Source organism: Miscanthus floridulus, chromosome 1, assembly GCF_019320115.1.
Source record: "Miscanthus floridulus cultivar M001 chromosome 1, ASM1932011v1, whole genome shotgun sequence".
NCBI lineage: Eukaryota > Viridiplantae > Streptophyta > Magnoliopsida > Poales > Poaceae > Miscanthus > Miscanthus floridulus.
Window position 1 is genome coordinate 100,968,092 of NC_089580.1, and position 144,179 is coordinate 101,112,270.

The 144,179-nt window shown below is 42.9% G+C and overlaps 1 protein-coding gene and 1 long non-coding RNA gene across 2 annotated transcripts; both read left to right on the top strand.

The window, feature by feature from the left end:
• The first annotated feature begins 34,296 nt into the window (after window positions 1-34,296).
• LOC136490156 (uncharacterized) lies at window positions 34,297-43,196 on the top strand. Its single transcript, XM_066486644.1, has 2 exons — window positions 34,297-34,794; window positions 42,293-43,196. Exons 1-2 carry the CDS (start codon window positions 34,369-34,371, stop codon window positions 42,857-42,859), a joined length of 993 nt encoding a protein of 330 aa, XP_066342741.1. The 5' UTR covers window positions 34,297-34,368; the 3' UTR covers window positions 42,860-43,196.
• Window positions 43,197-49,251: 6,055 nt separating this feature from the next.
• Window positions 49,252-98,171, top strand: LOC136490166 (uncharacterized). Its single transcript, XR_010767538.1, has 3 exons — window positions 49,252-49,727; window positions 49,893-49,937; window positions 98,043-98,171. It is a non-coding gene; the product is annotated as an uncharacterized lncRNA (long non-coding RNA).
• Window positions 98,172-144,179: the final 46,008 nt, after the last annotated feature.

Genomic DNA, 144,179 nt, shown 5'->3' on the forward strand with positions numbered 1-144,179 from the left:
CGTCCTCCTGGTAGTACCGGATCTGATCGTATCGGTGTAGATTGAATATTAGGTAAGCCTGCCGATACTGGAGGAGAAGTAACTTCTGTACCCACAACTGGCCGAGGGAGCCGATGGAGTATTGACAGATGCCGGCTCTGGTTGGTGATAGGCAGGCCCAACATAATGCGGTGACGCTTGTCCTTCTTTGAGAGTTCGAACCACAGCATTATGAACAGTATTGGACAGCACATTGGAATGATTAATCAAAGCATGATTTACTGCAGAATTAACCATCTCTTGAAGTTTACCAGGATTGGAGTCAAAGGTAACCTGCCGAGGCAACGACAAATCTTGCTTCTGGATGACTTGTCCACTCTTGTTCAGGCTAAACGATTTCAGACAAAGCTGCCTGTATTCTTCTACAGCCTTTTCCATAGCCTGCCTCTGCTCTTCCTTAAGATCTTCTTCTGATACCGCGATAATGTTCCCTGAATCGATCTCAGGATTGAACATATTGATCGGATTGATTTGTCCCACCGAGCGTGCCAAAAGATGTGTTGATGCAAAAGTGGATCTACAAACACAAAGGGCTAATACCCGAATCGATATCCAAAGCGTGCCAGTCGATTTGACCTGTTAATCGACAAGGATGAAGATACGAGCACTTTGGTCCTGACAACAGCGATACGCCCGGAAGTCACGGCCAAGAGGTACTCACGCGGAACTCGAGAATCGCCGAAGGTCGCACTGAAGCGATGCAACTCGCCGAATCAATGAGAACTCGTAAAAAGGAAAAAATATGCAAATTGACGAAGTCGCCGAAAAGTAAGTAGATGCAAATAGGAGTAAAAATTGGTTTTGATATTGATTGATATTATATTACATTGCCCCTCAATCTATATTTATACCCTGATCTAAAGAGACATAACCAAATACGACTAGGACACCAAGTCCATATCTAAGGAAACACGTGACTCTTACATGAATCATACTCTAACAAATATAGAAAAGGAAATCAACTCCTATCTATTTCCCTGTCCGCCTCAATTACGATGGAATTCTCACCGACCTCCTTTCCATCGGCATACTTCCTGTTTCATCGGCAGTAGTTTTCAAGCCTTCCTTCATCGGCATCGACAATAACATCTCCAACCTTATCGGCAACTGCCCGAGTCTAAATCAACCTTTCCATCGATCACCACCATTCATCGGCAACCATCTTTACAAGCTAATTTTCATCGACTGTCAGCGTATACAGTAACTTTCCTCCTGCCGATTAGCCCACTCTGATCATTTTGACACGTGCAAAAAATGGTGTCAACAGGACTTGAGTAATATTTTGTAAAATACTAGGAGACTTAGAATGCTCCGGGGTTTGCCTTTCAGAAAGGAAGTGGGGCGATGATCAGGGCACTCCAAAAGCTCTTCTAGGTTTTGCTCCTCTTCTTCAGGAATTGCGGCTTGAGGAATCTCCTACTAGTCCCCTTCCTATCCTTCGTTGAACTCCAGCAACGTTATCTCCTCTGTCGATCCTAGATGCATGAGTATGGCATAAGATATTGCGAATGCATACATGCTGACAAGTATAATATGATGATACATGATGAATGCATTCTTGTAAGTATTCTTAACAGTATGGTGCTAAAGTAATAACAAGTTCATCATGTTCTACTGAGTACGTGCATATCTCTTCTTGATTATTAAATCAACTACTTCAACAATTCATTGATTATACCACAAAACAGCAGCTACTTGTTTTACTCATAACTAAAGTTCTACTTATCTAAATGTGGTGATCTTGGACTTTCTAGAAATCTTATAAAATTATCTACAACTCTCTTTTAATACTCTCACTGTGATTCAAGAGTTATATTGGGCAAACAAATCATTCAATCAAATCTATCCAAAAAGTAAACCTTTCAGACAGCAAACTTGTAACAGCTAGAACTCGAAAACCCTAAGTCATATGACTGAAACTTTAACACAAGGTAGATTAGTAAGTTTTCTACAACTTTGTTATTAACAAGTTTTACAGTAGAGACCATTATCCACATGAAATCATCCACATAATCAGAACTATACATGCAGTCTTGTATTTGAAGGATAAAGCGATAATTTGTTATTTGTATACAACCAATGGCTTCTAAGCCTTACCATTGACATCAACCGTTATTATGCATAATAAGAACCATAGAAAACATTATGCTTAATCACAATCTAATTATTTAATTGCCTTTCTTAATTTAATTAAATAATTAGGGTAAATAATAAACATATACCAAAGGTGCATCATAAATTCTCAAAAATTTACAGTGGTTCACTAATGCTACCAGTAGACTACTGTAAAAATTTCATGCCATTTCACCAAGGAAACATCCTACACAAAAATGACAAGGCATAAAGGCTTAAAATAGCCCAAATAGAAAACCCTAGTGAAAAGTGTTAAGCAATAGATTTTATATTTTTCTTAGCCTCCATATGGTACTAGGACAACCTACAACAAATTTCATGAATATTGGAGACAAAAAAAATTGATAACAATTCATACAAGGATCACCTAATTATAAAAGGAAAATCTATACTACAAATCCATAGATGCACTAACCCTCAAATTTTTAGCAGAGCTTATACTTGTCAAGAACAGCTCAGTACATAAATTTCATAATTTTTGGAGTGCAGAAACTCTACATATAAAATAAACAAGTTTACATACATTTAAAAACACATTTCAAGTTTGATTTTAAATCCTCCAAAAACTCTACTACAAATGCTAATATCATATTTTTCATAAATACTACACTTCCTAAGGAACACTACAAAATTTGGTTCACCAATTTTGGATCTCTATAGCTCAACTTATAAATTTTCAAAGTTGCATACAAAAACAAGAACAAATGAACAAGCCTACTTCACTTCTGTCGCTGATAGGCGGGACCCGCTGGTCAGTGACCCCACATGTTAGTGAAACTGAATAGGGCAGCAGCGCTGCTATGACACGGTCCAGCCATGGCTCGTCGATGGTGAGCTCACCGACGGGGACAAGTGGACCTACGTGGTCTATGGAGCAGCGTGTGTAACACCTCGGGTGTTTAAATACTAAAACCTGCCATGTCATCATATGCATTGCAAAGCATTTGGTATTTAGTGAAAATTTTGATATGCATACACTAAAACAAGTTTACATTTATGTGGTATGTGTTGAATTGTATTGTTTGAATCAAGTTCAAAGTTTGTTTGGATTTTGAATTTTTAAGAAAACCCTGATTTTCAGTATTTAAATCCTATCCTGAAAACTCATTTCAAAATCTAAGCACATTTTAGGGTTGAGCCTAAAAGCAAAAGTGTAGAGCTTGTCATGTTATACAAAGTTTGTTTTTGGAGTTTTCAAAGTTTTTATGAAAAATTTGAAGTAATTTGAAAAGGCATAATTCCTTAAATGTCCCCTATTTGAATTCAAAATTTCATTTCAAAATGTAGATTGAATTAGGGGGTGGTTATAAAAGCAAAGTTGTAGAACTTTGGATTTTGAGCAACTTTAATTTTTGGAGATTTTTGAGTTGTTACATGAATTTGGGAGTAATTTGGCTTTGAAAATGAATGGCAATTCTATGATTAAGTGGAACAGTGTTCACCGCTTTAGCTACACCGCCGGCGACCTTCTGCTTGCTTCCAGGCGCGGTCGTGGATGTCTTCGGTGTCATGCTAGTGCGGTAAAGACCATGGCGTGGCTTCTCCTTGTTTCTAAGCCAAGCTATTTAGCCTGAGCCATCACCGTTTGTCTCTGCTCCCTTGCTCTGTTTTTCCCGACATCGCCGGTCATCTCCGTCGAGCCCTCGCCGTCGAACCAGCGCCTGTGCTGCCACAGCAAAGCACCGAATAGCTTCGCCTACTCCTTATGCGCCTAGACAACCAACTGTGGCCGCCTGATTCCGCTGGGAACCACCGCTAGCAACCTTTCTTCCTCGCGGCCGGCAGCATCTCCGTTGAACGCGTTTCGCCATGGCTAGAGCTCCACGGTCTGTCTTTGCTCATGCTTGGCATGCCGCCAGCTCCGCCTTGTTCCTATGATGCTCTATGACTGGTTGACTGCTCACTTTGTTCATCATAGTCGCCTGAGCACCGCCGTCGTTGTTATTTTCGCCGCCTGTGACCGCTTGAACGTCGCCCTGCTTCACCATTGCTTCTCCGATCTCGCTCTTTGCTCCAACCTGTTTGTGGTGAGCTGCTGAACCTTCCCATGCCTTTTGTTTCACTAATTTTGGCTTTGTTTCGTTAGCGTAGTGTCACGGAGCCACCGTATCCGCCATGGCCGGCGTTGAGCTAGTATAGGGTCGTAATCGGTGCAAGTAGGGACGTTAGTAGGTGCACCTAATCTTGGTGAACGTTTTGGTACCTTGGCCGTCGCCGTTGGACTCACCATCAGCGAGTTTTCGTCGGTCAGTGCCGCCACCATCAAGGTCAAGGCAGGAGGTTGATGATGACAGGTGGGACCCGAGTGTCAGTGACTCAGCAGTTTGAAAATGATTTTTCTTTTTTTAGAATTGAATGAATAGTGTCTGTTTTTTGTGATTTTTGTGTAGATTTAGTTAGAGCTCTAAAAATTATGAAACTTTTTGTGTGACTTCTCTGTGATATAAATTATTTAGGAAAAATATGAAATATTGATTTACAATAATTTTTGAATGTGATAAAAATTGCTCAATTAATTAATAAATGAGTTTCCATGATTTTTCTAGGCTTAATTATTTATCCAAAAATTATGAAAATTGTTTTTCCACTTAGTTATCATGAGATGAATATGTACAAAAATTTTGGGCCCAATTGGAACAAGTTGATTGATTTCATAATTCTTAATTAAATAATTAATTCATAAAAGCAAATAGTAACTTTTAATGATTTAGGTTTTGATTGAATTTTTGATTGAGTGATGTCCTTGGGTCATTAGTTGATAATGATCCTTGGCAATTGAATTAGGTGTTACGAAAAGGTTTAGTTAGTCTGACTTGTAACTGTACCACGAAGGAAAGTTGTATTCAAATTGTTAATTTTGCATCCATCATCAAGCATCATGTTTCGTATCCCGCATTATGTTAAACATGGCATTGTTATCACATGTAGTGAACGAAGGTGAACACATGGTAGTTAATCAAGTTGTGGAAGAAGTTGATCCACCTATTGAGGTTGGGTTGGATAATTGTGGGACGACTCCGGATCCTAACTTTTCCATCAATGAAGGCAAGCCCCGGATGCATATAACCCTACCTTGTGTTTTACAAATTGATTTTGCTTTTACTTTTCTAGACTGCATTAAAGTGATTAGGAGTTAAGTAAAAACCTAATTGATGCATTACCAACATTGTTTTTCCATATCTACCTTGTTACCAGTTTTACGTCGTAAATGTCTAGTTATGCTTAGCCATGCATAGACAGATCAAAGTCAGGTGATTACCTATCACCTGCAGGTTTTAAATGGATCTTTGGTTACTTATGTTATCATGTGATATGAGCATGTGGAGTAATAAATCTAGACCAGGCAAACTCGGTGTGTGTGAGCCACAAGACATGAAGGTCTTGTGAGCGGGTACTTTCCGCCTATGTCGGTTAAGGTCCGTCCGTTGTTGAACTGTGTGCGGTGAGAATTTGTAGTTCTAACCACATACTCCGGTAAGCCTTAACTTGGCTATTCTATTATGAGAATGGCTACTCATGCACTAGGAGTGGAGAGATAGCAGGAATAGTGTGTACCCACATGGCAATGGGCTGGATTTATGGAGTACTATATTCTCGGGTGGCATGGACCCATTCTAGTTTAGAGGATTCGATGGTAGGTTGGTATATGTAGGTCAGGGACCTACATATGTCGTGTGGTCTAGAATTCCTAGCTAGGTTTTAATCAGTTTGAATCATCGTTGCTCCTCGGTTATGGAGACTCACTTCTCTGTTCATCATCGTAAATAATAACTGGAACTTGAGTAAGGTTTGAGAAAGAGATTGATATGAAGTTCATGATCTCATTACGGATCATGGCAGATTTATATGTGGTACTTATAAAGTTTTACATGTTGAAGTAAAGAATTTTGTTAAAGAGCTTTTATGCAAAAGAACTTTGATTATTGCTAAAGCCATACCTTGAATCCCTGAGCCTGTATTCTTGAGTCTTCTCAGTTTTATTTCGGTTAAGTCTTGTTGAGTACTTTTGTACTCAGGGTTCATTGACCCTTGTTGTAGGTGAGCCTCATGAGCAGATCTATTTTGTATCATGCTGCATGACTATTGTTCGATCTGACAATGAGAAGTGAATGGGTGGCCCTTGGGCAGGGCAGTTTTATTGTGTGTTTTGTATTATATTATAACGCCACTCAACTATTTCGTTTTGTAATAATCATCGAACTTAGTCATGAGGTTTGAAACTAATGTTTTATTATAAACTAAGTTATTGTAAGACTTCCGCTATTTTTACTCTAGTGTATCTATTTGAATAAACTGTTGTAATACTGCAATGACTCTGTAATGTGATCTTGCTTGGAAATCATGGATGATTCGGGGTTCCCCAAGGACACCCAACAGACTTCTTAAGTTACTAGGAACATATGCATAGTTGTCAAAGGTTGTTGGACAGTGACAAGTGTATGTGTGTCCTATAATTTAGGAGGTTCTGCCATAGAATGGTATCAGAGCATGATCGTTACAAAGTCTTTCTCGTATTGATTTACAAAAATTTCAAAACGATTTGGGATGACTAAACTTAACTTGTTAATTTGGTCTAAATTGCTTCTGACTTATCTTATTTCTTTCTCACCATTCCTTATTTGATTAAAAAGGTTTTGTGTGGTGGAGTAATAATCTTACTATGCCCTATACAAAAACAAATGTTGTTTATGTGCATTATAAGCTTTGATGATTTTGTTTGTAAGAACAATTCATGCATCATGATTAATTCACTAGTTACTTCCTTCTCCTCTGAGTCTGGAGTTGAGTAGTGAGTCTGGTTTGAGTAATGTAATCCATCCTAGCTGCTCTTTAGACTTTGATCAAATGGTCTTACTTGGATTAAATTGGCTTCCTACAGTATGGCTCGTACCAAGATGACGCCCCATAAGTCCACTAGACCCAAAGGAGTTCCTCATCACCAACTTGCCCCTAGGAATGACGGTGCTAGTAGTAGCAGCTCTAGGCCTGATCCCCAGGCAGAGATACAGAGGCTTTCGGCTAAGTTAGCATAGGCTACAAGAGACAGAACTTTGGATGCTATCCAGGTAGGAGAACTATAGGATCAATTAAGGCGTCTCACCACCACGCATAGGAACTATGAGAGTATGTTAGTTCGTATGGTGGATGGGAGAAATGAAGCTTGGCATAGAGAAAATGTAGCTAGAGCTAGAACTCATGAGCTAGAATTCTATGTAGAAGATTTAGAAGAACATAATACTTATCTGTATGAGGAGGTTCATAGGCTAAGCAATCTCCTAGATCCAAATCATGAACCCCAAGCTGATGCAATGGGCCCCAGTGTCATCCTTGCCGATGATGGTGAATCAGAAGAGGAAGAAGAAGAAGACCCTGAAGAATTAGTAATGATTGATGAAAGTGATAATGAAGGTGGTAATACATTTGGAATGGATACCGAGCCTGAAGTTTGAAGTAATCAATGAAAGGAGTAGAGTTGTATAATAGTTAGTTCTAGTTAAGTTAAGTAGTTTTGTTTAGGTTCATGCGGGTTTGTGTTTATATTAGTAAACCTTATGTAATGTGTCTAGAGTAAGCTTTTATTGCAATTCAATAAAGACTTGTGAGTAAAGTTTGGTTTGTTATGAGCAGAAGCATCATACGCGGGGTTCGTATAATCCTGGTACTTCACAAGATGAGAACGATATTCTAGATCCACCACCAGTTCCCACAAATCTAGCTGATGCTATAGCCGCACTTGTCAATGTGATGGTTGAAAATTCTCATTTGCTTCATGAGATAGCTCAAAGTAATCAGAATTAGATGCAAGGAAACCGTGGTCGCCATCATAACAGGTAGGAGGCTACATATGTTGATTTTATAGACACAAGGCCACTGGTGTTCACCAAGGCAGATGAACCATTGGAGGCTGATGATTGGCTTCAAACCATGGAGCAGAAATTTGATCTCATTCCATGCACGGAGTTTCAGAAACCAATCTTTGCTACCCAGCAACTTAGAGGTGCAGCCGGTGCTTGGTATGCGAATCTTATGGCAATGCAACCCATAGGTGTTCTGTTAACTTGGACAGAGTTTCATACTGCTTTCAGAGCCCATTATATCCCAGAGGGAGTTATGGCTATGAAGCTGGATGAATTCCTTGCCTTGAAGCAAGGGGATCAGACGGTTATGCAGTATGTGGGAAGATTCAATCATCTATCGCAGTATGCATCTGAACATGTCAACACAATGTCAAGAAAAAGAAATGGTTCATGAGAGGTCTGAATACCAAATTGTAGACTATGATGACAACTTGTACCAATGTCACTTATCATGAGGCAGTGAATATTGCAATTGCTTCAGAGGGAAAGTATCGGCAGCATAAGGAGCTCAAGAAGAAAAAGAGTATAACGTCTTGATCTTTTGGGGGAAATCAAAAGAGGCAGAGGGTGATTTATCATCCAGTAAATCATAATCGTCCTCCTTATTGTCCGCCGCAATTCCAAGATGGGCAACAGTCAAATGTCCATCCTGCTATAACCTACCCGAATTCACAGCAGACCAATGTTCCTAGTGGCAATGCTCCAACGTCCCAGGGTCACAATTATCCGTGTTACAATTGTGGAAGGACCAGTCATTTCTCCAGGGAATGTCCATATCCCAAGCAGGCTAATCAAAATTATCAGAAGGCCCCTGCAAATCAACAACTAGGGTCAGGCATAGAACAAGAATAACAATCAGAATGCTCAGAAAGGCAAAGATGAAAGGAAGACAGGACGGGTGTTCTATATTCAAGCTAGGGAAATTCTGGAAGGGGAGCCAGTGATGATGGGTATATTTCCTATCGCCAATCATCCTGCAGTTATACTTTTTGATTCGGGTGCATCTCATTCATTCATCAATAGAACATTTGTGGTGAAGCATGAAATTTCAATTGGGGCAACAAAGGAAAATTTCTTTATATAGTCGCCCGAGGGATGTCTATGTACTAAGGAAATGGTATACTAGGTACCCATAAACCTGGGTGGGCATATTTTTCCCACTACCATGATTATCCTAAAGGATCAAGATATAGATGTAACCTTGGGAATGAATTGGATGTATCAGCATAAGGCTATTATAGATGCTTTGAATAGAACTATAAGGGTGAGTTTGCTAGATAGTAATTCTCAACTTCTCATCCCACTTCCAACCTTAAGAAGATCAGTGGGCAAGGTTTGTGCAACTGCTGTCAAAGAGATTAGAGATATCCCGATAGTGTGTGAATTTCTGGATGTGTTTCCTGAAGATTTACCCAGTCTACCACCTGATAGGGATGTCTAGTTTAACATAGAGTTGCAACCTGGAACAGCTCTAATTTCTTAGAGAGCTTATAGGATGCCACCTAAGGAATTGGCTGAGTTGAAGACTCAGTTACAAGAATTGATTGAGAAGGGGTTTATCCAACCTAGTTCATCACCTTGGGGATGTCCGGCAATTTTTGTGAAAAAGAAAGATGAGACCCTGAGGTTATGTGTCGACTATCGTCCATTGAATGAAGTGACCATCAAGAATAAGTATCCCTTACCTCAGATAGATTTGCTTTTTGATCAATTGGCTAGGGCCAAAGTTTTCTCCAAGATAGATTTGAGGTCAGGATATCACCAAATAAAGATAAAGCCTGAGGATATTCCCAAAACAGCATTTACCACAAGATATGGATTATATGAATACTTGGTAGTGTCTTTTGGTTTGACAAATGCTCTAGCTCATTTCATGTATCTGATGAATTCAGTATTCATGCCTGAGCTAGACAAGTTTGTAGTGGTGTTTATTGATGACATTCTAGTATATTCCAAGAATAAGGAAGAACATGTGGAACATCTCAGAATTGTTCTGACCCATTTGAGAGAACATCAACTATATGCCAAGTTCAGCAAGTGTGATTTTTGGCTTAAAGAAGTACAATTTTTGGACATGTCTTGTCAGCTGAAGGCATTGCAGTTGATCCAAGCAAAGTGAAGGATGTGCTTGATTAGAAACCAGCCAACCACAGTTCATCAAGTTTGGAGTTTTTTGGGATTAGCAGGGTATTACCATCGGTTTATTCCATATTTCTCTAAAGTATCAAAGTCCATAACTGAATTGTTGAAGAACCAAGTCAAGTTTGTCTGGTCATCTGATTATGAAGAGGCTTTCTAGACCTTGAAGAGACTGTTGACCACTGCACCAATATTAACCCAACCTGATATCGAGAAGTCCGTTTGATGTTTATTGTGATGCTTCAGGTATTGGTATTGGATGTGTGTTGATGCAAGAAGGTCGAGTCATTGCCTATGCATCTAGGCAACTTAAGCAACATGAAGAACACTATTCGACGCATGATCTAGAGTTAGCAACTGTGATCCATGCTCTAAGATTTGGCGGCATTACCTGCTAGGTAATACATGCCATATTTATACAGACCACAAGAGCTTAAAGTATATCTTTACTTAGTTAGAGTTGAACATGCGACAAAGAAGATAGTTAGAACTAATTAAAGATTATGACTTAGGAAGTACATTATCACCCCGGTAAAGCAAATGTGGTTGTAGGTGCCCTCAGTCACAAAAGTTATTGCAATTGTCTGGCAGTGAGAATAATGGGTTTGACTTTATGTCAAGAGATGGAGAAGTTGAATGTAGAAATAATTCAACAAGGTAGTTTGACCAACATAATTGTTGAAGCCACTATTCAAGATCAAGTTATTGTTGCTCAGAAAGAAAACAAGGGTATAGCCCATATCAAAGAAAGGGTCAGGAATGGAAAAGCGAATGCTTTAGAATAGATGATGAAGGTGTGTTATGGTTCAAGGATCGCCTGGTGGTACCAAAGGTTCCTAAGTTGCGACAATCAATTCTAGAAGAGGCACATGCTACTAGGTTATCTATCCATCCAGGAAGTAACAAGATATACCATGACTTGAAACAAAGATTTTGGTGGACCAAAATGAAGATAGAAATTACTAGATACATAGCAAAGTGTGATACTTGTCAAAAGGTGAAAGTTATACATTTGAGGTCTGCTGGTGAATTACAACCATTACCTATTCCATCTTGGAAGTGGGAGGACATAAGTTTGGACTTTATTATTGGTCTACCCAAGACATCAAAGGGATTTGACTCAATATGAGGTTATTGTAGATCGACTAACCAAGTCAGCACATTTTCTTCCAGTCAGAATAAATATCCTACTATACGGTATGCTAAGATGTATTTAGAGCGAATCATGAGCCTCCATGGAGTACCCAAGACTATTGTGTCCGATAGGGGTACACAGTTTGTCTCTAGCTTTTGGAAATAGTTGTATTCTTCATTGGGTACCAAACCTACTGTACAGTATAGCTTATCATCCATAGACTAATGAACAGACTGAAAGAATCAATCAAGTACTTGAAGATATGTTAAGGTGTTGTGTCCTTAACCTATTCCACTAAGTGGGACGAATGCTTACCTTTAGTCGAGTTTCATACAATAATAGTTATCAGGAAAGCATTAGAATGGCTCCATTTGAAGCACTCTATGGTTGTAGATGCAGAACATCACTGAGTTGGTCTGAGCCTAGAGAAAGAAGGTTCTTTGGGGTTGACCTTGTGAAAGAAATAGAAGACAAGGTTAAGCAAATACAAAGTAATTTAAAGATAGCTCAATCCCGACAAAAGAATTATGCGGATAGATGATGTAGACCATTGGTGTTTAACAAAGGAGATTTTGTATATCTGAAAGTATCACCAATGAAGGGAGTTACCCATTTTAGTGTTAAAGGCAAGTTGGCACCTCGATATATTGGACCATTTCAAATTTTAGAGAGGTATGGAAAAGTGGCTTATTGCTTGAAGTTACCCAAACATCTCTCAGCGGTGCATGATGTGTTCCATGTTTCTCAATTGAAGAAGTGTCTCCGAGTGCCTAAGCAGAATGTTGAGGTTGAAGGAGTGGAACTTGAGCCTGATTTGACCTATTCTGAATATCCTATCCGAGTTCTGGATTGGAAAGATCGTGTCACACAAAGAAGGACAATCAAGTTCTACAAGATACAATGGAATCAACATTCTAAAGAAGAAGCTACATGGGAATCCGAAGATTACTTGCTAGAAAAATTTCTAGAGTTTCTTATGTCAATATAGAATAGAGTAATGTTAGTTGAGCTCGGTTGTTGCCAGTTGTGTTTTGTAAAGGGACCTCAGCTATTTTATGGATAGATTTTGTATGTGTTCTCATGACACATTTCCTTTTCCATTACTTACCCTATGGCTTTGAATCTCAGGGCAAGATTTCTTTTAGGGTGGAGGATTGTAACACCTTGGGTGTTTAAATACTAAAACCTGCCATGTCATCATATGCATTGCAAAGCATTTGGCATTTAGTGAAAATTTTGATATGCATACACTAAAACAAGTTTACATTTATGTGGTATGTGTTGAATTGTATTGTTTGAATCAAGTTCAAAGTTTGTTTGGATTTTGAATTTTTAAGAAAACCCTAATTTTTAGTATTTAAATCCTACCTTAAAAACTCATTTCAAAATCTAAGCACATTTTGGGGTTGAGCCTAAAAGCAAAAGTGTAGAGCTTGTCATGTTATACAAAGTTTGTTTTTGGAGTTTTCAAAGTTGTTATGAAAAATTTAAAGTAATTTGAAAAGGCATAATTCCTTAAATGTCCCCTATTTGAATTCAAAATTTCATTTCAAAATGTAGACTGAATTAGGGGGTGGTTATAAAAGCAAAGTTGTAGAACTTTGGATTTTGAGCAACTTTAATTTTTGGAGATTTTTGAGTTGTTACATGAATTTGGGAGTAATTTGGCTTTGAAAACGAATGGCAATTCTGTAATTAAGTGGAACAGTGTTCACCACCTTAGCTACACCGCCGGCAACCTTTTGCTTGCTTTCAGGCGTGGTCGTGGCTGTCTTTGGCATTGTGCTGGCGTGGTAAAGACCGTGGCGTGGCTTCTTGTTTCTAAGCCAAGCTATTTAGCCTGAGCCGTTGCCGTTTGTCTCTGCTCCCTTGCTCTATTTTTCCCAACGTCGCCGGTCATCTCCGTCGAGCCCTTGCCATCGAACTAGTGCATGTGCCAATGCAGCAAAGTGCCCAATAGCTTCGCCTGCTCCTTACGTGCCTAGACAACCAACTATGGTCGCCTGATTCTGCTAGGAACCATCGCTAGCAGCCTTTCTTCCTCGCGGCCGGCAGCATCTCTATCGAGCGTGTTTCGCCATGGCCAGAGCTCCATGGTCTGTCTCTGCTCGTGCTTGGCATGCTGCCAGCTCTGCCTTGTTCTCGTGATGCTCTACGAACAGTTGACTGCTCATTTTGTCCATCACAGTCGCCTAAGCACCGCCGTCGTTGTTGTTTTTGCCACTGTGACCGCTCTGAACGCCGCCCCGCTTCACTGTTGCTTCTCTAGTCTCGCTCTTTGCTCCAATGTTTTCATGGTGAGCTGCTGAACCTTCCCATGCCTTTTGTTTCACCGATTTCGGCTTTGTTTCACAGGCGTAGTGTCACCGAGCCGCTGCGTCTGCCATGGCCGGCGTTGAGCTAGTATAGGGCCGTAATCGGTGCAAGTAGGGACGTCAGTAGGTGCGCCTAGTCTTGGTGAACGTTTTGGTACCTTGGTCGTCGCCGTTGGACTCACCGTCGGCGAGTTTTCGTCGGTCAGCGTCGTCGCCATCATGGTGAAGGCGGGAGGTTGATGATGACAGGTGGAACCCGAGTGTTAGTGACTCAGCGGTTTGAAAATGATTTTTCTTTTTTTATAATTGAATGAATAGTGTCTATTTTTGTGATTTTTGTGTAGATTTAGTTAGAGCTCCAAAAATTATGAAACATTTTGTGTGACTTCTCTATCATGTAAATTATTTAGGAAAAATATGAAATATTGATTTACAGTACTTTTTGAATGTGATAAAAATTGCTCAATTAATTAATAAATGAGTTTCTATGATTTTTCTAGGCTTAATTATTTATTCGAAAATTTTGAAAATTGTTTTGCCACTTAGTTACCATGAGATGAATATGTACAAAAACTTTGGGCTCAATTGGAACAAGTTGATTTATTTCATAATTCTTAATTAAATAATTAATTCATAAAAGCAAATAGTAACTTTTAATGATTTAGGTTTTGATTGAATTTTTGATTGAGTGATGTCCTTGGGTCATTAGTTGATAATGATCCTTGGCAATTGAATTAGGTGTTACAAAAAGGTTTAGTTAGTCTGACTTGTAACTGTACCACGAAGGAAAGTTGTATTCGAATTGTTAATTTTGCATCCATCATCAAGCATCATGTTTCGTATCCCGCATTATGTTAAACATGGCATTGTTATTACGTGTAGTAAACGAAGGTGAACATGTGGTAGTTAATGAAGTTGTGGAAGAAGTTGATCCGCCTATTGAGGTCGGGTTGGATAATTGTGGGACGACTGTGGATCCTAACTTTTCCGTCAATGAAGGCAAGCCCCGGATGCATATAACCCTACCTTGTGTTTTACAAATTGATTTCGCTTTTGCTTTTTTGTACTGCATTAAAGTGATTAGGAGTTAAGTATAAACCTAATTGATGCACTACCAACATTGTTTTTCCGTATCTACCTTGTTACCAGTTTTATGTCGTAAATGTCTAGTTATGCTTAGCCATGCTTAGACAGATCAAAGTTGGGTGATTACCTATCACCTGCAGGTTTTAAATGGATCTTTGGTTACTTATGTTATCATGTGATATGAGCATATGGAGTAATAAATCTAGACCGGGTAGACTCGGTGTGTGTGAGCCACAAGACATGGAGGTCTTGTGAGCGGGTACTTTCCGCCTGTGTTGGTTAAGGTCCATCCGTTGTTGAACTGTGTGGGGTGAGAATTTGTAGTACTAACCACATACTCCGATAAGCCTTAACTTGGCTATTCTATTACGAGAATGGCTACTCGCGTACTGGGAGTAGAGAGATGGCGGGAATAGCGTGTACCCACGTGGCAATGGGCTAGATTGGTGGAGTACTGTATTCTCGAGTGGCATGGACCCATTCTAGTTTAGAGGATCTGAGGGTAGGTTGGTATATGTAGATCAGGGACCTACATATGTCATGTGGTCTGGAATTCCCAGTTGGGTTTTAATCGGTTTGAATCATTGTTGCTCCTCGGTTATGGAGACTCACTTCTCTGTTCATCATCTTAAATAATAACTGGAACTTGAGTAAGGTTTGAGAAAGAGATTGATATGAAGTTCATGATCTCATTACGGATCATGGCAGATTCATATGTGGTACTTATAAAGTTTTCCATGTTGAAGTAAAGAATTTTGTTAAAGAGCTTTTACGCAAAAGAACTTTGATTATTGCTAAAGCCATACCTTGAATCCCTGAGCCTGCATTCCTGAGTCTTCTTAGTTTTATTTCGGTTAAGTCTTGTTGAGTACTTTTGTACTCAGGGTTTGTTGACCCTTGTTGTAGGTGAGCCTCATGAGCAGATCTGTTTTGGATCGTGTTGCATGACTATTGTTCGATCTGACGATGAGAAGTGAATGGGTGGCCCTTGGGCAGGGCAGTTTTATTATGTGTTTTGTATTATATTATAATGCCACTCCACTATTTTGTTTTGTAATAATCATCGAACTTAGTTGTGAGGTTTGAAACTAATGTTTTATAAACTAAGTTATTGTAAGACTTCTGGTGTATCTATTTGAATAAACTATTGTAATACTGCAATGACTCTGTAATGTGATCCTACTCGGAAATCGTGGATGATTTGGGGTTCCCTGAGGACACCCGACAGACTTCTTAAGTTACCAGGAACATATGCATAGTTGTCAAAGGTCGTTGGATAGTGACGAGTGCATGTGGGTCCTATAATTTAGGAGGTTCTGCCACAGCGCATGTTGAACAATCTAGGTGGTGGCAATGGAGGGTGGGCGGAGCATGCTCATCGTCGGCCATGGTGGCATGGCGACGCTGCTTAGTGGAGCATCGGTCGTCACCGGCCACGGTGAAGCTAGGCGAGGCACGCAACAGCACCACGGTGACCGTGCGAACCTATCTAGATGACCTACGTGGCTTGAGAAGCTTCGACGAAGCATGGCCACGCTGCGGTGGCGTGAAGGTCAAAACATGGTGGCGTGGGTCATCGTGTTCTGTGTCGGTAGGAGCACCAATGGAGGTAACATCATAGCACAAGCTAATACCCATCCTAACCAAGCTCTAACGCTAAAAACTAGAAGAAAAGCGTGCGCGAGCTGAGCGGCGGCGAGCTTGCCATGGAGGCAGCAACGGCGACTGAGGTTTCGATGAGAGGGAAAAAAGCAATATGCCCTCAACGAAGCTCAATTGACTCAGCCAAAATGTCATGGCGGTGAAGGTGGACGTGGCACAGCTATGGGCGAGATGGAGATGGTGGCAGTGTGGTGGAGCACATGTGATGTGATGATGGAGGTGATGCCATGCTCGGCGGCGAGGCTGTGCTGTGGTGAAAGGCAAAGGCAGAAGCAGTGCAAGGCGAAATAGGAGTGTGGGCGTCACGGGCGAGCACTGGGGGTGATAAGGCGTGCTCAGGCCCAACACAGCCATGCTAGGTAGGACGCCGGCGACCCGCGACCATCCTCGCGTCCACATGGTGACCAGCTTCTGAAGCCGGTTGGCCACCAAAGAACGGGTGGGTTCAGACATCAGCGCCTCGATGTAAGCCTAATAGAGCGATTTCAAGGTGAAATTACTCCTGATCCAAAGCGATTCAGCGAATGACTCCAAAACGAAAATCGTAGCCCTAAGTACCATCTCAAATTCTTGTTTAGAAATCATGCCCTAATTCTCAACCAAACTCGAGTAATATCATCCCAAAAATGAGGTTGTCAAACTGTTAGTGAAAATGACTTAGCGAAATTTGCAAAGTGTTAAAAACAGGGAATTGATGATTCTTGTGAGCCTAATTCAAGCATGTTAGGAGCTAAACCAGTCTATGACCCAAAAATAAAAGTTGTTCCTCATGCCAAATACTACAACTTTGCTTTAGTGATCACCTCCATGCAAGGTCTCTAGCACATAGTTCAAACTTGGTCAAACATGCTACATTCAAATGATGGTATACACTTAAACTTTGGCTTAGTGACCAGATTACCCTATCCAAACGAATCATCTACTAAAACTGCTCTATTCTAAAATTTTAGTGACCTGAACTGACAAAACGTCTCTCAAATCTTATGCTTTACTCAACCAATACTCAAACAAACTTAAGGCATCGAAGCATCCTAAGCGAGGAATGAGCTCATCAAGTTTTGAGAGAATCCAACCATGTTTGATCCTCTAATCACCGGCTTAAAGATAATCGGTTTAATGCCATGAAATCTAGATAGATTTCCCACTCTTCTTTTCCTTTGTTTCACATGTTGTGGAGTGTGTTCTGCACTCTATAACTCTTTTTATAATAGCGATAGCTTTTTCGCTGAGGATGGAGGCTAAAGTTTTCCTCACATGCTTCCTAGAGAACAACTTTGACCGTTGATTTAGACACTAGCTCGACGATGCACAAGCATTAGACTTGTGGGCTATTTTTGTAGGGCACAAAGCATACTCCATGTGGAGGGGTAGTCCTATAAGATAAGGGACCATTTCCAACTACCCTTCTGTGCTTTATACAATAGAGTCCTGAACAAATCCTTTGATATCACCATATACATAATGATGTTGACCTGAAACTAGGGACGTGCTTTCTCTAGCTCTTTACTTAGCTGATACAGCATCTTACATTATCTGTGGGAATGTCCAAGATGGAATTGACTTGACGACACAGGGCCTAGAGAAGAAAGTTGTACTTGCATCGTTGACCGGCTTTGTTGTTACTCTGCTTAACATTGTTCTGTGAGACATAGGCTTCGGAGCTACAAAAGAGTTATCACCTAGCTATAACTTAACTTTCCTATTGGTAATTAATTAGTTGTCTCTCAACATTTAAAATCTCCAAAACTTCCTTTTTGATGACAATAATTGTATCTGATGTGCAAACAGATAGTCACCATGGAAGTCAGTAGAAAAGGGGTCACTGAAGAAAGTTGGTTTTTGACTGTAGGATCACCTTGCACATAAAGATTAAGACTTGGATAGAAAGCTCATAAGCACTAGGTGACATATTACAAGACATAATATCCTAGTCCATTTATCATATGATTGATACTTGTCCAAATTTAAGTGTTCTATACCTTTCTGATCCAATGGGGATGACATAAGTTGCTCACTAGATGATTGATGTCATTACATGGATAGTCAACTAGAGTCACTTACCTACCATCCCTTGTAGTTAGGTTAATGTTTATGTCGGTGACCTATTCTTCAAAGGTTATCCTCTAGACGACTTCAGAAGGAAGTCCTATTGCATTTGGTTCGACATACAAATCTTCTGACAAGATACGGAGAGATAACCAAGGAAGAGCTCATATGAAAATAACACATGAGTGTAGTTCTGCAATGGATCATGACTAGAAACCTCGATACCAGCACGTGCTGAGTAGCACAGCCTTGTGTGTGCACCCATAGGGGCTCTTAGTTTTGTTGCGGCACCATAGATCGCTAATCGTGGCACCATTACTAAACATACAACCTACAAGAATTCTCATGTGGCACAAATTTGGTTGCATAGAAGCAAGCACCATAAGAAGGAGGGATAGCAAGCAAAGGTAGTCACAAGGTTAGGAGTCAACAATGGTGGTCCAAGGTAAAGACATGGCATAAGAGAACATAAATTAGCTAACGAAGATAACTGAACATGAGACTCTTGCTTAAATTTCCACGCACACCTTGTGTCCACCAAGGTGATTACCAGATAAAGATTAACATGAGATTTGGTCTTGTGGGGTAGCAACATGAGATCAAGACTGATAAACATTTAGAGACTTGAGATATTTGGAGATAAAACAAATGAGATTCAAGGGACAGAGCCGATACACTGACTAGGGATTGAGTTGATAAAGCAACAAAATGATTTGCAAGGAAAAGATTCTAAGGTTCAGGCAGCGAGAGGTTAGCATTGCACCAGATCATTTGTAAGATAAAAGGGTAGTGATGTCCTAATAGGGATTTTTGGGTAAGGCCTTCACACATAGGAGCAAGACATTCACGACACATGCAAGCATTCAAGGGGACTAAGCTTGGGCTCACGAGTCAAGCAAGGCATGGATACACAAACATTCAAGGGCTAACAATCACCCACACAAGCTCAAGCTCCAAAGCAAGGGAATCTACTTGGAGACAACCATGAGATTAGTGTAACTTGAGTGTAGTTCTAGGATTAGGCTCTTCAACACTTGTATGCTCACCATGCACAAAAGGGGTAACAACTATGATACTACCCAGGTAACAAAGCATGCACACATACATCATGGTCTTAAGCAAGCATTTGAGAAACTCTATCAAATTAGCTTAAGCAACTAATAGCAAGCACAAAGCTCGTAGATAACAAGCAGTCATCTACAACAACACCACTAAACCTAAATGTGAAACATGGTGGTAAGGTATTGTTATCTTTTATTTCCTTTTTACTAAGTAGGTGCAATATCTCTTCAAAACAAGTTTTACTTACATTTAGCAAATTAGTTTTTGGTCATGCATAGCATGACCATATGGTTACAACAGTTATCCATTAATAGAACAAGGGTGAGAGGAGCATGTTTATGCACAAGCAACAATCATGATGTATGCTCGTCCTATTCGTCCTCACGAATTTGCTAGCCTAAGGTGGCAATCACATTCTATGTCGGTGGCATAACACGTACTCTCTCGATATATAGCTAGTCATCAGCTACATTCAATCTACACATTCGTGGTTAGCATACCTATAGAAGGATTTTATTTCAGCCCAACCCCACAATTATATATATGCGGAAATAAAAATATTGGTCTCTAAGTTGCAAGCTAAATACTTCCATATATATACCCACTATATATATACTTCCGTATCAAAGCTATCCATTAGTAAATATGTCCATATATACATATTAATATGCATATACAGCCATACCAAAGCTAACTCATAATTAAATACTTCTGTATATATGAGCTATATATACTTAAGTATCAAAACTACTTCCCCCCTTTGACCGCATGCTCACATCTTGCGGTCATGCCACTCACCATCTTACATGGGCGTAGAGGTATATTGATCCATACATTACCACTCAAGCGAATGGCAACCATACAATAGCATGTCGTATGGACGATGAAATAAAAATTGCAAGAAAGTAAATCCCCCATAGTTAGTATTAGTTTACTTATTACCACCTAAAGGTCCTTCATTGGGCTTAACTGGAGGTTGTCGTTTGCATAGTTTTGCAAATTAGTTTTGACAATTTGCCTATAGCTAAACTTTTAGTCAAAATAGGCTTTTTAAAACCAAAACTTTGTTTTTAAAACTATGTACATGACAGTATTATGCTTAATCTTTCTTTGATACCAGCTATGATAGAACCACCCAATTTATACAAGATCAAGTACGGCTATCCCCGTTTAACACGTTGACACGCGCAAACTTTCACTTATATAAACTCGTAGTCCGCCGAGTGTCACGTAGGACCTCGGTAAATCAACATCACAACCAAGATCGCATGATTAAGCAAATACACATCACATACACAGAGTTGTAGTGAAAATAATATTACAAATGGGTTCACAAATAATAGTACAAGTTTGGGTTTCAAAACCGGTTAAGGGAAACAACATAGCTTTCAAATTATTACATTAATATAAGTTCCAAATGCATTGCTAGCATAAGTGACATCCTCTGATAGAAGCATATATATGAGAAATAAATATAGAGCCACTGAGCCCACCGGTGGATAGCCACCATATTCCTTAGGCCGAGAATTTCACCTACAACATGGTGGGATAAACCCTGAGTACTCAAATGTACTCAGCTAGACTTACCCGTCATAAACCATAAATAAAATGACACCAAGGATCATGCAAGGCTTTATAGGTGGAGCTAGCTGGACAACATTTTGCATAAAAAGCCACTAATTTAGCTATACATTTTATAATTCGGTCATCAAGTTAATTATAGCTATTCATCTCTAGATTAGCAACTAACCTATGCCAAACATGTGGTATATCATTTAGTAACATGCAATAGTAACCATAGCTGGTCTAATAATTCCATGTTCATCATAACCATCATATTCCATAATTCAATTACTACGATGCTGGAGCTAGTCTTTCTCACTATCCGGGAGAGACGACGATTCAAATCGATTTCAACCAGCTGGGAATTTATTCCTAACACAAACCTAGACATACCTTCGCCAAGGTAGTCTTAGGTCACCTTTGGTACAACTAAGGTCCACATTTCATAGGTTCGACTAGCACGGCACAATCAGAGACAACCAGCTGCCAGGACGTTTAGGCCTGGCCTACCCTTGGGCTCATGTTTGGCTCCCCGCACATCCTTACTACCATCCAGAGTGCTCACTCTTATAGAATAGGGCCTGGCCTGAGTTGAGCTACTTGGCTTCGCAGTCGAAACGAGTTATCCTGGCCACCTAAGTGAGAGGCATGCATTCAATCTCGGTAGAAGTGCCAGCAATGGTACGGTCGTTAGTCAACACAGATGGGATAAAACATGCACACAAGACCTCCATGTCCTACTGCCTCTCAATCACTAGATCATGTCCGGTCTCCATTTATTCATCATCACATGGTTATTTTCCATGGTAGCAAATATAGCCAACCGTGCTTTGGTATCCACCTATATCTCGTAGGTGATAGGAAATCACCTGACTTCTACCGGTCTAAGCATTGCTAAGCATATATTCGATCCTGGACCTACATAGGGTTTAAGGTATATTTCTAGACAAGGAAATTATATGCATGAAGTGGTTCCAATAAACTCCTATAACCTAATGCATCAAACATAAAAGGACTCAAGTTGATATTTGTAAAACATAGGAGGCTTAGAATGCTCTAGGGCTTGCCTGGGATCCAATACTAGGTCAGTGTTTGTTAGATGACACTCGTTGGGTGAGCATCTCCCATCTCGGCACTTGCTTAGTCCTTCCGTCTTCTGGATGGATTCACCAAACTCCATCTTTGGGTTCGGCTCCAACATCACGTCCTTCACATGGTGCATCTAGCGTACCTAGATGAGATGTAACAATGCAAGTGCATGAATGTGAAGAATGCCAATATGAGATGCCTCACATAAAAGTATTCAAGATGAGCACAAGGTTACACCGAACATATATAAGCACTCCATGTTACTTAATTAAGTATCACGCAACCTATCATGCTAGGATAGCAAGGAAGGAAGCACCAAGCATGACACAAGTTTCACAAGGTTTTAGGTATATTAACCTAACACCATCAAAGGCATGAGCCACACTTAGCAACACACAAAGCAAAGCAAGGTAAAGCAAAAAAAAATTGGTACAAACATAGATTCTGAACAGCAGCACCACAATCACTTGTTTTAACCATACCTAGAGTTCTAGGCTTGCAAAAAGTGTGATCCTAGACTTTCTAGAAAGCTATTGAAATTATCATAAACTTTGTTACTAACACCAACAGCTTATTCAACAAATAATAAGGTCAAAATACATCATGAAGCAGAGCTTATACAACTAAGGATAGAAAACTGATAGTAACTTTAGAAATGCATATCTCAAGTTACATTCATCCAACAAGCATGATTCCTCAACTTTATAGAAAACTTATTAAGTTATACATAACTTTATTACTATCAACTTAAGATGATTCTATAGCTAAAAAGGTTAAACAACCCAATGAAGACATCTCTGTCCAGATTTGGACAGAAACTGATATTCTGCTTTGAACATCAATAACTAGAGTTCTAGACCACCAAAAGCAGTGATATTAGACATTTTAGAAATCTTAGGAAAAGCACTACAACTCTCCTATTATCACCAATACATTATTCCATGTTTACATAAGCCAAACAATACAATCATTCAGATCTATCCAGAGGACATGCAAAATATGACAGCAAACTTTTAAAATCTATAACTCCTAAACCATCAGGCCTAAATTTTAGGAAAAGCAAGATAAGAAATTTATATACAACTTTTGTATTCAACAAATCTACAGAAAACATCACTTCCATCATGAAAATATCACCACCACAAAACTGTACATGCAGCCATAACAGCAAAGATACAACTATATGTGTTTAACATTTATGTTGTTAACAACTAACATTTTGTTGCTACATATGCAGATCCATGCAACTCCTAACTATAACCAAGCAATCAGATTACCTAGCACCAATTATTAGAAGTATTACATGGCATAAACACAAGCATCTACTAACAAACTTTCATTAGCTTTTCTATATATAAAAACCTATATATTAATTATAGGTGATGTTGCAAATATCTCATTTGGATCTCAAATTTTTATGTGAGATAGATGATGACAAAACATAATTACTATACAAATCTTACATGCTCAGGTTTTATAATTTAATTGCTATGAAAAAGACAAATCTTAATTATTAATAAACATGTGAGAACAAGATAAATTTAAAGATCATTATTTTCTATAAACATATTGCCATATTAGGGTTTCTCAGGCCACATTATCACCATGCAAGGGCAAACGAACAACATTTCACATTTTTGCACATATAAATTATTTATAAGCCATTTAAAAACATTTATCAAGCAATGAAAATAGTTAAATCAATAACTCAATCATACTACATCCAATGACCATGAAATTTTTACCACCGCACACATATAGCATCAGTATACGACCATCAAAATTTCATAGCAATTGGAGCACCACAACTTTAGATACGAATTTATCCCTAGAAAACCCTAAATAACATAGATAAATAAAAACAGCAAAAACCTTCTACTAACACATATCATAAGATGACTCTACTATGTAGATCTACTCACAAGGATTCCAAAAAGTCTTCATTTGCCATTTTATGATTTTTTCTATGATTTATTATGATTTTCCAAACTTTTCAGCCATAAAAGAAAAACAAACTTTGTTAATGAAACCCAGAACTTGCACTGAAAATAAATTCCAGCAAAATAGTCCTTCCAGCCACAATTCACATGAGTCACGACTCTGTAGAAAACCCCTTCCCTTTCTTCGAATTTGAGTAGGACGTCCTTCACAGCGAATGGAATAGATGAGGCTGCTGCTGCTCGCTAGTTAAGGCCGAAGGAGGCCATGCCGGTGGCCAAGGAGTGGCTGGTGGAGCATCAGGGGACCGGCTGCACACCCGTGGGTGGCCTCGGCTCAGCCGGAGATGGCCCTAGGTAGCGCAGGTCATGCACTGTCAATGGCAGCGACGGAAGCTGCTCCAACAGCAGCAAGCTGTAGGTGGCCGCGCGACTAGGAAAGTGGCATAGAGGAGGCAGCGTGGGGGAGGTTGAGGGTGAGACCTGGCTAGGATAGAGGAGGCTCAGGGAATGAGCTGAGGACTGGTGGTCATGGAGCTCGGCCAGTAGGCCATGGCAATGTCTGTGCTCTACGCGCGCAGCGGCATCGAGGGCGAGGGCAAGGGAGAGCTGAGGCAGAGGGCGAGAATGAGCGAGATAGAGAGAGCAGAGGGCTGCTAGGCTTCCCTTTTTCTTGAGCATGGGGTGAGGTTGTGAGCAGTGAGGGCAAAGAGAGGGCCACGTGGTGCTCGGCTCTTGCCTATGGTCGGTCACAATAAATTTCTAGCTTCAATCAGTTAGATTCAGAAGTCCACAAAAATACATCTGAAACTCCAAGCTTCACCCTCCGTAACTCCTAATTCGTTTAGTTTTGGCACAAGCTATAGTAACCAAAGTTGTAGAGCTACATGAGTACTCCAACTCTGATTAGAGGAGTTTGGTTCAAATCAAAATGGTTTGCAAGATATAAATTCCCAAAGAGGGCTACTTGAAAACTGAAAATGGAATTCAGATATTCAATCCAAGTTCCCCGAATTCAGCGAAACTAGGAGTTTTGGGAATTGATTTTGAAGGTCCAAATGTGCCCCAAACGTGATGAGACTTGTTTCGTCGTTTCATCCACAAAGTGTACTTCAACTCATATTACGGAATCCAGTCGAGTTACCATATGAATTTGGAAGATAAAAATGTCACAATATGTCAACTTCCTAGCTATTAATCAGGGACAAATATTTTAGAGGGGCCAAAACAACATTGCATTCAAACTTCAGACCACTATTTAAGCCACTTAAGGGTTCGAAATAGGTCTTGGTGCAAAAATGAAGTTTGTTGTACTCCACTCAAACTTCAACTTTTATTTAAGGTCCAACTCCATGCAAGCAATCAAGATAGTTGGTCCACATAGGTCAAAACCATACCATGAAAAGGACAATTTTAGTCATTCCCACACTTAGAAGCATTTTCTTGACATTTGCTCAACATGAACCCTTCATGATTTTTGTTCATGAGTTTAAGTAGAGTTGTTTGAGCAAGGTTGCAAGGTTTGTTTGACATCCCATGTTATATTTCACTTAATAAAGTGATTCAAGAAAGATTATAACTTATCATTTCATGTGACTTCTTGGTTCCAAACTTCACGAAACTTTTCCACTAGGTCAAGATGGATGCATGTTGATGTAATATACATAAAACAAGCATGTTTAACTTTACTCTTGTGAAATCTTAACAAGGGTCCACATGTAAGCAAAGGTGTGTTGTCAAAGTTCAAGTTGGGACTCAATTTCATAGATTAGACCACAACACCTTCATCATCACTTCAAAATTATGAACTAGAGATCATGATCATTGCTTGACATAGTTTACTCAAGTCCAAATCCACTGCTTAACTTGTGACTAACACCTAGGGTGTTACATTGACTATCTTGTCGAAGATGACATGGTTGAGCTTGCTAGACTTCTGCCTATCACGGTGCCTCTAGTTGTCCTTCCTGCCTTTTCCCCATTGATTACGGTCCTTAGCCTCATCTATGGGTTTGGCTTGAGCCTTGCCCTTGTATTTCTAGAAGTTTGCATGGATGACCTCCTTACCAGAGCCATGGCTTGTCGCGAGGTCGAGCAACTCCTGCATTGTCCTCGGTTTGTAGCATCCGAGCTCATGAACGAGTGCTTAGTTGGTCATGCTAGAGATGAACACTCTAATCACATTCGTACCCACTATATCGGGAAGCTCGTTGCACTGCTTGGAAAAGCGGTGGATGTACTCATGTAGAGTTTCTCCCTCTTTTTGTTTGCAGGTTTCATATCCCAGGAATTTCTAGGGCGCACGTATGTGCCCTGAAAGTTCCCCACTGAAGATGCGCTTGAAGTCTACCCACGAGTGGATGTTGTCCATGGGAAGATGCTCGAGCCATGCTCAGGCATTTTTTGCTAGGTAAAGTGGTAGGTATTGGATGATGAACAGATCATCGTCCACACCAATTACTCGATAGGCTAGGCGAAAGTCTTCCAGCCACAAGGCGGGGTTGGTGTCCCTAGAGTATTTGACGATGTTCGGCGGCATGCTTAAATGCGTCAGGAACGGCGTCTGCCGGATCCTTTTTGCAAACGCCTATTTGCCGGCGCGCTTAAAAGTGTCCCTGGAGTATTTAACTTCTTTATGACATTTTATCATCCAAATTCATGTGTTAGATCAATTGGATTCCTTAAAATGATTTGAATTACCTTTCATGGTAAAAATAATAAATCAAGTCTCATCAAATTTGGAGTCCATTTGGATCTTCAAAAATAGTTTCCAAAACTAGCAAAAGTTTACTTTATCACTTAACTGACATTGACATGCCGGCATTCCACGTTCTCCAAATTTTATTAAGCAACTTGATTTGGTACCAAAATAAAAGTTGGAGTATACATGGTGGAGAAGAGCATGTAAAAACATGGCACTTGTTTGACTTCTCTTTGACCATTTGGATTTTTGTTTGTCGCTGTCAATACGTTGATACTATCAATTTGGAACTTAATATGTAGCTAATGGAGAGCTCTAATGGACTAGAAAACTAAATAGGAGTTGAAGAGCATCAAGAGAGGAACAACTTTGCTTCAAGGACCATAGCCTAGTTCGGCACATAATCAGCCCTAACACGGCCTCCAAAATCGGATGTATCACGGCCACCACGTGTTCAACATCATGACCATGTGTCTTCCATGCACTGGCCGTGCTCCCACCATGGCCGACATGTGTGCCTACCTCCCTGCCGTGCCTCTATGTCCTCCTAGAGTGGGCACCAAGCCCTAGCTCACTCGCCATCACTCCATCTGCCCTCCCTTCGCTCCCCCTTGCTCTCTGGCGCTTGTGCGTGCTGGGCGCGGCCACGTCCAACATGGCTAGGCTAGCTGAGCTCCCTGCCTCCACATGATTCTGCTCCTCCAATGTAATGGGAATGGGGATCCTGATCTTCTATCAGGTGATGGTAACTATCATTGTGGTGAAGAATGACACACCGATCTGATTTCAGATCGAAAGATCGAACCCTGCAATCTTAGCACCATAGCTCCTCTGGTTATCAACTGAGTCTTGGACCAGGTTGACCTTGCCAAGAAGGTTAATCCCTACCTACGCAATGAAGAACACAAGCAAGAATAAGAAAGAACACAACCAAATTGTAGATGAATGATTAATCTCTCAAAGGTGGGGTCTCACAAACCGATGATCGGCGAAACTATTCTTGACAGAATAATCTAAGCAAAACCCAAAACCTAATGGAGGGGTGGCAGCTGTTTATAAAGACTCTAGGTTTGTGCAAGACCCTTGGATGTGCCCGTAATGGGCCCAAACATGATACATGGTCCAACGGACCAAAAGACGGTGTCGCAGCACCCTGGCAGATTCTGGATGCTGACTTGTTTTGATGATTTCCATTGATTCCAAAGAGCTTTTGATGTGATACCACTTGGATTGGCTTCCTTATCAAATTAGCTTTCCATCCATATATGGATCGTCAAAAACAGAGTCCAGATACGTCCTAGGTGACCAGTTTAAGGCAGACTGGTCCTAGAGGCCGAGGCAGACTCGAATTCTTGTTGGACTAGGCCTCCGGCTTGTGTTGGACATCCTTGCTGGTCATTATCACCTCCACCACTTCCTCTAAGTCCTTCATGACCCTCTCCAATGTTCCTAAGCAAGATAACATCATTAGGTAGTAGTCTATTCTCAAAAGTATGAAAAGTATCGCTTAAGAACGAGCTCATCTCTAAATTGAGTTGTCGCTTTCGAGCTCGGGTCATTGGACCTTGCATGATGGTTGGAGGATCAGCGGGTACCTCTAAAGAAGTGATGTCCTCATCACAATGCTCCTTCGCCCAAGCTAAGAGCCCTACCGCACTCCCTACTCCTTTCCGCCTCCGGTGCTCCACTTCCCCGGCTTCCCAGCCGCCCGTAGTCTGCCATCGCCAGAGCACCAGCCATCGGCGCTGCTCACCTCCATGGCCAGCTTGCCTTTGGCCACTGCGAGCTAAGCTGAGGGCACCTCTTAGTGCGTGTGCGTTCCCTAGCACTCCCCGCCGCTGCCGGCCACCGCTCGCTAGGGCCGGCTGACCGTAGAGCAGGCATGTCAACGGCCGCCACAGTCGCAAGCAGTCAGTGCTCGTGGCTGGGCCACCACGGGAAAGCCCCTGCCATGATGAGCCCCTACATGGGTGTGCGCTAGTCCCCTGCTACTCCCCTGCCACTCCCCCACCGCTAACGAGCCCCAGCGTGCTCCTCTGCTTCATTCGTGTGGAGGACCTCGTGCATGAATTTGAGAAAAGGGAAGGGTTGATCTATGAAGTCGTGACTCATATGAATAGTGTCTATAGGGGCCTCTTTGCTGGAATCTATTTTATGAGAAGTATAGATTTTAGCAGTTTATTGTCTGGTTTTTGCATGCTCTCTATATAGATCTGAATGATTGTGTTGTTTGACTTAGCTAAGCTTTGAATCATGTCTTTGAGATAATATAATAAGCGTAGTGATTTTCATGAGCTTTGGAAATTGTTAAAGATCACACCATTTGGTGGTCTAAATCTCCAGTTATGAGCTTGTGAAGTGGAATGACAGAATGTGTCCTAATCTGGACAGAGATGTCTTCATTGTGATGTTTGACATGGTTAACTTTGTAATTAGCTTGTGGTGTTTATAACAAAGTTGTGCATGGTTTGCTAAGATTTCTAAAAAGTCTAGAAACACCTTGTTGTGAAAGCTAGAACTCAACTTAGTGTTGTCTAAAGTTGTATGTTAGATTCAATCCATATTTTAGACAAAATTGTTGCTTTGTATATTTAAGGCTAAATAACTGTTGAATCACCTAAAGCTAATAATAAGAAATTGTAGATAACTTAATATGATTTCTATTAAGTTAAGGATCATGCTTGTTGGATGATTAGAACTCCAGTTATATATTTATGAAGTTCATGTCAGTTTTCTATCCTTATCGGTATAGACCTGAGATATTAGCATATTTGATCATGTTAACCTATGAATTAGCTTTTGAAATGAATAACAAAGTTTTAGATAATTTCATTAGATTTATAGAAAGTCTAGGGTCACCCTTGGTGCATGCCTATATCTCTAGTTATGATTAAAACAAGTGATTGCTATGTTATTGCCTAGATTTCTATACATGTGCTAGGTGATTGATTTAGCTTGCTCTTATTTTGGCTAAACATGTTGGTTAGTTTTTGATCGATGCATGTGTGCAATATCTAAACTTAAGTTCACTTGTGTGCCATGCCTAATATGCTTGCTATCCCTCTATAATAGGTTGTGTGATGTTTAGTTAAATAACTCTAGGTGGCTATGTCTTGCATGATCTTATGTTTGCCTTGAATGCTATTATGTGATGCATCTCATATTACCATTCTTCATATTCATGCACTTGCATCTTGCATCTCATCTAGGTATGCTAGATGAACCATGTGAATGACATGATGTTGGGGCCAAACCCGAAGACGGTGTATGGTGGACCTATCCCGAAGATGGAATGACTAAGCAAGTGTCGAGATGGGAAATGCTTGCCAAGCGAGTGTCATCGAACAAACACTGACCTAGTGTTGGATCCCAGGCAAGTCCCGGAGTATTCTAAGCCTCCTATGTTTTTACAAATATCACTTGATTCCTTTATGTTTGATGCATTAGGTTATAAGAGTTGATTGGAACCACTTGATGCATAGAACTACCTTGTCTAGAAATATACCTTGAACCCTATGTAGGTTCAGGATCGAATGTATGCTTAGCAATGCTTAGACCGGTAGAAGTCGGTTGATTTTCTATCACCTGTGAGATATAGGTGGATACCAAAGCACGGTTGGCTATATTTGCTATCGTGGAAATAACCATGTGTTGATAAATAAAAGGAGACCGGGCGGGATTGTGATAGAGAATCAATAAGGGATAGAGGTCTAGGTGCCTATTTATCCCTGTCTGTGTTGGTTAAGGACCGATTCGCTGTACGTCCTCATGTCATGTTGAACGCATGTCTGTCACTTAGTTGGTTAGATAACTCGTTCTGACCGTGAAGCCGAGTAGCTCAACTCAGGGCAGGAGCTGGTAAGTGAAAGTGTGTACCCTGGTTAGTCGTAAGGATGTGCGGAGAGCCAATGGCGTGAGTCCAAGTGCGAGTTCGAGTCCCGATCTTCCTTGCTGATTGGTAGAATCTCTGAGGGTGCGACGCTGATCGGACCCACTAAGTTGGTTCCTGAGTTGTACCAAATGTGACCTAAGACTACCTTGGCACATGTATGTCTGGGTTTGTGTTAGAAGTAATTCTCTAGCTAGGTAGGAATCGATTCGAATTGCCATCTCTCCCGGATAGTGAGAACTTGACTGAGCAGCGGTAACGTAGAATAACTTAATGGAAACTTGATGGTTATGATGATGATATTTACATTACTACACCGACTATTGTTACTTTTTTCTATTACTAAATGATATTCCACATGTTTGGCATAGGTTAGTTGTTAATCTAGAGATGAATAGCTATAATTAACTTGGTTATCGAATTGTAAAATGTATAGCTCAACTAGTGGTTTTTATGCAAAATTTTATCAAACTAGCTCCACCTATAAAGCCTTGCATACTCCTTAGTGTCACTTTATTTCTAGTTTATGATGGGTAAGTCTAGCTGAGTATGTTCAAGTACTCAGGGTTTATCTCACCATGTTGTAGGTGAAGTTCTCGGCTTGCTGAAGATGGTGGCTAACCGCCGGTGGGCTCGGTGACTCTATATTTATTTCTCATCTATATACTTTTTTATCAAAGGATGTCACTTATGCTAGCAATATATTTGGAACTTATATTAATGTAATTATTTGAAAGCTATGTTGTTTTCAATAATCAGTTTTGAAACCCAAACTTATACTATTATTTGTGAACCCATTTGTAATATTATTTCCACTACAACTTTATGTATGTGATGTGTATTTGCTTAATCACTCGATCTTGGTTATGATGTTGATTTACCGAGGTCTTTCATGACACTCGGTGGACTACTGGGTTTATATAAATGAAAGTATGCGCGCGTCAACGTGCTAAACGGGGACAGCCGTACTTGATCTTGTATAAATTGGGTGGTTCTATCATAGCGACTGTCCCCTACCTAGCGCGCTAACTGTCAATGTTTTGTAAATCAGACTAATAAATTTATATGATTGCCGCACTGCTCTAGAAAGATGATAGTAGCATCCAAAAGATACGAGGATTTATACTGGTTTAGGCCAGAGCCCTACGTCCAATCTTAGAGATAATCAAGTGCATGTTCCTCGCTTGAATGCTCTGAAGTTCTTACAATGGAGGTGGAAGAATGGTGGAAGAGGTAGGAGAGCTAGAACTAGGTGATGAACTGCTTGAAGGGAAGCTTCAGGAGTCCGGTGGTGTGTGGAATGAGGGAATGAATTCAGATGGTGGGAAGGATGCCCTGGCTGCCCTTATATAGAGTTTGGGGCCAAGGCATGTACAAAGAAGAAGGTTCTCCCGATCGAAGGGCCGTGAGCCTGAGGGAGGGGCCTAGCTAACTTGGCTTGCAAGCTACACCGTCTTATGGTGCACGTCTGGCATGGTTATCATCATGATCTTGTGCCCACGTCGTGGTAAGGTGTGGTGTGGTGCTACTATGCCGGCCATGGCGGCGCTGTAGGCACGGTGGTGGTTCGCTAGCCGTCCTTAGCGACATAGTCTTTGCCATGGTCTTCGCCATCGTCTCCGGATTTCCTGGGGGCATCGTACAAGAGTTGGTGACCGCCCCCAGGTAATCGATCGCCTGGTTATCTTGAGGAGTAGGTGGCCATTATCCTGAGCTCTAGGGTCATGGATCCTGTCGGTTTGGATGGCCTCTAAGTCAAGGCCTCCGCCGTGGATCCCATCCCGTAGTGGGTAGAATCATACATCCGTGTTGTTGGACCGTATTTGGACGATGGGCACCGTACCAGTCATCACCGCTAGGCGGTGTTGTCTTGTCTAAGCTGCGTGGTGCAGGGATGGCGTCTAACTAGACAGAGGTGACGACTGTCTCCTCGGTCCTTACAGGGTCAGTGCGGCGTATCTATTCTTGTTTAAGTAGGCGCGCATGGCTGGGCTCGACCTCTCCCCGTTCCTCCTAGGGGTCATGATGGTGGGGAGGTCGTGTCTCTTGTGCGTCGTGCGGCTAAGGCAAAAGGAAGGGGTCGTGGCTGACCCTGGCCTTGCGTCTAACCTGGCTTGCTTGGCTTGGCTGGGCCTCGATCGTTCAGGTCTTCACTAGCTGATGTATCGTGGGCCACTCGGCTTTTAACTAATCGATGCCTTGAGACACCTGGGGATCATAACCCCGACAGGTAACCTTTTGTACTCCAAAGCCTTTGTGTGCTTTTGTATTGAACTCTTTTCTACAACGTTGAAGGATTACGGGATTAGCAATGGCTTAATAAAAGGATTCAAAAAGGGCTTCTCTTAGGTCCCAAACTAGATGACCACCCATAACTGGATGTACTCGTACTAGAACATTTGGTGATTACCCACCAGGACTTCCTACTAAGTATTTGACACTTCCATCAAGACTCTAAAGTACTCAATCAATGTGAATAGCAGGAATGATACTTGCAAAAAAACATATAGGACCAGAGAAATGGGAAGGACTCTTACCCGCACCGGATTCGTATGGAAGATCGTATAACGTTGATGTAGGAATTCTAGAAAAGAAAGAAAGACGAATTTGGATCCTTTGAGTCCCGATTTAGAACTTCCTATCAAAACATATGACAGAATAGTTGAAAAAAGCTTATTGAATCTTCCTAAAATGCTCAATCCAAAAGGACTATTTCGTTGTTTGTGCCACACTGAAAAGAAAATGGGGCACCCATGTTTTACGAGTCCCGGATCTTAGGGCCGTTTTGCCAACCGTCGACATCAACGAAATCGAATTTCATTGCGGGAAATTTGGATTTCACGAGGGAGGAAAAGGCGAGGCGGAGAGTATAGGTTTCACCCGGCATAAGACAGAAATACTAGTCTCGATAAAGCATGTACCAAAGAGTTTAAAGGGAAAGAAGCAAGGGTAAGGGCATTGGAATTAGAGTTGGCCAGGTCCTCTAAAATGAAAAGAAGAAACTACTTAGAATAGATAAATGCCATTGGTTTTCTCGTACTACGATGTCTTTTTTTGTTTTTGGCCATGATTGTGCTGCTCCTGTGAAGGTTAGTGGCAAAGTTCAACGTTCGTTGTGATGAGTGCGGGCCTTTCATTTATGTCCTTACTGAAGTTACATAAGCATGTTCCAATATCACTTCTCAACGGGCTCATATTCCTATTCCTGCTTTGTTTTGGTCCTCTTGTTATTTTAAAGTAGGAATTTAATCCAATCCATTCTTTTGTGAACTATTCAACAATTAGTGGGTGTGTACTACAATTCATTCAACGCACGTCATGTCGTATTTCAAGAAATCGAAGAATTGCAGGCCCCGTTCGCTAGTCTGAAACTTGACTGGAACTAGCTGAAAACACTGTTCTAGCTGAATTTTTGTGAGAGAAAAAATAATATTCCAGCTGAAAAACTAAGCCAAATAAACTGAATATGGGGTAAGCCAAACGGACCGTAACGTTAAGATTTAGAATAGGAGAACCGTAACGGTACTTCTCAAAACTCTGAGAATGGTAACGGTACCAATAAAAAAAATCCATGCATCTTTGTATTTACAGGGCAGTATGATTTTTTTAAAATAAAATAAAATGAAAAACAAACACAAAGGATCCGACCCCTCGTGCATCCACGATCCACCCGGAACCGCGGTCTCACGGTCGCATTCGCACCGCATCACCGCGATGGACTATGCCGCAGCCGCTACTAACGCGCCGGCGCCGGCGCCGGCGCCGGCGTCGGGCACCGATCACGCCCACTACCCGCACCCGCACCCGTACGCTAGCTACTCCTACCCCTACGGGGCCTATCACCAACCAGCCCCGGCCACGTACCCCTCCGCCGCGGCCGCCGCCTCGTCATCCTACTACTACCCCGTCCCTGCCGCCGTGCCGTCCACCGCCGTGCAGTACGACCCTTACTCTGGTTACCAGCACTACAGTCCCCCGGAGGGAGGAGGCGCCGCTGGGGCTGGCCTGGTGGGCTACTACTTCACCGTCGGCGAGGCGTCGCAGCAGGCCGCGGTTACATCGACGACGCAGGCTTCTCCGGCGGCGACCACGAAGGAGGCGGGCAAGCAATTCGGTTTCGATCCCCAGCGCTACGCGCAGGTTAGGACGCCCCTGGATTCCGTTTTGACTCCGAGTTTTATTTTATTTATTTGTTTTTGTTTGTACGCCGTAAATTTAGGTGGAATTACGAGATTTGATCTCTTAATAATCGGAGGCTTGGTAAATTAGAGGGAAGTTTGCTAAGTGCAATTGAGCAAATCTTAGGTAGTTTGATTCCTTAATCTCGTTATGTAACCAATCAATGAGGTTTGCCTGATTAACAGTGGTGGAGCTTGATGACAAATGTAGGAGGGGCCAAGCTATGTAAAATTGTTCTTTTATGTAACCAATTAATGAGGTTTGCCTAATCATTTGATCAACATTCCTCCATAGTGTTTTGTTTTATAAAAATCTTAGTTGTTAATTTGTGAATTGTTGCATTTTAAAATTATAACTCTTTTAGGATAGCTTGGAAGATAAGTAATGTAGAAGAAGGGCATCACATGGTTACATTTATTAAAGAATCATACTATATTTTGTTTAATAAAAATCTCGTTGTTATTTTGTGAATTGTTAAACTTCAGAATTATATCCCTTCTATGCTAGGTTGAAAAAGAAGTAATCTAGAAGAAGTGCGTCACATGGTTAGATTTGTTGTATCTTAAATGACCACAGATAGGTTCTAATCAATTCTCTTTTTTTTATGGATAAAATACATAGTATATGTGATGCACTGAGGGGATTATTTCATCTGATTAGCTCTTGAGCAATTGATTGGGTATGAAATTGTATTTTTAGATTTTATTTCAATCTTTTGGTTTTGGTTGTAGTTATTTTGTTCCTATCTCTTTAGAAGGTAGGTTGGCCCATTGGGGTGAAGCATAAAGTAGTTAACTAGGCTTCAGAGGTGTGAATGGACGGCATGGAAGGCAAGCTCCCATCAGCTGCTCAAGGACTTTCTACCTCCCTAATCTTCTTAATATCATCAACTGGAGCTGTCTTACCAATACTATATGAAACTACCTTGGACCTGATTTCATGCTACAAGCATCAAGCACTTCGATAATTGTAGATACTACTCCATATCTAAAATTCTAGACAAATTTTTTTACTATTGTTTCATTCACTTCAGAACTCTAACCAATTTTATCTAAAGCGTAATCATAATCATAGAAATGAGAGCAAACATCACATCCTACCACCTTCTATAGAAAGGAAAAATTACAGAATAAAAATGAACTGGCTTGTAATTATGTAGAAACTGCATTGCTCATATCTGAAACTGACTTATAAAAACATATCTGAACCTGACTTATAAAAACATTGTTTTTCAAGAAATAGCATTGCCTATGTCTAACTTATAATAACATTGATATTTACAACAACAACAACAACAAAGCCTTTTAGTCCCAAGCAAGTTGGGGTGGGCTGGAGTTGAAACCCAACATGAGCCCCTAGTCATGGTTCAGGCACGTTAATAGCTGCTTTCCAAGCACTCCTATTCAAACAAAGATCTCTAGGTATATCCCAACCTTTGAAATCTCTTTTTATTGACTCCACAATGCACTGGTGCCTCTGAAGGTTTCCTTTGGACATGGCCAAACCACCTCAACCAATGTTGGACAAGCTTTTCTTCAATTGGTGCTACCCCTAGACGATCACGTATATCATCATTCCGAACTCGGTCCATCCTTGTGTGACCACAAATCCAGTGCAACATACGCATTTCCGCAACACTCAGTTGTTGGACATATCGACTTTTTGTAGGCTAACATTCTGCTCCATACAACATAGCGGGTTTAATTGCCGTTCTATAAAACTTGCTTTTAAGCTTTTGTGGTCAATGTTTTCCAATCGGCTTATCGTCCCTAATCGGTTTGGTACCGATCAGGACGATCAGGACAATTAATCGACCTCTAATCGGTCTAATCGTCATCATATAGCAGGACTATATATCATATATGTATGGTATATCTACCATATGTATGGTGTATATACCCTGCAGCAGAAGGGAGGAGGAAGCAGCAAGCAGCAGGGAAGATCCATGGATGGCCTGCTTGGATTGGAACTGGAAGGGAGGGAGGAGGCAGTGAGATGCACGCAGCAGGGAAGAGATGCAGCTCAGCAGCTGCACACACAGCTGACAGCTGGAGTGGGAGTGAGGACTGAGGAGAGAAAGAGTGGGGATGAGGTATATAAGGGAAACCCTAATGGGCCTGGCCCAAATAAATATTGCCCAGCAAACTGAAGCAGCCCATCTGCCTATTTAGTGTTGATCGGCCAAGAGACCTAATCGGACGATTAATCGCGATTAATCGCGAGTAATCAACGATTAATCGGACGATCAGGTTTCTGATCGCTCTGATAGAATCGGAGCGCCAAATCGAGTGCTAAGTACCGATAAGGACGATAATCGGACGATCAGAAAACATGGTTTGTGGTACCCTCTTGTCGCAGAGAATGCCAGATGCTTGGCGCCACTTCATCTACCCTGCTTTGATCCTATGGCAAACGTCTGCATCAATATATCCATCCTTCTATAGCATCGATCCTAGATAACATTGATATTTACAAACATGTAAATAAAGCTTGATGCACCCCCACCATCAATTCAGCAGCCTGCAACACAATCCAAGGTCAAACGAAAATTGCATTTGAAAACTACTACAGTTGATTCGTTTTCCAAGAGAGGAGCAGATCAATGAATCCTTATTAGTCCCCTGATTGCAAACATGATGCTAATACCGCAAGACTACATTTAGGAAGCACACCATCCATTAGGCATCTTGGCATCAGCAATAGACTATGACAATTTTAGATTAGGCATAGGAAAGTAATCAGCTTGCTTTTTTTATGTTGGCATCAACATAGACTGATACATCTTAGATTAGGCACAGGGAAGGCACAGCAGTACTTGGACATTTAAACAAACCTGGTTAAATACTGACCTAAAAGACATTTGCAAGGAGTAGTGTGCACGTGGTGAGAACTTCATATTTCAGAATATATGCTGAGATCTTAATTTAACATTACTATATGGATTCCTCCACATGATACTGGCAAGGTAGAAATTCATATAATCAATCATGTAAAACATCCTATGTTTTGCATTATGTAAAATAACCTCATTTCCTGTAGGAAGTCTTAATTTTTTTGTTATCTTGAAATATGGCGACGACATGGTTTTACAATTGCTGCTCTGTTCTTATGGTTTAGGATCTCATGTTCAATACTGTATTTGATTGAATGGAATGCATTTTTGTACACTGGACCGTCAATGTGTACGTCTGTTTGTGTGTGATGAATAGTGAATAGTCACATTTTATCCTTCTAATGAAAGTGAAAGGATCTACTTATGACAAGGAAAAGAAGAAACTGTAACAAAAATTTTCAGATTTCTGTTGCTTGTATAGATTTTAGGCTATTCTAATATATTAAGGTTCCCCCCCCCCCCCCCCCCCCCTTTTGTCCAATGTTGAGGTTGCTGCCTTGTCTCGTTTAGTTGCATGGCCTAACAACATAACTGCATTGAAGTGTCCTTTTTTTAATGCTGTTGTTGTGAGCCATCCATCTGCAGGAATTTTAATGCATCTGTGTCGTATGCATCATTTTTTTTTTGGCAACAATAGTGCAGGAATTTTAATGCATTGTGTGACTTGCCCACTATGGTCCACAGTATCAATACTTCTGGATACAATTGCAACAATAGTCCTATCCTTTGCTTATCCAGGAACAATGTGTGTAGGGTTTCTATCCGTATCAGATAAGAGCAGAGTGTATAAGCATGTTTCTGTATGATTTTATCATTGATGACTATACAAATACAAACACGTCATGTAAGCACGTTTCTGGTACAGTTGTTTTGCTGCATACCTTCTCAAGCTTAGATTCACTTCACTTTTTATCTATCACCAAGGCTCTAAAACAGTTTACCTCTACTGTATGTGGATGACATTGTGCTTACGGCGTCGAGTGCCTCTCTCCTCCGCCACACCATCTCCGCCTTGCAGCAAGAATTTTCCATGAAAGATCTTGGTCCTCTGCACCATTTATTGAGCGTATCTGTTGAGAGGAAATCCAATAGGCTGTTCTTAGCCCAGAAGCAATATACACTGGATATCATTCAGTGGGCTGGCATGGTTGACTGCAAGCCTTGCAGCACTCCAGTTGACACTCACGCCAAGCTATCTGCGGCTGATGGTGCTCAAGTGATTAGACTGCAAAGGTCCACGTGCACGAGCTCGACGATCACTTGAACAGTACTTCATTGTCTTTGGGAATGGAAGCCTCCTCTGCTTCCCCACCAGGCAGCTAGCGCAGAGCTCGCTGGCATGCTTGGTATGCGGGAGGCCCCGCACCATCTCATGGGCCACGAGGCTTGCTAGTGCGCTCGTCATGCTGTCGTGCCGTCAACACCGGATGCACCAGGTGAAGATCAATAACATAAAGGCAGATCCTGGAGCAATTCACCTTGGAGAGAAGATGACGTTCGTGGTCCCGGATACGCAGGACTTCATGGCTGGCCAGCACTTGGCAGCCCTGCTCATCCAGTTGCCCGATACTGATGATGCTTGACTGAAGCCTAATCAGTGCCCGGTGTTCCGCAGTCTGGCACTAGAACAGGATTGTGCTGCCCCCGCATATGTCCATAATGGAGCTATTGCCAAATTTCACGGAATCGACAATACCCATGTCAAGCTCCGTGAACGCCTCCCTTCTCCTGGTCATGTGGTTGCTGGCGTCGGTGTCGAGATACCAGGATTGCTCTGTGTCGCTGCCTTCACACCCGATGTGAACTTGGGCACGCAGGCTCATCGAGGATGACCTTCTGGTGTGGCGCGAGCTCTGTGGCGTCATTGAGTGCACAGACTTGCGCCCTCAGGAGTGCTGGCTCATTGTCCTAAGATGCTCCAGCTCCTGCTTGGCGTTCTTGTAGTCCCGGGCCTAGTGGCCCGTTTTGCTGCACTTGCAAAAAGTGTTGCGGTTGTGATTCCGCGGCCTGTCCTCATTGTTGTGGGTGCCGCCATCCTTCTTCCACGGCGGCGGCTTCCCCTGACCTTGTCCCGTGGGCTGCCGCTCGCACATGTGAGCCGTCCACTCCTCCATGAGGGACAGCTTTCAACCCATCGTTGTGTGCGCTGCCGCCTTGACTCAATACTCCACCGCCTTGAGTCGCCCTGTCACATCCTCAATCCTGAGGGTGGACAGATCGAGTAGAGTCTCGATCGAGAGTGCGATCTGCATTAACTTGGGTGGGACCACCCTGCTCATCTATGATCTCGCCGAGCACAACGAGCTGGCTCACGAGCAACTGTAGGCGCAACACGAAGTACTCCATCGCTTCCCCATCACGGAATGCGATGGCCTTGTAGTCCCCATCACCTTTATCAACACCGCCTATTTGCCGTAGTTGGTGCGGGTGAGTGTGGGATACTGCACTCCTACCTCCCTCACTGTCCTCTACACCACGAGCTGGCGTCGCTCTGGTGACACAGACATCTGACACTCACACCAGTATAGGGACTCCTGACATCACCGGAGATCAACCAACCGCGGTTGTGGTACCACTTGTTGGCCGGCTTTGTCACACGTGTGTATCACCACTCTCACTCAGCCATACACTGGAGGCTAAAGAAGATGAGAACAGAGCACACACATGAGCACATGTGAAAATGGGGTTGTGAACTACTTAGCTGCAGCTAGCCATATCCTCATATATAGGAATTCAGAATATGTACAAGTTAACGAGGGGCCATGTTGCCCACTACCAGGAGCCATGCTCCCACTACTTGTACTATAGCCATACTCCGCATTACTAGTGTCCTATTGACAAGAAAGGAGAGGGAGCAGTCACTGCAGAAGTGCTCCTATACAGAAAGGGGTCAGGGACCAGCAAATTACATAACCAACAATCAATAGGTCTGTTGACTCTTCCACAAGATACTAGGTAATGGCCTCCATTCACCTGCTTGAGACCTTTCCATAAAAAAACCCTGCTTATCTTATCAATTGCTTTTATTGCCCACTTTGGAAAATCCAAAGCAATGAGTTAATAAATAGATATAGCAGTAAGCACAGCTCGGACAAGATTTACTCTCCCAGCCGAGTTCATCATTGCTGCTTTCCACCCAGGTAATTTGTCAGCTATCTTGTCAATTGTGCCATAAAAATCAGCCTTAGTGAGCTTCTTGACTGATAATGGAAGTCCAAGGTATTTGCAAGGGAAATCCTGTACTGTGCATGTGATAGATGCCTGGACAGTTATGATGTCTTGCTCATGGCATTGAATTAGAGTCAGAGAAGACTCTAATGTTGGTGACCAGTCCAGATGCCTCTCCAAATTACCCTGAGAATCTCCTTGATTAATTCCAAATATTCTGTACATGGCCGCAAGAAGAGGACCACATCATCGGCATATAGAGAAACCTATTAAACTAGAGCCACAAGGATGGAGAGGCTGCAGTAATCCCATATCACTTGCCTTATTTATCAAGGCATTTAGAACATCCATGACCATTATAAAGAGCATCGTCGATAAAGGATCCCCATGGCGCAGTCCCCTTAGGTGCCGAATCAACTTGCCCGGCACACTATTCACTAAAATTCTTGTTGTGGAGGATCATAGGAGTTTGGACAACATGTTGCACCACACTGGTCCAAAACCCAAATGTCTTAAAACCTACAGCAAAAATGCCCATGTCAACAAATCAAAAGTTTACTAATGTCCAATTTTAGAAGGATTCTAGGCTCTTTCAGATTGTGAAGCACTTTGGCCGTTTGCTGAACCAAAATAAAATTATCATGGATGCATCTTCCTTTGACAAAAGCACTCTGATTAGGAGACACCAACCTAGTTTTTTTGAGAAAGGGAACCCGAGCAAAGGTGCCATAATTCATGCTTTATGTAGAAGAAAATGTTAGTGATGTGCAATGGGTATGTTCTCAATAAGAAAATGTGATTAAGAGAATCAATTCAACTTTAAATTGCAAGTGGAAATTGAAGTGAAGTATTGGAAACATTGAAATACATACTTGTCTCCTTGTGGCCAAAGGAACATTCTAATTTCATTTTGCTTTGTCCTAGCATGTTGGTCTCGGTATAGCTTTGCAGTTTGTTTACCAAAGATAAATTGCACAGCATATTGTACTGATCTGTTTAGCTCATTGGCTTCTCACACTTTCCCTGATTTGCTATGCATGTATCACATGAAAGGGATTACCACAGTATGCACTGTAGTGTTTTTACGTGGTTATTATTGTAGAAAAGGATTTGCCATTTTTAATTCCCCATCCTATTGATTTTTACCAGTAAGTTTTTTATGTGCATCAAGCTCTATGACCTTCAAGTGTTTTACAACCTCAATTTGTGCCCTGATTTTCTTTGTATTTATCACTGTTTGGTCACCCTGTGTTATGTGTTGTACAGCTGCATGGAAACCACATCATGTGTACAATAGTACTGCTTAGATTTGTTATACTTAATGTCATGTACTAGCTACATGATATCTTTTCTGTCTTGATCCTTGTTATTAACCTGGTACAGATAATCTTTCTGTAGGCAGCAATTGCCAGAGCCTCCAATGGAATAACACAACCAGCTGCAGCCCCAGGCATGCACCATGCCCAGTGGAATGCTCATTTTGGGCATTCTGTGCCGAAATATGCCTTGAGGAAACAAATGAAGAAAAAGCCAAAGGCTCTGCAACCAGCTCCATGTGAGGTGTGCAAGATTCAGTGTGATACAATAGAGGTTCTCATGATCCATAAGCAGGGGAAGAAGCACAAGAAAAATTTGGAGAAATTACAAGACTCGATCACCCCTAAACCAATTATAAAGCCCCCAAGCAATGTCATTGGTCCAAGTATGGCACCTGCTGCTGTATCCAACTGTGTGGTGCCCTGTGTACAGCCGAAGAAGAAGAAGAGCTGCTCAGCAGCAACCCTGGAAGATCTAGAGGTGAAGAAGAGGCGAGTGCTTGAGGCTGGAGCAGCGCAGGACGAAGTAAGAATCTGCGGAGTGTGCAATGTTGTCGTGAACAGCCAAAAAGTGTACGAGTTCCACATTGCGGGGCAGAAGCACCAGGCCATGATACAGAAGCAGCAAGAGCTACATTTTGTCACATGATGCAGAGCCATTTTGCTTATTGTCTTTCGTCTAGTCTCTTCTTGCTTGTCCGGAAGTTCCTCGGGAACGAGAACTCACAACATTCATATCTTCAACTTTGTTAGCTAGATACAAGTTGATAACATTCCCTCGTTGTTTAGTGCTCATTCTCCTGTACTACTGGTACCATACCAAAAGGTTGAGAGGATTGTTTGGACTTTCGCCTGCCGTTCATAATAAGTGGAGGGCTGAAAGTCTGAAACTGAAGATTGTAATGTATGTCGCAAGTTGTTTTATCAACATGGTTAGAGCATATCTAAGAGTTTTTGTAAAGTTCACTTTCTAAATTTTGAAGTGATATTTACATAAAAATCGTTTTCTATATCTCTTCACTCTTCAACAGTTTTTCTATATCTTGTTTGTACTCTAGAGAGTTATTCTCGTTTTCTATCTTTAGCTAGCGAGAAATCCGAATAGATGACTATATTTAAATAATAACTAAATAAAGAAGTTGGAGTGTATTTTTTTATTAAAATCTTTATTCTTCACAATTAGAAAGGATATATAGAGTTTCTTGGAGTTGCTCTTAGATTATAGATCGTCAAGTTCGATACTCTATAATGTACTCTCTCCGTTTTAAGTTACAAGTTATTATGTCTTTTCAAGATATATGATTTTATTATATATTTAAACATACCTTATATCTAGATGTAAAAAATAATAATATATCTAAAATTGCTATAATTTGGAACAAAGGGAGTTTTAAAACTTATACGAAACAAATCGAAAAGGTGGCATACGTGCCACGTGGTGACGGCTGGGTGTGTTTCGGCGCAATAAATTGTTCACGGAAGTCATAACGGAAAGGAAGGTAGACAGTAGGGATGAAAGCCGGACCCATATTTTACAATATATGTTTGTCTTCAAAGGGTTTCAAACAATAAATAAACAATTTATATATCATTCAAAATATTTAATATCTGTGTTGTATCAAAATCTGAATACCTTAAAGTCAAATTTCTAATATTTACTAGAATTATACTTGTGCGTTATAACGGTAACAAAAAATAACATCATGATAATTTTGATTTGCACATGTCTGGAAAACCATATTTGTGTGTGATCTTCACAATATTCTATTTGTATCCAATCGACATTATTACCTGAATGCATAGTTCAGTTACGTGAACGAACTGAAAAACCTAACATGCAATACACCAATTGGAAACAGCTATATATACATATCTATACCTACACAAACATCTTCAGCTAAATAATATTTAATAAGTATAAATAGAATTGATATTTAAAGAAATTGATGATGAAGAGCTATGAAGTACTTTGAAGCCACAAAAAGTATAAGAAACCAAAATTTTCTGTCCTAGCTCCAATTATTTTTTCATTGATACGCTCGGCTATTATAAATAACCCCATCAAACTTTTATTCTCTATGTTCTATTTTCATCATATTGCTCTGAAGAAAAAAATATTAGCTCATTTTTTGGGCTGTACAATTATACATAATAGAGATGGGGCATGTGTAGAGATGGAGTGTGAGGGACAGCCACCGTGAGGGTTTTGCCTTGGCCCACCAAGCTAGCACCTTAGGTCATCCTCTCGACTGATAGGGTGCTATCTCCGGGGTCATACAGAGGTCCACAGAGTTGCTACTTGCAACCTCCTCTCGCGTGAGTTATACTCGTAGGATCAAACCAATCATCAAGATTCACTTAGCTCTAGATCATACATTGAAAATTATTGAAGATATTTACAACATGATTACATTTACATGAAATAAAAATAGAGATTACAACATACAAGGTGAAGCTTAAACTGACAATGCCTACTAACCCACCATTCTAGTTTCACTCTTACGCTTGATCACTAAACATCATAGTAACTACAGCTTTAATTTAGGGATGCCCATCCCATCATCTACTAAACCGTCGACTTAACCCATGTTTGGCTCAGGTGGTCACCAAGTCTTAAGTACCTTAACGACAGTACCATTAGTACGATTGTACTTAGAGGAGTTATTTCAGCATAAGTATTCGGTGGATGCAAGGGAATTTAATAGGCATTTGTGAGATTTGTGAAAGCATTATGTTAAGAAGATGATATGCTCATGAGTTACTAATCTAACTTGACAACTCATAGGTGTTAAAGGTGTACATGTAACAAGTGATCAACATTTCATCTCATACACAAGTTCATTAACTCTCACTAGTCTGAATCTAGAAGAGAGAACAACCAAAAAAATCCTCTCAAAGACTTCAGGCATTCAAAGAAAACTCAGCAGGGGTGTACAACTGTACCCCACATGGAGACCAAGGACGAACCTCCATACCCATGCCCGAGTAAGGGTTGCCTCATGGTTCTGACCTTTCCTTAATGTGGCTTTCTAACCCATGAATGGTACAACAATGAGCCAAAGTACTCATTTCTGAGTTACCTCATGCTACATTTCGGGCCGAATCCACGTGATTGGCAGGTCACCACTAAGTGCTCAGCTTACAGCTCCCATACATGATGTGTGGTCTGTATGGGGGGTTAGTCAGACTTACTATACTAGAGGATAGTCCTTGACTACTCCACGAGCTATGTCACTTGAGGTCCAACACTTTGAAGTGACCTTACCCCTCTTTGAGTTGAAACTCACATCAAGTTCGCCATCAAGTCTAATTAAAGGTTGGTCCTTAAGCAGGTTAATTAGAAGAAGTCAAGTTAACCCAATTGTAAGTTTTAGTGTTGGTTAAACCCGATGAAATATCTGCATGCACGGGAGTGAGTTCCTACTCACACCCGACTTCTATCTGTTGTAACCAACTCAACATATTAAGCACCCTGAGACTTAACATTAGTGTGAGGGCTAACTTTACTTAGATGAGTTGGTCTAGCTTATTGAGTCAAGTTTAGTTGATTAAGCATTATTTGAAAATGATATGCAACAACGCTTAATGAATATACAAATAATGTGTATCCAATGTAAGGTTTATTAGTAGTAGTGCCTGCCTGTCATGAAGTCTTGGTGACCTAGGGTGTTCATGATGACTCACATTCATATCTCACATCCTAGATTAACCTGCAAGAGATCATCGAAGGAGTTGGAGTTGATATTGTTCAAAAAGATTGATAAACTTGAGCAATAAAAGATTTAAACTTTTGATTCAAGATAGAGAGCTCTTCGGATGGATCAAAGGGATAACTAGTGTTGTACTAGGAGGTATATAAACATGTGCTAGGGTGGTTGGGTTTAGGGTTAAGGATTTTGCAGAAATAAAATATTCTAGATTTTTTACCAGATGGTCTGGCGTGCCGGTGGACGGTCTATGGGTGCAAACCCAAAGGTTTTTTTGGGTTGGGGTTTGATGTTCTCATAGTCAGTCAGTGCGTGCACTTTGTTGGCAATGTCACTGAATGATCGTGTGGATGGTCTGGTGCTCTGCTGGATGGTCCATGGGAACATCGATAGAACCTAGGTGGTCCACTTTATTTGTTCTTGGTGTTCTTGAGTGTGAAGCTAGGGTTATTGGGTGATGTTTCCTAAGCATGTGTGATGATCATCTAGGAGTATTTGGGTGAGCTATTGGGTTTGAGCAACCTAGGGTCTAGTCTCCTATTTGGGTGAAGCTAGTGATTAGAGATTGAGCCAAACTTGAGTAAAAGGAAAAATTCATGAACTTGTATCATGATAACTTAACTTTGATAGTTGGGTGATCCTTTGGCCACCAAGATCATGCTTAAGCCTTGCTCCTTCTTGGTTCCATGTGAGAGGAATGGGTTTGAGAAAAATCATGATTTTCTTGTAAAATCGCACAACTTCAATTAGAGAGGAATTTGAGGATTCTATGAGATGATGAAGTGAGAGGGGGATAGACCTTACACTTGTGATGATTGAGTTGCTAGCTGTCGCAGGGTAGAAACCGCGACAAGCATTATTGTTCGTCGGGTGTCACTAAGTGTGGGTCTTCGGTGGCTCGGGTGACTCAAGAACATAGAGAAGACACGGCGATGTATCCTAGTTCGGGCTATCGGGGCCCTACATCTAGCAAAAGTAGTTCTTTGTATTCGAGAGCACCCAAATCTAGGGGTTAAACAAGTGTGTGTAAGAGATTTGGAAGGGGATCGCTCGGTGCTATCCTAAGGCTCATCGACGGTGAGGTTGCTTCCCTAGCAGCGGAGAAGAAGATCGTGGGAGGAGCACTCGGTGCTCCTCTTTGGGTTGCCCCATTCTCGGTGTAGAGCTTGGATTTGTCGCTCCCAATTTTTGTCCTCCCACTACTACATTCAGACCTATCACAGACACGTTGTAACCCCCCATCACAGTCGAATTTTGGCCTCAACAGTAAGCTATAGACAGTGATGGTCATATACCTCACCGTTGGCTCCGTCACAGACTATGGTGTACACTAAAACTGTTGTATTGGCTTATGATCCATCTGTAATACGGTCCTTACTTCCGTCGTATTGGAGCACGACCCTCCTATGTGGGTATACACTATCAGCGCCGTACTAGCTTGTGATCCGCCTGTGATCAGGTCCTTGTGTCCATCGCATTGGAGCACGACCCGCATGGGTGGGTGTACACTAACACCGCCGTGTTGGCTTATGATCCATCCGTGATCAGGTTGTTGTTTCCGTCATATTGTACCATGACCCGCCTGTGTGGGTGTACACTAACACCGTTGTTTTGGTCTATGATCAGGATAACAGTCGCCTTGCACAACAACTCAATTGTGTGCAGTGCATGTTCACCATCGCTTTGGCGGCTGACATGTCTGTGTCGAGGTGGGCATCACCATCGCTTCAACGTATGAACTATCTGGTCATAGGTCATGGTCACCATCATGTTGTAGTACGATTCGCCTGTGATGATCCTTTAGTCGGTGTTGGGTTACTAAATGATTCGACAGTGATACACTATTGACCCCTGCCACATCAAACGAATAGCAGCGGTGATGGTTCGTCTGCTTCACCAATGATGAGTGGAATGGCGGTGATGAAAAAATAGCCAATGACCCTTGCATCCGATAATGACAAAATTGCATCCAGTTTTCACAATTTATTTACTAATTCAGCCAGGCCTTAATAACTTACTGAACACACACCATACAGATATAATCATTACACATCATTCATCATGTCCACAATGAAGAGTACTTTTTATAATAACAAACGATAGTAACATAACAACTGTGTCAACTGATGAATTAACACAAATGGTACATAGATAGGAGAATAAAAGTTCTGCTCCCTACAAACATACTATAACAAAAATGAGGCAGATCAGTAGATGTGAATCTGCTCCTTCAGATTGACACTCCTAGTTGTAAGACAAAGCTTCCTTTAGTTTGGTAGCCAGTGCATCATGGAACCCCTCTTCTTCCTCCCTTAGCCATTGCAGGAAAATTGTTCAAAAGCACTTAGACTCTACAACCTGCACAAACCAGCTGCATAAATAATATTCAACATACAATTGCTTTAGATACTAAGCCAAAATTGGACTATATATAGAATCAAAATAATTCCCTACCTGAAGAAAGATATGTCGTAACAAGAAAATACATCATATGCAACTTTACTGCTCTCCTACTGACTCCATGAACACGGGAATATAAGAAAGATAGTGAGATCCCTCTGGACTGTAGCCTTCCAAGTAGGTCTAGGATACCGCATGACCTAGGCAGGGAGGACAAGAACTTTTCTGCGGTTCATGTCATATGCGATTAGTGTTCTGTCCTCAGCAACAAGGAAAATTAAATTCCATTCTAGGTGAACTGTAATCACTTTGTAGTCCATATCGTAAACATCGTAACCAAATTGAATATTGTTTCATCCAAATATCTCCAGTGTGGTCATCGTATGCTTCAATGTTCATTTATCAGTACCATAGTCTTCTAGGATCCAGAATGAAATCATAGACTTTATGAACATACTAGCAGTACATAAAGACAACATGACCCTGAGCTTCATGGATAGAGATTGCTTCACCATGTGACCTATGAAATTCTCTCCATGTCTTTCCATGCATATCAGCAACAACTATTTGGGACAACTCTAGCCAGTGCATAAAACCACTAAGAAACACACTTATCGAATATGTGCATACAACTACACTCGCCCTATTCAGATTCCTTAAACATGCATGCTGCACTCTTAGATGAGTAGATGCTCAGACCTACAGGACTCACCCCGCCCTCATCTTTCCATATTCAATCACATGAAAGTGCGAGGAAACTATCGGATGGAACCCCAGCGAGCTGAACCAAAAAAATGGTTGCTATCCGGTAGTAACCGCCATTTGTTAGTCACCAGATTACAGACAACGTAGCGAAACCCAACGCACCAGCGGAGGATGAGCCTATGCCAGTAATCTGAGATCACAGCATCCTCAATGGGGGAATAAGAAAAAGCTAGCAAAACCACCCGAACCGCCCCATCCGCGGTGCCACGCCTCCGACAATAGGCCACCGCTCCCCAGATAGCACGCTGCCGCAACCGACATGGACAGGATACCGCTACTTCTCCGGACACCACGCTGCTAATCCCTATCACTTCCATTCATCAATCGATAATGGTTCCTAATGCTCACGCGGTCAACCGTCGTGGTCCGCCATCTCTGGCCGCCGTGCCACCTGCCCCACGCCACTGTGGCCTCCAAGCATCGCACATAGCCACAACCTTGCCACCCACACGTCCTCACCGTGGCCATGCTTCTCACTCTCGCACGCGCCCATCGCTGCGCCCCCATGGTAGGCTCGTCGTCGTCAACTTTGGAGCTCGCCGGAGCACGCGCTTCACTCCATATCCTTCGGTGATCGTGGCTATGTCACTATGCTGTGTGCTCGCCATTTCGGCGCTTCCTTTGAGCAGCAGGAGCTTATCCTTGGTGAGCATCCCTACCTACACACCAACTGCTTGATGAATTGCTTGAATGTCGACCTCGCGCACCCCCTCCCCTCCACCCCTCCCGCTTCGTGATGGCGACCACCAGTGATCATTGAAGGCCATAGGGTCATCCTCGGATCTAACATCCCGCCTTGATTTTGACTAGGGTATAGAGTTTCAAGACGAGATCCATCGGCTCTTCAAATCTCCGGTACACCATCCCCACCCCACTCCTGATGGCTCTTTTTTCCTTCTTGTCACCTTTAGGCGATATCTTTTCTGCCTGACAGAAGAATCAGTTGCGTTGGCTCTGCAAGCATTTTTGGGTGGCCGAGCGCTTGATTTTCATCTAAAATTTCTGAGCACCAATCATTTTCATTTCTCGGTCTTCTCCAAACAAGTTGGTTTTCATATTTACAAGCTTCGCAGAGTGATCAGCTCCACCTTTGACATCTATTTTCATCAATGGAACAATGGCACTCCCCATTGGGAATGTGAGAAACGTGCCTAGGAAGAGGAGCCGGAGAAGGAATGGACTGAAGTTCTTTCTAAGAGTTCAAAAAAAGCTGCAGCTAAGGCACAAAAAAGGTTCAAAAGGAAGTTAGCTTTGCAAAAACTCTTGTCCAACATTCCCCTCCGATCAAGTGTTCTCCACCTTTGATTCTCCATTTTGGTGCCTTCTTGATCAATCTAGATTCCCTCCCCAAGACTTCCTTGTTTGGAAACAAAAAATCTGATGTTGAACTTGATTGTGTTCTTCGGCAACCTAACATGCATCAGCCCCCAATCATGCAATCGCCGGGCGGAACCCCCGCTGATCCCTCAGTTTGCTTCTCGGATTAGATTTTGAACATGGCCCAATCTTCAAATTCCTTTGCACTTGTCTCTGGGCCCTCTTGTTCTCGCTGCTCTGGCCTAGGCAACCCCAGCGCTAGGTGTCCTGGTAACATCCGTTGCTGGAGGTGCCAAAATTTTGGTCACACAAGGAAATGATGCCTGTCATGTTCTAGACTCTGTTTAACATGGCAACCAAGATTTGCTCGTAGTGAGGGTGTACACCCACCGCCTGATCAAGAACAAGGCAATCTTTTTACACGTACCACCCCTAGCTCATTTGGAAACAAAAAATCACGTTGGGTAAAGATACGGATCTAACCCTCAATTCTCACATGGATTTATCGGATGCTTCAACTAACTTGGAACAGAAAGACCTCATTGTTGATTTGCACCTGCATCCAGCGTCACAGCCACCCGACCCCAAGCAAAATTTGGATGAAGCTTTTGGGGACATTGCAGCTAATGATGATGGGAGCTCCTCTTCTAGCGATGCTAACTCCAACATGATAGAAGAGCATGCCCGTTTTGTGGCAGCATAGAGGAGCTGTGCCAACATTTTGATCTTCAATAGGAAGGGACTCCCTAATGATACCTTCTTTAGAGCTACTAAATCCTCAGTCAACAGGGAGCCAATTGTGATTGACAGGGCCCTTGTTCAACACCCTAATATTGTAGCCCCACCGACGGCATCTACAGGATTGGAGATCATTCCATGGCAGCCTCTCAGGCATGCACTAGCTCTACAGCTCTGGCCAGTGATAGTGGAAAGCCGCTAGCAGGCGAAATCGGTAGCTGCACCATCTTCAGTGATCATTCTCCTAGATATCCAGCGTGAGCAAGGCCCATCTGAATCTAGCCCAGTTGATTTCAAATTTCAAACTTCTCCAATTTGGCCTAGCCCAGTTGAAGGAGGACAGGAAAAGCGCTATGGGCGCAGAAGTCGCAACCCTTCTCTGCCGGCTCTCTCTAACAACTCAACCACCCCTCTAGTGGAAAGCTCTGTTAGATGCAGTTCCAGAATCAATAGCGGCAAAAATGGCTTTCCTGAAGTTAGGCTGGCTGGAGAAGCCATCAAAAAAGAGGAAGACTTGTGCTGCAGTTATCATCGATGAAACCACAGGACAGGTAGGGCCAATACTGATTGAGATTTTGTAGAGTTGGGGAATAAATTGTGGTATAGTTCCTATGGAGCTATCTGAAGAAGCGTTGATGCATGCACCCAACCCCAATGTGGTGATCAATGAAGATGCTTTAGCTTAAGTCGGTTACTAGAGCTATGTCTCCTATTTCTTTTGCTTTTATCTCTGAATTGCACTGCTATGCCTTCTCTGTTTACCTGTCCATGCTAGTCGTGATAGGAATTACTTCCCCACACATCGGTTACAATGAATAACACAACTTGGTAAATTTTGTACTGGAACATCCGTGGGATCAATGCGGTCAGTAAATGGGAGGTTGTGCAAGATAAGATTGAAAAAGTGCTTGCTCGGTTCTCTTTTTATAGGAGACAAAAAAGGAACACTTTGACATGGCGTTTATTAGGAATTTTGCTCCTAGGAATTTTGACCGTTTTGAATTCGTTCCATCAATGGGTGCCTCAGGTGGTATTTTGGTGGTATGGAATAGCTCATGTTTTGTGGGTCAGGTGGTAGACAAGCAGCAATTTGGCATTACGATCACTTTCTCCTTGACCCATAATTCTAACACTTGGCACCTTACTTCTGTCTATGGTCCTTGCACTGAACCGAATTGGTTGGAGTGCAATAGTTGGTTCCAAAGTCACAATATTGCAGATACAGATAATTGGATTTTTCTAGGGGATTTTAACTTCTATAGATCATTGCAGAATCGTAACATACCCGGGGGGAATTTGGCAGATACTTTCATTTTTAATGATGCGATCGAGCATCTTGGGCTGGTTGAACTCCAAATAAAGGGCAGGGCATTCACCTGGAGTAATATGTAGAATGAACCGTTGTTGGAACAACTAGATTGGTTTTTCACCTCTGTTGACTGGACTATTGATTATCCAAATATTGAGGTTCTCCCCATGGCCAAGATCACTTCTGATCATATCCCATGTAAAGTCACCATAGGGACCATTATACCTGTAATATTTTTCACTTTGAGAATTTCTGGGTGGAGCATGCAGGCTTCTATGACATAGTACAAAATCAATGGCTTACTCCAACCTCAACTACATGCTACTAGAACAGTCTCTGCTAAATTTAACGGTTTAAGAGGGGCTTTAAAAGAATAGAGCAAGAGTCTATCTACCCTGTCAGTCCTAATATCTAACTACAACAAAGTCATTCTCTTCCTGGATGCCTTGGAGGATAGGCGAAGTCTGTTTAATCCAGAGTCTAATCTCCAATATTTGGTGAAGACACAGCTCTCCACTCTCCCACTACAAGAATGAGTATTGGAAGAAGAGATACACTATTAATAGAATTAAATTTGGAGATGAATGCACAAAATTTTCCCACAGTATGGCGACCATCTCTTTCAGAAGGAACTCTATTCCGCATTTGATGAATGAGCAAGGTGCATGGGTTCAGGATCATGACAGCAAGGCGGGCCTCTTGTTAAATTCCTTCAGAAATCGCATGGAGATCAGCTCTAACCCCACGATGGTCTTTGATCTCGACTCCCTCATTGACACAGTAACAGATCTGGAAGTTCTTGCTCTACGTTTTTAGCATGAGGAGATTGACTTAATCATACGGCGCATGACAACCGACAAGGCACTGGGAGCAGACGGATTCAACGGTATATTTATGAAGAGATGTTGGTCCATTATCAAGAATGATTTCTATGCGCTATGTGAAGAATTTTTTTGCATCTCAGTGAACTTAGAATGCATCAATAGCTCCTTCATTACTTTGGTGCCGAAAGTAAGCAACCCAGAAACTGTTAGTGATTTTCGGCCAATATCTCTTCTAAACATCAGTCTAAAGCTCCTCACTAAGATCTTAGCGGATAGATTACAATCAATTATTCTCAATCTTGTGCATAAAAATCAATATGGCTTCATTAGGTCCCGCTCGATCCAAGATTGTCTTGCATGGAGTTTTGAATATATACACCAGTGTCACCATTCGCGTCGCCAGGCTATAGTTTTAAAACTTGATTTCGAGAAGGCGTTCGATACAGTGGAGCACTCAACAATCCTATTGATGTTGCAGAAATTGGGATTCTCAGACAGGTATCTAGCATGGATTTAGAACATCCTTTCTTCTGGGCCCTCGGCAATGTTACTAAATGGCATGCCCGGCAAGTTCTTCAAATGCAAGCATAGGGGGGAGGTAGGCAAGGCGACCCTTTATCGCCTTTACTCTTTGTGTTGGCTGCGGAACTAATACAAGTTTTAGTGAACAAAGCTACAAATATGAACCTGCTCAAAGCCCCAATACCTCATGAGGTCGACGAGTTCCCCATAATTCAATATGTGGATGACACCGTTCTCGTATTATAGGCGGACACGAGTCAGCTCTTCTTCCTAAAGGCGCTCTTGCATAGCTTTGAGATATCTACAGGCTTAAAAGTTAATTACCGGAAGTCACATATGATTCCCATTAATGTGAGTCATGAAGATATGCAGATCCTAGCTAGTACATTTGGCTGTCAGATTGGTATGTTCCCCTTTACATATCTGGATTTGTCGATGGGCACTACCAAGCCAAGGATAGAAGATCTAACGCCTATCATGGATAGGGTCGAAAGAAGATTATCAGCATGCTCCACATGGTTGTCTTAATCAGGCAGACTACGGATGGTCAACTCCGCTATCACCCCCATTATCACCTACACCCTCTGCACAATCAAAGTCCTGAAGGGCTTCATTGATAACATCAACCGAGCTAGGAAGCAATGTCTTTGGCGAGGGAGTGATGAAGCAGCAAAAGGAGGTAACTTGGTAGCTTGGCCCACCATTATGAAGCCTAAGGATAAAGGGGGCTAGGAGTGATTAACTTGAGATTACAAAATGATGCGCTATTACACAAGCAACTCCACAAATTCTACAACAAAGAGGATGTGCCTTGGGTGAGATTGGTTTGGGATACCTATTACATGGACAAAGCCCCACACACTTGCAGAGAGCTTGGCTCCTTTGGGTGGCGTGATGTGATGAGACTCAATGGCATCTATAGAAGGATTGCTAGGTGCACTCTAGGAGATGGCTCCACAATCACTTTCTAGGAGGATCAATGGCTGGATTCAGTGCTTGCTATCCAATACCCTAGGCTATTCTCCTACGCCAAAAACAAAACCATCTTAGTCCATAGTATGATGCTAGAAGAGGATCTAAGTGAAGTTTTTATGCTCCCTCTATCGACACATGCCCATGATGAGCTACTGCACCTTCAGGACCGCTTGGTTTAGTTATAGTATGATGACACCACGGTAGATGCGTGGACCATGATCTGGGGCGATAAATATTCTTCTCGCCAGTTCTATTCATATGCCTTTAGTTGGGTTGAAAGTCATCCATATTACAAAGTGCTTTGGAAGTCTCAGTGCACCCCCCGTGTCAAATTCTTTGCATGGCTGATACTAGTGGATCGTCTCAACACCAAGACAATGCTAAGAAGAAGGAACCTAAATGTTCAAGATGACACTCTCTGTGTCATGTGTTCTACTGAGATTGAGGAGGACATTGATCACCTATTCTTTGAGTTCGCCTTTGCGGTATAGTGCTAGGCTTCGATAAACTTCAGCTGGGACACATCTTTGCCACTGCCAGAAAGATTTATAAGGGGGTGTGTGACGTTCACGGCTTGGAATTCTTCATGGAAGCATCTATTATAGCGGCTTGGGAGCTTTGGAAATTGCACAACGACAAGATCTTCCAACGCTGGGATCCCACGCATAGTATTTGGCTAGCAAATTTTAAACATCAATGTTTGTCTCAATCTGTTAGATTTAGGGATGATCTTACGTCATCTTTTTGCTTTTGGCTTGGTGCTTTTAGTTAACTCAGGTTTGTAACTATGCTAGCCTTTTTTTAATACATATTAAAACCACTATGGGGATCTCCCCCATAGTCTTTTGTGTAAAAAAACATCCTCAATGGGGAAGGGCATGAAGGTCACGGAGGGGTATTCACCGATGATGCTGGTGAACTTGTGTTTGCCTTTCTAGCTGCGATAGAAGAATGCGGCGACAATTTGGGGCAGCTCCTTACGGTACTCGGATTTGGAGATGAGGTGGTTCTAGGAGCGACAGAAACACTTGTAGCTACACAAGGAGTGGGTGGTGAGGTGGCAAAGGATGAGGACCAAGACATGGTCTGTGGGGACGACCACTTCGTTCCTCTTGTTGGGGGCCTCCTCCTCTATCTTGACTAGGATTTGGTGGAGCAAGGCCGATGATGGAAGTGGTGACATTGTTGCCTGAATCAAAGGAGCGCCTACAGAGATTGGATCATGAGCTCCTTAGTAAACATATGGAAGCTTGCTTCGTACTCAGATGAGTGAAGAGGGGAATAAAAATCCTAGAAAGATGGAGGGAAGTGCGAAAGCATTACCATTGCCTTTGGATCCTGCGGGATTGAGCTGGAGCGGCCACGGTGGTGATGAGTACCAGCCTAGTCACCGGTGGATCTGTGTGGGCCCTGCCGATGAGGCGTACCGATGCAGGGTACTAGCTTGTCGGTGGTGAGTGGCGGCTTGCAGCTCGTTGAGTGTTGACGGTCAATATTGATGATAATAAACCATCAATTTACCTTTAATACATTCTCAAATTTAATCACCAATATAGGTGTTGTAGTTTAAATTAACTATTTCCATGAGTTCTAGTGATTTTATAATTACAAGTGAATTTACTCAGAAAATAAGATAAAGTGTACCATATTCTTACAAGGGATCAAATCCAACCGCGACAAAACCAACTCCACTTGGCCCCAAACCATCCTCCATGGGCCAGAGATGAATTTCCAAGTGGATGGGGTCATGGTTGGGTCAAGCGACCCCACCTGTAGGTCGGGCGACCCCCTAGACCCACCTGTCAGCACCGCGGTTTCTCCACTGACTTTAAGGATTAATCTCCACCTTTCATTCAAGTCGGTTTGATCCGATGGTGGTCATGATAATTGGTGAGGATTGATGATGTGGCGATTACTTGCCTGCTACTCCATCCTTCCTATAAAAGGACCCCTAGACCCCCTCCTGGAAGGCATCCTAATTCATTAAGAGATCCAATTCAGAAGGAGAGAGTAGAACTCCATATATCATTAGTTCTAGTATAGTTAGCTAAAGTAAGATTAGTGTTATTGCTCATGAGTCCGGATCTGTCTCTAGAAGACTTGGTAACATCAATGTATCTTTTATTTCTTATTGTGACTCTGATCTTAATTTATATTGTGTTTCTCTTTATTGTGTTCTTAGTTTATTTTAAGTATATGTTTAGCATAACTTTAGTTTCCTTTGAGTTTATATATGAGTTCATAGAGCGCTCAATTCAGTACTCGAGTGAGTTGAGTAGCTGAACTTTGTGTAAGCATGGTGCTTAGACATAGTTTTGCCTATGGATACTACTTATATTCTAAGACTTGGTAGATCAATGTGTGTGACATTTTCTCATTGATTTTCTATAGTCCAAGCTCAGCGTCTAGGCCTAGTAGGACCAGAGTCATTAGTTGAGTAGTTATACTTTTATATTTCTCTTTTAGTGATGTCCCATATATATAAATAAGAAGTGATTATTGTTTTAATGTATTTATTAAATAACTTAGAATTATTTTATTTGTTTATTTCTTAAGTTAACTATAATATTTTATGAGTATCTATTTCTCTCTGAATTGTTATAAACTTATATTATTGAATATCTTAAACTTACCCCTTATAAGAGTAAGTGTTTAGTTTGTGATTTTATCATAAATAAATATTTATCAATGCCATATGTGCCATGTTTCCTCCTAGTGGTAAAAATATAAATAACGATACCTGGATTACTCCTAGTGAAATGCTACAATGGTATATCTATGCGCTTGCAGAATTCTCAATTTCTTATTGACTCTATTAAATACCAACACTAAGTAGGGGCGGTCGCGTAGTTCAGCACTAGGGAGTAGTAGCGGTGATGAGGAACAAAAACTATGGGCAAGGAGAAAGACATAGGGTGGGGAGCATGCTTTGTAAGCAATAGTATCAGACATGAAAATGAAAATTGTGCACAACTTTGTAAAAACGCGCAGGACACACGCGCGGGCATGGAAATTGATGAAAGTGTTACCATCTAGACCATCTGCAAAGTGGCGATGAAGGCTACCGGCGGTGGTGATTGGGTTCGACAAAGATGTTAGCACCTAACAACGGCCATGTCATATGGTGTCATACATGTCAAAGGCACACAAATGGAACGTTCTAGGCTATAGTAAACATAGAGATGTTCAAAGTTGAAACTCAAAGTAACTAGTAGTATGAACAATTTTGTACAGGATGTAGAGGTAGGTTACAATCCAACTACTCATGGGGAGCATGAAGGATGATGTCCAATACATCCATCACGGCTGAGACGGCCTCAGCCATGGGCTAAAAGTAGATGACGAGGTCCTCTTGGTCGTGAAAGGATGATCGTGGTGGGAACCCCGGCTCTAGCCCACATAGGCCACCATGCCAAAGCTGGGCGGTGGGCAGGGCCCTAATGGCCCCTTAGCGAATGCAATAGTTGGTCACCTCCATGACCCACACCGGCATGGCATGGAGACACTGCTGCATTATCCCCCGCAGGTGCCACTGCACGGACAGCGGCGACTGCTGTCTGGTTGAGGGCATTGAATCGGCGACAATTTTCCACCAACAACTGGGCGATGAAATAGGCGTCGTCATTGGCATCCCGGCGAATGAGGTTCGCCTCCGTCGTCTATCGGGCCAGGTCATCATTGGCCCGATGCGACTTTGCTGCCTCGGCCTGCACAACATTGAGCTGCTCCTCAACGGCTAAAAAAGGTGACAAGAAAACCCTACAACTCAACACACGACGTCGCATCACACGATGTGAAAGAGCAACATTGTGCCTAATGACTTACCAACGAGCCACGTGTTGGTATTTCTTAACATCTATAGAAAGAATATACAAGCGTATGGAATTACCATTGTAGCTTTCACCCAAAAGTATTTAGGGTATCATATTTTCCACAGGGAATGAAGGTATTTCTTCTAGCTGATTCGTCCAAGGACAACACAAGAATATCTAATAAGGGTAGAGATGGATTCCTATGGCTTAGGGTCTAAGGACAGATAAACTTTAATCCTACTTGCTGACTTCGGGCACCGAGCACACCTGGTCTGCTAGGCGATCCTAGCTTATGGCTTTACGTCATACCCGAACGTGGTGGATTACAAGGAACGGATAGAGCTGTCACCATCTACCGCCTACCCCTCAACCATGGAGTACGAGGTAAACAAAGATATCCTCTAGCCTAGACACCATGTCTACGTGATCGACTACTACTCTAGCATCGATTAGGGTTATCCATCTTTATCAGGGCCCTCTACTAGAGTATCCGCTATGAGAATGGACGATGGACCCATAAGCAAATAAGAGTATAGCTTAAGTAATCAAAAGACTTGTGACCCTAAGAATCATGAACACTTATTGAGATACTCGTCGAGGTACAAAGCTTATGTTCATCGAGGTACAAGCATGGGGAGAATACCGACAAGTCTGCCACTTCCTCGAACTCTCCCTTACATCTCTCCCTACTACTTTTCTAGCTAGCTTGGGCCTAAGCCCTTGGAGTGGTGTTGCTCTTTCTTTTTTTTGGTGCTCTTCTTCTCTTGTGTGTTGTTCAAATGAAGAGGGGGTTGTTGACATCGTTTTTTGCACGTGTCAAAATGATCAGAGTGGGCTAATCGGCAGGAGGAAAGTTACTGTATACGCTGACAGTCGATGAAAATCAGCTTGTAAAGATGGTTGCCGATGAATGGTGGTGATCGATGGAAAGGTTGATTTAGACTCGGGCGTTGTCGATAAGGTTGGAGATGTTATTGTCGATGCCGATGAAGGAAGGCTTGAAAACTACTGCCGATGAAACAGGAAGTATGCCGATGGAAAGGGGGTCGGTGAGAATTCCATCGTAATTGAGGCGGACAGGGAAATAGATAGGAGTTGATTTCCTTTTCTATATTTGTTAGAGTATGATTCATGTAAGAGTCACGTGTTTCCTTAGATATGGACTTGGTGTCCTAGTCGTATTTGATTATGTCTCTTTAGATCAGGGTATAAATATAGATTGAGGGGCAATATAATATATATCAATCAATATCAAAACCAATTTTTACTCCTATTTGCATCTACTTACTTTTCGGCGACTTCGTCAATTTGCATATTTTTCCTTTTTACGAGTTCTCATTGATTCGGCGAGTTGCATCGCTTCAGTGCGACCTTCGGCGATTCTCGAGTTCCGTGTGAGTACCTCTTGGCCGTGACTTCCGGGCGTATCGCTGTTGTCAGGACCAAAGTGCTCGTATCTTCATCCTTGTCGATTAATAGGTCAAATCGACTGGCACGCTTTGGATATCGATTCGGGTATTAGCCCTTTGTGTTTGTAGATCCACTTTTGCATCAACACATCTTTTGGCACGCTCGGTGGGACAAATCAATCCGATCAATATGTTCAATCCCGAGATCGATTCAGGGAACATTATCGTGGTATTAGAAGAAGATCTTAAGGAAGAGCAGAGGCAGGCTATGGAAAAGGCTGTAGAAGAATACATGCAGCTTTGTCTGAAATCGTTTAGCCTGAACAAGAGTGGACAAGTCATCCAGAAGCAAGATTTGCCATTGTCTCGGTAGGTTACCTTTGACTCCAATCCTGGTAAACTTCAAGAGATGGTTAATTCTACAGTAAATCATGCTTTGATTAATCATTCCAATGTGCTGTCCAATACTGTTCATAATGTTGTGGTTCGAACTCTCAAAGGACAAGCGTCACCGCATTATGTTGGGCCTGCCTATCACCAACCAGAACCGGCATCTGTCAATACTCCAGCTCCCTCGGCCGTTGTGGGTACAGAAGTTACTTCTCCTCCAGTATCGGTAGGCTTAATATTCAATCTACACCGATATGATCAGATTCGGTATTACTAGGAGGACGAGTTCAGCTTAATACAGATCTATCGGCATCAGCTATGTCAGGCCCTGTGTCTCAGAATAGCCAGATTCCTGCTAATTGGTAGGGATATGGTATGCCTCCGGAGTCATCTGCTTTCAATCCTAGGTTACCTCAAGTGTTTGATGCAGTAGGAAAAGCTCCTATACCATCGGCTGTTTCGTCGATGGCTTAAGTGCCTCAATATGCCACAGCAACTACTGTGCAACCAACTTTAGGAGGTTTCCAGATGCCTTTGGTTCAAACATCCAATTCAAGTCCATCGGTAAGCTTACTGCCGATGCAGCAGAAAGCCCCTGCTATGAGTCAAATTGGGGTTCAGTTCATGCCTCAAGCTGGTTATAATTATCCAACAATATCAGCAAATTACCAGCCATCAGTAAGTTTTGTACCGATGAGTTCTAATAATGGTTGGTCAGGACAGTTACCTGTTCAACATACAGTTCAGCAAAATCAGCAGGTTGCAGGGATTCAACAAGGTCATATGCAAGCTGGTTTCCAGAATCAAGCATCGGCAGCTTAGCCGATGAATCCTTTCCAACAGGTTAATGGACCACAAGTAACGGCAAATATGCCGATTGCTGGAGATCGTGGGCCACAAAGATATGTGGAGGGATATCAGCAGGCACCTCCTGTAGAAATTCAGCCAGTTCGTCAGCAGGAGGCTGATGCTTTTTGGGCCGATAAGATAGCAAAAATTATGAAGGATCAGTTTGGGATAAAGCCTAAGGTCAATACTTATTCTTATCGGACTCCATACCCTCCTGCATATGATTTAATTCCTCTCCCAAATCGGTACAAGGTACCAGATTTCACTAAATTCTCTGGGCAAGATGATACATCAATAATGAAACACGTCAATCGCTTCATTATTCAATGTGGAGAGGCAGCTAGCAAAGATGAATTAAGAGTTCGATTATTTTCATCATCTTTGTCTGGATCGGTATTTACATGGTTCATTTCATTACCACCAAATTCTATTATTACTTGGGTTGATCTAGAAAAACAATTTCATAAGTATTTCTTTGCTGGAATCCATGAAAAGAAGCTTACCGATTTAGTAAAATTGAGACAGCGTAATGATGAATCGGTAGAAAGCTTTGTGCAAAGGCTACGAGATGTAAAAAATAAGTGCTACAGCCTGGTGCTGGATGATCGACAGCTTGCTGATCTAGCTTTCTAAGGGTTATTGCCACATCTTAAAGACAGATATGCTTCTCAGGAGTTTGAAAGCCTCAGTCATCTTGTGCAAAGGATCTCTGATCAAGATACTAGGGTTTTTGAACCTAAAAAGAATTGGAGTAAAAAAGTATCATTTGTTGAAGAAGTAGGAGATTCTGATTCTGATGAAGAACCAGTTATCGGCTTAGCTGAGTGGGTTAAGAATAAAAAGCCGATATCTTGTCCCTTTGGTCAGAAAGAGCCAAAAAAGTTTACCTTTGATATCACCAAGGCCCACAAGATATTTGATCTTCTGCTTCAAGAGGGCCAAATTAAGCTGTCACCTAATCATGTGATCCCATCGGCAGAAGAGTTGAAGAAGATCTTGTACTGCAAATGGCACAATGCAACTTCACACAGTACAAATAAGTGTAAGGTGTTCAGGCAACAGTTACAATCGGCTATTGAATCTGGGAGAATTAAGTTTGGTACTTCCAAGGCCCAGAAGCCGATGAAAATTGATCAATACCCTTTTCCAGCAAATATGTTGGAGGCCAAAGGGAAGACCAAGGTATTGACGTCAGAGGCTACTGAGAAAAATGCATCAGTGGATCCCCAACATCGGATAACTACTGATGATGCAAAAAGTAAGGGTTTGCTGGGAGAAAGCATTAGTTCCAAAAACCCTCCTCGACCTGGCATTGTGATTACCCATCGAAGGCAGCAAGAGGGTTGGCGTCAGCGTAAGGACCGATATCGACAACAGCAAGAAGAGAGACGTTGGGAAGAATGGTATCGGCATAAAGATCATTGGAGGTGCCCGTTTTTCATCCATTGCTGGGAAGAAGGTATTAAATTGCCAACTGTTGAAAATTGCCCTGAGTGCAATGGTTATTATGGGGTCAATCGGTCAGAAAGGAGGTTTCAACCTGGCAATCTGGGTTTATTTATCAATGAGCCGATCAGAGGCAGAGCATCAGTGCATGATCGGCTGGGGGGCAGACTTAGTGTATATGAAAGGCTTGGTAAACGCGCTAGATATTTTCCAAGGAATCAAGAGGAGTTTGAGGAGATGGAAAACGCAAGAGTTCCCGATGAAAAAATATTCTACAGGGACCCTAATATACGCCGTGTAGAATCAACTGGGACCTGTTATCAGCCGGTTTGGAAAACCAAGTTTCCTCGATGGTGCCCGGAGGGTCTAACAAAGACACAGAAAAGGAGGATGCAACGTGAGCATCAGGAGGATTTATACCGAGAGGAAAATTCCTCCAATGAGAGGTCCGGTCATCAGCAGTGGTAGGTAAAACACAAAAATAAGGGTCCATCGGCAGATGTTAATATGGTATTCATGTTGCCGATGGAGTTTTTGGCACTATCTGATAATGAGGAAGAAGTTATTCTCTCTGATCAAGTAGCTCAGTTGACACTAGATCCAATGATGGCTGTTTTTGAGAAACCTACCGATGACGAGAGACAGCATCTTAAGGCTTTGTTTGTGAAAGGCAGAGTTGATGGGCAGCCTGTATCTAAGATACTTATCGACGAAGGGGCTGCGATTAATATTATGCCTTATGTGATGTATCGGAAACTTGGTAAGGGAGATCAATACTTGACCAAAACCGATATGATGCTGGAGGATTTTGAAGGCAATGTGTCACCGGCTAAAGGGGCAGTATGCGTTGAATTGACCATCGGCAGCAAAACCTTGCCGATGATGTTCTTTGTTATTAATGGCAAGGGTGCATATAATCTGCTTCTAGGGAGGGATTGGATTCATGCTAATTGTTGTGTTCCTTCTACAATGCATCAATGCCTCATACAGTGGATTGGGGATAAGATTGAGTTTGTCCCTGGTGATTCTTCTTATGTCATCGCATCGGCAGAATCAGATACTTATGAGCGAACTAAATGCATATCAGGAGAAGTTTGGGAAAAAGAGTTCCTTAGAGTTGCTGATTATGAAATTCCACCGATCCAAGCAGTCGGTTCTGAAGAAGAGTTTTAATGGATAGGTTTGCCGATGATGGAAAATTAGGTCAAGGGTTCACATCGGCAGATGATTTAGTAGAAGTAGATATTGGTGATGGCGATTGGCCAAGACCTACTTTTATTAGTGCTAAGTTAGATTCCAAGTGTAAGCAGCAAATAACTGATTTGTTAAAAGAGTATAAAGATTGTTTTGCTTAGGATTATACTGAGATGCCTGGATTAGACCGATCGATAGTTGAACATCGGTTATCTATCAAATCTAGATTTTGGCCACATCAGCAGCCAGCGCGCCGATGCAACCCTAATATACTTCCTGACATTAAGGCCGAAATAACTAAATTAATTGAGGCAAAGTTTATTCGGCAGTGTCGATATGTAGAGTGGATCTCTAATATGGTTCCTGTTTATAAGAAAAATGGAAAACTTCGTATTTGTATTGATTTCAGAAATCTCAACAAAGCCACACCGATGGATGGCTATCTAATGCCGATTGCTGATTTGTTGATTGATGCTGCAGCCGGACATCAAATTATCAGCTTCATGGATGGTAATGCAGGTTAGAATCAAATATTCATGGCTGAAGAAGATATTTCCAAGACTGCTTTCAGATGTCTAGGTCATGTAGGGTTGTTTGAGTGGATAGTCATGACGTTTGGTTTGAAAAATGCCGGCGCTACTTATCAAAGAGCTATGAACTTTATTTTTCATGAATACATCGGCACATTAGTGGAGATCTACATTGATGATGTAGTGATTAAGTCTGGAGATATCACAAAACATCTAGCCGATCTACGAAAGATACTGGAGTGCACAAGCATGGATTGAAGATGAATCCTAATAAATGTGCATTTGGTGTATCGGCAGGTCAATTCTTGGGTTTTATGGTGCATCAGCGGGGCATCGAAATCAGTAGGAAGTATATTGATGCAATTAACAAGGTGGTAGCTCCTGACAATAAAACTAAATTGCAATCTTTGATCGGTAAGATTAATTTCATTAGAAGATTCGTATCTAATCTGTCGGGTAAGATCAAAGCTTTCAGTCCATTACTTAAATTGAAAGCCGATCAGGAATTTGTATGGGGAGCTGAGCAGCAGTTAGCCCTAGATGAAATTAAGAAATATTTAACAAATCCTCCAGTGCTAGTTCCACCTCAACATGGGAAACCTTTCAGGTTGTATTTGTCAACTGATGATACCGTTATCGGTTCAGCTCTTATTCAAGAATTTGAAGGGAAAGAACGTGTTATTTATTATTTGAGCAGAAGATTAGTGGATGCTGAGACAAGGTATTCGGCCATCAAAAAATTATGTCTGTGTTTATACTTTTCTTGTGTCAAATTAAGACATTATTTGTTATCTGCTGAATGTACGGTCATATGCAAAGACGACGTAGTCAAGTATATGTTGTCAATGCCGATATTAAGTGGTAGAATCGGTAAGTGGATTTTAGCATTATCAGAATTTGAACTACGTTACGAATCGACTAAGGCAGTTAAGGGGCAGGTTATGGCTGATTTTGTCACTCAGCATTGTAATACAGTGGACTCTCTGGAGGTTGCTCCTTGGACACTTTTCTTCGATGGGTCCACATGTGGTGAAGGAGCAGGTATCGGCATTGTGTTGATTTCACCTCAAGGAAGGAAGTATGAGTTTTCATTGCCGATTATTGCTACATCGACAAACAATCAGGCTGAATACCAAGCCTTGATAAAAGGGTTAGAATTGCTGAAGGAGATACGTGCTGATACTGTTGAAATCTTTGGTGATTCTATGCTAGTTATAAATCAATTGGCTGGGATTTATGAATGCCGAAGTGAAGTTTTAATTTCGTATTATGAAAGATGTTTGCAATTGTTGAAAGGGTTTAGAGATTTTCGTCTTGAACATATTTCTCGACTGCATAATGAAGAGGCTAATCGACTAGCTCAGCATGCTTCAGGGTATCAGCCTATTCAGGAAGTGCTAACATCGGCAGTCGATACCAATGACTGGAGAAAGGAGATTGTCGATTATTTAAAGGATCCATATAAAAAGGTTGAAAGACGTATAAGGTTCCAAGCTACCAAGTATGTGCTCCTCGATGATGAATTATATTATCGAACTATAGATGGAGTTTTACTCAGATGTGTTAGCAGTGATGAATCAAAAAGCTTGATGGGTGAAATTCATGAAGGAGTGTGTGGAGCGCATCAATCGGCTTTCAAGATGAAGTGGATGATCAGAAGGAATGGATACTATTGGCTGACTATTCTTGAAGATTGTTTTAAATATTATAAAGGATGTCAGGGGTGTCAAAAGTTTAGTAATATTCAAAGAGCGCCTACATCGGCTATGAACCCTATAATTAAACCTTGGCCGTTCCGGGGATAGGCTATCGATCTCATCGGTCAGATTTATCCGCCATCGAGCAAAGGATATAAATTTATTCTGGTTGCTACCGATTATTTCACAAAATGGGTTGAGGCAATTCCTTTAAAAAAGGTGACATCTGCTAATATGATCGATTTTGTGAAAGAGCATATTGTTTACCTATTTGGTATTCCTCAAACTATCACTACCGATCAGGGTACTATGTTTACATCGGGAGAATTTGATGAGTTTGCTGTAGGTATGGGAATTAAAGTTTTAAATTCTTCTCCTTATTATGCTCAAGCTAATGGTCAGGCTGAGGCTTCTAACAAAGGGATCATCAAACTCATTAAGCGCAAAATTAAAGAAAATCATAAGAGGTGGCATACAGTATTAAATGAAGCCTTGTGGTCATATCGAATGTCATGTCATGGTGCAACCAAAGTAACGCCTTATCAGTTAGTATATGGACACGACGCAGTATTGCCTTGGGAAATTAAAATTGGCTTTAGGCGAATACGTTCTCAAAATCAGCTGACAGCCGATGATTATGATACTCTTATGAAGGATGAGTTGGAAGATGTGGTGGGTCATCGGTTAAGGGCTTTAGTTAGCATCGAAGAAAATAAGAAAAGAGTAGCCAGATGGTATGACAAGAAGGTGAAGGTAAAGGAGTTTGCCGATGGAGATCTGGTCTGGAAATTGATTTTACCGATTGGGACTAAAAGTTCAAAGTTTGGAAAGTGGTCTCCTAATTGGGAAGGTCCATATCGGATAAATCAGTCTATTCTTGGTAACGCATATATTCTAGAAACCCTCGAAGGGGTTGTGTTTCCTAGAGCATTAAATGGAAAATATTTAAAGAAATATTACCCTAGTATCTGGATGGATGCATAAAAGTATAAGTGCCGATAATAGTCCTATCGGCTAGAATTATACAAGGATGTCAATGTCTCATAAAGTGCCAATGCAATAGACAAGATTTACAAGTTTAATAAGGATTGGATAGCCAATATCGCACGTAGGCGAATCTGGTCGGCTTCCTTCTTTTCTTTGATGTCTTCATCGGCAGCACCCTCCACAGGCTTGAGTTTTTTCTTCATGGCCAAGGCTTTGCGAGCCTGGATGTCTCTTTCTTGCTGAAGGGCCTTGATGGCATCGGGTAGCTGGCTTTCTTCTTGTTGGGCATGAGTTAAGGCTGCCTCGACTTCTTTCAATTCAGCCAATAGAGCCATCCTCTTTGTCGATAAATCTAAGATTTTCTGCTTAAGTTCAGCGCCCGAAGTCTACAAGTTGCCGATGCCCTTGTGCTTCTCATCGGCAATCTGTTTCAGTTGTAGCATCTCTTCTTTGAGTTGAGCCTGAGCTGCTCTATCGGCAATGCGTTGAGCAGCCCGTTGATATTGCAGTTGGCGGCTTTCTAAATGGGCTGCTGAGAAGAGTGCTTCTTCAACATCGGTAGGGACCTGGCCACGGATTGTTTTGAAAATTGCCTTTGCAAGGTCCGAGTCATCTACCAGTTGGGCAGTATCCTACTGTAACAAGTCCAGGAGAGCTTCTAACTTGGACTTAATTTCTGCCGATATTGTTCCTAGTGCAAGAGAAGAACTTGCTTCCTCTCCATCATCAGAAACGTCAATGGCAAAGGAAAATAGGTTGTTTGGGGAGTCTTGTTCCTGAGAAAAAGAAAAAGAGGTCAGTTAAGGATAAGTATGAATATTATAAATCGACTAGGTCAATCGGCTTACCTGTTTCAAGGTAATTTCCTATACTTGGCTAGAGGAAGCAGCCTGGAGTATGCCGTGTGGAGGATCGGCTGAGCTTGCCGATGGGATATCCTCTGTGGCCTCATCGGTGGTTGGCCCTTGGGGTATGATGACCGATGGTATGTCCTATACAGGAGGATTAGCTGCTTGCTTAGTTGCATCGACTGATTCTTGCCGGCTTGTAGACGTTGGGGCAGATGTGGGGATCGGCATGGACTTCTGTCGTTTTGGCTGTGCCTTGGCTTTTGTTAAGGCTTTGCGCTTTGCTTGGGCCTCAGCAACGGTTGGCTGGGGGGCATCGGCACTTGTTGGTTGTGGAGCTTGAACATCTGGTACGCTTGCCGATGTACCCATTTGTTGCTGCAAAACAAGTGTAAGGTATGATATTTAACAGATAAAATGTAAAATCAAAGGAATACATCTAAAGGTTTGTCAGAGGTAGTGGTGCTTGATGTCGGAGGAATTGCCGATGACGATCCAGCAGTGGCTCTTACACCCTGATGATTAATGTTAATACAGTCTGTGATCGGCATGAGTAGAAATAAACAGGGTTGTTACCTTGAATGCCTTGATCAGGGTTGTAGCAGCAGCCAATGGAGTGGCCCTAGCTGTAGCCAATTTGGACTTGGAGGTGATGGTCTTGGCACGGGTCTTCTGGTGAGTCAAAGCAGCTAAGGTGGGGGCGTTGTAGCCAATCGGTGATATCGGGGAAACAAGCCGAAGATTGAAGGGTTTCCCACTTTTGCTCATAGATGGTGCTAGGTTGTTAATCTGTCACGAGAAAGTTAGTTACCGATATATGAAAGGAAAACGCAGAAGGGAGTTAAAAGAAACTTACTGCATCATCGGGAATGGCGTATTCAGGGTCGATCATGTGCCGATATGTGTGAGCAGATGTTGCAAATAGTTGTTCCCTCCACTCTCGCCACCATTGCTTATATGATTCGGTGATGAAAGATGCTGGCGTCCAGATGGATAGATCGACATATGTAGTATCGGCATCGGGGGAGAGTCGCACTACCCTGCTCCAATCTGTTCCACAGGTGATTGTTTCTCTGGGTTTGATCACATCGGCAAAACAAAGTTTGATTGGCAGTTGCCCAAAAGCCAATTGACGGGATACTACCGATGGATTGTAAAATTCATACGTGATATTGGTGTTTTTCCCGCTACCGAATGTGTTTATTGGGATTGCCCTAGGAGTAATGATGGCCATCATGAGTTCATTATCCTGATTCAGAGTGTCATCGGCAAAGTTGAAAAAAGGGGGAATCTGTTTTCTTCGTCAATATAAGGTACCCAGGCCCTATGATCACGAGAAAGACCATTGTAGAAGCTTTGGAAGAATCTGCCGATCTGGTCTTCATTGGCCTCTGTTCTAGGGAGGACAATTATGGCTTCACCAAAATTGAGGGGTGAGCGTGTTGCCGATTCCTCATCCCCAAGCACGTGGTCTTCAGCAATTTCTCGTGGGAATTGTTGGGCAAAGAAGTCCCATTGCAAACGTTTGTGCATATGGGCATTCAGCCACATGTTGATAAACCACCACGAGCCTCCTAAGTTGTCGATGGGTTCGCCAAGCAAAAGTTTTTGAGACACTTGATGAAGAAGATGATAAGTGGAGCTCAGAAGGTATCGGCCAAGAGGGAACCTGTGGGGGATAGACCCCCTATACCCTCATGGGTATACATGGGCCGCACCACCGGAGGTAGCCCGGCCCGCAAGATCAAGTTGTACATCGCAAGGCTACAAGTTGTACTAGATATTGTAATAGTACCAAATAGGTTACTTTACTTGTAACCCTACTCCTCCAGAGTATATAAGGAGAGACAGGGGTCCCCCTCGGGGACAGATCATACAGTATACATCTCAATACAATACACCAAAGACACAGGACGTAGGGTATTACGTCGATCAGACGGCCCGAACCTGTCTAAATCGCTGTCTCTGCGCCTTGTGTCACCATCTGGTTCCTGATTACACGCATCCTACCGATAATCTACCACCACGGGCACCCCCCTCGGTGGACTGCCGACCATATTTCGTCGACAGTGGCGCGCCAGGTAGGGGCCCCCTTTTAGGGGTTGTGCGCGCTAATTCCATGGCGAACCAGATGGCGTACCTCAAGATCAATATCACGTTCTCGGGGATCGACCTTCAATTCTATACGGGAATTTCCTCATCGTCATCGTCTGCGACGATTTAGCTTCTCGCGTGCTTCGGTACGCAAAGCGCCAGGGCCCGGTGCGATCGCCTCGTCCTGTTCGTGAAGCACTCGGACAAATCATCAAAAGCGTCATCGGCAAGCACCATGACCAGGCTGAGAGCCCAGCTCGGACTAGTATGCAAGATCAGACTCAGTCCTGGGTCCACACGTCTCCGTAGCGTGCGGCTAAGGAAGGGGCCAGGCCACGGATTGGAAAAGGCCTTGACGACGAAGTTTCGGCATACGTGCAGGAGGCTCCAAGCAATCACCAGAGAAGGCAATATGCATCAGCCATGCAAACAAGGATTTGCATGTGCTCATGTACGTGCATATACATGCACAGAGTTGCTCCTACCAACTACGATTCGGATCTGATCTACACCGCCATGCAACAAGTCGCCCGACCACATCGAGCCACCCGGCGAGCCACGTCGAAAGCGATCGAGCCGCTGAGCGAGCCGTCCGAGCTCACGTCGACCACGTCCCGAACAGCTCCGCCGAGCTCCGACCACGTCGACCAAAGACCACGCAAGTTCGTTAAGGACAGTAACGATCCTTCGGCTTGCATGCAAGCATGCCCATGCGTGGGTCACGTATATCAATATGGAACAAGCTAAGTCATGTTTCCTATTTCAATTAACTATTCTATGCATATATATTGGATATATCTACATCTACGTAACTATTTTTGGCAGGTGCTAGAACTCCGACCAGGCGTATCTAGCAGCAAGCAGCCAAACGACGGCAAGCCAGCAAGGAGGTCGTGCAAAGCTAGCTGGTCGACCGTACGGATCAGTTAGCACATATGCATGATTGTTCGAAAATTAATACGTACATGGTTATGTACCATTGTATTAACCAACATCAAGCAAGTTGCTGATCCATGGCGAACCAGATGGCGTACCTCAAGACCAACGTCGTTTGCGGCAACTCATCTTGCTGCGACGGCCTCCTTCAACAACATCTACGACAAATTGGCGGCGGCGTTCAACATCGTGCGCGGCTGCCGTCGTCAAATCCATCCACAAGTCGGAGCTTGACTGGTGGTCGATGAATTCATCGCCCGATTGTGAACCACGACGCTGCACTCGTTGCCTCCCTGGCTACACTCTCCAACAGCCTAGGCCCATCGCCGCAAGCCCAGATTGGATCAGAAGCTCGATACCTGTCTCGGCGATACGCCTAGTCGGAGCCAACGCTCAAGAGCTGAGATCAGCACCGCGGGCACACGTACATGCAAGCTAACTACGAATGTCTAGGATACTTGCACGTGCATGTGCACGCATGTATCTATCGTGCTCCAGGCACAGCTCGTTGAGCCATCAAGGGAGACAGCGAGCTGTTAAGCTATCTAGCGAGTCACGACGAGCCGTGTTGAGCCACGTCGAGCCGTTGAGCGAGCCACGCCGAGCCACAAGCGAGCCACGTCAAGCCATCTCTCGAACATCGCAACACGCCGACTACATCCACCGATCATCAATAAAGCTAAGTATTATTTTTAATTGAAAATTTCTTCGATCATCGTACACCTCCGCCGACCACCCTAAGGGTGCGCTCCGTGTCGAATTTTCTCCATACATACAATCCAAAACATGTATAAGTTTTTACAACGGTTCGCCGATACGTTTTCCTTCCTGCTTGAGAATCCCAAAGCCGGCACTGTCTCCGGCTCCACCCCACGCGTGCATGAGAGTCCGCCCTCTGCGCTACGGGTAGTCGGCAGTCGCTCCCTGGTAACACTGGCACTCTACGCGCGGCAGCGTTCCGTACCTCGCGCTACGAGATGTTGGTCAGCCCAGAGCTGGCGCATTCTCCAGGACAGGTTAATACATCGCGCTACGCCGCTACATAACAAAAGGGCTAAAAACAGCTAATGTTATTTTTCGAATATTACACCAAGTATAATTCATCGCCAAGTGTTTACTTCACCTCCTACAGAGAGGTCAATATATTTCGTACATCATCATGTACTACCGCTCTCCGTGTTTATTTTTCAGGAACATACTTCGGTCAAACGAGCTCATGCTTTGGGGCTCGCCAAGACCACTACGGTGCTCGAGGACTCTGGCCAGACCACCCTCGTGCTCAGGGACTCGCCAGACCACTCCGTGCTCTGGGACCCTCGGGGACTCGCCAGACCACTCCGTGCTCTGGGACTTCTGGCCAGACCACTTCGTGCTCGGGGACTGCCTCGACCACTCTCCGACCACAGCTTGGGGATTTCGCGTCTCAACTACATGCAACTGACGACTCGCATACAGTTGGGATATTTTTTCTCCTTTAGACCTTGCTACAAGGCTCATACCTCACCTTACAGCAAGCTCGGGGACTACATCCACGGGTTACTATTTCTCGTCGCAGGGGCCAATCTCAGAATCTTCGTCCAATGGATCTCAACAAGACTGCACGCAAGCGGCGCTGTCATCAAGTCGCGACATGTCGCTATTGGAGGCAATGTACATGCCCTTGCGTCAAGTCCACATGTGCACGTCCATGCGAGATGATCATCAGCAAGCAAAGGCCACATCTACAGTGCCATGCAATGCAAGCTCCATACAAGCTAATCAATTGTTGAGCTGAGACTTGCATGTGCTCGTACACGTGCGTATACATGCACAGAGCTGCCCCTACGAACTACCACCAAATTCAAAAGATCCGATCAAGACTACGCGTCGACTGCATGCAGAAGATGAAAAGCATCACCGACTCCAAATATGAAGACCACATACAAATCTACACCATCGCCGATCCCGAGCTGTCCGAGTCTCCGACCACGTCCCGAGCGGCTCTGTCGAGCTCCGACCACATCGATCACCAGACCACGTCGCAATGATGATTGCCGCGAAGAACGGCGCTGTGACAACCGTGACCATCGTCGTGCGACAAGTCGGGAAGCTCGAGGACCGGACAACTTCATCGCCACCGACCAGATTTCATCGCCATCGGGGACTTCGTCGCTCGCTCCTCGACCTGTGCTCGGGGACTGCCTCGACAACTCTTCGACCACAGCTTGGGGACTTCGTCGCTCGCTCCTCGACCTGTGCTCGAGGACTGCCTCGATCACTCTCCGACCACAGCTTGGGGACTTCGTCGCTCGTTTCTCGACCTACGCACGGGGACTTTGCGTCTCGGCTACATGCGACTGGCAACTCGCATACAGCTGGGATATTTTTTTCGCACTTAGACCTTGCTACAAGGTTTATACCTCAGCTTCCAGCAAGCTCGGGGACTACATCGGTACGATGCACCTGCCGGTGCATTTCGTATCGCCTGTATGACGATTGGGTTCTCAACTTAACTGGGAATTCTTTTTAGACCCTGGCACCACGGGACTACGTCACCTACTACCAGGCTCGGGGACTAAGTGGGCACACTTCACCTTGCGGTGAATGTGCTCGATCTGATGATCAAAGACGCTACGCTTCAAGACGCACTTACATTTCTTTTCAGAAATACAAGTGGGCACACTTCGGGGGAAATATTTTTCAAATTTTATCTTGAGCCCCTTACATCCTTCTAGCAAGCTCAAGACGGCGCTACTCGAAGGATACAAGGCGCTCGGGGACTAGCTGTGGGGGATAGACCCCCTATACCCTCATGGGTATACATGGGCCGCACCACCGGAGGTAGCCCGGCCCGCAAGATCAAGTTGTACATGGCAAGATTACAAGTTGTACTAGATATTGTAATAGTACCAAATAGGATACTTTACTTGTAACCCTCCTCCTCCAGAGTATATAAGGAGAGGCAGGGGTCCCCCTCAGGGACAGATCATACAGTATACCTGTGGCGTGCTCACTACCCCCTGATCGATCTCGAACGCTTGGAGGCTGGGTACCCAAAGGAGATAGACCCAGACAAGGCCGAAGAGCTTCGGACGGCCTAGCTGGACTTGTCGTCCAAGATAATTGGCGATATTAACCTGTGCGGAGGTGGGACAGCACCTGTGCAGGGTATGCCATCGACAAGCCAGCTGGAAATGCCATCAGCTGCAAGCCAACCGACGAAGCCTGCGGTCTCGACCAGCCAGGCACCGGCGGGGCCATCCCCTTTAGCTTGACTAGCTCTAGAGTCCCCGAGACTCGAGTAGGGTATCAGAGGCGGCAAGCAGTAAATGCCATGCGCCCCGACCAGCCAATGTAATAGGCTTAGAGCTGTAGAAGGAGGACATAGTTGTGTTATTGTAAACTTGAGCCTTTTTAGGCAAGCTTGTAATAACGTAACTGTATATCATTATAAGCTTGTTTGTTTTATACAAAACGCACTTTAAGCTTGAAAATTTTTTTGTTGGTGTAACTAAGTGGGAACGTGTTAACGTTCTGTTTAGTTGTACCGTTTTGCTCGACATGTCCTCCTGAAAAGTTTGTGCGGCCCTAGTCTGGCATGTGGTCGGAGTATGAGGTACTATGACCTGTGCATACGTGGACGCAGACAAGCCAAACCAGGGGGGACCCGCCGATCACCCGCAACGTAGGGAGCGGATCCCGTGCACGTGTTGGGAGGAACCGGAGACAGGGCCTGCTCCGAAAAACCGTAGAAGGAGTGGTGGTCGGCTTGTACTGGCTTAAGTTAGAACAACCATAAATTCGGAGTGACACGTTAGAGTGGTCGGACAAATCATAGTTGCTTTAGTAAAGTAAATCGAGAATACAAGTAGAGTACATATCTCAGTAGTTAAGCATAGAAGCGTCTAAGCTTGTCGATGTGCCACGAGTTCGGTACGTCCGTGCCGTCTAGATGAGCCAACCTGTAAGACGTTGGACGTGTGACTTCCTTGATCATGAAGGGTCCCTCCCATGGGGTTGCGAGTTTGTGGACACCAGACTGGTTCGTCTTCCACTTTAGGACTAAGTCCCCGACCACGAAGAAACGCTCTTTAACGTTCTTGTTGTAGTACCTGCGCAACACAGCAAGGTATTTGGCCGTGCGTACGCAAGAATCAAGCCTTTTCTCTTCTGCGCTGTTGACTTCTAGCTCCCGTACTTCGTTGACCTTGCCTTCGTCGAAGTTCTCTACCCGTGCTGATCTGAAAGCTATATCGGGTGGGAGTACCGCCTCAGCGCCGTAAACCATAAAGTATGGTGAGACGCCGGTGTTACGACTGGGCTGAGTTCGGAGGCCCCAGACAACGGCGGGTAACTCCTTGAGCCATCTTCCAGGAGCTTTATCGTTTTCTCTGTACATCCTCTTCTTCAATGCGTCCAGGATCATGCCATTTGCCCGCTCGACTTGTCCATTAGCTCTAGGATGCGCCACCGAGACGTATTTTACAACTATGCTCCTTTCATCGCAGAAGTCCCAAAAAGCGTTCCCGGTGAACTGAGTACCCAGATCAGTAATGATGCTGTTGGGCACGCCGAAACGGTGGATGACCTGGTCGAGGAATGTGACAGCTTTCTCTGAGGATGCCTGTACCAGAGGCATGTATTCTATCCACTTAGAAAACTTGTCAATTAGCACGAAGACGCATATAAATTTCCCAGGAGCTGGTTTGAAAGGCCCGATCATGTCCAGTCCCCAACACGCGAAGGGCCAAGAGGCTGGAATCGTCTGGATCTCATATGCTGGTACATGGATTCTCTTGGAGAAGAACTGACAACCCTCACAGCGGCGGACTAGCTTCTCTGCGTCGGCCACTGCTGATGGCCAATAGAACCCTGCTCGGAAAGCCTTACCGACCAGTGTTCGTGAGGCCGCGTGGTTGCCGCAGGAGCCAGAGTGGATTTGGTCTAGGAGATGCTCGCCTTCCTCCTGGGTTATACACTTCATCAAGATTTCCTCCTTAGCGTTTTTGCGCCATAACTTGCCATCGACGAGCAGATACTGCTTGCTACGACGCATCAGGCGCTCATTTTCTGTTCGATCGATATAACCGCTACCATCTGTTAAGTACTTGATGAAAGGCGTTCTCTAGTCCGGCTCATGAGTGGTCGGAAGCGGCTCGGTTGTGCTCGGCACCGAAACCGTAGCCACTAATTGCTGGTCTGAAACTTTGTCGGTCGTTGAATCTTCGTCTTCAATGGAAGGCGTGAGCAGGTCTTGGACGAATACGCCATGTGGGATTTTGGCTCGGGATGATCCTAACTTTGACAACGCATCCGCTGCCTGGTTCTTGTCCCGGACCACGTGTGTGTACTCGATGCCATAGAACCTGCCTTCCAGCTTTCTTATCGATTTGCAATATGCGTCCATCTTTTCACTGGTCGTGTCCCAGTCCTTGTTGAGTTGGTTGATGACCAGAGCCGAATCTCCGTAGACATAGAGACGTTTAACTCCAAGCTCAACCGCGATGCGTAGACCATGCAGGCATGCTTCATACTCGGCGGCATTATTAGATGCTGGGAAATAAATCCTGAGGACGTACCGGAGCTGCTCCTTGGATGGTGACACGAAAAGAACTCCTGCTCCCGCACCGTCAATGTTGAGAGAACCGTCGAAGTACATCGTCCAATATTCGTCGGATCCCGGAGAGGCAGGCGTGCTTAAGTCCGTCCACTCGACGATGAAATCGACGAGCGCCTGAGACTTGATTGTAGTACGGCTTGCAAATTCCAAGGAAAGGGGGGATAGCTCCATTGCCCATTTGACGATGCGCCCATTCGCATCCTTATTGCGGATGATGTCCCCCAAAGGATACTCGGTCATGACCACCACACGATATCCGTCGAAGTAATGTCTCAACTTTCGGGATGTTATCAGTATGGCGTAGAGCAGTTTCTGAATCTGTGGGTACCTGGTCTTGGATTCGTTGAGTACCTCACTAATGAAATAAATTGGCCGCTGTACCTTGTAGGCGTGGCCCGGCTCGTCGCGCTCGACGACCATTGTAGTGGAAACCACCCGATCGGTTGCCGCAATGTAAAGTAGGAGAGTTTCGTCTTCTCTCGGAGCAGTAAGTACCGGAGGTGACGTGAGGTACTGTTTTAGCTGCGTGAAGGCAGCGTCTGCTTCCTCCGACCACTCAAACTTCTCGGACGCTTTGAGCAGTTTGAAGAACGGTAGGCCTTTTTCTCCTAATCTTGATATGAAACGGCTTAGAGCAGCCATGCAGCCGGTAAGCTTCTGGACATCCTTCACCTTTTTTGGGGGCTTCATGTCTAAGACAGCTTTGACTTTTTCCGGGTTAGGGCGTATGCCGTCGTAACTGACGACGTTGCCGAGCAATATGCCAGAAGGGACACCAAAGATGCACTTCTTTGGGTTTAATTTCCATTGGAACGTATTAAGGGCAGCGAAGGTGCGTTCCAGATTGTCAACAAGGGTATGAGCTTCCTTGGTTTTGACAACTACATCGTCGACGTAAGCCTCGACGAGGCCGTCTTTTATCTCGTCGTTGAGGCAGGCCTGTATAGCGCGTTGGTAGGTAGCACCGGCGTTTTTGAGCCCGAACGACATAGTCGTGTAGCAGTAGGCGCCGAAAGGCGTGATGAAAGATGTCTTGATCTGGTCGTCCTTTTTGAGAGCGATCTGGTGATAACCAGAGTAGCAATCGAGAAAGGAAAGCAGCTCGCAACCGGCGGTTGAATCTACGACCTCGTCTATGCGAGGTAAGCCAAAGGGGTCCTTAGGGCAGTGTTTGTTGAGATCAGTGTAATCAACGCACATTCTCCATTCATTATTCTTTTTGCGTACAAGAACCGGGTTGGCTAACCATTCCGGATGATACACTTCTTTGATAAATCCGGCTGCCAAAAGCCGTGTAACTTCTACCCTAATCGCCTCCTTTTTGTCGCGAGCGAACCGTCGTAGCTTCTGCTTGATTGGTTTGGCTTTGCTGTTGACATTTAAGGAGTGCTCAATCAAGTCCCGAGGTACACCGGGCATGTCGGAAGGTTTCCATGCAAACACATCCACGTTGCCCCTCAAGAACCTGACGAGCGCGTCTTCCTATTTGGGATCCAGGTTGGCCCCGATGAGGGCCGTTTTGCTGGGATCGCCCTCGACCAGCTGGATCGTCTTGTGCTCCTTGGATCTGATGTTCTTGCGCGGAGCCTCGAGCTCTGGGATCTCCAGGTGGTCGGCCGGGGTCTTCTTAGCGTCGAGCATGGTCTCGGCCATGCGAATAGAGAGGTCGTGGGCCTCTGCTATTTTGAAGCTGTCGTCCTCGCAGGTATAAGCTGCGTACACGTTGCCCCTGAGGGTTAAAACTCCTTTCTCAGTAGGCATCTTGAGCACCAGATACCTGTAATGAGGTATGGCCATGAACTTGGTGAGCGACGGTCGACCAAGAATAGCATGGTAGGTGCCGTCGAAGTCAGCGACCACGAAGTTGACGTAGTCGGTGCGGAAGTGGTCCGGAGTCCCAAACTGCACAGGTAGCGTGATCTGCCCGAGAGGTGTGGAGCTCTGTCCGGGGAGAACGCCCCAGAACTATGCCTCGTACGGCTTCAGGTCCGCCTGGGCTATTTTCAGAGCGGGCAGGCTGTTCTTGAACAGTATATCAATGGAGCTGCCGCCGTCGATCAGTACCCTGTCGAATTGAACCTTGTTGATACAAGGATCGAGGACCAGGGGAAAACGCCCTGGCTCGGGTATGGCGGCCCATTGGTCCTTCCTGCTGAAGTAGATTTCACGGTGAGACCACGGAGGAAGCCGTGGATCGGTGAGAAGGTTGTCGGTGTTTGCCACGTTCAAGCAAGCGCGGGCGAGCAGCTTGCGTTCTCGTTTGGTCTCGATGGACACCTTGCCGCCGATGATGGTGTGTACGCGATCAGGTCGGCTTGACGTATTTGTGACGAGGGTCTGCATCGTCGTCGTCGTTGTCCTCGTTGCGTCGTTCCCCCGCGTCGTTAGGCTTGTCGGACGTATCCGGAGCCTGTTGACGCGTGTAGATAGTCTTGAGGACGCGACAATTCTCCATGGTGTGGTTCGACTTAGGATGGAGCTGGCAGGGCCCCTTCAATGCTTTGGCGTAGTCGTCCTCGTAGTTACGGCGTCCGCCGCCCTTTTTCACGGTATTGACCTCGCCGTCGTCCTCTCGAGCGCGCTTGTTTCTGTAATCGTCACGGCGGTTGCGCCGCTGATTACGTTGATCACGGTGGTCGCGGGAGTCGTTGCGTTGGTTGCGGCGGTCAAAATTGTCGTTCCGACCACGATTACTGCGGTAATCGTCGCGGTGTGGGGGGTGGTCGGAGCGTGGAACCCTTGCTGCTTCTTCAACGATTATCTTTTTAGCGTCGTCAGCGTCCGCATATTTCTTAGCGGTGGCCAAAAGCGCTGTGACCGATTCGGGTCTCTTCCGGAGGAGCTTGTCTCTTAGGGCGTCGTGGAAGCGGAGGCCGGTGACGAAAGCCTCGATTGCTTCGTTGTCGGATATTGATGGGACCTTGATGCGCATCTCCGAGAAACGCCGAACGTACTCGCGCAGTGGTTCATCCTTTCGATCCCGGATCCGCTGCAGATCGTACTTGTTGCCGGGTTATTCACAAGTAGCGATGAAGTTGTCGATGAAGGCCTGCCTGAGCTCCTGCCAAGAGTCAAAATAGTTCGCTGGCAAGCTAACCAGCCATTGGTGACCTGCATGACCAACAGCGACTGGGAAGTAGTTAGACATGACGTGCTCGTCAGCCATGGCTGAGCGGCACGCAGTTTCGTAGAGCATGACCCATAATTCGGGGTTTTCCTTGCCGTCATACTTCTGAAGCTTCTCGAGCTTGAAATTCTTGGGCCATATGACTTGGCGCAGGTGTGGAGTGAACTGCTTCAGACCCGGCGGACCGTGGACGGTGTCATACTCCATACGGCGATAGCTTTCATGGGATGCACGATCGTCGGCTCTCTGGTTGATGCGAGCACGCAGATCACGTCCACCGAGGTGATGGCGGAGATCGTTATTGCCATCGCGGTGATCTCGATTGCCATCTGGGTTAGCCCTGCGACCGTGGTTATCACGGCGATTGTCGCGGTTATCTCGGCGGTTGTCGCCTCGAACGTCGTGGCGGTTATCCTCCCGGCGGCGGTTGTCGTCCCGACCACCATCACGACCACCGTTTCCGCCTTGACGGTTGTCTGATGGGTCGTTATTGCGCGAGCCACGTTGGTTGAGTGGCTGTGAGCGACTTGAGTATTGGCGGCTGTGGCTTGATTCGACAGAAACGGATGGAGCCCGGGCTTGGTTCATCTCTGCGGTCTGAGCCATAGCAGTCGTCAGGTAAGCTTGTATGTCATCACGGATTACTTGAGTCTCGGGAGTGTTGGGCAGCCGCTGCATTGTTGCCATGGCGACGGCTACGTTGGCGCTTGGGGTCCTGAAGACTTGCTTATCCCCCACCCTGTCGAAAGCATTGTTGAGGTCACGTGGTTGGACCCTCATGCGTCGTGCCTCCTGGTCTGCTTCAGCTTCGGTTTGCCGGCGATTAAACCGGTCAATGTTGCGTGCTTCACGTGCAGTCTTCTCTTGTTCTGTTTCGCCAACTGCTGGCGGCTCGTTGTTGCTGACAACATGGATCAAATCCCCCCGTCTTGGCGGGAAAGACGGAAATTGGGGGAAACCCGGGGCGTGGTCTGGTAGATCCAGATCGTATTTGACGCCTTCATCTTCGTGACGCTGAAGCTCGGTGCGGACAGATGCGTCGGACGCTATGCCGGATGAGGAGCTGGAGTCACCCTCTCGGATGGTGTGGACGGATCCTTCTTGATAATCTTCAATCCGGACCATGTTGACGATGTTGCATGACCTCGGCCGGGATCGGTGTACAGGACACAGATCCGAGCGGCGTCGCAGGTTGTACGCGTAGCTGGAGGCAGCGTTTTGCAGGCCGTAGGGCTGGACCTGGTGGTTCTCCGTCGGGGCTTCGTACTCGCAGAGTCGGAGATCCGTCGCGATGTCTGGCCGGCGATGAGCGAAACGCCCCTCAGGAGTTGATACGACCACAAGATCTGTTCCAAGTCACACAGGACGACTGGTCCGAGCCGGTCGGATAGATCTGTTGTGGAGAGCTGTTACCTGCTCGTTAGGTTGGATTTGAATCGTACTTACCAGAGCTAGGGTTTCAGCGAGTTGGATGCCGACCCGATCAACGGAGTCGAGCAGGTCGGTGTTGTCGATCTGCTTTCCTCTGTAGTGGGGAAGCGGATGACGGGTTGTTGGCGTGGCTGTAGGCGTGGTCGGAGCCAGATGTCCCGTGGTCGGAGCCAGGTCCATCGTGGTCGGAGCCGTGTTCACCGTGGTCGGAGCCGTGTTCACCGTGGTCGGAGCCGTGTTCCCCGTGGTCGGAGCCGTAGCCGATGCAGGTGAAGTAGTCGTCGGCGCGGGCTGAATCCACGCCTCCTCCGCAGTCATGGCGATGGAGTCGTTGGAGCGGGTGGTCCAGGTGATCTGGCCGACGGTGAACGTGAGGCCATTGGGCGTAGCCATGGAGCCGGAGATGATGACCATCTTGTTCGCTTGGAGAGCAGTACGCACACCCCCTACCTGGCGCGCCACTGTCGACGAAATATGGTCGGTAGTCTACCTAGGGGTATGCCCAAGGTAGTAGATTATCGGCAGTGGCGCGCCAGGTAGGGGCCCCCTTTAGGGGTTGTACGCGCTGATTCCATGGCGAACCGGATGGCGTACCTCAAGATCAATATTACGTTCTCGGGGATCGACCTTTGATTCTGTACGGGAATTTCCTCATCGTCATCGTCTGCGATGATTCAGCTTCTCGCGTGCTTCGGTACGCAAAGCGCCAGGGCCCGGTGCGATCGCCTCGTCCTGTTCGTGAAGCACTCGGACAAATCATCAAAAGCGTCATCGGCAAGCACCATGACCAGGCTGAGAGCCCAGCTCGGACTAGTATGCAAGATCAGACTCAGTCCTAGGTCCACACGTCTCTGTAGCGTGCGGCTAAGGAAGGGGCCAGGCCACGGATTGGAAAAGGCCTTGACGACGAAGTTTCTGCATACGTGCAGGAGGCTCCAAGCAATCACCAGAGAAGGCAATATGCATCAGCCATGCAAACAAGGATTTGCATGTGCTCATGTACGTGCATATACGTGCACAGAGTTGCTCCTACCAACTACGATTCGGATCTGATCTACACCGCCATGCAAGTTAGTTTTCACGTAGCTCAGACATGCAAGGGGATTGACTTGCATATACATGCATCATTACCTTCGCGATCATGTGCATGGCTACTACTTGGTGCCGTTCCACACGTACAACGCCGCAGTCGTCGAAGCAATTCAAGATCAATTCTTCTACGCAGCAAGTCGCCCGACCACATCGAGCCACCCGGCGAGCCACGTCGAGAGCCATCGAGCCGCTGAGCGAACCACATCGAGCCACCCGACGAGCCACGTCGAAAGCGATCGAGCCGCTGAGCGAGCCGTCCGAGCTCACGTCGACCACGTCCCGAACAGCTCCGCCGAGCTCCGACCACGTCGACCAAAGACCACGCAAGTTCGTTAAGGACAGTAACGATCCTTCGGCTTGCATGCAAGCATGCCCATGCGTGGGTCACGTATATCAATATGGAAAAAGCTAAGTCATGTTTCCTATTTCAATTAACTATTCTATGCATATATATTGGATATATCTACATCTACGTAACTATTTTTGGCAGGTGCTAGAACTCCGACCAGGCGTATCTAGCAGCAAGCAGCCAAACGACGGCAAGCCAGCAAGGAGGTCGTGCAAAGCTAGCTGGTCGACCGTACGGATCAGTTTGCACATATGCATGATTGTTCGGAAATTAATACGTACATGGTTATGTACCATTGTATTAACCAACATCAAGCAAGTTGCTGATCCATGGCGAACCAAATGGCGTACCTCAAGACCAACGTCGTTTGCGGCAACTCATCTTGCTGCGACGGCCTCCTTCAACAACATCTACGACAAATCGGCGGCGGCGTTCAACATCGTGCGCGGCTGCCGTCATCAAATCCATCCACAAGTCGGAGCTTGACTGGTGGTCGATGAATTCATCGCCCGATTGTGAACATGAGAATCAATCTACAGCATCATGCAAGATGACGTCAGCATGCAAAGATCATGCGCGATCTACTACATGCAAGATGATAATCGGAACGGGTCTCCATCGTCGACTTGACGGATCTCCATCATCGACTAGCACAACGCTGCACTCGTTGCCTCCCTGGCTACACTCTCCAACAGCCTGGGCCCATCGCCGCAAGTCCAGATTGGATCAGAAGCTCGATACCTGTCTCGGCGATACGCCTAGTCGGAGCCAACGCTCAAGAGCTGAGATCAGCACCGCGGGCACACGTACATGCAAGCTAACTACGAATGTCTAGGATACTTGCACGTGCATGTGCACGCATGTATCTATCGTGCTCCAGGCACAGCTCGTTGAGCCATCAAGGGAGACAGCGAGCTGTTAAGCTATCTAGCGAGTCACGACGAGCCGTGTTGAGCCACGTCGAGCCGTTGAGCGAGCCGCGCCGAGCCACAAGCGAGCCACGTCAAGCCATCTCTCGAACATCGCAACACGCCGACTACATCCACCGATTGTCAATAAAGCTAAGTATTATTTTTAATTGAAAATTTCTTCGATCATCGTACATCTCCGCCGACCACCCTAAGGGTGCGCTCCGCGTCGAATTTTCTCCATACATACAATCCAAAACATGTATAAGTTTTTACAACGGTTCGCCGATACGTTTTCCTTCCTGCTTGAGAATCCCAGAGCCGGCACTGTCTCCGGCTCCACCCCACGCGTGCATGAGAGTCCGCCCTCTGCGCTACGGGTAGTCGGCAGTCGCTCCCTGGTAACACTGGCACTCTACGCGCGGCAGCGTTCCGTACCTCGCGCTACGAGATGTCGGTCAGCCCAGAGCTGGCGCATTCTCCAGGACAGGTTAATACATCGCGCTACGCCGCTACATAACAAAAGGGCTAAAAACAGCTAATGTTATTTTTCGAATATTACACCAAGTATAATTCATCGCCAAGTGTTTACTTCACCTCCTACAGAGAGGTCAATATATTTCGTACATCATCATGTACTACCGTTCTCCGTGTTTATTCTTTCAGGAACATAGTTCGGTCAAACGAGCTCATGCTTCGGGGCTCGCCAAGACCACTACGGTGCTCGAGGACTCTGGCCAGACCACCCTCGTGCTCGGGGACTCGCCAGACCACTCCGTGCTCTGGGACCCTCGGGGACTCGCCAGACCACTCCGTGCTCTGGGACTTTTGGCCAGACCACTTCGTGCTCGGGGACTGCCTCGATCACTCTCCGACCACAGCTTGGGGATTTCGCGTCTCAACTACATGCAACTGACGACTCGCATACAGGGCCAATCTCAGAATCTTCGTCCAATGGATCTCAACAAGACTGCACGCAAGCGGCGCTGCCATCAAGTCGCGACATGTCGCTATTGGAGGCAATGTACATGCCCTTGCGTCAAGTCCACATGTGCACGTCCATGCGAGATGATCATCAGCAAGCAAAGGCCACATCTACAGTGCCATGCAACGCAAGCTCCATACAAGCTAATCAATTGTTGAGCTGAGACTTGCATGTGCTCGTACACGTGCGTATACATGCACAGAGCTGCCCCTACGAACTACCACCAGATTCAAAAGATCCTATCAAGACTACGCGTCGACTCCATGCAGAAGATGAAAAGCATCACCGACTCCAAATATGAAGACCACATACAAATCTACACCATCGCCGATCGTGAGCTGTCCGAGTCTCCGACCACGTCTCGAGCGGCTTTGTCGAGCTCCGACCACATCGATCACCAGACCACGTCGCAATGATGATTGCCGCGAAGAACGGCGCTGTGACAACCGTGACCATCGTCGTGCGACAAGTCGGAAAGCTCGAGGACCGGACAACTTCATCGCCACCGACCAGATTTCATCGCCATCGGGGACTTCGTCGCTCGCTCCTCGACCTGTGCTCGGGGACTGCCTCGACAACTCTCCGACCACAGCTTGGGGACTTCGTCGCTCGCTCCTCGACCTGTGCTCGGGGACTGCCTCGATCACTCTTCGACCACAGCTTGGGGACTTCGTCGCTCTTTTCTTGACCTACGCACGGGGACTTTGCGTCTCGGCTACATGCGACTGGCAACTCGCATACAGCTGGGATATTTTTTTTTCGCACTTAGACCTTGCTACAAGGTTTATACCTCACCTTCCAGCAAGCTCGGGGACTACATCGGTACGATGCACCTGCCGGTGCATTTCGTATCGCCTGTACGACGATTGAGTTCTCAACTTAACTGGGAATTCTTTTTAGACCCTGGCACCACGGGACTACGTCACCTACTACCAGGCTCGGGGACTAAGTGGGCACACTTCACCTTACGGTGAATGTGCTCGATCTGATGATCAAAGACGCTACGCTTCAAGGCGCACTTACATTTCTTTTCAGAAATACAAGTGGGCACACTTCGGGGGAAATATTTTTCAAATTTTATCTTTAGCCCCTTACATCCTTCTGGCAAGCTCAAGACGGCGCTACTTGAAGGATACAAGGCGCTCGGGGACTAGCTGTGGGGGATAGACCCCCTATACCCTCATGGGTATACATGGGCCGCACCACCGGAGGTAGCCCGGCCCGCAAGATCAAGTTGTACATCGCAAGGCTACAAGTTGTACTAGATATTGTAATAGTACCAAATAGGATACTTTACTTGTAACCCTACTCCTCCAGAGTATATAAGGAGAGACAGGGGTCCCCCTCGGGAATTGTTTCTCCCCAAGCACGTGGTCTTCAGCAATTTCTCGTGGGAATTGTTGGGCAAAGAAGTCCCATTGCAAACATTTGTGCATATGGGCATTCAGCCACATGTTGATAAACCACCACGAGCCTCCTAAGTTGTCGATGGGTTCGCCAAGCAAAAGTTTTTGAGACACTTGATGAAGAAGATGATAAGTGGAGCTCAGAAGGTATCGGCCAAGAGGGAACCTTACACCATTGGCCAAGAGTTTAGCCGCGGGGAGGAAGGCGTTGGTTGGTCCTACTGATCGACCATAGAAGATAAATTTTTCTAACCACATATTCAAGAATGTGGCATGCTCCGTCTGGTTAACTGTCCTGGTCCTCTGGCATTCTTGAATATATCCCGTCCAACCGCCGATGTTGCGGGTATTCACCCTATATTCAGATTTTCTGCCATAGATGGAGCCTTCATTGGCAGTTGAAATGTCCAAGCCAGTAAGCATGTAGACATTGGCAAGTGTGGGAGTAGCTGGGCCATGTCCAAACATAAAAGTGTTTGTTGTGTCTGACCAGAAGTAAGCAGCTGCAATCATCATTGACTCGTTCTTTTGCATATCAGCAATGGATAGCATAATGCATTGGTCTAGCTTCTGTTCTGCCCAGTGTACTTGCATCGACCTGTTGACCCTCAAGTACCAATCTTTCCACCCTTTGGTGGTTTTGGGCCAAGATCGGAATGTATCTTTCCATAAATTTAGAGAGAAATTTTGGGCTCTAAAAGGGATAGTGTTAACCTCTACATTAATCAGATCAGTTGGATCTGGGTTGCCCATTGGTCCTAGGCATTGGAAATGCGGCTGATCGGTTGGAATAACTAATTTGTTGCGAAGTTCCTAAGTTTAGAGGATCCGAAGAACAAAGAAAAAGAGAAAAAATTACCAACTATATGAACTCGCAAAGACCAGAGGAATCGAGGTAAAAAGTAACAGAAGTGGAACGAATCGCAGGGACGTCGAAGTTGATTGCCATTATCTTGAGGTAGATGGGGGCACGAGCTGGAGACTCAAGGTTGACGCTGGAGAAAAGTTCTTGTTGGTTGAGGTCGCGCAGTTGTTCGTCGGAGTCGCCGCCGGAAAGAGAGAATGCCAAAGATTGGAGTCTGAGGGTAGAAGACGAGTGTTCTGGAGAAATCTATTTATAAGCCGCTTGGAGTAGGGGTATTCTGGACTTATCTCTATGCCGCGCGCATGTGGGTCGAGGTGGTTTAGATGTATATGGTAACTGTTCGCACGATAATCAAGGGATTGTACAGATGATTTGATGGCAAGTAATCATGACTTGGAAGAGATCTTGGTACAGGATATTTTAATTCTGAAAATGGTGACATTATTATGTTAGGATCTTGCCGATGGATTATTGTTTCGGTATCTTAACCATAATCAGGGCAAGAGTGGTTGGAAATTGTGTGATATTTACTGAGGTGCGTGAATCAGGACTAGATTTGATTAGATTTGATAACAGATCAAGTTTTGGCTTGGAGGATGAGTTACGGTAATTGGGCGAAGGCAAACGTTATCTGGAGTAAATTTCGGAGCATTAATGGTTTTATACTCTGAAATTGGGGGGCATGTGTTGACACCGTTTTTTGCATGTGTCAAAATGATCAGAGTGGGCTAATCGGCAGGAGGAAAGTTACTGTATACGCTGACAGTCGATGAAAATCAGCTTGTAAAGATGGTTGCCGATGAATGGTGGTGATCGATGGAAAGGTTGATTTAGACTCGGGCGTTGCTGATAAGGTTGGAGATGTTATTGTCGATGCCGATGAAGGAAGGCTTGAAAACTACTGCCGATGAAACAGGAAGTATGCCGATGGAAAGGGGGTCGGTGAGAATTCCATCGTAATTGAGGTGGACAGGGAAATAGATAGGAGTTGATTTCCTTTTCTATATTTGTTAGAGTATGATTCATGTAAGAGTCACGTGTTTCCTTAGATATGGACTTGGTGTCCTAGTCGTATTTGGTTATGTCTCTTTAGATCAGGGTATAAATATAGATTGAGGGGCAATGTAATATATATCAATCAATATCAAAACTAATTTTTACTCCTATTTGCATCTACTTACTTTTCGGCGACTTCGTCAATTTGCATATTTTTCCTTTTTACGAGTTCTCATTGATTCGGCGAGTTGCATCACTTCAGTGCGACCTTCGGCGATTCTCGAGTTTCGTGTGAGTACCTCTTGGCCGTGACTTCCGGGCGTATCGCTGTTGTTAGGACCAAAGTGCTCGTATCTTCATCCTTGTCGATTAATAGGTCAAATCGACTGGCACGCTTTGGATATCGATTCGGGTATTAGCCCTTTGTGTTTGCAGATCCACTTTTGCATCAACAGGGGTGGACTCCTTTTATAGGTGGAGGGGGAAGGATCCTAGGGAATATTCCTATCCCCTCATGGAAGGAGCAAACCGCCCTTCCTCTACATTAATTCCACCACCATACCCATGCAACCATCTTTGGAGAGGTGGTAAGAGACGACCGGCACAAGATGGTGCTGATTGGTCCAGCTAGGGCTATGGGCGCACTAGGGGTGTGTTATTATTTCTTAACGCATTTACCAAGTACGGAGATAGAATCCATCCCCGAGAAAGGCGCCAGAAATACCATGTTGGCGATACTTAGCAACATCACTAATAAATAGCAATGCCACTAAGTAAGCCTTGATAGTTGCTTAGCAATTTAGATATTTATCCGCAAGCGCACGGAGCTATCATTATAGCATTTCACCCAGAAATATTTAGGGTATCGTTATTTATATTTTCCCAAAGGAAGACATTTATTGATTAAGAGTCTAGTATGGATATGAACTTGAATAATATACTTGCAAGTACACCAATTTTTATAATAGGGGTAAGAGTGGTATTCTCAAGATAGTGTACACACACTTGGGCATTCCTCAAAGGATAAAAGAGAAAAGAAAGAATAAAAGAATAATCCTAAGTAGAGCGAGCATGGTCTAGTATAGTCACACAAAGATTAGTTTATCATCATACAAGTTACATAATTAGTTGTAGTGCTAAGTGTGAAGCAGGTCGGGAGGCCACCGAGTACTAGTCTGCCAGCAACCTCATGTGATAATTTAGACTCCTACACCCTAAACGAACGTGGGGATTACAAGGGACGAACATGGCTGTCACCACCAGCCGCCTACCACCTCAACCATGGAGTGCATTCACTTGTCTCTCCATACCCAAGCACCATGCTTGCGTACACAAAAACTACCCAAATCCCCCCAGGACTTTGACCCAACAGATCAACAAGTAAAAGACTTGGGCACACCCAAAGGCACGATGAACTACTGTCTCAACTTAGCTCTAATTCCAATTATATATGTTATATGAATGGTTAAGCCTAAAGTCATGTATGTTATTATCATAACATACAAACTATACACTAGTTCATATGTCAAGATCATAACATAAAGACTATACTCTAGTTCACAAGTATGACTATAATAATATAGTGAAGGCAGGACTTTAGAAGAACTCATATCTCTATTCATACCAAGAATCTCTTCTTCCAAGGAGCCAAGCCCTCCAAGGTAGCTTTGCCTTGCTCAAAAACAACTACTAAAAGGTAAAAGTAAGAGAGGAGAGTGAGGTGTTGCTCAAATGTGGTGTGTGTTAGAGGAGAGCTCTACCCCTCTATTTATATAGGGCTTGAGGTGGTGTGGAGGCTATTTTTGGCGCGAGGCATGGACTCCACCGCCTCTGCATGCCTTCATGTTACTACCATGCGAAGGAGCTATAGAGAGGCGCTTGGAGGGGTGCGGACGAACCTAGGGTGCGGCCGCACCCTAACCGAGCCCTCTCGCCACCACCTTCGCGTGGTGGGTCGGTGAGGGGACTTGGGCTGCTCCTTGGGTCTCCTTTTGCCCAAATTGTTGGAGTTGATGGGCCTTCCCATTTATTCTTTGTGCATGTCCGCTTTACGCTTCGTCGTAAATCGCCTTCTTGGTGTATTCTCCCATGTATTTGTATTTATGTCCTGTAAAACAATGATCTCCAAATACATGTGGAACTTGGTCAATTGGTAAATGCATATGTGTTTAAGATTGCCAGTTTCTCTTCTTTTTGTGTCTTAATTAGCGGTCGGATTTGGTCGTTAAGGACCGACAACTAGATTCCCTAAGCTTAACCTTTGCTCGTCTCGAGCAACTAGCTAAGTTTTTGGTTATTGATCCGGAGTTGCTACCATGCCAAGTATAATTCACAAGCACCATGCCTATAACAAAGTATTCTTCCTCAATTTAAATAAGTTTGACATTCTATCCACCCTTTTAACCTAATCCCTGTGGGGCTTATTGCTTTTCTAAGTTCTTGGGCGGTTGCAAGATAGAACGATTTAACAGAATAACCAATCATTCATTCTTTGATCAACCTTCTATCCAGAGGTTTTATTAATTTTGCAAAATAAATGTAAGTTCCTCAAATGATTCACTCGATCACTCAGTGTGTATGATCCTTACCAAGGCATTTGGTATTTTTGCCTTCTTTTCATCCTATCTCTAAAGGCTTTGAGTGGGGTTTTGGGTAGGTATGAATGAGAGGTATACTTGCATCACATATATTGTTAAGTAAAAAACCGGATCCAAGGAGATGCAAGTCATACACTTTGATCAAGAAGTGCAAGTGTCTGTAATATTTTCCTAGTCCTAAATATTTTTATACTCCTTTGATCATGACTTTCTCTTTTTGATAATTGCCTTGGAAGTATGGGCAATCTTTATTTCTTTCTTTTTCAACACTTTGGAACCTTCATGTGTTCAATTTTTTTCTTTTCTTTTGTTATTTTGAGACCTTCATGTGTCTCTTTCTTTTTTTAGCATAGCCCCATACTTCTTTTTGGCATATGAAAACTTTAGAGAGAAAAACTCATGTCAATTGAATGGAGTATTTATTTTGGTGGACGAAAAAGGCATGTTTTTGTGTAACTCTCAGTGTAAGAGCCATCATTTTATTTGTGGGTGTACGTGAATCTTCATCATGGGTGCATAATGAGAATCTCAACAAGGGTCGTAAACAATTTGACAAAACTCAATCTAAATACAAGTAGCATATGACTAAGGTTTGAATTTAAGCTATGTCATATGTCTGTGGTAGGAATTCATAATCATTGAGGAACTTTAGGTTTTAGCATTTTTAAATGAAAACTCCGGATGTTAAGTTTCTCTCAGAACAAAGTCATAGCATATTCTATTTACCATATCATAACTTGCAACAACTTAGAAAAGGATCATGCTTTTGCAACCCACAAGTTTTAAGTTTTAGGATGAGACATTTTTAACCAACAAACTTAAATCTTGGGGAATATTAAGTTACAGCCTAGACACGGATGAATTATAGACATAGCAACTATTCATCATTTCAACAAAAGAGAAACTAATCATTCTTAAACTCATATGTGGAGTGGAATAAATATTTTTGTTGTTTTTATCATATTTCATTTTTTGGAATTTTTGTATTTTTTATTTTTTAATGCTAATAATTAAATTAATGCGGAATATAAATAATGCAAAAAATAAAAGATACTAGTTACCTCTGTGGGGGTCCTCCCCTAAGCTAGCTCGATGCCAGGTGATGATTCTGAGGTAAGTTATTTGTTTAGTATATCAACTAATGTTTGTACTTAGTAATTTTGGGTACAATGATCAAGTTGGACACTATGTCTCGTTTGATCAAGGTAGATTGATTAACCTAAGCCCCACGCTTAATTTAAAAAGTCTATGGAAGCATGATCTATCAATAACCATACCCCCAAACCGAAATATACTTTTTGCAAAACATCGGAAGATAGCTAGGATTTATTTAACGAAGATGAAAGGTAAACTTTTAGGTGGATTCCCTATTTTATTATATATATGGTTTACCAAAAATTTATGTTGCTCATTCAACTAATGTCTATACTAGTAGTTTCTGGTTCAATGATCAAACTAGACAGTTGAGGGTAGGCTAATTAACCTAAGCTCCATGCTTAATTTAAAAAGCCTATGAAAATGTGATTGCACAAAAATCACACCCAAACCAGAGCATACTTCATGTAGAACATGGATGATAACTAAAATTCAAAGGTAATTTAAAGTCAAATCTTTATATATGCGTTTTATTCTATTTTGAACCTATTAATGCATAAACTAGGAATTCTATGTTTAGTATAAGATAACTACCAAATTCACCTTTGGCAAGGACTCACCTTTTAAAGTCCAATGAGTACGACCCTTCTCTGTTCATTTCTTGCTTGTTGATGGAGCGCCCGATCCCGGAGAAGTGGATGTGGAAGGCTGCTCCTTCTTCATCCTCCACACCATTTTGTTTGTTCTTGGTGGTGTGGTAGTGGACTTCGGAGCTTCATCTTTTGGTTTCCACACTAATTTGTTTTTCTTCGATGGTGTGGAAATGGCTTTCAGTGTCTTTTCTTTTGTCATTTGTTTGATTTTCTTCTGCTCTAGCTTCTTTTTGATTTCTTTATTCTTTTCACAAGGCTATCCACCAATTGAGGTTGGATTTGAACCTCCCTTAGGTCTTGTGGGTTCGGCCCATACTTGATGCGAATCATGGAGCATTGCTCCTGCCTGGGATTGAAGGCGAACTTCTATCCATTACCATTGATACTGAAGCGAATTTCTCTAGCTTCAACATCAATTTGAGCTCCTGTAGTGCTCAAGAAGGGTCACCCAAGGATGAGGGGTGATTCTTTCGCAACTTCCACGTCGAGCACTACAAAGTCGATAGGGATGAAGCAACCCTAGATTTTCACCAAAAAATATTTGGCTATCCCTGTCGGGTAGCGGACTATCGAATCGGCTAGCTAGAGCATCATCTATGTGGCAGGGCCACCCAAATTATATGGCCCACATTCACATATCATTGTCCTAATGACCTCTGACTGTTGCACACGAGAGCTAGATAAGTTCGGTAGTGTGTTGGGTGTCCTCAGAGAACCCTGAATCATACACATTTTACAACTCATATAGGATCAACATGGAGTTACCACAACATTACAACATTTGTTACAAAAATATCGTACATCGGAGTGCGAAAGACTTACAGTATTAATTTACAAAACATGTTGAAGTAAACTAAACTTAAGTTCCAAATGGTGAGTAGTAGTATAGAAGCACCTTAGTTAAAGCACCTAAGGTAGGAGGTACAACCAGATCATGTCGAGCCCACCGACATGACCTTGACTAGCAACACAAGTCAGAACCTGCAACAGGGGTTAACAAACCCTGAGTACTTGAGGGTACTCAACAAGTCTTACCTAACTAAAAGAAAAGACTCCAAGGACATGTCGGCTTAAAGGAAAGTCTGAAGCAAGAATAACATTTGTAGAAAAGCTTACTACAAGGTGGATCCTTACTTTCAATATTTTAGCTTCGTATTAAGTCTTTATCGGTATCTAGTTTGCACCTGTTCTAAATTAATCACTTCTTTAATCATCTCATCTCATCTTATCTCATATCCATAAGTAACTATGTTTCTTTGATTAACTATGATGTAGAGTAGAGAATTGAGTCTTCTTGTCCGAGAAGCAGCGGCGATTCAAATCAATTTGGCCAGGATGTGCTCAAGCACAAAAAGATAGCAAGTGAGGCTCATTGGGACACTGATCAAGCTTATGTAGCATTGGGAAATCTCCACACTCAGATGGAACAGGTGAATCAGCAGAGAGCTAACGCCCAAGTGGCAAGAGCTAATGATCAAGCAGTGCTAATAGGACTACGAGAGTAGCTGGAGACCGCTCGCACCGAGGCATTCACAGCTATGCACCAGCGGATCCAAGCAAACAACCATGTAGCTCTGGCAGAAGTAGCATGAAATAGAGCCGAAGCCTTAGCCGTGCATAGGACCATGTCGAAAGGGACTTGTGCTAGCAGCTTTCACATACCCAGAACATGGTGGTTGATCTTCAACATGAGGTGCATTATCTAAACAACCAACTGGACCCTGCTCTTAGATGAAGAGGAATGAAGATCCAGAAATGTTTGTTGAAGATGATAGTGGGGAAGAGGAAGAAGTGGATCCAGAGGATGAGGATGATGCTATCTCCTACCTCGACAATGAGCACGCTGAAGAGTAGAGCAGTCTAGTGACTAGTTCAATGCATTAGATATATCCTACTATCTTTGGAATGGACTTGTAGTTTGAACTTCAGTACTCGTGATGTAATTTTAGTGTAATATTGGCACTTTGCACGTTGTTTCAATATGGTTGTAACTTTGAGGAAATTCCAGTTTCATTTTATTGGTGAAATATGACATGCATGTTAATGCATTGCGAGTACGATAAGTGATCAAATTGGTGATGTTATGTTTCGAGAATGAATTTTATGCCTCTATTTTATTGTATGAATTTAATATTCTCTCCAGTAAATTTAGTGTGGCATGATTACACAATTCATCTGCAATCTCTTGACATCATGCAATAATCACTTATTGTTGCAATTTTGTAGATGACTCGCACTCTTGCTGGAGCAGGCACCAGCCAGGGTGGCAATGATGGTGATTTACCACCACCACCGTCCCCTTCTACGAATGAGTTTTTTGCACAGTTCTTGGGAAATCAGAGAGCAATGGAGGATACACTGCGCCTTAATGCACAGAACACTGCTCATGCCTATCAGCAACATCAAGGGCCTGAACTTAATCAATATAGCTCGTTCAAAGATTTCCAAGACACCAAGCCTCCTATGTTCAAACAAGCCGAAGAACCGCTCTAGGCAGATGAGTGGCTGAACACAATATAGCCAAAGTTTTGTCTATTGAGGGTAATGGAGCATCAGAAGGTCGAGTATGCATCTCATCAACTGCAGGGACTGACAGGGATATGATGGACCCATTTCCTGTCTTCTCTACCTACAAACACACAGGTTACCTAGGAACAATTCAAGTTAGCCTAGGACATCACATTCCCTTAGGGCTAATGCACCTGAAAGCCACTGAGCTCATGAGGCTTACTCAAGGGACCAAAATCCCTTACCGAGTACATGCATGCCTTCAATAATCTTTCGAGATATGCCCCAGAGTTTGTCAACACAGAGGAGATGAAAATAGAAAGTTTCAAGAGAGGTCTTGTAACAACTTGGTGTTAAGCATTGGATTTGACACCTGCATTTCATGAGCACAAGCATCATCCAAGCATTCATGAACATGAGCATATGATATCTCATATCATTCGTATACTTTGTCACATGAAATGTTGATTTATATATATGTTTATGCTTGCAATCATGTATGACCAATGTATGAAATGGTTGTGAGGTCACGAAAACACCTTAGACACATCTAGGATGGTAAATGGAATAATGTTTGTATTCATGACATAGGCCAAATTTGCTTCTAAATGTTGGTTTCATTTGAAATGCCATTTTCATGATACTTGTTTGACTAAAGTTGAACAATAGCTTAGAGTGTTTGCATGGCTGTGTGAGCTAAATAAATGTTGTAGTACTTGACTAGGGTAACAACTTTTATTTTTGGGTCAACGTCTAATTCAGTGCATAGCATGTTCAAAAATAGCTCACAGGTATCAAAAAATGTTGTTTTGAGACTTGCAAAAAATTCTGTGTTGAAACGGTTTTTAGTTTCAAATTACCTCACTTTGGAGTAATGTAGTTTGCTAACTAGTAAGAATTAGATGATGGTTATTAAAGCAAAGTTGGAGATCTCATGTAGCTCTACAACGTTCATTAAGGAAGTTTATGCAGTGGATGAACGGATTAGGATGTATAGCATCATTAAGTTGCACTATCAGTCCACGATGGCGGCGCTTGAATCCGCGCCCGCACGCGATGTCGTGGCTGATTGGCCATAGGCCGTGGCTGACCGGCCATAGGCCATGGCCACCATGTGGCGGCAGCACGCCGACGTTGGCCTGGCCGGTCAGGCCTGAGCGTGCACTTAAGCACCGTGCATCCGCCACTCCATCCACTCACCCGCTCTCACTCCCTTTTGCTCGCTCTGCCTCTCCACAGCGCCGCGCCGAGCACCACCGTAGCACTACCACAGCTCCACCACAACCGCTCGCTACCAACATAGCTCCACCAGCTGATTCTTCTTGGCCACAATTGCTATGCCATCACCTCCACCTCCTCGCGCCACCAGCACCACCTACCGACCCCAGGTAGTGCAACATTTTGCCTCACCGTAGCCATCATCGTCACTGGAGCGCTGCCGTGCTCATGGCTCACTGTGGCCCTGTCATTCCACCACACCGCATGCCTTCATTTTCTTTGGTCTAGCACTGCGATAGTCTAGAAGCTTAGGTCAGAGTTAGGAATGACGCCACCACTTGACGGCGCTAGAACGAGTCATCGCTCTGCCCGCGTCCGCCATGGCCGCCATGGCACTCGAGCTCACCGCCGCTAAGTTGGTTCACCGTCTTCCTCCTTTCTCTCTCGCCTTAGGTTGAGTAACCCTAGACCTCACTAGTGCTCCGTGTGCCACCGCACGGCCATGCATGCAGCCAAGCTCACCGACGTCACTTCAAACCCTCACCTACACCGTGTAGCTTCGCTAGGTCACTAGGATGGAATAGCCGTCCTCACCTGAGTGTGCCATAGCCAGAGATGGCCGGTGTACCACCGCCGACCTCCACCGTCCGCCATGGCCACCGTCGAGCTTGCTCCCGTGAGCCACCGGGCCAATTAAGCTTACTAGTCGATGCGCGTGGGTGAGATGAGTGTAGTGGTGAAGACGTTACCGCCGGAGACCTCGCCGTCGGTGAGTTGTCGTCGATCAATGCCATCCCCTGTTTTGTCTCGCTGATAGGTGGGTCCCCGTTGACCGCGGGCCCCGGCTGTCAGTGTGTATGATATTTGATTTTCTAGATTTATTTCACAGATTTGAATGCATATTTCAAAAATTCATATCTCAAGCTACGAGTCTCCAATTTTGGTGAACCGAATTTTGTTAGTTTCATCTTGAAGTGTAGTATTCGATAAAAATATGATATGCACTATTTCTGGTATTTTTCTAGGAGAATAAAATATAGGTAGATAAATGCTTTTTTATATGGTTTCTATATTGTTAAATGCATAACTTGAGCTAGAAAGGTGATAAAATTGTGATTCCAATTTTTCTGGCCTTTTGTTAACATTCTCTAGCTAGGAAAAATACTAAACTTGAAGTGTTCATACATTGAATATGGTCTTCATATTTAATTCTAATGAATTGCTAGTTTCTAGTGAAATTAATTGGGGTAAAAATACATAACATATGATCATACAAATTTTAACACAATATTCTTATACTTGGAGGAATGTAAGAAAAATATTAAATCTGTTGCTTGACACTTTTCACTATGCTAAGCTATTTTTGCTAAAATAAGCCTATATAACTTGTCATTTTTGTAGAGGTAGTTATACTTATCCAAAGGGCACCAAATTTGTACAATAGACTATTAAGGTCATATGTAAGCTATTGTATTTTTCTTATAAATTATTGAGGTTTGGTAATATTTATCCTTTAAATCACCTTGTTATCTAAGGAAATTAATAAATGGATATAAATAATTTAGTTATGTTTAACCATGATGTTTTCTATGGTTCTTGTGATGCATATGATATGTTGATGTTATTAGTTAGGATTAAAAGTAATTGGTTATATGCAACTAGTTAATTATTGCTTTATAATTCAACTAGATGGTTGCATGTATAGTTTCGGTTGAGTTGATAATTTCATGATGATAGTTGTCTTTTCTGTAAAACTTATCAATAACAAAGTTGTAGATAACTTATTGATCTACCTTAGTGTTAAATTTTCATGGTCATATGACTTATGGTTTAAGAATTATGGCTGTTAGAATTCTGCTGTCAGAAATGCTTACTCTCTAGGTAGAGCTGAAGGATTGATTTGTTTGACCAAGATAACTGCTAAATCACATTAAGATGATTAAAAGAAAGTTGTAGGAAATTTCATAAGATTTCTAGGAATGTCCATAACCATATTATTTTGATGTGTATTAGTCTAGTTATGGTCTAAACAAGTGGCTGATATCTTATAGTACATAAAATGATTTACATAAGTGTTTATTTAGTAATTAGAAAAGAGGTATGCACCTACTCAGTAAAATAAGTTGCAACTTGTTATTACTTTAATGCAAAGATATTGAAAACACTTGGGAAGATGCATTCATCACACCATATCATATTATACATGTCATCATATATGCATTCGTGATATCTTATGTCATTCTCATGCATATAGGATCGTCTAAAGAAATAACTCTGTTGGAGTTCAACAAAGAAGAAGAGGAGGATCAATAGGAGATGCCTCATGGCCACAACTCTAGGAGAAGAGGATCAGACTCTTGAAGATATCCCTGAGTGCCCGGATCACTGGCCAACCTCTTTCCTCAAAGGCAAGCCCCGGAGCATTCTAAGTCTCCCATGTTTTAAAAAATATTACTTGAGTCCTTTATGTTCGATGCATTAGGTTATAAGAGTTGATTGGAAACACTTGATACATAGAACTACCTTGTCCAGTTACATATACCTTTAACCCTATGTAGGTCCAGGATCAAATATATGCTTAGCCATGCTTGGACCGATAGAAATCGGGTGATTTCCTGTCGCGTATGAGATATAGGAGGATACCGAAGCACAGTTGGCTATATTTGCTGTCATGGAAAAGAACCATGGGGTAATGTAAATGGAGGCCGGGCGGAGTCTATGTGTAGGTTGACTCATATGATTCCATCTGTGTCGATTAAGGACCGTACCGTTATTGGCACTTCTGACAAGATTAAAAGCGTGCCTCTCACTTAGCTGGCTGGATAACTCATTCTGATCATGAAGCCGAGTAGCTCAACTCAGGTCGGGCCCCGTTCTATAAAAGTGCACACTCTAGATGGTAGTAATGATGTGCGGGGAGCCAGACATGAGCCCAAGGGCAGACTGGGCCTGAACGTCCTAGTAGCTGGTTGTCCCTGATTGTGCGGCGCTAGTCGAACCCACGAAATATGTACCTGAGTTCTACCAAAGGTGACCTAAGGTGACCATTGATCTGGTCTGCCTGGGTTTGTGTTAGAAATAAATTCCTAGCTGGTTGAAATCGATTCAAATCACCGTCTCTCCCAGACAGTGAGAAACTTGGCTAGCTCCAACATCAAAGTAACTGTGTTATGGAATGTGATGGTTCACATGAACATGGAATTACTACACCGGCTATGGTTAGTATTGTGTGCTACTAAATGATATACCACATGTTTGGCATAGGTTAGTTGCTAATCTAGAGATGAATAGCTATAATTTACTTGATGACCGATTTACAATTGTACAATTGAGTTAGTCGCTTTTTATACAAAATGTTATCAAGCTTGCTCCACTTATAAAGCCTTGCATAATTCCTTGGAGTCACTTTATTTTTGGTTTATGATGGGTAAGTCTAGCTGAGTACCTTCTCATACTCAGGGTTTTATTCCCTTTTGTTGCAGATGGTACAATTTATCACGACTATTGCAAGAACTGCTTCTGTCCCTGCCATGGATGAGGAGTGAGCCATGGGAAGGCATCTCTTATTAATCCTTCTTAGATGCTTTTGTGGGAATATGATCATGAGTTGGCACTGTATTTGAACCATGATGGCAAATGTTAGCTTCAAACTATAATTTGCTTCTGCTACTATTTTATTGAACTTGGTTTGTAAAAACCTTAAGTCATACTCTAATGAATGAACTATATCTATGAACTTTATATAACTGTGTGATATGTATGTTGAATCATGTACGATCTTGGTTATATGTTGATGGTTAATTGAGACCCATCGTGGTACTCGATGGACTACCATGTTTATATGGGCTCAAGTATGATAGTGCGATCGCTTGCGGGCTGCCATTGTACTTGTGCTCTTGTAAATTGGTCGATTCTGCTATAGCTAGCATCAGAGCAAGATTTAACATTAATTGCCACATATTTGTTTAAAACAAAGGTTTTTGTTTTCCAAAACCAGTTTTTAGCGACTTATAGCTATATATATAGGTGTTTTAAAACCTAGAGTTTGAATCTAAAGTGTGACATTGATCAATTCCTTTATGCTCAATTAAGGACTTCAGGTGGCTAATTAAGTACTAACTTGGGGGTTTTCAATTTCGTCGTCCATACGACGTGCTATTGTATGGGTGACATTCACTTGAGTGGTAATGTATGGATCAAATGCCTCTATGCCCAAGGTAAGATGCCAATAATCATCACAATGGCATGACTGCAAGATGTGAGCATGCGGTCTATGGGGCGAGTTAGCTTTGATACTAAGTATATATGTTTTATATATATGTGGACATATTTAGTTGTGGGTTAGCTTTGATATGACTGTATATGCATATTTATATGTATATATAGGACGTATTTACTTTCAGGTAGCCTTGATATGGAATTATATATATGGGTATATATATAAGGAAGTATTTAGATTGCAACATAGAGCCCAGATTTACATTCTGCATATACAATTGTGGGGTTGGGCTGAAATGAAATTCTTATGTAGGTACACTAACAGCGAAACGTGTAGCCCAACTAGTTACGTTATATATGAGAGAACGTATGTATGCCACCCTAGTATGCCGTAGAAGTTTTAATTTTTTCTAAGTTTGTGAGAACGTATGGAACGTGCATGCATCATGATAAATCATTATTTCATACTTGCATTGTTCCTCCCCTTATAAGTCTCATACTCAATTATGTAACTCTTATCCATTATGACTTTGTCTCATGAGAGTTGCACATGTTGTTGGTACAGATGGCAGCACCGGCTGGAAGTGAGAATTTCTTATTGATGTTTGGAACTCCTACCCTACTTTGCAGAGTCTTGCATTATGCGGGGGATTACAAACCACCCCTCTATTACTAGAATGAAGTATACCTAGAAAGACAACCATGGTATGAAGTATAGCTGACCATACCAGCTCATAACCAAGCACCCTTTTGGTAGGAATGGAGGGTGGAATCTGAAGGAAGAACTCCTAGGAAAGCTGCCCAAGTAGTGGCTTTTGAGGTGCTAAATCAGATTTGTTAGTAGCACAGGGATGAGATTACTAGCAGTGCCGCTGGTACTTTTCCTCAAGTGGATCCATCCACAACAGTATGGGCACAACTGAAAACTCTAGTTTGGTTTTGGTAAATTGATGAAACCCAAAGTGCTGAAGTGATGAAGCAAATGAAGATCATGACATGATGATGGTGATGCCATGGTGATGATGAAGTGCTTGGACTTGGAAAAGAAGAAAGAGAAAAACAAAAAGCTCAAGGAAAATGTGAAATTGATAAGAGTTTTTCTTTTTAAGTGATCGAGACAATTAGCGAGTGTGATCACATTTAGGATCAATAGCCGTACTATTAAGAGGGGTCAAACTCGTATCGAAATGCATTATCAAAGTGCCACTAGATGCTCTAACTCATTGCATATGCATTTAGGATCTAGTGGAGTGCTAACACCCTTGAAAATATTTGTGAAAATATGCTAACACATGTGCACAAGGTGATACACTTGGTGGTTGGCACATTTGATCAAGGGTGGTGAAGTTTGAGGTCAAAAGGAGAAGTTTTGTATTGACCGGACTCAGCCTTGGGCACTGACCGTACTCTGACCCTGCATCTAGTTAGTGGCGTGTAGTGAAGGCCGCCCTCGGTCCCTTGACTAGACGCTTAAGAGAAAGAGGGACCGGACACGCAGAGGGTGTGTCCGGTCACCTAGTGACGTACACTGATGAACGTAGGTCTGGGTCCTGTCATGAGCCACCGGACGCGTCCAGTCATGAATTTCTGCCTCTAGAACCTTACTGGAAGTGACCGGACGCAAGGTGATAGTGCGTTCGGTCCAACACCGCAGTGCATCCGGTCTCAACTTAACACATGGAGTGAAGCTGACTAGCCGTTAAGATCAGATGCTCAGCATTTGAGGCTGATGACACATGGCAAGCATCAGGCGACTAGACGCTAGGGTCCTGCATCCGGTAAACCTGACCAGTGTGTCCGGTCAACCCGTGTTTCAGAGGACTAAGGTGCCAATGGCTCTATTTCATTAGGGCTCTATTTAAAGGCATGTGGCTGGCTCTAGCACATGCTCTTGGCCATTTGTAGTGACATAGCAACCTTGTGAGCTTAGCCAAAGCCCTCCCACTCATCTCCATCATTGATTCATCATCTTTGTGAGATTGAGAAAGAATCCAAGTGCATTGCTTGAGTAATTGCATCTAGAGGCACTTGGTGTTCGTGTTTCGCTATAGGATTTAGTTGTTACTCTTAGTGGTTGCCACCACCTAGTTTGCTTGAAGCAGCGAGGATCATCGAGTGAAGGTTGGTGATTGTCTCTGGCTCTGATCGTGGTGATTGTGAGGGGTTCTTGACCTTTCTCGGTGGAGAGCCAAAAGATACTCTAGTAAATTACTCATGGCTTGTGTGAGCCTCGTCTTGTGTTGGTTGTGCGGCACCCTATTGAGGGTTTGACGTGTGGTGCCAATTAGCGTGTGAACCTCCCAGTGAGTTATTTGCCACAACAAGGACTAGCTTGCAGCCAAGCAAGTGAACCTCGGTAAAAATCATTGTGTCATCATTTGATTCTGAGGTGATTGGTCTTCATTGATATTCATTCTTGTGATTGATTGGTTTATTCCTTGACTTGGCGGTATAACCATCTTGCTCTCTCTCTCTCTCTTTACATTATCGCAAACTAGTTGTCAAGCTCTTTAGTGTAGCAAGTCATGAGAGCTTGTTAGTTTGGTTAGTGTGGCTCTTTAGTTAGCCTTTGAGAGCACACTAACTTAGTGTAGAAACATAGCTATTGTGTGGATAGAGACTATAGAAACTAGAATTGTGGTAGGTGGCTTACTTTTTAGTAGGCTAGCGCAACAGTCGCTTCGCCTTATATTTGTCTAACTAGTTTGCTAAGTGTTGTTGTAGAAAATTTTAATAGGCTATTCACCCCCCTTCTAGCCATTAGGACCTTTCAAGTGGTATCGGAGCCATGGTCACCGTGATTTGAGGCTTGACAACCTTCAGGGTTAAAATGGCTCAAATCAACAACACCAAGAAGCCACCCCAATTTGATGGCTCAAACTATTCCTATTGGAAGGCTAAGATGACAACATATGTCAAGTCAATCAATAGGAAGGTTTGGAAAGTGGTGGACACCAAGATTGAGATAGAAGATCCGGAGAATCCCACCACCACCGAAGAATTGCTTCTCCAAAACAATGACATTGCTCTTAGTGCCATTGATGATGCCATTGATGAGAGAACATTTGAGCAAATCAAGAACATTGAGATGGCTCATGAATCATGGAAGAAGTTGGAGGAATCATTTGAAGGCACTCAAGCTATGAAAGGTGCCAAGGCATATATCCTCAGGAGAAGTTTGCTAGTTTCAAGATGAAGGAGGATGAAAGAGTGCCGGAGATGTTCCATAGGTTACAAGTGCTTGTCAATAATCTCAAAGCACTTGGAGAGAAGGTGGAGGACAAGGACTTCTCCCATAAGTTCTTGAGATGCTTACCCTTAAGATTTGGCACATTGGTCACTATTCTAGTGAGGAGTGGATTGGACACCTTGACACCAAACCAAGTGTTGGGAGATATAATGACCAATGATGCATGTATAGATGGTGACAAGAAGGAAGAAAAGAGGGAGAAGAAAGATGACAAGAAGAAGAGTGTGGCATTCAAGGCCACATCATCCAAGGGCAAGGCAAAGCAAGAATCATCAAGTGAAGATGAAGATTTGAGCTTTGATGAGATGGATGATGAGAAGATGGCTCTCTTTGTCAATAGATTTGGCAAGTTCATGATGAAGAAGGGCTACCGTGCTAGAAGAAAGAAGTCTTCATCCAATAATAAGGAAGAATCTAGAAGGTGCTTCAATTGTGGAAGCAAAGATCATCATGTTGCTCAATGCCCATACAATAGCGACAATAGTGATGACAACAAGAAGAGCAAGAAGAAGGACAAGAAGGAAAAGAAAGAGAAGGATAAGATGACCTTCAATAAGAAGAATAAGGGTGGTTCATATGTAGTCACTTGGGATAGTGATGCTTCCTCAAGTGATGACGATGATAGTGAAGGTGACAAGACCACCAAGAAGAAGGCACTTTCAAGCATTGCTATCAATGAGAAGCCTTCTCTCTTCGATATTCCATCATGCTTCATGGCTAAGGCCACTAAGGTACAAACTTATGATGATGGAAGTGATAAGGAACATGATAATGAAAATGAAAATGAAAGTGATAGTGATGAACCCACTAAGGATGAATTACTTGACATGCTAGATGATGCTAAAGAACACTTTGACATTAAGAGAAGGGAATGCAAAAGCTTATGTAAGGAACTAAAAGCCCTTAAGCAAGCCTTTGATGAGCTCAATGCATCTCATGAGAGGCTAGAGGAAGCCCATGAGAAGCTTGGCAAGGTTCACAAGAAGCTTGAAAAAGCTCATTCCTCTTTGCTTAATGAACAAAATGAGAACAAGCATATTGAGACATGTGATGTAGGCTTAACTTGTGATATAATTGATGAATCATTCTATAAGTCTATCATTGTTGCTCCCACTAACCCTTCTTGTAGCACTTCTACTTCCACCTCATCTAATAGTGATGGTTTTACATGTGATGCCTCACTAATGGTTGAGAATGAGAACCGCTTCAGGCGGATGAATAGCTTAAGACAATTGAGCAAAAGTTATGTCTATTAAGGGTTACAGAGCATCAGAAGGCAGAATATGCATCCCATCAGCTATAGGGACCGGCCAGAAAATGGTGGACCCATTTCCTATCATCTCTACCTACCAATTCTCAGGTCACATCAAAGCAATTTAAGTTAGCCTTTAGGGGACATCACATTCCTCCAGGGCTAATGCGCATGAGAGCAGCCGAGTTCATGCAACTCACACAAGGGACCAAGACCCTTATGGAATGCATGCATGCATTCAATAATTTGTCCTGTTATGCCCTAGGGTTCATCAATATAGAGGAAAAGAAGATTGAAAGCTTCAAGAGAGGCCTTAGCACTAAGCTAATGAAAACCATGGCCAACTCAAGGTGCACCACATACAATGGATTCATCAGTTATGCCTTGACTCAGGAGAACCAAAACAATCTACATGCAATGGTGAAGGGTCGCAAGAGAGTAGCTGAGGTAGGCGCCTCAGGATCTTCCTAGTCTAGAGCTCTAGTGGCGGCTAGGCCACAGCTTTGATCACCAACGCCCAAGTTTAGGCCTCCTCCACCAAAGGCCCAAGCCAACTGACTTTAGAAGGTGTTTCATAAGGCGTTCACCATTGCCCTACCTAAGGGAAACAGAGGGCAAGGAAACTAAGCAGAACCTAGGAGCAATCAGCCATGCTTCAATTGTAATCAGTTGGGCCATTGGTCCAAGGAGTGCCCCCATCCTAAGAAGAACTGCAATCAAAACAAGGCAATCAGAGATAGGCAAATTCTAAAGCACGTCCTGGATACGTGTATTATACCGCTGTTGAAGAAGTTCCTACGGGAGAGGTTGTCACCGCTATATGTTTCTTGTTAACAAACATCCTACCATTATTTTATTTGATTCTGGAGCTTCTCATTTATTTATGAGCCAAGCATTTGCATCTAAGTATGATTTGAAAATAATTGAGGTAAACAAGGGAGGATTTAGTATAAGTTTGGTTGGGGCTACTATCTCTACAAATCAGATAGTCAGGGATGTGCTCATCTCTATACAAGAGCGGGAGTATATGATGGATCTAATAGTATTGCTCGGATTAGCCATAGATGTGATCTTAGGCATGAAATTGATGAGCAATCATGGTGTTCTCATTGACACTAGCACTAGGACAATTATGTTGAGAGAACCAAAGGGAGGTAATGCTTTTCTAGTACCACTTCCCTGAAGTTTTGATCTCCAAAACTTGTCGTGTGCTATCCAAGCCACTACCCGTTGTGATATTCTAGTGGTTTGTGAGTTTCCTAATATATTTCTAGATGAGATGCCAGGTTTACCACCTGATAGGGATGTGGAATTTAAGATTGAGTTAGTGCCAAGTACGGCACCTATCTCAAGAAGACCCTATAAGATGCCATCAAATGAGTTAGTTGAACTTAAAATTCAGTTACAAGAACTATTGGACAAAGGTCTCATTCAACCTAGTTTGTCTCCATGGGGATATCTAGCTTTATTTGTAAAGAAGGACAAGTCCTTTAGAATGTGTGTGGATTATAGGCCGCTTAATGCTATGATCATTAAGAATAAGTATCCTTTGCCCCGTATCGATATCTTGTTCGATCAGTTGGCAAAATCAAAGGTATTCTCCAAGATTGACTTGAGATCAGGCTATCATCAGATTAAGATCAGGCTAGAGGATATACCTAAAACAACTTTCTCCACTAGGTATGGTTTGTATGAGTATTTGGTCATGTCTTTTGGACTGACAAATGCTCCTGCCTACTTCATGTACTTGATGAATTTGGTATTCATGCCCGAGCTCGACAAGTTCATGGTCATGTTTATTGATGATATCTTGATTTACTTAGAGTATGAGGCAGACCATGCAGAGCATCTGAGAATTGTTTTGTCCAGATTGAGGGAACATAAGTTATATGCCAAATTCAGCAAGTGTGAATTCTGGTTGAGCAAAGTATCTTTCTTGGGTCACATCTCATCTAGAGATGGAATTTCTATAGACCCATCCAAAGTACAAGAGGTCATGGATTGGAAGGCCCCGACTTCGGTTCATGAAGTTCAGAGTTTTCTAGGGTTAGCATGCTACTATCAATGTTTCATTCCTAATTTCTCCAAGATAGCTAAGCCCATGACTAGACTACTCTAGAAAGATGAAAAGTTTAGTTGGACGCTAGAGTGTGAAACCGCTTTTCGCACCCTAAGGACCTTGTTAACTACAGCTCATGTTTTAGCACAACCCGACATTGAAAAGCCTTTCGACATGTTCTGTGATGCATCGGATATAGGTTTGGGGTGTGTGCTCATGCAAGAAGGAAGAGTTATTTCCTACGCTTCTCGGCAATTGAGAAAGCATGAAATCAATTATCTTATGCATGATTTAGGGCTTGCAATAGTTGTTCATGCGCTGAAGATATGGAGACATTACTTGTTGGGAAATGTATGTCACATATATACTAATCACTAAAGCCTCAAATACATTTTCACTCAACCTGAGCTGAACATGAGGCAGCGAAGATGGTTATAGCTGATTAAGGAGTATAACTTAGAAGTGCACTACCACCCAGGGAAAGCTAATGTTGTAGCAGATGCACTTAGTCAAAAATCTCATTGTAACACTTTGGAAGCCTTATTAGAAGATGGATTTAATTTGTTACACCCTATTGTGCTGCACAATATCACTGTCAGTTGCTCACTTGAGAGCAAAATCATAGAACTACAGAAGACAGATGTAGGTGTATTTCACATCAAGCGAAAGATGAAAGAACAAGGAACCAAGCATTTTTGGTTGGATGAAAGAGGTGTGCTCTAGAATGAGGACTGACTCGTGGTACTGAAAGATCAGTGAGCTTAGAAATTAAATTTTAGATGAAGCTCATTCATCCAAGTTGTCTATCCACCTGGGTAGTAGCAAAATGTATCAAGATTTGAAAACCCTATTTTTAGTGGACCAAGATGAAGAAAGAGATCACCACTTATGTTGCTAGGTGTGATATCTGCAATAGAGTAAAGACTATTCATTTGAAATTTGCTAGATTACCTTAGCCATTGCCTATTCCAGGCTAGAAATGGGAGGAAATAAGTATGGACTTTATTACAGGCCTTCCACTGACACAATAAGGTCCTGATTCCATATGGGTTATTGTAGATCGCCTCACCAAGTCAGCACATTTTATATCGGTTAACACAGCATATCACGCAGGGATGTATGTTTCTCAGATCATGAGACTACATGGAGTACCTTGGACCATAATCTCAGACCGGGGACCACAATTTATTGCTCATTTTTGGGAGCACTTACACCAGGCTTTGGGAACTAAACTAATTAGAAGTTTAGCATACCATCCACAAACTTCTGGATAGACCGAGCGAGTAAACTAGATCTTAGAAGATATGTTGAGAGCCTATGTTATATCTTCCAAGGGTTCATGGGAGAAATGACTACCTTTAGTCAAGTTTTCCTACAACAATAGTTATCAAGCGAGCATCAAGATGGATCCTTTTGAAGCCTTGTACGGTCAGAAATGTAGAACTCCTTTGAATTGGATTGAACCTGGCGAAAGAAGATACCTTGGCACTGACTTTGTCACCGAAGCTGAAGAGGTATGTGTTATCCAATAGCATATGAAAGCAGTCCAATCAAGACAAAAGAGTTATGCTGATAAAAGCAGAAGACCATTAACTTTTGAACTGGGAGATTATGTATACTTAAAAGTGTCACCTATGAAAGGAGTGCTGAGATTTGGAGTAAAAAGAAAGCTTGTGCCTAGATATGTAGGGCATACAAGATTATTGAATGGAAAGGAAATGTTGCCTACAAGTTACAACTTCTTTCTAAGATGAGTGTGATATTCAATGTCTTCCATGTTTCTCAGTTGAAAAGATGTCTTCGTATACCTGAGGAAGCCATTGCACCCACCAACATTAAGCTCCAATCGGATTTGACTTATGAAGAGAAACCAATCTGAGTGCTAGAAGAAATGGAAAGAGTAACATGAAGCAAGGTCATTAAGTTCTACAAAGTGGTGTGGAATAACCACAGTGAACAACATGCCATGTGGGAAATGGGAGGATTACTTACGTGAAGTTTAACCTGCCTTTTACGAAGAATGGTAGGTCTTGCAAATCTCGAGACAAGATTTATATAAGGGGGAGGGACTGTAACACCCTAGTATTAAGCATTGCATTTGACACCTACATTTTATGAGCACAAGCATCATCCAAGCATTCATGAACATGAGCATATGAAATCTCATATCATTCGTATACTTTGTCACATGAAATGTTGATTTATATATATGTTTATGCTTGTAATCATGTATGACCAATGTATGAAATGGTTGTGAGGTCATGAAAACACCTTAGACACATCTAGGATTGTAAATGGAACAATGTTTGTATTCATGACAGAGGCCAAATTTGCTTCTAAGTGTTGGTTTCATTTGAAATGCCATTTTCATGATACTAGTTTGACTAAAGTTGAATAGTAGCTTAGAATGTTTGCATGGCTGTGTGACCTAAATAAAAGTTGTAGTACCTGACTAGGGTAACAACTTTTATTTTTGGGTCAAGGTCTAATTCAGTGCATAGCATGTTCAAAAATAGCCTGCAATTATCAACAAAGTGTTTAAACGGTTTTCAGTTTCAAAGTACCTCACTTTGGAGCAATGTAGTTTGTTAACCAGTGAGAATTAGATAATGGTTCTTAAATCAAAGTTGGAGATCACATGTAGCTCTACAACTTTCATTAAGGAAGTTTTCGCAGTGGATGAATGGATTAGGATGTATAGCATCATTAGGTTGCACTATCAGTCGATGATGGCAGTCCCTGAACCAGCGCCCACGCGCGGCGTCGTGGCCGACCGGCCACAGGCTGTGGCCATTGCATGGTAGCAGTTTGCCGGCATTGGCCCAACCGATCAGGCCGGAGCGTGCACTTAAGCACTACGCCTCTGCCACTCCATCCACTCGCCCGCTCTCACACCCTCTTGGTCGCTCTGCCTCTCCGCAGCGCCGCGATAGCTCTGTCGCAACCACTTGCTACCAACATAGCTCCACCAGCCAATTCCTCTCAGCCACTGCTGCTACGCCATCACCTCCACCTCCTCGAGCCACCAGCACCACCTACCTACCCTAGCTAGTATGACATTTCACCTCACCGTAGCCACTATGGTCACCAGAGCGCCGCCGCGCTTGTGGCTCACCGTGGCCCACCGTTCTACCACATCACATGCCTTTGTTTTCTTTTGTCTAGCACCATGATAGATCTAGAAGCTTAGGCTAGAGTTAGGAATGATGGCACCACTTGACGGCGCTAGAATGAGTCGTCGCTCCGCCCATGTCCACCATGGCCACTATGGCACTCGAGCTCGTCGCCGCTGAGTTGGTTCACCGCCTTCCTCGTTTCTCTCACGCCTTAGGTAGAGTAACCCTAGACCTCACTAGTAGCATGATAGAGACCTACCTTTCACTGTCGTCTAGTTGAAACAGCGAGAGCACCGCCATGCTCCATGCGCCGCCACATGGCCACGCACGCGGCCAAGCTCACCGATGCCACCTTGAATCCTCACCTGCACCATGTAGCTTCGCTAGGTCACCAGGATGGAATAGTTGTCCTCACCTGAGTGTGCCATAGCTAGAGATGGCTGGTGTACCACCACCATCTACCATGGCCATCGTCGAGCTTGCTCCGACGAGTCAGCAAGCCAATTAAGCCTACCAGTCGATGTGCGTGGGTGAGATGAGTGCAGTGGTGAAGACGTTACTACCAGAGACCTCGCCGTCGGCGAGTTCTCGCCGGTCAACGCCGTCCCCTATTTTGTCTTGTTGACAGGTGGGTCCCCATTGACCACGGGCCTCGGCTGTTAGTGTGTATGATATTTGATTTTCTGGATTTATTTGACAGATTTGAATGCTTTTTTCAAAAATTCATATCTCAAGCTGGGAGTGTCCAATTTTGGTGAACCAAATTTTGTTAGTTTCATCTTTAAGTGTAGTATTTGATAAAATATGATATGCACTGTTTCTATTATTTTTTGGGAGAATAAAATTCAGCAAGATAAATGTTTTTTAAATGGTTTCTATATTGTCAAATGCATAACTTGAGCTAGAAAGGTGATAAAATTGTGATTCCAATTTTTATGGCCTTGTGTTGACATGACCTAGCTTGGAAAAATACTAAACTTGCAGTGGTCATACTTTGAATATGGTCTTCATATTTAATCCTAATTAATTGCTAGTTTCTAGTGAAATTAATTGGGGTTAAAATACATAACATATGATCATGCAATTTTTTACATAGTATTATTATGCCTAGAGGAATGTAAGAAAAATATTAAATCTGTTGCTTGACACTTTTCACTATACTAAACTATTTTTGCTAAAATAAGCCTATATAACTTGTCATATTTGTAGAGGTAGTTATACTTATCTAAAGGGTACCAAATTTGTACAGTAGACTATTAAGGTCATTTGTGAGCTACTGTAATTTTCTTAGAATTTATTGAGCTCTAGAAATATTTATCCTTTAAATCACCTTATTATCTAAGGAAATTAATAAATGGATATAAATAATTTAGTTATGTTTAACCATGATGTTTTCTATAGTTCTTGTGATGCATATGCTATGTTGATGTTATTAGTTAGGATTAGAAGTAAGTGGTTATATGCAACTAGTTAATTATTGCTTTATAATTCAACTAGATGGCTGCTTGTATAGTTTCGATGGAGTTGATAATTTCATGGTGATAATGGTCTTTTTATAAAACTTGTCAATAACAAAGTTGTAGATAACTTACTTATCTGCCTTTTGTTAAATGTTCATGGTCATAGGCCTTATGGTTTAAGAATTATGGCTGTTAGAAGTCTGCTGTCAGAAATGCTTACTCTCTGGGTTGATCTGAAGGATTGATTTGTTTGACCAAGATAACTGCTGAATCACATTAAGATGATTAAAAAAAGTTGTAGGAAATTTCATAAGCTTTCCATAATGTCCACAACCATATTATTTTAATGTGAATAACTCCAGTTATGGTCTAAACAAGTGGCTGATTTCTTGTAGTCCAGAAAATGATTTACATAAGTGTTTGTTTAGTAATTAGAAAAGAGGTATGCACCTACTCAGTAAAATAAGTTGCAACTTGTTATTACTTTAATGCAAAGTTGTTGAAAACACTTGGTAAGATGCATTCATCACACCATATCATATTATATATGTCATCATATATGCATTCATGATATCTTATATCATGCTCATGCATATAGGATTGTCCAAAGAAATAACTTTGTTGGAGTTCAACGAAGAAGAAGAAGAGGAGGATCAACAGGAGATGCCTCAGGCCACAGCTCCATGAGAAGAGGAGCAAACTCTCGAAGATCTCCCTGAGTGCTTGGATCACCGGCCAACCTCTTTCCTCAAAGGCAAGCCCCGGAGCATTCTAAGTTTCTCTTGTTTTACAAAATATTACTTGAGTCCTTTTATGTTTGATGCATTAGGTTATAAGAGTTGATTGGAAACACTTGATGCATAGAACTACCTTGTTTAGTTACATATACCTTTAACCCTGTGTAGGTCCAGGATCGAATATATGCTTAGACCGGTAGAAGTCGGGTGAGTTCCTGTCACCTATGAGATATAGGTGGATACCGATGCACGGTTGGCTATATTTGCTATCATGGAAAAGAACCATGGGGTAATGTAAATGGAGGCTAGGTGGAGTCTATGTGTAGGTTGACTTATGTGATTCCGTCTATGCCAATTAAGTATTGTACCATTGTTGGCACTTCTGACAAGATTGAACAGCATGCCTCTCACATAGCTGGCTGGATTACTTGTTTCGACTACGAAGCTGAGTAGCTCAACTCAGGCCAGGTCCCATTCTATAAAAGTGCGCACTCTGGATGGTAGTAAGTATGTGCGGGGAGCCAAACGTGAGCCTAAGGGCAGGGTAGTCCTAATCATCCTGGCTGCTGGTCATCCCTGGTTGTGCGACACTGGTCAAACCCATGAAATGTGTACCTAAGTTGTACCAAAGGTGACCTAAGGTGTCCATTGATTTGGTCTGCCTGGGTTTGTGTTAGGAATAAATTCCCTAGCTAGTTGAAATTGATTCGAATCACCATCTCTTCCAGACAGTGGGAAACTTGTCTAGCTCCAACATCATAATAACTAGTGTTATGGACTGTGTTGGTTCAGATGAACATGGAATTACTACACCGGCTATGGTTACTATTGTATGCTACTAAATGATATACCACATGTTTGGCATAGGTTAGTTTCTAATCTAGAGATGAATAGCTATAATTAACTTGATGACCGAATTTACAATTGTACAACTGAGTTAGTCGCTTTTTATGCAAAATTTTATCAAGCTAGCTACATTTATAAAGCCTTGCATAATCCTTAGAGTCACTTTATTTTTGGTTTATGATGGGTAAGTCTAGCTGAGTACCTTCTCGTACTCAGGGTTTTATTCCCATTATTGCAGATGGTACAGTTTATCACGGCTATTGCAAGAACTGCTTCTGTCCCACCAGTGGATGTGGAGTGAGCCCTAGGGCAAGCAACTCTTATTAATCTTTCTTACATGCTTTTGTGGGAGTGTGATCATGAGTTGGCACTGTATTTGAACTTATGATGGCAAATGTTAGCTTCAAACTTTAATTTGCTTCTGCTACTATTTTATTGAACTTGGTTTGTAATAACCTTAAGTCGTACTCTGATGAATGAACTATATCTATGAACTTTATATAACGTGTGACATGTATGTTGAATCATGTACTATCTTGGTTGTATGTTGATGGTTAATCGATACCCGTCGTTGTACTCGACTGGACTACCGGATTTATATGGGCTCAAGTATGATAGTGCGACCGCTTGTGGGCTGCCATTGTACTTGTGCTCTTATAAATTGGTTGGTTCTGCTATAGCCCTTGGCACCAAACTAATGAAGACTATGGCCAACTCAAGGTGTGCCACCTATAATGTGTTTGTCAGTGATGCCTTATCTCAGGAGAATCAGAACAACTTGCAAACAGTAGTAAAGCACCACAAAAGAGCAGCTGAGGTAGGTGCCTTAGGGTCATCTCATTCTAGAGCTACAGTGGTAGCCAGGCCATAGTTCCATCCACCAGCGCCTAAGTATGGGCCTCCTCAGCCAAAAGCTCAAGCCAATCGCCCCCAGAAGACATTCTGTAGGGCATTCACCATTGCCATACCTAAGGGTAATGCAGGCCAGGGAAGCACGGCAAGACTAAGGAACAACCAGCCATGCTTCAACTGCAATCAGTTGGGTCATTGGGCCAAGGAGTGTCCCCATCCCAAGAAGAATGGCAATCAAAACCAAGGTAATCAGAAATTGGCCAATCCAAAAGCATGTCTTGGATACATGCATTACATAGTCGTGGAAGAAAATCCCATGGGAGAAGTTGTTACCATCGGTATGTTTCTTGTTAACATACATCCCACCATATTTTATTTGATTCTAGGAGCTTCTCATTCATTTATGAGCCAAACATTTACATCTAAGCATCATCTAAAGATAATTGAGGTAGACAAGGGTGGTTATAGTATACGTTCAGCTAGGGCCACTATTTCTACTAATCAATTAGTGAGGGATGTGCTCGTCTCTATACAAGAGAGGGAGTACACTACGTATCTTATAATATTGCCAGGACAAGCAATAGATGTGATTTTGGGCATGAATTGGATGAGGGGTCATGGAGTTCTCATTGACACATCCACTCGAACAATTATGTCGATAGAATCAAAGGGGAGTAATGCTTTTCTAGTGCCACTTCCTAGAAGTTTTGATCTTCAAAACTTGTCTTGTGCTATCCAAGCCACTGCTCTTTGTGATATTCTAGTGGTTTGTGAGTTTCCTGATGTATTTCTAGATGAGTTGTTGGGTTTACTTCCTGATAGGGATGTGGAATTTAAGATCGAGTTAGTGCCAGGTACAGCACCTATCTCGAGAAGACCCTATAGGATGCCACCAAATGAGTTAGCCAAAGTTAAAATTTAGCTACAAGAACTTTTGGACAAAGGTCTCATTCGACCTAGTTCGTCTCCATGGGGATGTCTAGCTTTATTTGTAAAGAAGAAGGACAAATGCTTGTGGATGTGTGTGGACTATAGGCTACTTAATGTTGTGACCATTAAGAATAAGTATCCTTTGCCTCGCATCAATATCCTATTCGATCAACTGGCAAAAACAAAGGTATTCTCTAAGATTGACTTGAGGTTAGGCTATCATTAGATTAAGATCAGGCTAGAGGATGTACCTAAAACAACTTTCTCCACTAGGTACGGCTTGTACAAGTATTTAGACATGTCTTTTGGACTAACAAATGCTCCTACCTACTTCATGTACTTGAATTTGTATTCATGCCTGAGCTCAATGAGTTCATGGTTGTGTTTATCGATGATATCTTGATTTACTCAGAAAATGAAGCAGATCATGCAGAACATCTGAGAGTTATTTTATCTAGATTGAGGGAGCATAAATTATATGGCAAATTTAGCAAGTGTGCATTTCGGTTGAGCAAAGTACCTTTCTTGGGTCACATCTTATTTGAAGATGCAATTTCTATAGAACCATCTAAAGTACAAGAGGTCACGGATTGGAAGGCCCTGACTTTGGTTCATAAAGTTTGGAGTTTTCTAGGGTTAGCAGGCTACTATCGTCATTTCATTCCTGATTTTTTCCATGATAGCTAAGCCCATGACCAGACTACTCCAGAAGGATGTAAAGTTCAATTGGACTCCGGAGTGTGAAGCTATTTTTCACACCCTACGGACCTTATTAACTATAGCTCCTATTTTAGCACAACTCAACATGGAGAAGCCTTTCGATGTGTTCTATGATGCATCAGGTACTAGGTTTGGGGTGTGTGCTCATGCAAGAAGGTCGAGTTATTGCCTATGCTTCTTCGGCAATTGAGAAAGCATGAAGTCAATTATCCTACACATGATTTAGAGGTCAGTAGCAGTTGTTCATGCCTTGAAGATATGGAGACATTATTTGTTGGAAAACATATGTGTAACACCCTAAAAATTGCCTCTTTTGAAATAGAGTTAAAATGATTTATTCATGAATTTTGTGCACATGAAATATAGGAAAATAAATTTTTTCATTAATTTAAAATTCAACATAAGGTAGTAACATGTGTGAGCATACATGCTGTTGCATTTTATTTATTGTGATGAATGGTGTGATCCAAACTCCAAAGTAATTTGGAATGCTTTAGAAATGAAATTAAAAATGGCTTTGAAATAAAAGAAAAGAAAAATTGAAAATAAGAGGATTTAAAAAATGGTAAAATTTATTTTGGAAAACTTACCAAAATTTCTCATTTATATTTGAGATGAAAAGTATGTTGAAAACATACTCAGATTTGATATGATTTACATAGAATTTGGCTTAGATTTCAAAACTAGAAAAAGAAAAGGATTTGAAAAAAGGGAAAAAACTCCTCTCTCATTTTGGCCCGGAGGCCCACGTTTTCCCCCTGGCCCGCCTTTTTCTTCTTTCTTCCCAGTGTCGGCCCAGCTAGTCGCCTGGCCCAGCCGGCCCAGTCCCTTCCCCCTCCCTTTCCTTTCTTCCGCACTGGCCCACTCCGCGCGCTTTCTTAAATTCGCTCCGCGCGCACGCCCGTAGCCCACCAGCGCGGCCCGCATCGGCCTGCCTCAGCTTCCTCCTCAGCGCCCGCACGCGCCTCCCTTCTCTCTCTCGCTCCATAGCTGGCCCCGCACGTCAGCCACCCCGCGCCCCTTTCCTTTTCTTCCCCGGCGCTCTTTCCTTCCTCTACCCGGCGATGGCGCAGTCATGTATGGCAAGCAGCCATCGGCGATCATGCAAGGCAGGCGGCCAATCCTGCCCGCGTGCCCCGCTCGTCTTCCATCCACCGTGCCTTGCGCTGCCTATAAAGATCGAGCCGAGCCCTCCTCTCTTCCCCTTCTCCGTTCGCCGCTCGAAGCTTGCCACCACTGTCGCAGCTCTACCGCTCCGGTGTCGAATCCACATCACCGACGCACCTCGGAGCTCCGCCGCGACCACCGGTGTCGTAGGTATCGTCGATTTCGCATTTTGGGCTCGATTCGATCGGATTTCCCCTCACCTGCGCGTACTCTCTCTCTCTCTCTCTCCAGTTCGCTATCATCGATGACCCGCCTCCTCAGAACCCTCCCGGACGTCGTGACCTTCGCTAATAGACTCATGGTGAGCTTCTCCATCTTCCTGTGCCCTCCGTTCGTCATTTTGCGCACTGCGATGCCGTAGCGTAGGACACCAGTCGCAGCCGGCCATGGCGGGCTCACCGGTGATGCCGTGCCACCGCCAGAGTTTCTCCCATGCGTATCTCGCCGTCGGATCTAGCATGAACGGCCAAGATTAGAAATACCGGTTGGATTAAGTGGCCGATCCATCGGGACCCGTGGACTCGGTGCACCCCGCCACATCAGCGTGTCCACCACACCACATGGTGAACTGCAACACTCGTGCAGCGCCACATGTTCACCTGGTCAGCACCCGGTTCAACCCTGCAGTCAAAGCCGCACGTTTTGCAGTAAAGCCCCTCGGTTTCTAGTGAATCAACCCACAATCCAAATCTGTTCAAAATAATTTCGTTTAGGTCCTATTTTCTTCTGTTTTAGCCCCTGTAGTTTTGAGTATTAGTGCCCATAGTCCAGTTAGCATTTAAAATTCATAATTAATTAGTTTAAATTCAAATTTGAGTTTAATAAATTACAGAAATGCCATTACACCTTATTTCATGCGTAACTTTTGCGTTTTAAGTTTGATTTGATCCGTTTGAATTGCATTAGGATCGTATTTACGTTTTCTACATGTTTATACAACTGTTAGGCATGTTTTCAACACTTGAAATTCATGAGTAGATTTAATCTATTAATTAACCAAAGTAAAACTTATTTAAATCATAACTTATTCATTTTAACTCCAAAATAGTCCGTTCAAGTTACGTTTGTTTCATAACGACGAAATCTACGCATTAGTAATAGTGTTTACTATATTGATATTTCTGAAATAACATGGTTTAAATCATATCTTGATTAATGATTATGCAACTAGGTTTTATACATAAAATATGATTTGTTTTACTTTTGTTTTATAATTTAAATCTAAAATTGACTTAGTTCAATCCATATTGTTTATAAAATATCTTTTGTATATGAATTCATATAGTTAACTTAAATGAAGCCTATAGTTTTCTTTTCCATGTATCAAGTAAATCTTTCGGTAGATGTATCTTTTTCATCGTAGCTTCTATTAGCGTGCCTCTCGCGACTGTGTGATCGTAGCGATGCGTAGAATCGTATTTCAATCTCTTTTACTTATTTTTCTATGATTGGTGTACTATTCTGATATAGATGCAAGTGTATGCTATGCATGTATGTGTATGGATGTTTGTGTGGTGTTCTATGATTGTCCAGTCGGTGAGACACATGTGGTGATCCAAGAAGAAGAAAGACATCGAAGAATAAAGCTTACCAAAGGATCGGTGTGTAAGGCAAGTATAGCATGGGACCATCCTTGTTACCTATTCACATTTAACCACTTAATTCATATTGCATGTGTCTCCCTTGTTACCATTAAGGATATCCTAGATATTTGATAACTTGTACCTTGATACCTTTGGGATATTGCATGGGATAGTTTTTGCTAGTGCTTAATCAAAACCATGATCTTGTAAGTTGACTAATGGTATATGAAATAAACATTAAAATATGACTTTTTAGTAACATGGAAACAGGGGGCTGGTGTGTTTATATGGTTTAGATTCCTCTCCCTAAGGACTTATCTGTAAGCGATCATCCGGGACTTACAGTACAACTGTGAGGGCCATATGGCTCTGGCTTTAGCTTAGTAGGAGGATCTTTTCTAGCTTGTTAGTGGTTACCTTTAAGGTGCAGGGTATGTTTCCTTTGCTACTGGGAAGTGTGTACCGTGCTACGATGCCCACGCGTGCCACTCCTAGAGAGGGGCCACATACGCCTAGCGGCCCTAACTTGTTAGATGAATCCTTTGAAAGGCTTCATTGTGAACCATGCCGACCTTCCTTGGAAGTGGGTCAAGAGATTAGCTACCTCAGGCGAAAGGGTAAATCACGACTCATAGTGAACGTGTACAACCTCTATAGAGTATAAAACTGTTATAACAGCCGTGCACACGGACATGAGCGGCCTTGGACCCTTATGGAATAGAGATGATCACTAATGGATAATGATGATGCTAATAATTGATTGTTTATGCTATACTTTATTCATGTTTAACTGATCATGTATTTATGGGAATGATAAATTCTTTGCCACCCAACTACTTAAAAAGATGATCTATTAAAGCTAATCACAGTTAAACCAGTGTCAGCCTTTTTGAGCCTCATGAACCCCATGATATAATTGTCAGTACAACATGTACTTACGCTTGTTTTACTTTTCTATACATTGGATAAAAATCCCGGATGGGTACCAGATTGCTGGTTTGGAGGAGTTAGGCTTGTGGTCAACCAGTCAGTCGTCCCTGTGGATTTGGAGTCTTCACCTAAAGATCGGAGTCGACTTTCTACTGTCTTTACTCTAAGGTTATTTTTTTTACTAATACGTTATGTAATAAGTATTGTCTCTTGATATTACCCTAATTTGTGGCTATATGTGAGATTTGACTTCCTGGGCTCACATAGTGTATATCTGGTTTTGTCTTTAAAACTAGGTGCTACAAAGTGGTATCAGAGCAATGCTGACTGTAGGATGCAAGCCTAGATAGAACTGGACGTTTTAGCATGATTTTATCTTGCTTAGTTCTTGTTTGCTCTCCAACCTTGTTATTTGCTAAAATTTATGCTCACTTCAGCCTCTGTCTGTTATGAAAACTTTATCTCTATTCTCAATCCTCTATCTTTGTCTATATAGATGGATCGTAATGAGGAGACCACCGGTATCAAAGGTCAAGAGGACCAAGCTACGTTGTCCTTGACTGCATTCGATAAGGAGAAGTTTGTAGCTGTGCAACAACAAGCACCAGAAGGAATGACTCAACCTAGGAGTTTTCAACAGTGCTTGCCACAAGGTCAAACCAACATACCAAAGGGACTAGTGAAGAGACAAGTAGCAGAAGCTTGGAAGAATATGAAGTCCAACGAAGATGTTGGAAGGACGACACATGAATGCCAAGATCACCCACAGCCTAAGCAAGAATAGAAGGTCCAGAAGAAACAGGAGCAAGGAAGTAAAGCAAAGAGAAACTACATCCAAGGAAGATTGAATAATGTGGATATGACGACCACTCATGGAGCTAAGGAGGTTGTGTATGGTTTCATTCTAGTAAACTCAGCTTCCGCCACAGTGCTATTTGACCCCAGAGCTTCACATTCATTTATCTCTAGTGCATACGTAAAGGAACATAAGATAACTATGCTTCCAATGAGGAAACCAATGATAGTTAAGTCCCCAAGAGGAGAAATGAAGGCAAACCGCAAGTGCCCAAGAGTTAGTCTTAACATCAAAGGGGTGAAATTTGAAGCAAATCTTATTGTATTAGAGTTAGTGGACATTGATGTCATTCTTGGAATGGGATGGATGTCAGCATGTAAAGGAGTGATCAAGTATGCCTAGCGTTCGGTGCTTCTAACCACACCGTTAGGAGAAAGAATTGAGTATGAAGGTATTCAGCCTGTACCTGAGGACAATGTGGATAAGAAGAGAAAGGAGGTCTCAATAGAGTCAGAATTAGGAAGCAATCAACATTCGAGTTCTATTACGTCGTCACATCCAACTCCAATCCCTGGTCAGATAAACTCAGACTCTAAAGAATTAGAAGTTTCTCAAGCTAAGGTTACTCCACTCTTTCCACATGAGGTATGTATAGATGGGTGGACAATCACCTACACGGAGTTTCAACCCTGAAAGATCAAGCGAGCTAAAAAGCGGTCTAGTCAAATAAAGATAAACTTACAGAGTCAGCAAGCTAACAATACTCTAAGAAACAATTCTGTGGAGTATGACATCACTAAAGATCCAGCTAAGAGAAAGTGTTATCATTGCCAGCAGGAAGGACATTATGTTAAATCTTGCCCACAGAAGGATCAACAATTATGCCATGGAGGTAGGCCGAGTTAGGTCAATATAGGACTACCACCAGCAAGCGATGGTGACACACAATACAAGGGAAGCCCATGATGAAATTGATGTAGTGGATGACATGTCACTCCCATGCGAGAGATGTCCCTGTAATCATGCCATTTTTAAGAATTAGGAATTTGTGCCCCTTATGTTATAAAAATGATAGTATCGCAAGTTGAGTCAATAATTGAGTTGTGCATCTTTACTGTCTTGTTGAATTGTCATTATGCTCATGATTGTTTGCATCTTTGTAATGATTGTAATGATCTTGTTGGGTGTTCCTACAATTTCATTTAGTTTATAGGCCTAAGGTATAAGGATTAATGAAATAAATAGTTGGGTTACGGTTTTCTTCGGTTTTTCCTATCCCGTCTTCAGAGTTGCCTATCTTTATTGGTTCATATCTCTGATTTTGGACGATCAAAAGTCATGAGGAATTTTTGGACAACAGCAGACTTCAATCACAAGACGATGCAAGCTATGCTTTGGTATCCCCTACTTTACCTTATCTTACAGGGGGTAGCCAAGTTGAAGAATTTGCAAAATGAAGTGTCCTACGTTCGAGTTTGCGCAGCGGAAGTGTGGTGGTACCCAAAGATGCAAGAGGAACTTAGAGTTTCAATAAGGTTTGGTTAGAAGTCCAAGAAAAGTTTATCCAAGACTAGCAAGATGTTGATAAAGTTACCAGAGAAGCTTTTAAGTTAGTTTGGTTCAAGAGACTTTAGCCAAGTGTGGAGTGTTTGAAGGAGTCCAAGAGGTCAAAGTAAAACCTAAGTATTAGCTTTGTCAGATCATGACAAGAGCTTTGTATCTACAATAATGCCTCTTGTGAAGGTGTGGGATGTGTCCTTATACGAGAAGAAAAGTAGTGGCTTATTCATTAAGTCAACTAAGGAAGCTTGAGTTGAACTACCTAACAGGTTATCTGGAGTTATCCATTGTGGAGCATGGAAGTACCATCTTCTTGAAAGTAAAAGTGGCATCTAGGATGATCACAAGAGTATATAGGACATCTTCGCCAAGTTGGTCTTAAGCTTGTGATAACCTCGTTGGAATGAGATTGATTATGACTTAGAAAAGTGCTATCACTTCAAGAAGCTAAGTCATGGTTGATACCCTTAGCAACGGAGAATCATGCTAAGAAGGTTCGAGTAACACCAAGGGTTAAGAGTTGTATTCCCAGTTCAAGCAATTTCACCAGGATCATTAATGTTTTTAAGATTAGTGGTAGATTCTCTTTAGGACCAAGAAGATAAGGAAGCCTTGTTGAAAGGTGAAGATATGAGGAAAGAGAATTATGGCCTAGTGATTAGGGTTACCTGTCAAAATTTTGGAATTAGTTAGGCAAATTACTTGGAGTAAGGGCAACAGGTATGTAAGGTAAAGTGGTTCTTTATCAAGACAATAAAACTACACGAGGAAGTAAAGAAGAATCCAAGGATGAAGTATTCCCATCTCTTAGTCGACGTCTTCCGAATCTCGAGGACGAGATTCATCTTAAGGGGGTAGAATTGTAACAGCCCTAAAAATTGTCTCTTTTGAAATAGAGTTAAAATGATTTATTCATGAATTTTGTGCACATGAAATATAGGAAAATAAAAATTTTCATTAATTTAAAATTCAACATAAGGTAGTAACATGTGTGAGCATACATGCTGTTGCATTTTATTTATTGTGATGAATGGTGTGATCCAAACTCCAAAGTAATTTGGAATGCTTTTGAAATGAAATTAAAAATGGCTTTGAAATAAAAGAAAAGAAATTTGAAAATAAGAGGATTTAAAAAATGGTAAAATTTATTTTTAAAAACTTACCAAAATTTCTCATTTATATTTGAGATGAAAAGTATGTTGAAAACATATTTGGATTTGATATGATTTACATAGAATTTGGCTTAGATTTGAAAACTAGAAAAAGAAAAGGATTTGAAAAAAAGGGAAAAAACTCCTCTCTCATTTTGGCCTGGAGGCCCACGTTTTCCCCCTTGCCCGCCTTTTTCTTCTTTCTTCCCGGCGTCGGCCTAGCTAGTCGCCTGGCCCAGCCGACCCAGTCCCTTCCCCCTCCCTTCCCTTTCTTCCGCACCAGCCCACTCCACGCCATTTCTTAGCTCCGCTCCGCGCGCGCGCCCGTAGCCCACCAGTGCAGCCTGCATCGGCCTGCCTCGGCTTCCTCCTCAGCACCCGCACGCGCCTCCCTTCTCTCTCTCGCTGTGCGGCTAGCCCTGCACGTTAGCCACCCCGCGCCCCTTTCCTTTTCTTCCCCGGCGCTCTTTCCTTCCTCTGCCCAGTGATGGCACGGTCATGTATGGCAAGCAGCCGCCGGTGATCATGTAAGGTAGGCGGCCAATCCTACCCGCACGCCCCGCTCGCCTTCCATCCACCGCGCCTTACCCCGCCTAAAAAGACTGAGCTGAGCCCTCCTCTCTTTCCCTTCTCCGTTCGCCACTCGAAGCTCGCCACCGCCATCGCAGCTCTGCCGCTCCGGTGCCGAATCCACATCGTCGACGCGCCTCGGAGCTCCGCCGTGACCCACCGGTGCCGTAGCTATCGTCGATTTCGCGTTTTAGGCTCGATTCGATCGAATTTCCCCTCACCCACGCATACTCTCTCTCTCCAGTTTGCTGCCGTCGATGACCCACCTCCTCAGAGCCCTCCCGGATGTCGTGACCTTCGCTGATAGACTCACGTTGAGCTTCTCCATCTTCCTGTGCCCTCCGTTCGTTGTTTTGTGCACTGCGACACCGTAGCATAGGACACCAGTCACTGCCGGCCATGGCGGGCTCGCCAGTGATGCCGTGCCACCGTTGGAGTTTCTCCCGTGTGTCTCTCGCCGTCGGATCTAGCACGGACGGCCAAGATTAGAAATACCGGTTGGATTAAGTGGCCGGTCCACCGGGACCTATGGACTCGGTGCACCCCACCACATCAGCGCGTCCACCACGCCACGTGGTGAACCGCACCACTCGCGCAGCGCCACGTGTTCGCCTAGTCAGCACCCGGGTCAACCCAGCAGTCAAAGCCGCACGTTTTGCAGTAAAGCCCCTCGGTTTCTAGTGGATCAACCTGTAATCCAAATCTGTTCAAAATAATTTCTTTTAGGTCCTATTTTCTTCTGTTTTAGCCCCTATAGTTTTGAGTATTAGTGCCCGCAGTCCAGTTAGCATTTAAAATTCATAATTAATTAGTTTAAATTCAAATTTGAGTTTAATAAATTACAGAAATGCCATTGCACCTTATTTCATGTGTAACTTTTGCGTTTTAAGTTTGATTTGATCCGTTCGAATTGCGTTAGGATTGTATTTACGTTTTCTACATGTTTATACAACTGTTAGGCATGTTTTCAACACTTGAAATTCATGAGTAGATTTAATCTATTAATTAACCAAAGTAAAACTTGTTTAAATCATAACTTATTCATTTTAACTTTGAAATAGTCCATTCAAGTTGCGTTTGTTTCATAACGACGAAATCTACGCATTAGTAATAGTGTTTACTATATTGATATTTCTAAAATAACATGGTTTAAATCATATCTTGATTAATGATTATGCAATTGGGTTTTATACATAAAATATGATTTGTTTTACTTTTGTTTTATAATTTAAATCTAAAATTGACTTAATTCAATCCATATTGTTTATAAAATATCTTTTGTATATGAATTCATATAGTTAACATAAATGAAGCCTATAGTTTTCTTTTCCACGTATCGAGTAAATCTTTTGGTAGATGTATCTTTTTCATCGTAGCTTCTATTAGCGTGCCTCTCGCGACTGTGTGATCGTAGCGATGCGTAGAATCGTATTTTAATCTCTTTTACTTATTTTTCTATGATTGGTGTACTATTCTAATATAGATGCAATTATATGCTATGCATGTATGTGTATGGATGTTTGTGTGGTGTTCTACGATTGTCCAGTCGGTGAGACACACGTGGTGATCCAAGAAGAAGAAGAAAGACATCGAAGAATAAAGCTTACCGAAGGATCGGTGTGTAAGGCAAGTATAGCATGGGACCATCCTTGTTACCTATTCACATTTAACCACTTAATTCATATTGCACGTGTCTCCCTTGTTACCATTAAGGGTTTCCTAGATATTTGATAACTTGTACCTTGATACCTTTGGGATATTGCATGGGATAGTTTTTGCTAGTGCTTAATCAAAACCATGATCTTGTAACTTGACTAATGGTATATGTAATAAACATTAAAATATGACTTTTTAGTAACATGAAAACAGGGGGCTGGAGTGTTTATATGCTTTAGATTCCTCTCTCGAAGGACTTATCTATTAGCGATCATCCGGGACTTATAGTACAGCTGTGAGGGCCATATGGCTCTGGCTTTAGCTCAGTATGAGGATCTTTTCTAGCTTGTTAGTGGTTACCTTTAAGGCGCAGGGTATGTTTCCTTTGCTGCTGGGAAGTGTGTACCGTGCTGCGATGCCCACGCGTGCCACTCCTAGAGAGGGGCCACATACGCCTAGCGGCCCTAACTTGTTAGACGAATCCTTTGAAAGGCTTCATAGTGAACCCTGCCAACCTTCCTTAGAAGTGGGTCAAGAGATTAGCTACCTCAGGCGAAAGGGTAAATCACGACTCACAGTGAACATGTACAACCTCTGTAGAGTATAAAACTGTTATAATAGCCGTGCTCACGGACACGAGTGGCCTTGGGCCCTTATGGAATAGAGATGATCACTAATGGATAATGATGGTGCTAATAATTGATTGTTTATGCTATACTTTATTCATGTTTACCTGATCATATGTTTATGGGAATGATAAATTCTTTGCCACCCAACTGCTTAAAAAGATGATCTATTAAAGCTAATCGCAGTTAAACCAGTGTCAGCCTTTTTGAGCCTCATGAACCCCATGATATAATTGTTAAGTATGACATGTACTTATGCTTGTTTTACTTTTCTATACATTAGATAAAAATCCCGAATGGGTACCAGATTGCTGGTTTGGAGGAGTTAGGCTTGTGGTCAACCAGTCAGTCGTCCCTGTGGATTTGGAGTCTTCGCTTGAAGATCGGAGTCGACTTTCCGCTGTCTTTACTATGAGGTTATATTCTTTTTACTAATACGTTATGTAATAAGTATTGTCTCTTGATATTACCTTGATTTGTGGCTATATGTGAGATTTGACTTCCTAGGCTCACATATAGTGTGTACCTAGTTTTGTCTTTAAAACCGGGTGCTACAATATGTCACATATACACTGACCACAAAAGTCTCAAATACATCTTGACTCAACCTGTGCTGAACATGAGACAATGTAGGTGGTTAGAGCTAATCAAGGACTATAATTTGGAAGTGCACTACCATCTAGGAAAAGCTAATGTTGTAGTAGATGCACTTAGTCGGAAATCTCATTGTAACACCTTAGAAGCCTTGTTAGAAGATGAATTTAATTTGTTATATCCTATTGTGCTGCACAATATCACTATCAGTTGCTCACTTGAGAGCAAAATCATAGAACTACAGAAGACAGATGTAGGTGTGTTTCACATCAAGAGAAAAATGAAGGAACAAGAAACCAAAAATTTTAGGTTGGATGAAAGAGGTGTGCTATGGTTTGAGGACCGACTTGTGGTACCAAAAGACCAGGAGCTTAGAAATCATATTTTAGATGAAGCTCATTCGTCCAAGTTGTCTATCCATCCAGACAGTAGCAAAATGTATCTAGATTTGAAAACCCATTTTTGGTGGACCAAGATGAAGAAAGAAATCGCTGCCTATGTCGCTAGGTGTGATAATTGCAGTAGAGTCAAGGCCATTCATTTGAAATCTACTAGATTACTTCAGTCGTTGCCTATTCTAGGCTGGAAATGGGAGGAAATGAGTATGGACTTTATTACAGGCCTCCCGCTAACACAACAAGGTCATGATTCCATATCGGTGATTGTAGATCGCCTCACCAAGTCGACACATTTTGTACCGGTTAACATAAGGTATCTAGCTGGGAAGTACGCTAAGCTATACATTTCTCAGATTGTGAGACTACAAGGAGTACCAAGGACCATAATCTCATATCAGGGACCACATTTTATAGCTCGCTTCTAGGAACACTTGCACCAGGCCTTGGGAACTAAACTAATAATCAAAGCTGGTGCTATGCTCGGATTCACTAACGTGTGGGGCCGAGTTGACTGCGGGACCCCGCTGTCAGCCACCGTGGGTGTATAGACCGGGTGCACCTAGCTGTAGGCCCCGGTTGGAAATTTGATTTTCTTTATTTATTTTTCACAGATTTTGTTGCTAACTTGCAAAAATTATATATAGAGCTAGGAGTATCCAAATGGGGTGAACCAAATTTTGTTGGATTCATCTTGAAGTGTACTATTTGATAAAAATATGAAATTTGAAGGAAAACCACTTCCAATCTACACCAAACCCACATGAGCTCACTCAAGAGGACTGGCCTCCCCTAGGTGCTCCTTCTAGAGACTTCTTGGTGGTGAAGGAGGCCATCTCGAGGGGCTAACGTGCGGGCCTGAGAGCCCTCAAGACCCTGGAGGTTGTGGAGGAGTTTGTTTTCTTATGTCATGCCCCATGCGTGACCTTATCGGAGTAGTGGTTGACAATGCCATGCTTGTAGGGCAGCGCCTGGGAGCCCCTGAGCCTTGATGGCTCGAGGCTTGTCTTATTGTGCCCAGGCCTTGGCTAGCACCAAAGGCCGAGGAGAGGCCAAGGATCGGGTCTAGACTCCCATCGATTGGGAGCCCTGGGCTCGGGTGAGCCCTCGAGGATTGAGCAGAGGCGATAGGCTTACTCAGGCTTGGTCTGATCCTCTAACCTGAGGGTGTGCACGAGCGTATCCACTGGGTATAGCCCTCGAGCGATACTAGAAGGGTTAGTCAGGGGGCCTCTTGGTCGGGAACCCTTGATCCGAATGCTTAACATGCCCATATGTTAGGATCTCATCAGGAGCCCCCGTGCCCTTCATGGACTAACTCGATTAGATCCATGCACTTGCGGATTAATCTGTGTGCATCTAAAATATACCAACGCTTTACAACATATGCAATACAAATATGATATCTTGTTTATCCCTACCTAAAGCTCCACATAAGTCCTTTCTAGAATTAGGAGAAAACAAAAGAAGGCAAAACATTGCTATGCCTTGGTAAGGAGTTATACACCATTGAGTGATTCAAGAGTACCATTTGAGGAGTATAAAGTGAACTATGATTTTTCTTGAGAAGAACTTTCAAAACTCCAAGTTGCTAAGATGTGAAATTGGAAAGATGACTTTGTTTCTAGGACTGTTCCACTTTTCAACAACCTAAGGAAACATGTTAGCTAATGCCACAAATCCCACTTGTGTAAAGAATGTGTTGGAATAACTTTTATGTAAGTCATATATCTTGTGATGTTATGCTCATGATTACTTTTATCTTTAAGCTTTGCTGAAGGACGAGCCAAGGGGTAAGTGTGGGGGAGCTTGTTGGTGGTCCTTAACTCATATTTTGAACCACCAACTTTCACATAAAATATGCTCAAATGAACACCAAACTTAGAACTAGGGCTGACAACTAACAAAGTTCCACAAGTTTTGGTGATTCATCGAATGCAGGGGGACATGTCAACATAACATGGAAAATGTGCTCAAAGTACACAATGAATACAATAAAACATAGACCCGATAGGAGCCCAAGGGCAGAAGGCCCACTATCGGGACAAATCAGGGCCCACAAGCATGGATCCATGAGCCATATTCGAAGGAAAACCACTTCTAATCTACCCCAAACCCACATGAGCACACTCAAGAGGGCCAAGTGAGAGAACTCACCGAAGATCAGGGCAACTGGGCCTAGCCAGGTTGCGGCCACACCCTATTGGTGGTCCTTAACGATCAAATTCGACCACCAATTAAGACACAAATGAAGAGAAATTGGCAATCTTAAACAGATGCATTTACTATTGACCAAGTTGCACATGTATTTGGAGATCATTGTTTTGTAGGATATAAATACAAATACATGGGAGAATACATGAAGAAGGTGCTTTTCTGATGAAGTGTAAAGCAGACATGAACAAAGAACAAATGGGAAGGGCCATCAACTCAAACAATTTGGGTGAAAGGCGACCCAAGGAGCAGCCTAAGTCCACTCACCAACCCACCAAGCGAAGGCGGTGGCGAGAGGGCTCGGTCAGGGTGCGGCCACACCCCACCTGGCGCCTCTCTACCGCTCCTTTGTATAGTGGTAACATGAAGGCATGCAGAGGCGATGGAGTCTGTGCCTCACGCCAAAAATAGCCTCCACATGTCCTCAAGCCCTATATAAATAGAGGGGTAGAGCTCCCCTCTAACACACACAACATTTGAGCAACACCTCACTCTCCTCTCTTACTTTTACCTTTTAGTAGTTGTTTTAGAGCAAGGCAAAGCTACCTTGGAGGGCTTAGCTCCTTGGAAGAAGAGATTCTTAGTATGAATAGAGATATGCGTTTTTCCAAAGTCTAGCCTTCACTATATTATTATAGTCATACTTGTGAACTAGAGTATAGTCTTTATGTTATGATCTTGACATATGAACTAGTGTATAGTTTGTATGTTATGAGAATAACATACATGACTTTAGGCTTAAACATTCATATAACTTATATAATTGGAATTAGAGCGAAGTTGAGGTGGTGGTTTATCGTGCCTTTGGCACTTGAGGATAAATATCTAAAATTGTTAAGGAACTATCAAGGCTTACTTAGTGGCATTGCTATTTATTAGTGATGTTGCTAACTATCGCCAACAAGGTATTTCTAGCGCCTTTGCTGGGGATGGATTCTATCTTCGTACTTGATAAATGCGTTAAGAAATACCAACAAGCATTTATGGCGGCGTTGCTAAGGAAGGCATATTGATTAAAGAATCTAGTAGGACATGTTCATGATAATATGCATGTACAGTAGCGATTGTTTGTGTAGGGTAACTTTGCTTGTTTTCTCCTGTTTTGGATGAAAACTAGGATAGTGTATGACCATTTCGATCTATCGAACAACTACACCGAAGATCCAGAGGCACTCCTAAGGAAGAAATGGTCCCATGCCGCTTCTTCTTCTGCCACTCCACCGATAGATGAACTAGTCACCCCCACACCATCCGTTACTCCAACTATGGCCAAGACGCTCTGTGACTACTCTGTCCCTAGTTGTTGCCAATGTGCCTGTTGGGCCGGCTGTCAACACTAGGAATGGGAACTTCGAGCTCCGCACAATCCTCATCACAATGGTGTAGGCAAACTAATTCTATGGTTTGCCAAGTGAGGACACAAAAACGCATCTCCAACACTTCCTCGAACTGTGCGACACCATCGTCATCAAGGACATCGCACGCATGAGCATCAGGCTCTGCTTGTTTACCTTCTCCCTCCCAGGGAGGGCAAAATAGTGGTTCTACATGGAACAGGAAGCTATCGACATGTGGGACAAATGTTCCATGACATTCCTCGCTATGTTCTTCCCCATGGGCAAAACCAATGCCCTGAGGGGATGAATCTCCAACCTTTAGCAAAATGCCATGGAATCCATTCCTAAGGCATTGGAGAGGCTGTAGGACCAGTGTTTTCCTAAATGCTAAACAGTAAACAGTCGGTCACCTACCGTTTAGCCATTATTTGGGCAAAACGTCCCTTTAAATGGGCTAAATGGGTGATTAAACGGAAACAGCAGACCACCGTGTAGCGTTTACACGGTGTTTAAATGGGCTAAACGACCGTTTAGGCGAACAGTGTGTAGGACTACATCCAAGCATGCCCACACCATAGGATTAAAAATTGGTTAGTGCTCCAATATTTTTATGATGGATTAACACTTATGTCTAGGGGGCACATCGACACAGCTGCTGGAGGCACCTTTCTTTCCCTGACCATTCATGGAGCCACGGCTCACATCAATAAAATGGTGTCAAATCAAAGCTAGGGGGAAGGAATAAAAACACAAAAAGGAATGCATACCGTGAAAGAGACGGATATGCTTTCCACAAAAATAGACCTTCTGATGAAAAGACTAGAGGAACGGGCCCAAGAAATGAAGCTATGAAGGGCACTGTCCAAGCCTTGGACTCACACATGACACGTGAGGTCTGTGGGAACGTTGGCCATTCGGGGAATGACTGCCCCAAAACCCGCGAAGAACCTGCCTACATTAACAACAGATTTCGCCAACAACAAAGTAATAATGGGTGGAATAACCAGTCCCGCCCGCAAGGTAATTCAAATTACAATTCCAGTTATAATTCGAATAAACCTTCTTTGAAAGGCTTGGTACTTGGCCAAGCAAAAAGAATTGAAAGTTAGACTAAAAAGCTTTCGACTAATGATAAAATTCTTGAAAAAAAATTCTCAGATTGGAGGTTTAACTTCTGCTATAAAAAATCAATTAATTTTTAATAAAATGGTAGAAACACAACTAGCTAAAATTGCTGCTACTATTCCTGTTAATAATGATGGGAAAACTCCAGCCCAACCTAAAAATTCTCTTAAAAAAGTAAATGCGGTGGTCACAAGGGGTGGTAAGTCCACTTGTGATCCACCAAATCCTAATCATTCTACAGGGAAAGCAAAATAGCGTCAAGATGCCAAACCTTCAACAACACAAAAAGAAAAAGAGCAGCAAGACGAGGAGATGGCACCGAAAGATTTTGTCGACATGAACTATCTGTTGTTTCCCATAAGGAACCGCAAGCAGGCTGTGGATGAGCAATTCGCTCATTTTGTTGAATGATCGAGAAGATACATGTGAGTGTTCCATTAATGGACGTCTTGCATGTACCTTCCTACACCAAGTACATCAAGGACATCATCAACAACAAGCAACCACTACCGTCCACGGAGGTCGTCAAGTTGATGGAAGAGTGTAGCGCTGCTATACTCGACTTTCCTAAGAAGAAGAATGATCTTGGGTGCCCCACAATCACATGCTCCATCAGGATATCCCAGATGTTAAGGAACAATTAAAAGTTTGATCATGTTCATCATGAGTCATATTTTGCAAGCATTATGGCATAAATGCACTCCATGTTTTAATTATGGCATTTATATGTTGCATAGATGATGTTTGATATGTTGCATGAAATGATGTTAATAATAGCGATTAAGAAACTTTGTGAATTTATATATGTGAATTTGCTTAAGCAATTAAAATTTTGTCAAAATAGACTTTGTCATATAAAGTGTGCTCTTTCATATAAAATAAAAGTGGGCTTTAGTTTTCAAGTCAAACATGTTTAATTTCGAGCCCAAAGATTGGAGTTAAGGCTGATTTTCAAACTTAGCCATTTTTTACTGTCCCTAATATCAGTGTTTAAAGTTCAAACTTTGGTGCATTATTAAGTAAATTTTCATGAATAAAAATTGTCCAAACTTTGTTCCATTGATTGGTGTGATGATTAATCATTGATGATATGTAATTAGTTGTGATGGATGATTAGTGGTTGTTTATCAATTAAATGCCAAAGTAGCTTAATGAAATTAATTTCCAAAACCCTAACTGAATGCTGTTTTATAGTTTTAAAGTGACTCTCTTCTCAATCCAAAACCTTAAAAACCTTTGATCAGTCGATGCTGATCCTTTAAGCAATATTGGAGATCTCAGATGGGTGAACAATTTTGCTTAAGGCCAGTCATGGTGTTGTTTTGACAAATCTGGAGAACCAGCGTGAAGAACAGTGGCCATCAGTCGATGAACAGTGTCAACTGTGAGCAGCGATTGTGCCTGCTTCCCCGACGGCCGCCGCCTTGTTTGCCGCTTCCTCGCGCGATGGCACGCACATGCTTGTGTGCCCAAGTTCAAGTAGGTGCTGTCATGCCCGGAGAAGTCACATGCGCCGTTAAAACGTCTCACCACCGGCGTCTGCCCCTCTTCCTCCCTTCTACGCCACCACCGAGCTCCTCCAGCCGCCTGGAAAATTGGCCGTCGTCTTTGCACCTCCGCCCGATAGCTTGCACTTGCAACTTTGCCTCGTCCATGCGCTTCTCGCTGACCCGCTTGCGCTGCCAACCATCACCGGAATCACCCGCGCACGGCGTTCCTGTCGCGGTGGCTCACCATAGCCGCCAAGCACCACCTTGCCGTGGCTAGCCATCTCCAGCTACTCTCGTGCCCCCTCTGTTTGTGTTTTAGCTTCACCTTGACTCGGTGATTCTCACAGTCCCATTGTTTTTACCAGGCGCGCATCGAAGCAGCCAAAATGCGACCTTGCTGTCAGTTCGCGCCACCGCGTCCATCCTCGATGCTGGCAGCCATGTCTATGCGACCTCCGCTTCAGCCATCAGGTCGAGCGTGATCGTGATGAGCTCCACGTCCCACCTAAGTCCTTGGTTGAACCTCTACCACACTGGAGCACCATGTCCGCCGCCGCACCACTGCACTCCACGCCGATGTGCCGCCATGGCCGTGGCCGAGCATGCTGCGAGCCTCAGAGTGTTCAACCCATACCCTGGACATGTCCGCAAGGTCGTGGTAGTCTCGTAGATGTGCTCCCGCCGCTGGAGAGCTCGCCGCCGGTGAGATATGCCGCCGACACGTCGGTGTACCCACGGTCAAAGGCGGGCTGGGTCGGCCGGCCCTTGGCCCCATGTGTCAGTGAGAGGGGGTAAGGAAGGGGTGGGTGAGAAAAGTGTTTGGCGCAGAAAATGACTTTTAGAAAATGCTTTTCATGCTAATTCTTGCTCAATTCATAACTAATTATTGGTGCATGCTAAAATTATGAAATTTATTGTGTAGCTTTGTCATGAGTTGCTCTTCCACACAAAAATAGAAAAATGCTTGATGTATGATTTTTATAAATAAAAATATTAATCATTTAATCATGAAACTTGTTGTGTAAATGTTATGTGTTAATATCTACCTACACAAAAAGTTTGGTACTGTTTTGATAATTCTAAATTGGTCAATTAATTTAAGTGTGTTTAAATGCCTTTTTCCTAAATTAATAAATGTTAAAATGAATTAGGAAAATATGTAAATGACTTTGGTGTATTTTGAACAATGTTTGTGGACCTTGGAACACCGAAACCCCTGTTGTTCCTTGTTAAATTAAATCCTTACTTGATATGCTTATAATCAACTTGTTTATATAATAAATAAAAGAGCTTAATTAAATGATTAGTTTTATAAGTTCTTTATAATTGTTATGGGTTAAGAAAAATGTTAGTCTCTTGCTGATCCATGCTAAGTTTAATTCCTTTCATGATAACTAATTGACTTGTTAGTTAAATAACTAAAAATGCTTATATAATAATAACCCTAGTTCCTTGGTGAAGGAAAGTTGTACTCAACTTTCTTAACCTTGTTTAACTTCTATTATGCATTTAAATGTCTCTCATCATGCATCATGGCATGTAGTCCATCATGTTAAGCATACATCATTTATTATGTGTAGTGTATATGAGAGTGAGAAGACTCATGTTGATCAAGTTTCGGAGAAGGTCCATCCATCAGTGGTGTTGGTGCCAAGTCTAACCTCTAGATCTTTCGGTGGAATCTAACCTTCTCTGCAACACAGGCAAGCCCCAAAGCATAAACCCTCCCTTAGTATTTACAAATCTTTATTACGCTTTAAGTCTTGTGAGATGTGCAATAAGTAATTAGGAGTTGGTCAAATACCTTTGCTACATGATTACCTTGATATTCAGGTATCTCTAATGCTTAGTAATACTTAGACTTCGATAAAAGTCGAATGATGATTTCATCGTTCGTGTGAATTAGGTTTGCCTTGGCTCTACTTTTTGGTCATGAGAATATCATAAGTATGATAATGTTGAAATTGAGACCGGGCAGGACTCAATGTTATGGAAAATGTCCTTGGGCAGACAGGTTTGCCTAGTCATGCTCGTCTCGCCTGTGTTGATTGAGGACTGTACCATTGTAGACCTGTTGTGAGTCGAGACTTTGCAAGTACTAGCCACATACTCCAGTAAGCCTGATACCTCAGCTATTCCATTATGTGAAAAGACAATAGTGCACTGGGCATGGGAGATGGTGAGAGTAGCATGTACACATCCTATGAATTTACTTAGAGCGGCGTAGGAAGGTTGAGTACTACACTCTCGGGTAGCGCAAACCGGTTAATGTTTTGGAGGATCCAAGTGAATGTTGATATATGTAGGTCTAGAACCTACATATGTCAGTGTGGTAAGGAAATCCTAGCTAGGCCAAATTGATTCGAATCGCCACTGCTTCTTGGAGAAGAAGACTCGATTCTCTGCTCTATATCGTAGTTAATCAATGAAACATAGTTACTTATGGATATGAGATAAGATGAGATGAGATGAGATGATTTAAGAAGTGATTAATTTAGAATAGGTGCAAACTAGATATTGATAAAGACTTAATACGAAGCTAAAATATTGAAAGTAAGGATACACTTGTAGTAAGCTTTTCTGGAATGGTTATTCTTGCTTCAGACTTTCCTTTAAGCCAATATACCCTTGGAGTCTTTTCTTTTAGTCGGGTAAGACTTGTTGAGTACCAGGTACTCAGGGTTTGTTAACCCCTATTGTAGGTTCTGACTTGTGCTGCTAGTTGAGGCCGTGTCGGTGAGCTTGACAAGATCTGGTTGTACCTCCTACCTTAGGTGCTTTACTAAGTTGCTTCTGTAGTACTACTCACCTTTTGGAACTCAAGTTAAGTTTACTTCAACATGTTTTGTCAATTAATACTGTAAATCTTCCACACTCTGATGTATGATATTTTTGTAACAAATGTTGTAATGTTGTGGTAACTCCATGTTGATCCTGTATGAGTTGTAAAATGTGGATCATTCGGGGTTCCCCGAGGACACCCGACAGACTATCGAGTTATCTGGCTCTCGTGTGCAACAATTACAAGTCTTTAGCACAATGACATGTGCACATGGGTCATATAATTTGGGTGGTTCCTAAAAGGTCCTAATGGCTAGAGGGGGGGGGTGAATAGCCTATTAAAAATTTCTACAACAACACTTAAGCTAAATGGTTAGATAAATATGAAGCGAAGCGAGTGTTGCGCTAGCCTACTAAAAATGCAAGCCTCCTATCGACAATTCTAGTTGCTATGATCTCTAATTCATAGAAGAGGCTAAGTCACTCCTCTCTAAGTTGGGGAGCTCTCAAAGACTAACTAAAGAGCCTCACTAACCACTAGACAAGACAGAAGCTAGCTCACAAAACAAATTACACTAAAGAGCTTAGCTACAGTAGGAATGTAAATACAAGAGAAGTTGTGATGTTTATACAGCCATGGCAAGAGATATACAATCAATCACAAGAGAATCCTAGAGACAATGATGGCACAATGGTTTATCCCCGAGGTTCACTTGCTTGTCGGCAAGCTACGTCTTTGTTATAGCGATTCACCCACACGCTTAACCCGTAATCAGGTGCCGCACAACCAACACAAGATGGGGATCCACATGCTACAAGCAATCCACTAGAGTACCTTTTGGCTCTCCACTAGGGAAAGGTCAAGAACCCCTCACTATCACCATGATCAGAGTCAGAGACAATCACCTTCCTCCGCTCAATGATCCTCGCTGCACCAAGCCGTTATCACACCCTGATTTTAAGGATAAAATGGGATGCACAATCTTATGTACGCCTAGAGATCAGTCACACACATAAGCCGACAAATTATCAATAGTATCATCACAAGTGTTTATTACATCATGAATAATAAGACAAAGTCTTCATATAAATGTAGCAGAAGTAACAAAGAAAAGATCTCTCGCGGAAGCTCCATTTCACAGGGACGTCGATTGGTTGACCACAAGTCTAGTAGTCCTCAGGAAAGTCATCATTACCATAGCCATCTGTTACCCATCCAGGATTTTTATCCAAATATTGAAAATAAACAAGCATAAGTACATGTCATACTCAACAAGTGTAACATGGGGTTCATGAGGCTCAAAAGGCTTGACACAGGTTTAACAACATTCAGCTTTTAGTTGTCACAATTTTAGCATAAGAGTAGCAACAAGTGGCTTCAAATCCCCAAAGTAAAACACATGATCAATGTAAACATGAATAATAAATAGCATAAACCAATAATTCAGACAAGTGTAGCACCTAGTTTTAAGAACAAAACCAGATACATACCATATGTGAGCCTAGGAAGTCAAATCTCACATATAGCTACAAATAAGGGTAGTATCAATAGAGAATGCTCAATATGTAGCGTACTTAGTATAGAGAATATAACCTTAATCAGCAACAGTGGAAAGACAACTCTGATCTTAGGGTGAAGACTCCAATTCCATAGGGACAACTGACTGGTTGATCACAAGCCTAATTCCTCCAAACTCTAGCAATCTGGTACCCATCCGGGATTTTAATCCAAATAATTGAAAAAATAAAGCAAGCGTAAGTACATGTCGTACTCAACAAATATACCATGGGGTTCATGAGGCTGAAAAGGCTGACACTAGTTTAACTATGATTAGCTTTTAATGAGTCATCTTTTAGCAATTGGGTGGCAACAAGTTTATTTACAAGCCCATATAAACATATGATCAGGTAAACATGAATAATGAATAGCATAAATAGTAATCATTAGTGAGCATCTTCATCATCCATATCATCAGTGTTCATCATCTATTCTGTAAGGGTTCCAAGGCCACTCGTGACCGTGAGCACGACTGATATACCAGTTTTATACTCTGCAGAGGTTGTACACTTTCACTATGAGTCATGATTTACCCTTTCGCCTGAGGTCATGAGCCTCTTAACCCACTATCAAGGAAGGTCGGCAGGGTTCACTATGAAGCCTTTCAAAGGTTCGTCTAACAAGTTAGGGCCATTAGATTCACTCAGGCAAATAGATGTAGAGCCCCCTTCCCGATGGCACAATGACGCACAGCCTATACTCAAGGGGATAGAGGCCACACTATACTCGATTCATCAAGCCATTTTGACACCAATAAAGGTAACCACTAACAAGCTAGAAAATGTCCTCATACTAAGCTAAAGCTAGAGCCATATAGCCATCACAGCTGTGCTGTAAGTCTTGAATGATCACTTATAGATAAGTCCTTAGGGAGAGGAATCTAGAGCACCATAAAAATAGCCCAATGCTCTAGCCCCCTAGTTCCATGTTGGTAAAAAGTCATATTTTAATGTTTATTGCATATACCATAAGTCAAGTTACAAGATCATGGTTTAATTGAGCACAAGCAAAGCTACCCAATGCATATCCCTATCAATTCTAGGGAATCCCTATCAATGTGACACATGCAACCTGAATTTAATGTATTATAGTTGATAGGAAACAAGGATAATCCCATGCTATACTTACCTTGAACAAATTGCTCCTACCGATCCTGCTCATCAAAGTAATACTCTTGGTCTCCCACGAATTGCTCACCGTCTATACTCGATAATCACAGCAACATACAAGCATCTAGAAGTAATCATGCATAGCAAACAAAAGCTATAGATTAGAATAGTACACCAATCAGCATAAAATCAAGATGAAAAGTTTGTAAAATGAATCTATGTCTCACTATGAACACACAGACGCGAAGATCACAAAAATCAGAGCTAAAACCAAAAAGTTATGAATTAAACAAGATTTCCTTTAGTAAAATAATAGATTAAATCTAACTTCAAATTTTAAAAGTTGACAACATACTTATCTGTAGTATGAACGTGTATATTATAGAATTATGAACCGAATGCAAGTTGAACAGATCAATTCGGAGTTAAAATGAAGATTTTATGGTTAAAACAAGATTAGCGGCAAAACTGTAATTAGGTGAAAACGTATTTTAGATCTAACCGAAACAAAGTACGCTTTCAAAAGAAGAAAATGAAATCTAGAAAGACGCTATGGACTGTGGGTTACAAACTAAATACTTATGAGGGCTCTTTTGCAAAACTACGAGGTGAAGGGGTACCCTTCGATATGGGCCGTCAGATTAGATTCGGGCGGTCGGGATTGAATCGGGTGGGGGATATGACATCACCGACTGACCGGCGACGAGCTACATGGTGGCTCCATGGCCAAAATAGGCGGCTCACATGAAACTTGGCCTATAGACCATAGATTCACGAGAAGAAAACTCCGGGAAAGAGAGGATAACGGTGAGCTCGTCTGGGTAACTTAACAAGGCACGGAGCGGACGGAGGCGGCGTGGTGCACGGCGAGGCAGATGGCAATGGTGGCAGTGCTAGGTCTATGGTGGCTCGGCATCTCAGCGAGGCTATAGCTGGCTCTTTTAGGTCAGATGAAGGCAGCGCCACATAGGGGCTTAGCTTTTATTTGGTGAGGTGGCTTGGGGCACAAGGCACGGAGGCGACGTGGGTGGCGTGGACTCCTGACCGGTGATGTCTGGCTCAGACATGACGAAGGGGAAGAAGACGCCCCTAACGAGTGGGCCTGGACTATCAGCGAAACAAAGAGGGAGAAGGAAAGGGCGTGGGCTCAGCTGGACTAGGCCGTCCTGTTGCGAAGGAGTGGGGCTGACGTTTTGGCCCAAGCGGGGAGAAGAGAGCTCGCACCTATGCAGGCTGCTAGCTGGGCCAGAGTGAAGCGTGGCCCGCTATAGAATGGGAGGAGAGTGAGACTGAGCAGCTTGGGCTGGCTGGAGAAGTAAGGCCAAGTGGGCCAAAAGAGTGGGAGAGTGAGGGAGGAAGGCTTTGTCTTTTCTTTTTATTTTCAAAACTTTTTCCAAAATGGATTTTGAATTTGAATCAAACCAAGCATAACAAAAACCCCAATGCAGCAGCATGAATGCACATACATGATTGTAAACCAATATTTGATTTTATTTTGATAAAATTTATTTTTCTTCTATGTACCATGCACACACCATTACATAATTAAATCAATTTACCTATTTAAAAATAATAAAAATTTAGGGTGTTACAGCTGTCTAGTTGGCGGCAACCACCAAGAGTAACAAGTGAAATCCGTAATGAAACACAATCACCAAGTTCCTCTAGATGCAATCACTCAAGGCAATGAACTTGGATGCTCTCAAATCTCACTAGATGATGATCACACTCAAGCAATGTGAGTTAGAGAGTGTTGGCTATGCTTAATAGGATGTATACTCAATACAAATGGCCAAGAGAGTGAGCAAGAGCTGGCCATGGAGTATAAATAGAAGCCCCCCATGAAATGGAGCCTGTTAGGCTCAACACTCAGCTCACTACGCACTTGACCGGATGTGCTAATCAAGTTGACCGAATACAGTCCTAGCCAGCGTCCGGTCAGTAGATACTCACCATGCTTCCCTCGCTTTAAACCTCTACGCTGATCTCCAATAGCTAAGTCATAGTGCCCACATGGTAAAATGACGACCGGACGCGCTAGAGCAAGACTGGATGTAGCCGCCTAGCTCCGCTCACGCTGCGTGCCCACTGCCAGCAACGCAAAGATCGAACATGCTATTAGAGATGACCTGGACGCCCTATAACGTAGAGTCTGTTCTCGCCCATTTTTACACAGAGAGGTCCAAAACATTGTTTCTCACGACATCACGCATTCGATCAACTGGACGCAGGCTAGCATCCGTTCCTCTCTGCCTGTTTCTCAATGCGCCATGTCAGCAGGACTAGATGCTTAACAGTGTTCAGCCCGAGTCCAGTCACTTTTCTTCATCGAGTCCAGTCAAAGGCTGAGAGCCACACCTTCACTGCACACCTAGACCGGACGTAGGGTTAGGGTCTGATCACTGCCCGAGGCTAAGTCCAGTCCTAACAAACCCTCTCCTTTTGACCCAAAACTTCACCACCCTTGCTCAAATGTGCTAACCACCAAGTGTATCACCTTGTGCACATGTGTTAGCATATTTTCACAAACATTTTCAAGGGTGTTAGCACTCACTAGAATCTATATGCATATGCAATGAATTAGAACATCTAGTGGCACTGTGATAACTACATTTTACGTCAAGTTTCACCCCTCTTAATAGTATGGCTATCTATCCTAAACACACTCACACCCACTTGGTGTCTTGAGTTCTGAAACAAAAAGCCCCTATTAATTATACCATTGTCTTGAACCTTTTTGTTTTTCTCTTTCTTCTTTTCTAAGTTCGAGCACTTGATCATCACCATGGCCATCACCACCATCATGATCATCACCATTTGCTCCACCACTTGGAATGTGATACCCTATCTCATGATCACTTAGAACAATGGGTTAGCACTTAGGGTTTCATCAATTTACCAATACTAAACTAGAGCTTTCAATCTCCACCTTTTTAGTAATTAATGACAACCCTTTCACAAAGATATGAATTAAAATGATTTTGATTCCATGTTGCTTGCCCAAGCATTTTACCATGTTTAAAGGATTTGGACAAGTTTCATGAACCCAAATTGGTAGCATTAGCCCCCCTATATATGTGCTAAGAGTTTAGATTGAAGATTGCACATATGCATAGATTAGAAATGTGGGAGAGTAATATCTACCCAATGATGCTAAGGTATAACAGATGTACCTTTGAAGCGTGATACTAATCGGAGTGCACCAATAATACCATCCTTAGCTAGATACCACATGGAATTACTTGCAAAACATAAACACTAGATACCCCATGACATCAACATTAAAGGCAAGGTTCTAGTACCACTTGTGAATAAGCAAGGCATATCTAGCTATCATCCTATGCATGCTAGTTTTTCATTTCATCATTCAAACCTACAACTAGCATACACCACACAAGCAGGTATATTGAAATTAAACTTGACAAATGCAAGTAAGAATATGTAAATGCACATTCCAATGCATCAACTAAGTCCATGAGCTTGCTCCCCCTACTTGTGTGCTCAAATTTTAATTGATCCCCTTACTTTCATATTTCTCCCCCTATGTCAAAGTTCTCCCCCTTTGTCATCTTTTCACTATCTTTGTGCACTAATTTCTCCCCCTTTGTCATCAATGACCACAAAGGTTCAATTTTAGATAGGTTAAGATTATCAATGTCAATCAATGGAGTGAGGATCATTTTCCCAAATTTGGTTCAATCTACAACACTTGCCAAAGATATTTAACTCGGTTTGATCTAGGGACAAGCTTCTTCATACCTCATTTCAAGGGTTATAATGAGCATGTTGAGTTAAACACTTATAGCTCATTTTTTAGATCAAACACTAGGATTGCAAGCCCACAAACATGTTATATGCTACCACTAGATCATTTCAAGCATACAAGTAATAGTGGTACCATACAAGCATCAAATTCATTTGATTTTCATGAATGAGCCTATTAAATGTGAGGAATGACTAGATGCACTAAACATGTCCTTAGCAAAGTATGTATGCATGCCAATGAACTTTTACCTTGGATTGCTCGAAGGAGAGGCATGTCATATTAGTTGGGGTGCATCAACACATATTTGAGAAATATAATATGTTCAACTCATTCCTTAGCTTGCAAAACCTTTTCTCATCAAGTGGCTTCATGAATATATTAGCAAGTTGATCTTCGGTGCCCACACTCTCAATTGAAATGTCCCCTTTTTGTTGATGATCTCTAATGAAATGGTGGTGGACATCAATGTGCTTTGTTCTAGCATGTTGAACCTAGATTGTTGGTGAGCTTAATAGCACTCTCATTGGCACATAGCAATGGTACTTTCTTGAAACAAAGTAATTTAAAGTGGCCTTCATCCAAAGAATTTGTGCACAACAACTACTGGTGGATATGTATTCAGGCTTTGGCTATTGACAATGCAATACTATTTTGCTTCTTTCATGACCAAGAAACAAGTGATCTTCCAAGTAGTTGACATGTGTCTAATGTGCTCTTTCTTTCCACTTTGCATCCCTGCATAATCTGAGTTAGAGTAACCAACTAGCTCAAACTTTGCTCCTTTGGGATACCACAAACCAACATTTTGTATATGCTTTAAGTACCTCAATATTCTCTTTGTAGCCTTCAAATGACTTTCTCTTGGTGAGGCTTGGAATCTTGCACACATGCACACACTAAACATGACATCCGGCCTTGATGCTGGTCACATAGAGTAGGCTTCTAATTATAGTGTGATACAACTTTTGATCCGCCATGTTGCCATTTGCATCACTATCTAAATTGCCATTTATTCCTATGGGTGTACTAATTGGCTTTGCTTCATTCATACCAAACTTCTTGAGCATGTCTTTGATATACTTGCCTTCACTTACAAATGTACCATTCTTCAATTGCTTGATTTGAAGACCAAGGGGGTAACTCAACTCCCCAATCATGGACATCTCAAACTCATTAGCCATCATCTTCTCAAACTCTTCACAATAGTCTTGATTGCTTGACCCAAGTATGATGTCATTCACATATATTTGCAACACAAATAAGTCCTTGTCCAATCTTCTTGGTGAAAAGAGTGGTGTCAACCTTGCCCATAATAAACCCTTTTGAGAGTAGGAAGTTCCTCAATCTCTCATACCATGCTCTAGGTGCTTGCTTCAAATCATACAATGCCTTCTTTGACTTGTACACATGGTTGGGCTTCTTGTCATCTCCAAAACCAAGAGGTTGCTCAATAAATACTTCTTCATTGATGTAGCCATTGAGAAATGCACTCTTGACATTCCATTTGATAGAGCTTGATGTTGTGGGCACAAGCATAAGCTAACAAAATCCTAATTGCTTCAAATCTTACAACCGGGGCATATGTTTCTCCAAAGTCAAGACCCTACACTTGAGTATAACCTTGTGCTACTAATCTCAGCTTTGTTTCTCACAACTATGCCATCTTGATCTTACTTGTTGCGAAAGACCCATTTGGTTCCAATCAGCATTGTGTCCCTTTAGCCTCTCAACTAATTCCAATACTTGATTTCTAGTGAAGTTGTTCAATTATTCAAGCATGGCACTTACCCAATCAACATCCCTCAATGCTTCCTCTATCTTTTTTGGTTCAATGAACATTACAATGAGAAATGCTCACTAAAATGAAGCCATTAATATTGATCTAGGTTTAAACACCTCTAGAAATATCTCCAATTATAGTGTCCAATGGATGATCCCTTGCAATATTGATTGGTTGGAGTATTGGAACATTGCATGCACTTGATTGATCATTAGGTTGAGATGATGTACTAGCCACTTGTTGATCTTGCACTTGAGATGATGAACTAGCTTGATTTGTATCATCTTGCACATTTGAGTTAGAGAGCACTTGCACCTAATCATCTTCTTCAACTATCACTTGTCTAGGCCTCAATTCACCAATATCCATATTCTTCATGGCATTTGAAAGTTGAATGCCTCTAGCATCATCAAGATTTTCATTGTCATCTTGGGAACCCTTGGTTTCATTAAATTCAACATCATGTACTTCCTCAAGAGTACCACTTGCCAAATTTCAAACTCTATATGCTTTGCTAGTGGTTGAGTATCCAAGCAAGAATCCTTTATCACATTTCTTATCAAACTTGCTCAATCTAGTGCCTTTTCTTCATATGTAGCATTTGCAACCAAAAACCCAAAAATATGCAATGTTGGGCTTTCTACCATTCAAGTGCTTCATATGGTGTCTTCTCTTTCAATGAGTGACAATACAATTGGTTGATGTAGTAGCATGCGGTTTTGATTGCTTCAGGCCTAAAAAGAATGACTCATATTGTACTCAC

Excerpts from the sequence above, each read along its gene's own strand:
- LOC136490156 (XM_066486644.1), top strand. The coding sequence starts at position 34,369 with ATGGACTATGCCGCAGCCGCTACTAACGCGCCGGCGCCGGCGCCGGCG. Across the intron at positions 34,795-42,292 it reads ATCCCCAGCGCTACGCGCAG|GCAGCAATTGCCAGAGCCTC; the intron begins GTTAGGACGCCC and ends ATCTTTCTGTAG.